This window comes from Pholis gunnellus (assembly GCF_910591455.1).
Source record: "Pholis gunnellus genome assembly, chromosome: 23".
NCBI lineage: Eukaryota > Metazoa > Chordata > Actinopteri > Perciformes > Pholidae > Pholis > Pholis gunnellus.
The window spans coordinates 10701613-10818823 of record NC_136550.1 but is presented as its reverse complement, the minus strand read 5'-3'; the positions used below and the strand labels follow the sequence as shown (position 1 = coordinate 10818823).

At 44.2% G+C, this 117211-nt stretch overlaps 5 protein-coding genes across 7 annotated transcripts in view; 2 read left to right on the top strand and 3 right to left on the bottom strand.

The window, feature by feature from the left end:
• Positions 1–12137, bottom strand: part of sema4f (sema domain, immunoglobulin domain (Ig), transmembrane domain (TM) and short cytoplasmic domain, (semaphorin) 4F) — a 41463-nt gene extending 29326 nt beyond the window's left edge. The window contains exon 1 of the mRNA XM_079184708.1: positions 11398–12137. Coding sequence (XP_079040834.1) covers positions 11398–11488 — 91 coding nt within the window. The 5' untranslated portion in view covers positions 11489–12137. The remainder of the gene's footprint in view (positions 1–11397) is intronic.
• Positions 12138–51923: 39786 nt separating this feature from the next.
• On the top strand, positions 51924–74919 carry m1ap (meiosis 1 associated protein; the record flags this gene model as incomplete). Its single annotated transcript, XM_079185166.1, has 11 exons — positions 51924–52187; positions 52283–52480; positions 54572–54743; positions 70032–70187; positions 70289–70448; positions 72060–72201; positions 72326–72395; positions 72497–72639; positions 73147–73262; positions 73393–73474; positions 74677–74919. The coding sequence occupies 11 exons, from the start codon at positions 51924–51926 to the stop codon at positions 74917–74919; spliced, it is 1746 nt and encodes a 581-aa protein (XP_079041292.1).
• A 6806-nt stretch (positions 74920–81725) lies between these two features.
• Positions 81726–93999, bottom strand: dok1b (docking protein 1b). The gene is made up of 5 exons (XM_079184490.1): positions 93750–93999; positions 85543–85866; positions 84934–85036; positions 84660–84832; positions 81726–84023 (listed from the first exon to the last, which is right to left on the bottom strand). Exons 1-5 carry the CDS (start codon positions 93804–93806, stop codon positions 82662–82664), a joined length of 2019 nt encoding a protein of 672 aa, XP_079040616.1. The 5' UTR covers positions 93807–93999; the 3' UTR covers positions 81726–82661.
• A 1487-nt stretch (positions 94000–95486) lies between these two features.
• Positions 95487–98646, top strand: nagk (N-acetylglucosamine kinase). Its single transcript, XM_079185126.1, has 10 exons — positions 95487–95558; positions 96008–96092; positions 96221–96319; positions 96401–96542; positions 96922–97032; positions 97124–97236; positions 97495–97582; positions 97686–97783; positions 97891–97969; positions 98129–98646. The coding sequence occupies exons 1-10, from the start codon at positions 95530–95532 to the stop codon at positions 98329–98331; spliced, it is 1047 nt and encodes a 348-aa protein (XP_079041252.1). The 5' UTR covers positions 95487–95529; the 3' UTR covers positions 98332–98646.
• Positions 98647–108549: 9903 nt separating this feature from the next.
• paip2b (poly(A) binding protein interacting protein 2B) lies at positions 108550–116967 on the bottom strand. Of its 3 annotated transcripts, none has more exons than XM_079185216.1 (4): positions 116718–116967; positions 109863–110029; positions 109245–109427; positions 108550–109134 (listed from the first exon to the last, which is right to left on the bottom strand). In XM_079185216.1, exons 2-4 carry the CDS (start codon positions 110016–110018, stop codon positions 109078–109080), a joined length of 396 nt encoding a protein of 131 aa, XP_079041342.1. In that variant the 5' UTR covers positions 110019–110029; positions 116718–116967; the 3' UTR covers positions 108550–109077. The 3 variants fall into 3 exon arrangements, with proteins under 3 accessions (XP_079041342.1, XP_079041341.1, XP_079041343.1); XM_079185215.1 differs by lacking the exon at positions 116718–116967 and adding an exon at positions 113967–114109; XM_079185217.1 differs by lacking the exon at positions 116718–116967 and adding an exon at positions 113772–113849.
• Positions 116968–117211: the final 244 nt, after the last annotated feature.

Genomic DNA, 117211 nt, shown 5'->3' with positions numbered 1-117211 from the left:
CTTGTAAATGACATTTATAGTTCTTAATGGAACTGTGCATTTAAAACTGATTGAGTGTAGCACTTTGTACGCCCTGCTCTTCACCTTCAACTGTCATCACCATCACTGACCATCATTTCTAATTCTTAGTTTTGGATTGAAGTGTCACGCTTTCACTGTTATGAGCACTATAACAACTTACAAGACTGTAAAATAATATCGTTTTTCCCCGAATATCCCTCAGTAAAGCTTTTTATTTCATATCAACGTCATTTTCACATGCAAGGACTGATCTCCACTGTTGAAACCAGACCTGTGGTGTTAGCATTAGAGGGTTGTTTTGCGGTTCAAAATCCTGTTGCAGAGCAGAGTACAGTACACGGTGCGGCTCGTTATCGTTTGTTTGGGGAGATTATTTGAACAGGCAGGTGCATAGCGGCTCCCTGGGCTCCATTAAACAAGGCGTCAATACATTCATCACCGAAAACTCAAGAGGCAAATAACACAGCTGAGTGAGTCTACCAGGCTTACTGCTTACTGTGTGTTGCCTGACATGTGTGTAATGAGGTCACCTGACTAAGGCAGACTTCCTATTCTCACACTCACACACACACACACACATACTTCCTTGGCTCATAAACACACGGCAGATCCTGCCAACACAAATGTGTGCACACACATGGGCGTGCTAACACAATCATAAGCAGTCCATTAACAGTACGCAGTGTTCTTAAAGTAGCCAGCTACCAAGTGCAAAATATTACTAAAGTACACACACACAAACACACACTAAAGCCTTAGAAAATGTCTCTATCAAAGTACATTAGGCTTCCAAACTACAAGCTTATTACCCTCTTAAGCGGACACACACACACACAGCAGAGTTTGACCTAACCCATATGTTTGGGTGGGATAAGTCCACGTCACCTCTTAGTGTCTTTAATTCAATAAGTCCTTTCTTTCAATGCCCCATTAGTGCAACAGCCAGGCTCTACACACACACACACACACACACACACACACACACACACACACACACACACACACACACACACACACACACACACACACACACACACACACACACACACACACACACACACACACACACACACACACACACACACACACAGCCCCATTAACAGATTGATGTCCATTCAATACCTATAATTTCAGTGGCTGAAGGCGTCCACGATCTAAATGTAAATGGATGCAAGACAAAAAGCAGGTTGTACTTGATATGCTCGTACTAAAACTGCAACTAGCAAATGATTCCATTATAAAAACTTATCTGGTGATTGTTTTTTTTTAATTATCATTGAGCCCATAAAGTGTCATCGTGAAAGACGCGACGAAATATGAAATAGAACACATTCTAACCTTTATCACACGGGGTGAAATGTTTGGATGCGTTCATGCATTCATACTCCCTTCCTCCTTTTGTAACACAGCAGTCAGCACGACATTAATCTAATCTGGACTGCCGGGATCTCATTTCCATTCGGTCCCATATGGACAAGGGGGTCGTTATTTAAAAGCACTTAAGCTGATGAGATCGCCCAAGACGCTGTGATGTCATCTGACTGGACACGCGGCGATGTCACATCGGGGAACTTGCGTCTTTAATTGGATCAGTGTCCTGCTGAAATGGAATTGTTTCATATCGGGTGTGACTTCGCATGTCACAATAGAGTTGCTGTGTAAAAACTTCCCCGTGTATTGCATTTCTTTTAGAGAACCCAACGCTTTCTACTTGAATGATTGTTACCTGAGCTTTCATCTGCACTCTCCTCCGTGCAGACAAAGGCTCAGTTAATGTGTTCTTACTGTGATGCCACCGTCTCTGACTACGAAGCGCCTGTGTAGTGCTTTGTAATGTCATGCTTTCTAGAACAGTGTGATAACGCTTTTAGGAGGCCTTAGATGTTTCTCACACACACACACACACACACACACACACACACACACACATTTTAGGCAGCCTGTCTTCCATTGTAATGTTCAGCTAAAAGATGAAAGTATGGTGCCTGTCTGGCTCTAAAGACCCTCTTTCTCTTTTTCTCTATTCCCCCTGGATGCACACACACACGCACAAAATACACATACAGGCTCAGCAGACACCTCAATTATGATAATGTGGATCAGCATTAATGTATCCTGGCTTTCAACAATGGTGTGTGTGTGTGTGTGTGTGTGTGTGTGTGTCCCAGACAGCCGGAGAGGAGGGGCAGCTACTGTATCTCATTTAACACAGGTTACTCCCTCCAGGAGAGCAAAATACTGAGGCCTTCAGCATGTCTACGCTATAACACACACACACACACACACACACAAAGATAAACCCATACACACACTGTTAAAAGGAAAGTTTCTCACGAATGCAACAAAGAAAAATACGGACAAACACAAGGATAAGAAGATTCAGGAAAACGCTGAAGCCAGTGTCTGCGGAGAGAAATATCAAGTAAGACGAAAAAAAAGAAAGTGCGAAGATTCTAGTGCTTCAATTCAAAAGAGCATCGGCCTCGCTGTGTGTTTTCCTGTCTGTGTGCAGCAGTATCAGTGCGTCAGACAGTTTAAACAGTCCAGGTGGCCTCGGATTTGGGCAGAAGAAACTCAGATTATACATTCTAAGTAATGGTAAACATTCAAAATACACCATAATTCCCAGATAAAGAATATGCAGCAGTGCAATAGGGCAACACTAACTTGGCATCCTGGGAACTCCTCATTTAAATAACCAAACTATCAAACAAGTAGAAACGAGACGCAGCGTCAACAGTATTAGTGTAGTAGAAGTACACAAGGATCAGTTCTCAACCCCTCTCTCATCTCCTTTGCAGCTCTGTCATCACAACCCTGCTGTTTCTTCCTCATCCTTCTTATCCTCGTCTTCCCTCCCCCCCCCCCCACCACCACCACCACCACCACCACCACCACGCCTCCTTCCTCCTCCTTTCCCAGACTCCCTCCCACCCTGTAATTACCACCTCAGACTCCAATTAAAAGAAACCACAATAAAGAGAGCAGAGGAGGGAGACCGAGGGGCGGTAAGGGAAAGAGAGAGGGGACGGCAGAGAGAGAGACATAGGGGGGAGGGATTTAATGAGAGGTTTATCCACACACACACACACACACACACACACACACACACATATATATCTACACAAAACGACTCCAAAACTAGTAGCACATGCAGGTAATGCAACATTTCAAAAACTCAAGCTTTCTTCAACGCTTTCAAAGAAGAACAGGAAGTGTGTGCATGTGGATGTGCATGCGCGGGCATGTATGTTAAAATGTGTACAACCATTTGTATTTGTGTGTGTGTGTGTGTGTGTGTGTGTGTGTTAACGTGTGTGTGTGTGTGAGTGTGTGAGTCAAGGGGACTGCTGAATGTTTTTCCTTTGTGTTTTGCCAAAGCCTGTTTCCTGCCATTAAGGTTCTCAGTGTTACTCCGCTTTCCTTAAAAGCACACACGCATCAACACACACACCAACACACACACCAAATTGGACAAAAAATGTAAGAGACAGAAGGTCAATATGCAAGACAGGATGATAAAAAAAAAAAGGAGAACTGAAGATCAACAAGTCATGGAGACAACATAGATAGAAGGAACACAACATAGTCAATATAGTGCTTTTAAAACTGACCAACGCACGCACACACACACACACACACACACACACGAATACCAAAGAAACTCTCTCTGCAGTGGAAGACACCAACAATCAATAAACACAAAGTAGGAACAGCAGGGTAGCCCTTACTCTCAAGCAGTCTTTGTGCGAGTGTGAGTGTGTGAGGAAGAAATGGGCCTTGTGGTTGAGTGCCAACCGAACCTGCCAAAAGACACACACATATACACACACATGCACAAAAAGAGGGAGAGAAGGAGGGCAGAGAGGTGGTTTGATTTATAAGGCTGCCAGAGAGAGGAGGACAATATACAGCGAGGAAATAGATATCTTGGTTCACTATACACACACCTACACACACACTCGTACACACAGTGGCCTCAGACGGCCTTATCAGTTCATTCATTTCATTTAGAAGATCTATGACTCAGCTTCTCTTTGAAGACTAGTGAGTGTGTGTGTGTGTGTGTGTGTTTGAGTGTGTGTGTAGGTGTTAGTGTGTGTGTGTTCCAGATAGAGTCGCTGTGCAGCCTTTATGACCAAGTGTTTTACCTTGATCATGGCAGGACTGGGAAGTTGCTCTGCGCGACACACCAAACGCCCCGTGGTGTTTGGAAGGAACACTCTTACTTTCCCAGCTTCATTCAATAATTACCATCTGCATTTTTTCTCTCTCTGTGGAAACCGGTTGAGCCAAAGTGCGTCCTGCTTACAGCTGTAAGCCGGTTCAACCTGATGGTGCAGTTGTGATGAAAGGTGAAATTACAGACCAGGTGACTGTGTGTAATCATCATCTGTGTGTCCGGTGTACTTACTCTGTTATGACCTGGCTAATAGCATCTATAAGGATATGGAGGGTAGAGAAAGCATTTTGTGTTAACTCATCATAGTAATAGCAAGTATAAACAAAGCTAGATGTACTGGCTTGTGCGTCACACGCTCTGCTTATCATTTAAAAAAAATGTGGGATTTACAAGACATTTCCCCTGCACTCGAACTCAGCAGTCTTCCAGCTCCCAAATGTCACTCAGAGTAAAAAAAACACCAACAGGCACAAATACGGAATAAGCTGACTTCTGCTCGCTGCTGCCGGTGCAGCGCTTCTGTGACGAATCTCATCCCAAAATGAGGTGTCCAGCTTTTAAAAATCCTCTTCTGACACAAACACTGAGACAACAACAGTATGGCTCATGTAGCTTTGTGTTTGTTTGTGGGTGCTGCAGGCAGAGAGACAGCTGGGGTGTGGAGATCAATGGCCAAAAAGAAGCGTGGTAAGTGTGTGTTTGTTTGTGTGTGCGTCTAGGAGGAAAGGGCCAAAGGAAGTATAGTATTCTACTCACGAGAGGAGAGAGAAAAAGAGAGCTGTGTGAGTGTGAGAGTGTGTGTGTGTGTGTGTTTCCTTCCTTCCCCTCCCTTTTTCCTGCGAGATCCTGCACAAAGAGCAACTCACCTTACAATTGCATTAAACCCATACTTCTGTATTACGAATGTAAGGTCTCATAACAAAAGGTGAAACGGGCCTAAAGAGAGGTAGATGGAGGGAGCGTGCCTTAACATTCCAGTCTTTCCATTAATGGCCCTGAAGACACACACACACACACACATCCCGACACACAAAAAGGCAGCAAACAGACACACGAATGGATTGACAGGCCAATCGATTGATGACTTCCAGACTTCCAATCAGTCTGAGCAAACAGCTAGCAACTCTCTGAGGATCTTCTCATTGTGACTGCAGTGTGTGTGTGTGTGTGTGTGTGTGTGTGTGTGTGTGTGTGTGTGTGTGTGTGTGTGTGTGTGTGTGTGTGTGTGTGTGTGTGTGTGTGTGTGACCTTGAAAAAGCTAACAGGTTAAGTGGATGCTGTCAAGAGACAAGGTGACCCTGTGTGACCTCTGACCTTGCCTTAAAACCATGTGACGCCCCTCACCTCCTGTCTGTCTGGTTGGTTTTGTCCTGGAAATGAGATGGATCTGTCTTTCACAATATCAATAACTATAAGTTTAACTTCCCAAAGCTTATCAGACCGGTTTGGATTTTTTTATTATCAGCGCTCTTTTCACATCAAAATTCAACCGCGTTCCACGCTCATTAACTAGTGCCTTCTGTCTGCCCCTTCCCGTTCTCCTCTACTTCCCCTTGAGTGGGTGAACAATAAAATCAATACTGATTCATATGACTGATGATGGTCCCAGGCGACAGTCAGCATTATTGAACAGTTTCTAAGACAGGAGTCCTGTAACTCACTCTCAAGACGGGAAGTTTTTTCAATTAAGAATGCCTCTGGGACTGTCCAGGTTTAATTAAAATACTGGAAAAAAAAGGCTTCACTTTAACCTGAAATTAAATAGAACAAAAACTCTTCAGCTTAAGTGTACCCTCTACTTCTAAATGCTGAAAAGCGTTCTCAGTGCATTATAATTGGTTTCCACTTGCGTTCTATCAGATGGGATTTCAATGGGCTAGAGAAGAAGGAGATGAGGGCTGAGAGCAGGAGTGAATCCCAATGAGTTGATGATATATGCTTGAGCCGCGCCCTGCAAACCTTTCTTCTAAAGCCCTTTAGGTGATACACACTGAATGCCAGAAACACTAACGCGTACCCACGAGGCTTCAACTCCAGAGAAACCCTTTCAGAAAGCTGTATTTCACGTCACTGACAGCGCAATTCACAAGATTTTCATGAGCGAGGGAGTGGGAACAAGGCAGGAAGGAGGAACGAATGAATGAAGGAGAATTCCACCAACCCACCTACAACATCCTACCATGTCGTTGACCCCCTGAGTGCCTTGTGTTTAGACTGGTCACAGCGGTCATGCTAAGTGGTGACGGACGTATCCGAACAAGAGTTGGGGAATTAGGACCGAGCGGGGAAAAAAAGCCACCAAGAATCCCAATCATGAAATCCTCCTGGGAATGCTACCAAGGGCATCTGTGTGTGTGCGTGTGTGTGTGGCCTTTGGCATCTGACTCGGCTTGACCTTTCCTCTGACGGGCTCCAGTCACAGGAGTGCCTGTGTGGGCTGACCATTCACAAACAACGTGGGAGAGTGCATGAACAGCTATGTACGTGTGCCGCGCTAATGTCGTGCTCACAATCAGAGACAATGTTGGGGCGTCATAGAGAGCGCTTTATCAGCAAAAGCGCATGAGAAGCTAATGAACTTTGCTGACGAACGTAAGGAGAGAGAGAGAGAATATTTTTCTGGAGGAGGCCGATGACAGCCCAGAGTTGACTCCTCCCATCCTTCTTTCATTCACTTCCTCCATTCCTCTCCTTCATGTTTAACTCATTTTGGTTTTAGTTCAATTAAATGCCAGACTTTAAAACACTTTTACACAAAGTTTATGTTACTAACCGTGCTGTACTAAAATCACTCTTTTCTTGAATGCATAACTTGACAAAAAAAAAAGCATGCTGCTAGCTTGATTTGTTAGAGGCTTTAGCTTAGCTTAGGTTGAGGTTTAGCTTTAGCTTAGTCTCTTTCTCTCCGAGCCAAAGGTCAGAGACCAACAAAATAAATGGATTTTAGAAGATCAACGAAAGGACAAAAACAGAGGAATGAGAAGGAAGGGCAAACATGAGACACGGAACTGAAAAAATTAAATGTCGAGACGTAGGGAAAGACCGAGAGAAGCTACGTTTTGGGTCAGGGACTAACCAGACAAGCTATGGTGGGAGTTTTTAAAACCACTTGAGGTATTTTAACAGCCAAAGAGAGATATAGATAGAAATGCTTTCCGTTATGCACTCCCTCTACAGCCAGCAAAAAGAACCAGGGCTTATCAGACAAAACTGAAGGAAGTGCCAAAAGCCTTTCCAAAGTCTTTCTCCATTCCCATGGTACCACTCAACTCCACCAGGTCCTATCAGCTACACTTAAGAAGAAATAGAGGGAAGAGTGCTGGATGAGTATGACGAAGGAACAGGGAAGAGAGAGAGAGAGAATGGGATGCAGGGATGAGAAAGAGGGAAATTCTCTTGTCTTTGGATAACCACTTTGTATTCCCTGGTGGGAGACAACAATGCAGCCTCAACCCAACACACATAACGTACTGTAGTCCACATGTTATTCTCACAGTATTCTCTACAGCTCGGTTCAGACAGTTTAATGGTTTCCTGTCCTATCCCCACAGCCTTTCTCTGACGCGAAAGTGTGCAGGGACGAGGATTTTGCACATCACGAGCCTGACCACACTTCCAACCAAGATATCAAGCGCCAATATCAGGATTTTAGATCTAACGCAGAAAGGCCACAGTATGTGTCACGTGTGTGACGTTAAACTAGTAGAGTTCAGAGGCTTGAGTGTGTGAAATTTGGAATTAACAGGAAACAAGGCACACACTTCATCAACGCTAAATGATAATACATGTACAATACTAATGATGAAATAATCAATTTGTCCAGACACAAAAGGTAGAACCAGATGAGCAAACAAGACATTTCAACTGAACTGCAGAATTCTTATAAGCTTGACGGCCAAAAAAAGTTGGCCGCGGCTACACTTCACGTTCATCATCAGAGTTGGCTGCTTCCTTGTTTGGATAATAGTATGAACTGTGAAGCAACAGCATTACCTGGCAAGTAAAATTCACGAGAAGCTCAGAGCAGAGCACAGATACTCGGCGCCTCTAGCTCCACCCGCCACACAACAGTGTGTAGTAAAATCAGGGCGATAACTGTGTTCTTCAGCCTGCTTTGATTAGTCTTTGTTAGATGGGACTCCCATCCACCCACACATAGTTCACCGCTAGCCGAGAGCAAATGTATTCACAAAAACAGAAAACACTACAATAGGTCTTTCTATCACTGAAAGTTACTGGAGTGAGATTCCGTTTAAGCTCCTGTTGACTATAAACAGAGAGAAAGTATAGTTTTGGTGAGCAGGCCAGGCAAACTGCAGGTGGTGCAGTCGATGGACACTGGGTGGCCTCATAATGGGACATAATGCTTATATACCTGCATAGTTTCCGAGTAACCAAGCTAATCAAATGAGACACAGCCCCTCTCCCCCTCACAGTAAACGGACCCTGATCCATGCGGTGGGTGCACCGCTGGGAGCCGGGCCCTCCCTTGTGTGCCGACACCCTAATGACTTTCATGTGAGGAGCATTAAGAAACGGCTGCTAGACCAGGGAAACTGACTGGAGCTGATCCCGTCACAACAGACACACACACACACACACACACATATATATATATATAAATGTGATATAAAGCCAAGTGGAGTTTTGTTTAATATTTAAATACAGCGCCATGTATTCATTATTTTCATTTCTATGGACATTATAGAAATCATTTCAGCACTCTTGGATATTTTAAAATGAATATATATATATATATATAAGTAAGATAAATATGAACATGTTTCTCGATTGCTGAGCCAAATGCCTAATTGTTTGCAAAAACAGAAATATGAATAAATTAGGCTTGTTCAGGTTGTCTTTAAACCAACTTCATTATGCAGCGGGTAATTTCAGCCGAGCAGTTTTACGACTTTCCCCCAAACACTTAACCAGAGAGTTGGAACGATTCCACAACAGCCTAATTAGCCACCCAACCCATTCAATATTGCATCTTACGAGCACCACACATACAGATGTATCACGACGGCGATGTGGCAGTGGGGAATGAACATCTTTGTGATGCGGGACGGATGGATAAATGAATTAAAAAGCATCTTGAAACAAGACTTTCTTAACTTTGTCTCCAAGTCTGGCCCTGAGGATGATGCCATAAGAAGGAACAGTAAATCCCGTATTTAGTTGTAGACGTGTTTTTAGCAGGACTGCATCTGGAGGCAGCGTGCGTTATAGCTTCAACACTCACAACACTGTGCAGGTCGTCGCTTGGATATTGTTTTACATGCAAACCCAAGCTTTGCACACACACACACAGACAAACACGAGCATCACCTGACCAGTTGCTCATAACAACACTGTCTTACATAAGAGTCTCTCTTCAGTAATCATAACACACATGCAAACACATACACACCCTGGTGAGGATCATGGCACCTACTTTTAACTTAACATTGTTGGGACTTCAATCAAGATAACAGTCAGTCTTTGATGCGTTTCTTTCTCTGCGAGTGTTTCGTGAAAACACGAAAGGCTGCTCTGTGGGGCATCGCATCGGAGTGTCTCCCTCTCATTGCCGTTCGCTGGCACTCGCTCCGACTGTATTTGTTGCGGGGCCAGCGTGCCACAGGCCACAGTTGCGTAATGGCACACAGAGACAGGCAGCTAACTTACAGACACTGCATTCATTCAGCGAATGAGCCTGCATCCCCGGGGCCAGCAGTGGCCGTCTGAAGTGAGAATTTAGCTGTGGATCAATCACAGGTTGGAAAGTACAAAGGGGTTAAAGAACAATAAGCTCTGCTGCAGAGTGCAGCTGTGGAGCAAAGCCCATTAATGCAGTCAGGTGACTGGAGTGCAGGCTAATGGTCAATGGAGACACAGTGACGCAACCTCTAAATCTTTTCCTCCTCGCTGCATCTGGGTGTAAACACCATCACATGGTAGAGGGAGGGAAAGAAAAAACCCCGAGCAAATAATCAGACAGAGAATATAGAGAGGGGGGGGGGGTGAAAGAAGAAAAACATACAGGAGGGGGGGAAACAACAGCAGATTTATGAACCTGCAAACAGAGAGAGAATACGTTCAAAACGTGGACAAATGGAGAGATGCACATACACTCATACAGGCTGCAATTCAATCTCCGAAGGGTCACAAAATAGCCCTTTCTCACTACTGCCCCATATGGTTCTCATCATTTCGTTGTTTTATGTTTTTCATGTTAACTGTCAGCCAGTTTCCAGAAAACAGGAAGGCTGGAGAGTCCGTGCCGCTGACCCCGACACAAAGGGGGAGCTTGTTAGAGAGCTGGGCTTGTCTTCACTGTGACTTATAGCCATCCGAATCTGTGTCTGCTTCTATGCTCTATGTGATGCACACAGCCACTTTTCTAGAAAACTGAGAGTTGTTTGGGTTTTTTTTTTAAGCCCCTGCGTCCAGTCTGCTCCCCCTGAGCAAGACGCCCGAATCACTGCCAGCTTACAGAGCCACTGATCCTGACCTCTGCCTTCTCTGGATGAGGGCAAATGAAAAGACAAATTCCCCACATGCATCAATCCCTCCAGCGGGAAGCGCATTTTGTCGGAACTGTCCCTTTAAGTTGAGAGCAGAGCCATACGTGTCTGGATGAACCCAACAGCCCGGCGCTTCTGCCCAGTCTGTGCACTTGTTGTTGGCGTTGAGCAGGACATGCCTGGCACCTGCTCGCCTCGCCAGCGTCACCATTTATCATGCCACAATAAAGGCGGAAGGCAGCCCTTTGGCACCGCGCCCCGAGTGCGTATACAGCAGCGCGCAGAGCGCAGGTTGACTGCGTGGCACTGGACACATGCGGGTTTACCTTTGGGTTAAATGAAGTTTTGCGCCAAACACTGGCAAGGATAATCACACAGCATGTTTTAGAGCTCATAGTTCGGCTGTGCATATGCTTGAACGGCACGAGGATATCCTGCAAACTATGCTGAAGTTGCAGATGTTGCACCAGCCTCGGGCATGTTATTGTTTTGATAGCTGTTATCGTCATCATCATCATGCTGTGACGATGATGAAGACAGCTGAAACACCTTTTCATTTGCAAATCAACATTGAGTGAAGACAGCCCTCCCAAATAACAATGCAGCTTCTTTTTTTTATTAAAATATCACTTCAGCTTTGATCATCACTAATATTGCCCTCGTGAGTTTCTGTTTTGCACTCACCTCCCAGCCCGCCCAGAGTCGCTGCCCAGGTGGCTCCGGAGAGCAGGCACAGCGTCGGTAGCAGGACCAACATGGCACCGTCAGGACTCATCGTGATTCGGCTCCTGTCCTGGTCCAGGACGGAGGTGGAGGTCCGTCCGATCTGATTTCAACGGACTCGTGGTTTCAGCTGTGGTGCATCCTGATCCTGTCTTGGCTTCGCAGGTTTCTCCGAATTAAAAAAACAAAAAAGGCGCAGAGCTCGGTCCAAGACAATGTCAGATAAGTTTTGGGTTATTTAAAAAAAAAAAAAGCTTCCTGAAACGTTTTGTTCTGCTATTCTGCTACAGGTTACCGCTCTTCCCGGAGCTACAATCTGCACAAAGCGCACATTAATGCATGCATCCGCTCATGTATTGTATTATCTACTTAAGAAAAGCGACATGCTAACAACCAGAGGGCACGTTATTGTAGTTATATTTGTGGTGTATTCCAGTCACAACTGTGCGTCAGAGTAATCCAAAGTACCCTCCTCTCGTGCAGGAATAATGCCCAGTGTCCCGGGTTATAATAAGCTGAAGCCTCGCTCTTATCCCCGCTCTGTGCCCCGGTGTCGCCGAGCTTGTCCCGCTGGTAGGAAAAAAAACAACTCCGCTCTTCTTCAGTTTAAAAGCATGTGAGGAAAATAGAGCAGGAAAATCACGTTGAGGTCCGTGAAGTGAAACCAAATTTTGACCGCGCGCTGTGTCGCTGGAGCTCGAGCGGTGCACGGTGCTGTGAAGGGGCGGCTAGTGACCGGGGCTAGAGGATGTGTGCTGCTACAACGCTCGAGCGCTGACTGTGTAGGAGCCGAACGTCTCGCGCCCCGCCCTCCGGAAAAAAAGGCAGCGCGAGGGTACACAACAGGTAGGAGGGTGACGTCACGGCCGACAGGTGCTGACCTATTTTTCTTTTCGAAGATACGCTACAAGTGATTAATATCAAAGTTCCCGGTAAGCGGAAGTTGTTGTTTTTATGAGGTTCTTTAAAATTACAGATTAATTTCATGTGTGGGAAATGACAGGCAGTGGGGTCAGGGAGTGATTACAGGTTTCACTGCGTCCACTAGACTATTATCCTATTATGTCTGCCCTGTCATACAATGAGATGAAAGCCTGTCGTGGTTAAAGTGAAACCTGTCATTGCAGAAGTCCTAAAACCTGGAGGATGCATGCAACACTTTCTACTGAATTCAAACTGAGATGCCCTTTTTAGAATGGGATTTATAGAAAACAAGCTAGGTTGTAACCAGTAGTTGTTGTTTTTTTCTCCAAATACTTTTTGTAGCCTCTTTTAAAAAAACTAAATTAAGAGATCCTTATATTATAAGTTTGTGTTAAAAAGTGCAGATCAGATTTAGCTTGATCCTCTTAATTCTGACTAGGACCAACCAATGCCAGCTAATGCTTTCCTCAAGGTTTCCCTCGACTGAACTAGATGACCCTTCACACTTAGTGAAACACGTGAGGGGGGAGTAAAAGCTTAAAAAGGTAAACTTACTATTGAATCTCTCTGTTAGTCAATTTTCTATCAGACATTGTGAATGCAAAGTGCAGGAGAGCATTATTCAATCATTACCCACTGGACATATCCGTTTAAAGAAGGAACATTTGTCAAGGAAGCTTCTCTCTGCTCCTTTTAACTCCGCTCCTGTGGTCTGGCTTCCTTAATCCACCTGTCAGTCATCTGACATCATCGGGGGCGGAGCGTTTTAAGTAAAGATGATTAAACAGTGAGGTCAATGGTCTGCAGGCCTCAACCACACTAATAATCCACAGAGAGGCTGTGTTCTGTCATGTGCTATTCATTTGTCTTGACATGTACTTCTTCAGTACTTCAAAAAATATAACGCAATGTGATTTATTAAGGTGGTGATGACACACAGTTATTTGAAAATCAATAAACAGCAGCATCCTTAGTTTGGAAATTGCTCACGCTTGTGTTGTAATTCGAATACATTTTGAATAATTTATGCAGCAGCCATAACTGCAATGAAACACTCAGCCTCCCGCTAAATCGCTCTTTCTCTGAGGAGGAGAGCAGGACGGCTGGCGGCGCTGACCCGGCCAATTTCACGGGGCGGGGGTGCAGACATGTACCCCGACTCCGGGACAAAAGGGAGGGGTCACAGAGGGGCACGGATTAAAGGCTTTGGTTGACGCGGAGGGGGGACGAGGAGGAGGACAGGGGTCGGAGGTAAGGGAGCGACGATAAAGAAAAGCCACACGGAGCTAAGAAGTGAGTGGCGCCGTCTCTAATCGAGCCCGATTAAGCTCACGCTGCGAGCGTCTCATCTTTACGCGGCCAGTGACTTTTGAATGACTAAACATCGCTCAGTATCACAATGAACGTCTTCATCAGTCTAGTGGCAGTTGGAGATCAGGGCGCTGGGGGAAAACCCCACCCTGCCTTAACCCTTGACTTTTGGGTGGCTAGTATATTTATCAATGTCAGTGTGGAGGTCCAGACATGGGTCACTGTCTCTTCAGACTGACTCCAGTGCATCTGGAGCAAATAATGAGGGCGTTGACATTTGATTGAGGATCCATCCAATCCTTTGGAGCTGAAGTCGAGCTTGACTGCTACCCCCTGCTGGACAGGTGAGGAGAAGTGGTAATTAAATATACAACACAATGCACTGAAAAACATGGTCTTCAAGGTATCGGTAAATTAGGTGGCATTATAAGCAGCCACAAAGACACAGCGAGATGCACAGTCACAGTCAGATTGATTGAAGCCTTCAAACCACACTGGTTCAAACCGAAACACCAACTCTGCATAAATTGGGCATATTGGCATAAATTAACCAGGGAGGAGTATACGGCCTTAAAAGGGATTTCCACGGCTGCTTATCTGTCCCCACACATTAATATTCAGACCACGATGTAAGGAAGCCCCAATGCGTGACACTGCACTCCTTCTGTTAATCTGTGTGTCAGTGTGCATGCCTGTCTTTAAATGTGTCTTTTTGATTGTACAGCATGTGTGTGTGTGTGTGTGCATGTTTGCAATGCATGCGTGCACATGTATACATTTTACAAATTTTTGAGCGAATGCATGCAGCCAGGCCAAAGGTTTTGCACTCTATATACGTGTGTGTTTGTGAGTTTGCGTGTGACTAATGGCTGGGGATCACTGGTTGAAATTGGGGGATTGTTGTGGGTGAGGAGGATGACAGAAAAGAAAATCAGACAGGGGAAAGAGATGGAGGGAGACACACGAGCCACCGACCTCCAGCAAATGTAATTATATGGCTCAGAATCACTGAGCAGCTGCTTCTTGATCAGCTTTGGGCCCGGCAAACACACACACACACACACACACACACACACACACACACACACCCACACACACTGTTGACATTGACCTTGTCCATGAACATCAGGGCAGGCTTTTCTCAAAAGATGAAAACATAGTTTTTTTTGTGAAGTGGCATAAAATCTATAAAATGTGTGACTGATCTATCAACTGGATAAGTAATGAATGCAGTCATGGCTTTTAATTCTGTTCTCCCACTTATTCAGTAACAGCTTGTGTGCGTGTGTGCGTGTGTGCGTGTGTGTGTGTCTGTGTGTGTGCGTGTGAGAGGGCAAGAAAGGGGGGGTCATAAAAGGCAGGGGACTTCTGCCCAGAGGGGCCACATGCACTCTCTCACACACACGCACACACACACACACACACACACACACACACACACACACACACACACAGAAACACACACACAGAAACACTCATTTAGCTAACAGCTTTCATTTCCCTAATTAAACCCAATATGAAGTACACCCTGCTTTTCTGTCTCCCTATCTCTCTCACCCATGCATACTCCCTCTCACCTCTCTTGCCCCCCTTCCCTTTTTTCTACCACACTTTCCACCTCTCCGGCTGCATCTGTCCACATGTTCTCTTACCCTCTGTCGAAATATGTCACTCAAGCTGTCAGTCAAAGGCACGTTAAATCTTAAAGCAGAAACCCTGTGCAGAATGAGAGCATTTCACCCAGAATGTCTGGCTAAAGAATAATTACAAGGCAAGTGTGGGGTTAATACTCACCCTGTGTGATATACATTGCTATCGAAGCTGGCTGGTTGCCAACTGATTTACCACCCATCCCTCACCTCTGCGGAGGAGGAAATGGAAGAAACTGCCCAAAACCACGTTCCGCTAATCCCCGGACAATTGGACTCTGCTGTTTCATTGCGGGGCGGAGATGGAAGTGATTCAGACAGCGGCTCTGATTTGCTGTGCTGCAGGTAAACCTGGAGATTTGGATCAACACTGAAGTTAAAGCATTTGATTAGTTTCCTTCCACCCAAATTATACATGATTGTGGGTATTTTTGTCCAGGTTACTCAAGATACACAGACATGTTAATGGTTGATACAGTGAACAATATAATATAGAATCAATGAATCTGTCATTTAATAAATGGATTCAACTCTTCCTGCTCAGACAGGTGAAGACACTGAGACCATCTCCCCGCCTTCTTTGAACTACACCAATTACTATCCTTTGACCTGAGACAGTAGGGGATGTAGCTCAGTGGTAGAGCGCGTGCTTTGCATGTATGAGGTCCTGGGTTCAATCCCCAGCATCTCCACTTCTTAAGCGTGGAGGGACTAGAGGTGAGACACTTATTTGATGAAGACTCTTGGAGTTAGACAAACAAATAACAATAAGTAAGAGCTTCTTCTTCTTGCCAGCAATATAATATGCACAAACGATGTCAAAAGCTGAGACTCTAAAGATTCATTCACAGTATAAGTTGTATCACTCCTGAAGAGAGTAGATCAAATAAACCTCACTTTATACAGCAATAACCATAAATTGTGTCTTACATTTGCTGTTTTGTCACGTTGTATTCGAGGGCATATGAACGTTGCTGATGGCTTCTGCAGTGTCTCTGGATCATTTTCAGTTGATTCCAGCCGTCTGTATTCATTCGCATGGCATGGAGGAGTATTCGCAGTCAGCTCTCCTCCAGCAATGGTGACATCTATAGTGACATGTAAATTAAATTGAAGTAAGTGACTGAGTGTTACAGTGACACAAGGACATTTCAAATGACACAAATGGTACCCAAATAGCAAGTTTTAGAGGTTCCGCCTTAGCATGCCACTAATGAAACCTCTCCAACTTTTCTCTGCTTCACTTTATTAGCACCAGTTTGTGTACAGGTAATGTTGAGATGTTGTGATATGGTTTGCTGAAGGTTTTGAGCTGCAATTGCATCATTCCAAAGAGACATTTACTCTAAATGTGAACCGTTTTATTAAATCAGAAATTAAATCTTTCATTTATGCTGTGTTCCATCTTTATTTAGTCTGACCCAGTACACATATACATTTATTATGATACTAAGATAATTAAAATGTACGGAAAATCTACAGCTGTCTATTGTGTTCGAGATTGATGTTTTGTTGACCCATCCATCCATTGCTTTACCCCAACACACCGGGCCTATCAGAGAGGATGTAGCTCAGTGGTACACTCTCGTTACGAGTGATAGCTGTTCATTCCCTCATAGATGGATGAGTTATAAAGGACATTCATTTTCAGAGACACATTTTGTTTTGGATGGAAAGGCCTTCATCGAGTTTAATTGTCCTCTAACTGAATATTTCTCAAAGATAAACTTTGGTATTATGAACATAGTGATATGAAACTGGAGAGTTTTGTGTGATGTCATTTTATCTTGAACTTGCCTCACCATCTACGTATGTCCATCTCCTTTCCTCATCCTCTCATTTGTCCTTGCAGGTCCTTTCCTTAAGCATCTTTTTCTCAACGTTAATATGACATCATTCCTGTTTCTTACCTCGATCCATTCGGAGAGGACTTATCTCAGAAACGCAGTGATGTTCACTTCATTTTGCCTTTAGCTCCCATGAATCTCTCCTGGCTGTATCACAGGTATATCTCATGCATGTCACATTGGATGTAACGTAATTAGGAAAGACCAGAAAATCCCTCGTATCTGCCCTCTAGCTTATTTAAATTCATAGGTTCAAATCCAACGTTCTTAATTTGCACTAATCTGTCAACCTGTTCTTTCCAACGTGACATGAACACAACATGAGCGATGCTTCCAAGAAACATGGAGACGCGTTGATGAGAGGCTTGAGTGGCTGCACCTGCTGAGGTGTTGCAACACAAAGCTTGGCAGAGGACACGAAACCCTCTCCTATCATCACATGCAGTGTGTTGTGCATGTTTTCAGCGTCGACAATAGTGTTTTTGATCAGAAATGAGCACATGTTTGCCGGCACTTCCCTCATGCAGTCATGGGGGAGAACTGCGTGTGCTATCCATCCCTGTGCACTGAATTAAAGATGTTCAAACAATGCTGACCAATCAATTATTTACATAAGCACAATCTAGACAGCAAACACGCACATGAATGCCCACAAAACCCACACATGTCCTATCAGAAAGCCCTGTCTAATTAAAGGGATTGTCTCAGCTATAATTAGATCGCACGTCGGTGGTGTAGCCATTCTTCAGTGTGAGCTGAAATATAATCGTTAGCCTCATCCTTCGAAGAACCAAGAAGTGCTTCGTAAGACCCACATTCTGCTATTCAATAATGCCTGCTCACTCCAATTGAATACCGCGAAGTCTAATCGTGTAATGCAGAGATCCACGACCAGGGAGGTGCTTCAGCAGTCGCCAGGGGGTAAGTGGAAATATTGTGGAGCAGCTCGAGTCATCTTATGAAAAAGAAATTCGATTTTTAGTCAGCTATGACACCTGTGAGTAATAGATAAATGGCTAGCTAAACCTTCTGGATAGATAGATAGCTAATAAACCAAATGGATAGGCTACACGGTTAAAGTAGATGGATACAATTGGATAAGTGGTTCGCTCAGAGTAATGGAAAAGACTGTTGAGATAGCTAGCCTAACGTGTGATGATTGAAATCACTTAAGTAATGGCTCCAACGTCTGCTACTACTCCCAAGTGCAAACATTAGTGTACCCAGAGAACTACAAGCACATTCATCCTGTGCTCACCCTGATGAAACGTTTAGTGGACTTACTCGGTATCCGTCTCCTTGTGGCACATAAAGGTAAAACCTAATTACCCCAGCATTGCTTTAACCTAATGCCTTACGTGTGGGATCCTAGATTGACTCCACAGCAGATGGTGCTATCAATTATTGAGCCCGCGAAGACGACGCTGCCCTCAATCAGATTAAGTAGATTATGCCAACATCAACTCTCTTATGATCCAGACTCCGTTTCTTAGATCAACGTACAACATTCAAGATGCACAACCCCCGACACCGCCTCCTAACGCCCTTTTATTAAACCGTGTCTTTGACTGGGATCTATCTTATCTGTCTGCTCCTCCGGTCCTTAACATCCTCTGGGTGTATTTGTGTATGCGTTAGTGTATGCAATTTTCAAATCTGACCTAAATACGCTACACGTTGAGCTCTCTCTCTCTCTCTCTCTCTCTCTCTCTCTCTCTCTCTCTCTCTCTCTCTCTCTCTCTCTCTCTCTCTCGCTGATATCTGACTACATACCATGATGGAGTCCCTGCCAACATACTCGGCGTTCCACCCATCCCAATGCAAATGTCCCCTTAATCCTGTTAACCCACTCTTGCTGTGCGGAGAGGCAGAGAGTAGGAGAGAGCCTCGGGGCGAGTACGACATTGTACCCCCTCCGCCCCACTGAGATCTAATTGAAGAAACAAGTGCCTGGTACAAAGTGAAGCTCCTCGGCTCACTGTGACATTATTAATACAAGACTAGTGAGGGTGAAAAAAAACCCTCACTGTGATCGGCAGCGTGTTAATCTGAAAAACAGGATTGTGAGTGTGGGGGTGCAGAGGAAGAGGCAGCGAGTTTAAACACCAGATTATACTATGTTTAAATTGAGGTGTACAGCTGCTTACATAGTGGATCATCTACTCCACAGGTGCTTGAAGTGCGGTCCAAGAACAAGCAAAGCGCGTGATTTCAGTGTTGACTCCAAATGCATAAAAAGATTGTCTGCAAAGGAAATGTGTTATCTCGCTATTGCAGCACTGCACTCGCAGTAGCGCAAACAAAAATGGGTTGTTCAAATGTTGGGTAGGGTATCGAGCATCCACGCATGGTACATTTTCAACCCGTGTGTGTTGTATTAGTCTGAGTGAGCTGAGGATGGAAGGCGGCGAGCTTGTTTACTTGTAGATTTGCAGCATGTGAGGCGATTGGGGTCATTGTTTCCTGATGATGAAATCGGACCTCTGGAAGGATAAGGCAGGTCTGTCGCGTGCTAAGCCGTTCTTGACAACATGTTTTGACCCCCATCCAGCTGGGGAAAGAGGGGTCTTAGTCATTAAAAAGAGGTGTGGTGGGTGGGTGCACTGAGCATCATTAGCAGCAGGCAGAAAGCTCTACGTGTTTCACAGAAAGAATAAATGTCAATTTTAGGGGAGGAATGAGTTACATCACTGTGTTAGATTTCACAGTAGATGTTTTTTTTATTGCAGGAACCTTGATTTTAAACACAGTTCCTGCTGCTGTGGGTGGCTGATAGCAGAGAAATTTAAACCCTTTAAATTAAAGCGCACACTACCACAGAGTTTGACTCTGGCTCCGGTTGCCTCCGTTTGCTTTATCACTGAGCTGCAATGTGGGCCCGAGCAGATGTGGAATATTCCCATTTCAGAGGCAAAGAGTTGCTTTGCTGAAAATGTTCAAGGTCTTTCAGTGTGAAAGCGTTTATTGTTTGAGGGGAACGAAAGCTCTGGCTGAACTGGAGCCAGAGCAGTAAAACTGTACCGAGTCCGAGTCCGACACCAAGACCTAGTATTCTGTCAACCTGTGTCGTGTATAGTAGTATATCGAGAAGACGACCACATTGTAAGCCTTGTACTCGCATTTACAGAAAAGAAATCGATATTGCAGTGAGATCACATTGGCGTAATTACACAGCAGCCAGTGTTGAAAGGGTAAGAGATTATAATTATATGGCAGAAACAGATTATTTCATTCAGTTGATTCAGAGGTTGATTACATGGCACTATAGATCACTAATTAAATGATTCCCTGTGCATATGTGTGTGGCTGTCTGCAGATATGATAACCCTCAGTCTGACGTGTTGAAGACTATAATGTCAGAATGGTGTCCACGAAGAAAATGTTTGTCTTGTTTAACATAAACATGAATATCATGAAGTGACTAACACAGGAAGTACACAGTACTTCTGTCACAGTAAGAGACAGTTTAAGTAGGCTCCTCTGTGCAGTTTGAGTCCTATTTACGACAACATACAAGCTCATTTGAATTTATTAAATGTCTTTTTAAATGGGGACCCGACTAAAGTAACATATTTCAACATATGTTGCAACATATTCTGTCAGAAGTTACACAAATTAATGATTTAAGAACCACCATGTTTCTGCAGCAAAGGCTTGATTCATGTTGTGCACATACTTAATTACCCATTAAAACAGGAAAAGCCCACAAAACCCTTGCGGATTATGAGTTGAATGCTTCTTCCAAATAAAATAGATCAATCAACCTTGTGGCTCAGTGGAAGAGTGCATGCTTTGCATGAATGAGGTCCTGGGTTCATAGCCCAGCATTGAGTGGAACACTAACTGTTCATACTTTCCTTGATACTCAATGCTCAAGGGTGCCTCCAAAAAATCCTTGCACTTCCCACCCAGTGCACGAATGTAAAATAACATTAAATTCACATGTTTTGGCTCTCGTAGCCTTGAACAGGGTTAGCTGACCCCAGTTGTCCTCCGACTTATTATTTTCATCCACCAGATACACGGTGGCGCGATGAATGTGCAGTAATGTGACATTTTGTTTTTATGTAATGCCAATTAATCTTATTCTTTGGTTATAGCATCTGCTTTTATCTCCATCACTCTCTCTCTTTTGTCCCTGCGAGTCCTTTCCTTAAGCAAACAGAAAACAGGGGGTCGAGATGAAATCACGGAGGTAAAGAAAGGGGGTTGACAGCATTGAGGGGAGAGGTAGAAGGAGAGGGCAAGGGGCGGGGGGGTGGAGTAGCACTGGAGAAGCAGGTGAATTGGTGCTTGGCTGGTGGTAAGGCCCATAGAACGGGGGAAAAGTCTTGGATGGATGAAAAATGCAATACTAGGCTGAAAACACACTAACATCATGTCTATTAATAATAGACATGGTTCAATAATCAGCACATGAATATGGATTAATAAATTCCATCAGGAGAGAGAGAGAGAGCAGGTTTGTGGAGGGAAGCGGGGGGGGGGGGGGGAATCCAGCTTGGCGTCTGCTCAAATGACAACAGCTCCTTCATTTTAAGCTTTTGCGACCAGGGCGAGGAAAAAGAATTTCAGAGGTAATTAAAAAAGCAGAGGAGTGACAGGAGGACAGGAGGGAGGAGGAAGAGAGTGGCGTTTGTGCCTCCCAAACATCTGCTGACTGACTAGCAGGAGAGGAGAGGACCTGAAGTTTGTTTGGGAGCTTAAAATAGGCATGGCAAAGTGGGTACAGCAAATAAATCATGTGTTCTTTAAATACGGTAGGAGATTAGAGGGTATATTATTGAACTGTAAGTCCCTTTTAAGAAAAAAGGAGTTCATCCTTCATGAGGAGAGGGATTCAGAGCCCACGTCTCACTCTGGCTAACATCTCTCCTGCTCCTGTGTGTGCGCATATGAGCGAGAGAGCAATCTGGTGTGTGGTCCAAAAGACATTCATAGTCTCACTTATTAAAACAAGTCAGGGTTATTATGGACTACCTTTTTATGCCATGATAGCTTTGTGAGTCCAGGAAGAGCAATGTCCGTCTGTTGGTATGTCCACTACTTTGGTCCAAACGTAAATATCTCAAATATATCAGATGCATTGCCATTCGTGGTCTCCAGAGGATGAATTGTGAAAACATTGGTGATTCCTTTTCATCCAGGAACATATCACATTCCCATCAGTCGTGGTTGCACTTTGCGTTTAGCACAAATTAGCTAATGCTAGCATGCTAACACTCTATATTACGGTAGCCTATACAGTACATGGTCAATATTAAAGTTAATAAGCATGTTAACCAAGAAGGCGAGGCTTCAAAACCATAGTTCACAAACTAATAAGTGGCGTCACGGTAACTATGTACACTTCTTACATACAGTCTATGGTTGTGACTGTAAATACATCTCACAGCGACGCTAGCATGGCTGTAGACTTTCATTCTTATTGATTTTAAACTTTGCATGTACAATATACAGATAGGCTGCATGGAACACTTTCAAAATATACAGTAGACTATTTGCTCATTCTGTAAATCCTTTGACTTCCTGCAAAGAGCTTTCAGAGAACCATGTGTATTGTGGGATTTAAACAGTTCAGCAAACATTCAGCTTCCCGCAGAATTGTGAGCTGACTGGTGAAATAAAATAAATTTGAATTGGCTGGATTTCTTTTCTGTATCACGTCTTTCTAACAAACGGCATAAATGTAGTGACACAGAAAGATGTTTGCGATATGAGGGGTTGCGTTGAGCGCCAACTACCAGCTACAATGCACAGTACCAACATGTGACTGCAGTTTGTGCTCTTCAATAACCTGCTGCCTCCACAAATGAGCTACAGGCTTTTGTATGAAGTACTCCACACATCTCTGTCTGCTGTGTCTCAGTTACCTGCTCCCACAATGATCACAAGAACATTTAATCTTCCCGGTTTCAACGCTGCCAGCATTTTTATTGAGTTGCCTGCGATACTGTCAACTCTGTAAAGTGCAGTCGAGTGTTTGACGCCGTCACCGTATTCTGGAAAACACACAGAGATGAAAGCCTGGCAACAATGTTTGCGATGCAATATATAGCCATTACTGCATTGTGATGACACTTTATCTCCCTGGAGAACAAGACTGACGAGATGTTTTAGACAATGTCAGAGACAATTCTGTCGTTTTTTCTTCTGAGTGCATGAATGGGTAGTTCCTTGGGGGTAAATTTAACCTGACAGACGGGGTGGCTGGTGTTACCCCTTGGGCAAAAACTAGTGACTGCCGATCTGTTCAGGGGGAAAGGGTAGAAACATGCAGAAAAATCTCCAGTAAATGTCAAGAAATATTACATCAGTCTAAGCCAGTCATTCACTTCCTTTAGCTGTCTCCACCGCATAGACATCTCGTCCTGAACTTTTCTGAAGATAAAAAATGGTAAAAAGCTTTTTACCATTATTAGCGAGAGCGGGATGTGTGTAAAGGAAGCCGGCACAGAGGTATTACAGTATTACATCTTACATAATTATTTCTCCCACTGCCGGGATGACATACGGTGTGATCAGAGATGATTCTGTGTGCGCTCAGATCCACTCAGGTATTAGACACATATTGACCCGCAGCAGTAGAACGAGACCCTGTCTGACCTGATAAGTGTAATTTGGGCTCAGGTTGGGTCTCCGTTCCTCAGACAATAAGGTGGCAAAAGGCCACTTTAAGCAGAGTCAGTATCATTTAATTATTGATAAAGGTCATTATCTCTCAAATTACGTGTGTGGCAACTGATTCCTGAGCTCACCAGGTCTCTTTTTCCGTTGACGCACTCCCCATTTTTCTTCACGTCCTCATCCTCCATCTCTCCTCCAAACATGGAGTCTCTCCCAAGCTTTCTCCTTTGAGCTCCTTCAACTCCCTGAAGACAGACGCGCAGGGAAGCAGGCTTTGGGGGATGGGGGGGCGCCGGTGGTGGGGGATGGAGGGGAGGGTGCGAAGAACAGTGTTCCCAGAACACCCACACATGTGCACATTGACTTATGTACGCATGCACACACCGGAGAACCAGCTCTATAACCAGCACACCCACTGGCACACACACACACACACACACCAACCCTCGCACGCAACTGCTGCCAGTCTTTCCAGACGAAACCTTCCGAGCCCCCCTCTGTGATTTAATTGCCGCAATTATATTTGCATAAGGCTGTCCTGTTTCAGCTACCACACACACACACACACACACACACACACACAGCTGACAGGTTTTAATAGGCAGGATAATTGAATATGGTTTCCCCACCAGTGCCTGAAGGGTCTATCTGTATATTCTGCAAAGGATCAGCGCTACATACGTTTACTTAGTCAAATGGGAGCGCATTTGCCACCAGCTCAACTGTTAATCATAGACTTCAAAGGTTAATGGACTGGGAGCGTTTGGGGGTCATCATTTTTTAAAGATGATTGAGAGAGGTGTCCCAAGAAAATCAAATGAAACCCACGAAAGTGAAAACTTCTTGATTCTATCAACCCAGTATACAACGTCGTTGCTGCACCTTTTTCATGAGAAGAATCCTCAACTAATTAAAACATTTTTTTTAAAAAGCTGCTAATGAAAAAGAGCAAAGATAATGAGAGGAAGGCTTGAAGTGAAAATCAACTTGACATTTTCCCAAGTGTGTTTTTTTTTCTTTTCTCTAATTACTACTAGGTTACAGCTTAACTGAATGAATGTCTGCGCCGCTGCCCTGATGGGAATGAAAGAAGGGCAACTTAATTACCAGCAAAGCAACGCAGCTGAAGATGCTGATTAAAGGAGTTACAAGAGATATTTAGCTGTTTTCTTTACATCCGCAGTTGGAGGAAGCTTTGAGTTTGCCTATTAAAGGAGGTCTTTATTCTATGGATCATTATATATATACAGAGCCTTTATGTGACTGAAATGATCACATCAAACCAAACATCAAAGTAATATAATAAATATTTCTCATATATCTCATGACCCCTCTGTTTTATCTTACGACTTGTTAGAGGGTTCCAGCCCCCAGGTTGGGCACCACCGCTCTATAGGCGCTAACAGTGTTGATGCTCATGGCTCAAAGAAACATTGTGGGTTCAACTCTCACAGACTGCTGTCAGTATCCTTCCCTCTATCACTGGCCCACTGTATATTACACACTGTACACAATGGCTGGTATGTTACTTATTTGACATACTGAATGAGTAACAAGGAGCCAGAAAGAAGCAGTTCATTATTGTAAATTAATCGCAGGGAAACACCTTAAAGATATTCCAAAGAATGGCTATTTCTTTACACAAAACGGCTTCAAAATTTACCATTAATTTTAGAATGACATCCAATCTTCTGCACCTCGAAGTGATTCTGAAATGATTTCTAATTCTGAGACAGCCCCGCTGGCCATAGTGGCGTGACAGCTGCAGCTTTACATTATGAACGGTCGCATCTTTTAGGCTTTTCGTCTTTATACACAAAAAACACTTCCCTATTTTTTGTATAGCTTTGTTAACCACATATCCCTTCTCCCGTCCCCCTCCCCCCCTCTCTCTCTCACTCCCTCTTTCTCTTTTTCATTTATGAACTCACCTCACCTACCTATCAATCCCCCCCCCCTTCTCCTCTTCCTCCACCTCCTCATTCTCCACACACACACACACACACACACCAAACCCCCTCACCTAAAAATGAAATCAGATTTTTTTTCTCTCTCTCTCTCTCTCTCTCTCTCTCTCTCTGTGTGGATGAGGGTCTCTGAGTCTTTTGTTCACCCACCCGCTCATGTGGCCTCCTCCGGTTGCCACGGCAACCGGGTGTATACATACTGTTGCTCCAGGAGAGAACTCGAGATGGAAAAGGGATGCAGAGAGAGATGAGAGATGAGAGAGAGAGAGAGAGAGAGAGAGAGAGAGGTTGGGAGGGAAGGGATGGAGTCTGAATATAGGAAGGAAGAGAGAGAAACGACAATGGAGTGGTTATGAAGAAGAGTGGAGGGAACGGATGAAAAAGGAAAGAGAGGACAAAAAGATGTACTTTTTCCTGGTTCAGATTATTCTCCTCCGAATTAAATTACTCTCTTATACCAAACACCCCAAAATCGTTAACATGTAATTCCTATTTCTGTGCTCAGCATTTCTCTATTTTCTTTCTATTTGTTTGGCAGAAGATAATTGAATTTTTTCAGATGCACGGCAGAGTTTTAATCTAATCTCTTGCCCTGGACCTTCATCTCGTTTGTTTCATATCAGCGACTGATTGCAGTAAAAGAATTTAAAGCTTTCTCTGCTGCAGCAACTGCAAAATGCTCCGGATCAGAGCGTCAGCCAAATGCAATGTCAAATGTAAAATGTGCAGCAATGAGAGCGCAAACAAGCCTCTTCTGTCTCATCGGGCATCGCAACTCATCAAACTTAAAAGTTATTTAATTGCGCCACAATCCCAGAATTATAGAAATCAATTAAGCTTACATTTCTATTGTACCAAAATATATTGTCTAAAGTGGGAAGAGTGGGAGTAAGAGGGAGATTACATGAAATTGCTTTATTATTCTGTCTTATTTTAAAATTCTCTGGGAGACGGTAACATCTTATTTGTAGTAAAAATGGGAACTGAAAACACAAAAGGCAAAAGACAACATGAAATAGGTGGGAAAAAAATTAAAATGACGCTGAATCAGGGAGAAGATGATCCAACGCAAGAAAAAAAAATGGATTGAGACAGTGAAACAATGAGAGACACAATAAATAACGGCATCCTTCTCCACCCGGTTGTCTGTGTTTGCTGTATCAGAAGCCCTGTAGGAATCCAAACCCTGCAGACAAGCTGCCATCTGCCATCTTGGCTCCAGTCCACCGCTGCTCATTGGAGCCAAGACGGTGCCCAGTCACACATAGTCAAAAGAATTACATTCAAAACTCCTCAGACATGTTTTTTATAATGTAGAAAGACATGCAGGCTGACTGACAAAAGCCAAACTTTTGGTAAATTGTTTGCTATACCGGCTTGTATAGTGGGGGGAAAAAAACTGCATTTTGAGACAGGCTTCTTAAAGGTGAAAGATTTTGGCTATTAAGGTGTTGAAATTCATACAGAAACGGCAACTAACCATGGCAGCCAGCTAGGCCACTGGAGGCACACATGATGAATACAGTCTGAACAATGGGCTATGCCGAGTTATCTTTTCTGTAGTATCCTTTTTTAATTTGCTGAACTAAGCGAGCGACATTGTCGCAAGAAAATGAAAACCATAGCTATCGACAAATATAAAATTATCCACACATTCATTGAAAAACTAATCTTACAGGTGTCAGGAGATGGTGTAGCCTAAGGGCTAACAGCAGCACTATGAATTAAATTACTGTTGGCATTTAAGACATGGTCGTTCTATTGAACCTAAAGACTTGGCAGCAAGCTCTGTAGGCTGAATGCTCGACCTTCTGCCTGACAACACAGGATAGGACGTAAACTTGCATATAATAATATGTCCATGCTATGTGTTCAGGCAAACCCCACTGCGCTAACATGCAATGCTGTAAGAACAATGCGCTGCATTCATATAGCACTAGCGTATAACTTACAAACAGCTTTTAAAGGGGGCTGGATCATGCTAATATGAGATGGCTTCAGCTGCAGCCAACTTTATCTCCAGATGACAAACGAGGACACACTAACTGACATGTCTTTGGTGCGACGAGACGAACGGGGCGTCTCATGACTGGTTTGTGGAGTTGGTAGCAGTCTGTGCGCGTGGCTGGTGACCTGCTTATGAGGAGACCGACTGGGCGGAGGAGAAAGCTGACGAAGGAATGATGAACAGAGTCGGGAAGGAGAGACGGAGAGAAACAGAGAACCGTAGCCATTAACTACGCCAAATGCACATACATGCACACACACACACATAGAGCTGTAGAAGGATCATGACACGACGCTCTGATCTGAAGCTAATGCTGAACCATCCAGACTCATTGGCATCATTCCATCTCACACACACACACACACACTCACTCACACACTCTGTACTGGCAGTTCTCCATTATGATAATCGCTACTCCCTCTCATGCATATACATACCCACATGCTCAGAGGCCACCTGAATACAGCACCCCTCAGAAATGAAACTGTGAGGAGGTTCATCCTGTTATCCGGAAATATTTGTATCTTTACGCCTCTTTTTAATATTTAACTCGGTTTGCGTCAAATAACGGAACAGACTCAACGATCAGTTGAAGAGCAAAGCGAGCTGTGGAAATGTTTTGATGGAAGACTGTCAGCAGCGGTTGCTATGGTTTTTGTTGGAGGATGCAAGGGTGGTGCCAAGTTGTTGCATCTTCATTTTTAATGAATAGACATGTCCAGTGTTTCTGTCTCCCTCCATCAGTCAGTACTGTGCACCATTTTGTTAAGGTTCTATGTTTTGTTCTTTACAAGTGGAAACTATATTATGCTGTGTTTTATTAGGAGATTCACTCGAGTTCAACTTTGGTGAAATTTGTCTCACGAGTTTCAGCTGTTTGATCTTTGAGGGAACGAAGAGTCCAAAGTGGAGGAAGCTGTCATAGCTTATTGAGTGCGTTGCGCCGTTCTCTTTTATTCCAGCTTCTCTGTCGCAGTATAAACTGCTCCACAAAGGAGAAAAAGAAAAAGTTATGAGTCAAATAGAATACACTGCATAAACTTATTGTCTCATGCTACTGGCCGTTAGCTAAGAGGAGCGCTTCATTTGCCCTCTTTAGTAACTTTTTATAACAATAACATATAATATGAACAAATTGGGGTGCAACTGGGAACAAAACAGTTGAGGCAATACTTTGTGATTTACGAGCATTATCCTGGCTGGCTCGTGAGTTCGTAGTAACTCCGACCACAACAAACGTCTAGAACCAATTATTTCTCCAAAAACGAACAAATGAATTTGGTGAAACTTCCTGTTGTGACCAGTTAGGAGAGTTCCACTTCGACACATAAAAAGGTGACCTAAAGAGTTAGGCTGTAAAAGTGATGGACCTCAGAGAAACTATATATGCACACATTTGTTTCATCAAAATGCAGAAAAAAGGAGGAAAACATTCACTTATCCAGCAGAACATAGAGACCCAAATGTGTCAGCAAGCTTTATCCCATCTCCTTTCTGAGTTACATTATGTAAAATGTATTTTAATAAGATGTCATTAATCCTGCTCGTTCATCTATCTCTCTCTCTCTCTCTTTACCAGGTCAGAGGGATTATACGTGTCCCATGTCCAGTATCTATATAATTACAGATGACATGTGATTACACAACTCATACAGACATGTGTACATGTTTAATCCCCCCCCATCATTCCTCTCACATTTCAGTTGTTTGTCTCATGACACTGAGACAGATTAATGCGGATAATTTAATCACCTTAATAATTTGTTTGCATATAAGGGTCTGTGTAGTTGCACCGATGCCTCAATCTGTGCAAAAATGTTAAAACGAGGCCGCTCCTCGGTGAAATGCTGCATGTGTATGGGTTTGTGGGCACGCATGCATTAGTGTAAGCGTATACGTAGATTATGCGGGGACATTGCACACAAATGAGAATGTGTGCGTTAACATGTGTCCATCATGTGGGCAAACGCTGAGTGGGCAGTATCGCTCAGAGGGGATTGTCACATATAATAAAGATGCTGTGTGTGTGTGTGTGTGTGTGTGTGTGTGTGTGTGTGTGTGTGTGTGTGTATGTGTGTGTGTGCGGGAGCAAGGGGTCTATAATCTGCAGGATTAGTGCCTGTGGAGATTGATTAAGATTAAATTCAACACCAAGCAGCTCCTCCTGCAGAAAGACAGATTGACAACATGAGAAACATTTTGCCTTTTCTAACTGCTCGCGGTTATTTTTTTTGTTTGTACGCTGTTTGTACAAGAAGAGAAAGCGGATTAAGATATATATGTATGATATATTTATTCCTCTAAATATCTTATTAGGCAATAACTATTATGATAAATCATTGCTTTCCTTTCAGTCTCTGGAGGATCCAGAAATGTCATTTTTCTACATTGAAACAAAGTTATTCTACTTTCTTTTGCTTTAAAAATGTCTTCATCCTCCTCTGCCACACACATATACGTCTATATATACACACACACACACACACACACACACACACACACACACACACACACACACACAGAGCCCCTTTTGTGTTCAGATTTGACCTTTAAATACACTGTCAGTTTTTTTTTATATCTTTGTTGAGACACAAACACAACCTGAAATTGCCCCGTGGGCTCCTGTTCACAATCTCACAATCAATGCTTTCTGACATTTAGTGGAAGAGGGAGGGAAGTGTGCGTACAAGAGTGCGTGCATGCATGTGTGCGTGCATGCACTTTACTGTGTGTACAAACCAACAATAGGCAGGTAAGGTCAATTTAGCTGAACTGCTGTTCTAACCAGCGCCTGCTTACATTCATTGAAGTACGCTCTTTCAAGCAAATGGAACACGGCCTTGTTGTCACTTCCCTACTCTGCGCCACTGGTCTGAACGGTGCAATTTCTCGGAGTTCAACAGTCATTTTCAGTTTAATTTCTCCAAAAACAAAGAAGTGACGTCGGCTGTCAAGACGGCGGCCTCCATTTTCCTCTCAGAGTGTCGTATAAATAGTGTATAAGACCACATTATGAAGCTGGAGAGCCATCTGATTGCACACAATACAAGCACTGCATGTACACTAATGAAATCAATACACATCTGTTCTAGCTGTCCCAGCTAATGGGGGGGGGGGGGGGGGGGGGGGGGGGGCAAAGTAGTGGAAGTATTGACAATATGTGTAAAGTTGCATTGAGTCAATATCAGCCACTCACTCCATAGAAATGCTTTAAATATAGTAATGAAAAGAAAACAGAGAATAAATGAATACCTGCTATCACTGTGCCGTCAGACTGATACAAAGGAGGATCATTCTTGGCACCAAAATGTTTTCGCGCACATGACCTATTGGGAAATCGAACCGGCCTCCTGGACAGCCAATACCGTGTAAAGCACTGCGGAGGCAACACTGAGGCGTCCAGAGGATGAAGTGAATCTGACCGAACGTATCCCGGTCATTTAGAGCGTGCACTTTTCTTTCTGTCTCCTTGAATTTGTGTGCACCACTTACAACCTGTTGCCTCGTTTCCTAGTGGGAGGTGACCGGAAGGGCGGACACACTTGAGACTAATTATGTGCCAGCGTGATTGAAATGTTTGTTCAACTGCAGCGCTGTAAACGCCACTTCAATCAGCAATCAGCTAGATCTTCATCCGTGGCTCGTCAACAGGGACCGTGGTGGCTGACAAACTGTCAGAACAACGACGGAGATGGTGACGACGAAGGCTCCCTGCAGACGTGACTGTTTGTATCTCATGCATCTGTTGACTTTGACACAAACGTATATAAATAAAACATGTCTGCTTGCTCTGAATATACTTTACAAAGAGCGGCAAAACATCAGAGACTGAGTATTCAGATTTCTTTAAATGTCAGCGATCAAGAGAAAATACTGCTTTGCTGTCATACTAACACAGAAAGCCTGAAAAGGAGACCACCCTCCAGGAAATGGCATGTTGTTTTGTTTTTACAGCACAAACGTATACCTCTCAGGCCTCAGGCTGTCCTCAGAGTCTTTGTCGGTCGACCACTTAAAGGTTAGGATCGGCTCCGGGGGACGAGTTCACCAATTAGGAGGAGGTCAAAGTGCAGGGTCCAAGTGTGCCACTTTACATTATGTTTTTTACCCCTTCATTAAATTGCTTTACTGTTTCGTCAGGGTTTTAGAAAGCATGACTATAGTACTCATGTACAGTATTTGTATTTAAGAAAGTAATTAATATACAGTACGTTTTTATTTGCCCAGATGTTTGATGTCAGAAGTGAGACGAGAGAAATGATGTGTGTGAAATTAATCAATTCTTAACAGAGAGGAAATGGCTCTGTACCATCATACTGGAGCACAGACTAGGCCTACTTCACACACACACACACACACACACACACACATAAACACAAATCCAGCTATCAAGCTGTTGGTAAGATCATTTAAATGATCTTATAATGATATATCAAAGTAAAGTTCAAAAGAAGAATCCCAATTGAGACTTTGATTAGAAACGTTTTTGTGATATGTCAAAAACATAATATTGGTCAATATTGATCAAGCGCGTGCGCGTGTGTGTGTGTGTGTGTGTGTGTGTGTGTGTGTGTGTGTGTGTGTGTGTGTGTGTGTGTGTGTGTGTGTGTGTGTGTGTGTGTGTGTGTGTGTGTGTGTGTGTGTGTGTGTGTGTGTGTGTGTGTGTGTGTGTGTGTGTGTGTGTGTGTGTGTGTGTGTGCCAAATGGTAAATTCTCTGAACCGAGCCTTCCCAGATTGTAATAAATGAGGCAAAATAAAGACAGACATTGTTGGCTTTGTGATGGTAAAAGTGTGCCTAAACAAGAGAAGGTCGCTATGAACAGTTGAGAGCAGCAAAGATTTAATCTGTTTACAGTATGAGACGCCGCCTAAAACTGTTGAGAACACACAAAGCTATGTGTTACGGCTCAAACTACATCCAAACAACATCAAACACAAAACAATTGGATCAAGGTATTAGTGCATTTGACACAAATAAGCACAGTGCGACAAATGTCATCCGTCTAGACGGGAACAGAATCTCCAAAATAGTGACACCCCCCCCCCCCCCCCCCCCCCCCCCCAAAACCAGTCAACTGAGAGACACTGATGCCTCAAAGCCACGACGTCTCATAACAATGGGATTAAAACAGCATTAATACCCACGTTCAAAAACAACTCTCAAACCCTCGTATCCCTTTCTACAATCCTCTTTCTCGATTCGCCCCAAAAAACACTTCCCAAATAATCAGCTTAGTCATAAGACCGGCGCCTTTTATTGAAGTTCACTATCAAAGACGGGAATGATTCACGTTCCTTTCAAGAAATCAACTTCAGCCATTATAAGATGTCAGATTTTCAATATCCGCTCCATTGTCTACCATTCAGTCTGATCCTCTGCGAGAAAGGTTTCATTGCTTTTGTGCGTGAATTAGCCAGAACGTAGTCATACTGACAATAGCCTCTACATTTCATTTATTCAAACACATTGGCGCTATAATACATCTGATTATCTTTTGTCTGGACTTTGAATAGTATCACATTAATCCCTCCCAATTGTATCTGCCGTTGGCTCAGATTGGATCAATGGGGTTGATTTCATTCACAGTCGGGGCAGTCAATACCTGTAACTAATGCTAATGTAGATGTAAATGATCAAATAAAAATTGTTCAGTCCAGGTCATGTGAGGACAAAGGGGTGATGATGTGGAAGCAGGGCAATGGTGGACTGACAGACACAACAGCACAAGCAATGCAAGAGGTACTTGAGTTGTTGAGTCTATCAACCTGTGACCTTACAAAGACACGTACAAACAGACAGAATAGTACGACCTCCTACTCTGAAAACACATGAGGATTCATCGTTCCTGGTGGTATTTCAACCATCGTGGAAATACAGCATGTGGTCTGTAATAGACATGGACGTTTCCAGAAGATACCACCCAGCCAGCTGACACCACAACAGCCCATTTCAGGAGCTTTTACGGAGTCTTGCTCTCCTTTTTTCTGTTGTCACATTTGTTCCCAAAATGGGCCGTTTACACAATAATTTTACACTGAGCTGATAAAAAAATATGGACTGTACATCTCTCAGAAAAAAAGCAGTAATTATTACTCAGGTGGGGGTGAAAAACGACCACATACATGCTCCGCTCCGGATTTAATTTACTGACCAGCACAGGTAATATTAAAACCACCCAGCCTCCCTAAAGGAAACAAACACAATCTGAAAAATAAGCAGCTAATAAGCTTTCTCACCCTTTTGCTCTTCACTTACTATTACCAGAAGCATCTCCTGGGCTCAGAATCACATGCATGCAAGAGAACTCCATTTACAGAAAGTTCAGCAGGAAACACACAGTCACAACTTCAGGGTCGTCCTGCGCAATATGCTTTCGATCACATCTCAAAAACAACACACTGACCACAACGTCACTTAAATACTAAATTATTCTCACTGCCCCATCCACTTACCCACACAGTATAATTGCCCATGAGGCTCTAGGAGGATAGATGCTGGTCCTACTGGGATCAATGTGGTCACTTTAATGGATTAGATGGCAACACAATAGCTAACACACACACACCATATTGCATTTGAAATAGCCTAATCCATTCCGTTTGACAGTGACGCCGGCTAATTCTGTCTTGAGGTAACTGATGGTGAGTGTGAGTGTGTGTGTGTGCCCTCTCTGACCTTAAAACACGAGTGTAATCCCCAAGGAGAGGCCCTAAGTGTCCCGGTACACCCTCCAACACACCCTCCAACACACAGCTGGCCGCTCATGTGGCACACTCCCTGCTGCGTGGGAACAAACCCTCTTGACAGCGGACGGGAGAGAGAGAGAGCTAAGGAGGGAGAGTGTGTGTGTGTGTGTGTGTGTGTGTGTGCGTCCATTTGTGTCCCCTCGATGCTCGTCCAGTCACCTGCATGTGCATCGCCTCTACTTGTGTGTGTGTGTGTGTGTGTTTCAAAGGGGAGCTGAGAGGACGACCGTTAACAATGATATCACTTCAGCCTCTATAAATCTCGTGGAGAGACGAAAAACAAGTCTCGGGAGTGAAAGAGAGGTGTGTTTGGCGCCCGGTGGGTGATGGCGAGGAAGGGAGAGATGAAGGAAAAGAAGAAGAAAAGAAAGAAGTAGCGCCGCTGGCATGGCGCAAGCATGTAAATAAAGGTTGGAACGGACAGAAGAGTCAGACTTCCTGTGATCTGTTCTCACTCTTCTCAGCGTTTCTCTCTCTTCATTATTGTCTTTTTTTTACTGTATTTACAGGAAAAGTGGAAGCTGTAATTTTGATTTGTTAGTTCTTGCATTTGTTTTAGTGCCATTTGTAGAAACATGCATGTGGGCTGCGAGATCCTCGAGCCGTCTTGGAAGGCAAAGACAAAAGACGTTCTTCCAGAAATTGTTCTGTCAAGCTCTAACAAACCGGCGCAGAAGTGCCCATGAGCAAGGCGCGCAGCCCTGACAGTGCAGCTGTGAAAGTGTCGGGATGTGTGAATGCAAAGTCCGTGGTCATCCTGTCCTTTCTTCCCCTTTTTCATCTTCGTCATTAGTCAAACTGCACACGAGGCTCCCCAGGAAGTGGAGAAATGACATTTTCACGTTCCCCTCTCTCATCTCTACCGTTCCCTCTTTTCTTCCCCCAACTTGCCCTCCCCCCCCCCCCCACATTGTTTCCCTCACCCTTTCTTGCTCTCCTCCGTCTTTCATGTATAGATCAGAGAAGCCTGCCACTTATCACAAGAGTCTAGAGAGGCTTTCCAATAAAAGCTGGTGTTACATGCCTGATTTAACAGGGCACACACACAAAGACCCCTCTGTCTCTCTCTCTCTCTCTCTCTCTCTCTGACTTTCCTCATCACATACCTGTCTATCCCTCTCGCTTCCTTTTTCAAACACACTTTCTCTGTAATGCCACTCGCTCATGGACTTTCGCTCTCTCTTGCACACACACGGGCCCGCCTCAGCCCTTGTTCTCTCACAATGGGATTAGTGGTGTGATTCCTCCACTCCTTTTAAGTGGGCACACCACCAATCCACTTACCATAGACTCCGCTGAATACTAAAAAGAGTGAAGAGGAGGGGATGAGGAGGGAGGGGATGGGGGGGGGGGAGGAGGGAAGATGAAAGGATATACGGACGGGAGAAGAACGGAGTGAGGATGGATGAAAAGAGGACATGGAAACGAGGAGATGAGGTCACAGAGAATGATTTTGTGTTTGTGTGTGAAATGAATCAACACTCGAGGATAAAATGTAACTCCGTGTGGAAAAGACAGGATGGACAGAGCAAAGAAAGAGAAGAAAGAGAAAGAGAGCATAACAGAGAATTGGCAGGAGACTTATAGCCAGAGGTGAGGCAATCGGTGCATAACTCTGACAAGCACACACACACACACACACACACACACACACACACACAAACACAAGTGGACCTGTTGCCAGGGTGACAAGAGGCAGCAGAGGCCCCGCCCTCCCCCGTCGTGTTTCATACAGTGATGTCATCGGTTGCCGCCGGCGCCTGGCGGGACCTTGGCCAATAGGACAAAGGCACCAGAGGACCTTTCCTCATCTGTTTTTTTTATTCTTTTGACTCTCTCTCTCTCTCTCTCTCTCTCTCTTTCTTTCATCAGGTGCTCCCTCGCCCGCCCTCTCGTTCTCTGTCCCCCTTTCTGTTTGACTTATTCAACTCGGACAGCGGGCGGCCGCAGAAGTTGAGGGCTCAAGTCTTTCACTGCTGATGGCGAGTGAAGCTGATTAGACCTGCTAGAATATTTGCCAGCAGGAGAGGCTACAGTGATTGTTCAGATCCAGCAAAGCGAAGGCCACAGATACAAGTTTGTTAGCTCCAGAGGTACGCACGCCTCCCGTCAGAGCATTGTTTCATCTCTCAAAGCAGGTTTCACGAAGAGCCTTTTGCTCCGCTAGCAGCTCTGTGAGAGTTTAGAGAACCAAACTATTGCATAGATAACAGTGGTGCTTTAGGGAAAAGTCAGGGGGATCACCAAAGTCGGTAGGATACTTGCTCTGGGGACCACGAATGTCTTCTGAAAAATTCATTGCAATCCGTGAAGTTCAAATATTTGTTCAGATATTTCAGTCTGGACCAAATGAAGAACCGACAGATATTGCCAACGCTTGAGGCACGATGCCAGCATGGCTACAAAGAGACGCTGGTGTTAGCCCATCGCTGACTTCTAGAGTGAGGAAAAGTCAACAAACACTGAAATACTTCATTTAAACTACAGTCCCAGTGAATTTTCATATTTAACCCTTGTAAACAAGTTGCAAACCACACTGTGGTTTATAGATTTGGATCTAGATATACCAGTTTGTGCATCCTTCTTCAGAATAACTACAAAACAAGAGTATTTTGAGCATGTAAACACAGTCAATGTTTTCTACCAAACTACCAAACTCACAGTGTTTTTTTCTCGTGACCAACCTAGAGAGTTTTCTCTCTGCCCTCCTCTGCAGGGATGGACTCCCTCCCCACTGCACTCTGGACTCCAGAGTTACTCACTATCTGCTGTCAAGAGTCTGAAACCCTCACTCGTCAGGAGACGTTTCCCTTTGACATGCCGATCTTGCTCGGAGGAAAAGAATAAAATATCTGGGTCTTATTTCTGCATTTACTGCACTCAAAGAGGCCATGTGACTTTTATCGCACTTTAATAGCTGCTGTGCTTTCTATTTTGCATGCACCCACATGAGACGAAAAGCTGATTATAATAGATATGAACATGCATGGAAAGCTCATTACATAAAGTGCCTCGTCCATTCTCTGTTCTGTGCCATGCGTGCTCCCCGCTTCCCTATGATCCTGCTTTATGTTAATATGTTTCTTTTCTGGCTTAACCTTGTTTTACTCTCAGTCTTTACGTCTGTCCCACTTTTTAACCGCCTGACTTGTATTTCTCTTCGTTCCTGCTCAGGTAATCTCATTTCAGTGTGATGAGTCTCTCCTCTGTGCCATTATGTCGCGTTTCCGCTGTGCTTTTGTCAGAAGGGAGAAGGACTGCCAGAGTGTTGTTGTGTGCTTTATTGTCCCAAAGCTGGAGCCTACAAGGACTCTTCACAGCAGATAAGGACATTCTCTAGACACACACTCACACAGACTCAAGTAGATAGGAAACCATCATTTTAGGGTGTCTTTCCATTATGCAGTCAGATGTATGTGTGTGTGTGTGTGTGTGTGTGTGTAGCAGGTCAGTGAATGGAGCCACCGGAGCGAGACTGATTGCTAATTATTGCATTGGATGTTGGCGGCATGTGGAGAGAGGATGAGATAATATGCAGAGAGGGCTGTCAAAGGTCTCTATACGACACACACACACACACACTCAAAACACACATGTACATACGCTCTATCTGCACATGCAACAGGAAGCAACATGAATACAGTTTTGTACTCTTCCTCGGTGCATGTGAGGTGAGAAAAAAGAAAACTTGCGAGGAACTTTTAAGTGATTATGAAACAGTCTCAATGTAATACTGATGCCTCTATATAACTCACATTAGTGATTGAGATAATCAGCAAGAAGATTGGATACTTCTTTATAGTTATTCTTGCTACCAGGACTGAGGAGACCCCGACACGACCTACTTCCTGTTTGTTGACTAACGGTGGGGGTGAAGTTGAGTTAATTGTCTTTGCTTGCTTCCCTGACACCAATCCTAGACATAACAATTAGTGTGGGAAAGCTCAAAACCGACAGCAGACCGAGGTCCACTTGAAAGAGCATGTGGTCAAGAAATAAAAGTTCTGTTATCAAAGAGCCTATTTTGGCTCGATGGCTCTGCTTTTAGCCTTGAAGTGCTGCCAAAAAGGTTAAAAAGGGCTCAATTATGTGGCTTAACATCAGCGCAAGGTGTTCTCATTTAACATTAGCTGCCATGTCTTGGAAGGTATAATGGATGGATGGATGAAAAATAGATACAAGATAGATAGTCCAGTCTTAAGCAGGAATTCTGTCTTAGGCTAAATAAATCGTCGACATGTTTGTTGCATAACCTGAGCTGTAATCATCAGATGAAATAAACCATGACCTCATGTTCTCTCATGGAGGCAAAGGACACCAACAACGTTGTGATAACTCGTAAAATCAATGCTGACGTGAATACGAAATGCAACTTTTGCTGGAAAAAGTCAATGTTTCACCAATCCTCAGATCCTTGCACACTGATAACACATGGCTGATAAAATGAATGTGACTCTAGAATTATCCAGAGGATCACATTAACGATTAGAACTTCTAACTGGAATTACATTTTGAAGCAGCTATCTGTCGCTCCATGACTTTATCAGCTTAATGTTGGTGAGATGCTCAACTCTGTAAGCGAGATTAGTATTTCAAATAGTCAAGAATGGAAAGAAATTCAGTCCAAAATGATGTGTTTTCTTTCTAGGTCATGTCAAATCAACAGACTGGCTTCAAACAGGACGCAGCCAGTCATAATGAGGACGGTTTGATCAATGGATGGACAGGAAACAGACTTCATATGCTTTTTAAGTTGCACATGTACACAAAGTTGCATGAACTGGAATAACAACGTTATATTCTGCCTCAAACACGTATCTCATGATCTCTTTTCATCTCACAGACAAACGCAAGTATTCATAGTTTGACTTCAGGTCAAGAAGAAAACCGGGTTCGTCGGAAGGTGGTTCGAACTATCTGTCTCCACATGACAGAAATGAGCGTCCGCATGCATGAAAACAACACCGCATGACAGAGGTAGTGATACACCGCTGCGTCATACCGCGTCAGCAAGGACAGAGTTCACTGGAGACCGCATGGCTGAAGGGGAAAGGGGAATCGCTGTAACAGGACACATTTACACGCATGGTTCATGCATAACGCTGACTCTAGTTCAGCTTCTAGACCCTGAGACCCTTCGTGTTAACCTGAGAAAACATGTTCTGTAGATCACAGAGCAGATCGTGGAGACAGTACGTCAGACTGAATCTAATGTATCCTGATGATTATTAAAATATCACGCACGCTCAAATACACACACTGGTTTCTGTCATGTAATTAAGACAAAGGGCTCCATTAGTTCTCCAATAATGACTTGAACAGCGACTTGTCCAATCAACTGATTTTGTCCACTATTCATTTTGGGTTTCTATGGCAACAGACCTATTGAGCCACTCAGCCAGCGCTTGATTAACAGCGGAGAGCGTGCACCATAGTGTACTCCATTATATGACGTAATCCATCCGCTGTTAATCAAGAGCACAACGAAGACATATTCATATTCTCAGCTATCTTTCTCTCCGTCTCACTTGGATTCAAATGTAGTGATCGTGTTCTTTGTGGTGTTATGTTAAACCTGTATGTGTTAAAACTCAGATAAAATAAGATAAGATGAATGAGACGTCTTTTCTAGTGCAGGAAGTGCTCCGTTTATTTACCCTGAGGAGTTGTTGTCATTTCGGCAATAAAAGCACTTTATTTAAGGTTAGTGTAAAAGATACTATTCGTTAAATATTATCAAAGTAAATATGTCTCGTGCTTCGTGTTTCTGTAATTGTACTCAAGAAAAATGTTGCCAAGCAGAAAAAAAAACTTCAAATAAATACAATTACCTACCAAATAAATAGATGGAATAGAAGTACCACTATTACACCAAACTGACCCTACCACACAGACTAATGAGTGACGAGTGATGTGGAGAGTTTAGAAAGACTAAATCAGTCGAGTTGGTCCTTATCTCTCCACACTCGCTCTCCATATTTCAGTCCTAGCAGCGTTATTAAAACTGGCCAATTTGCATCCGCACCAAAGAGACTGAGGCATTCAGCTCCATCTATTTAGAGATGGCTAAGCGCCTATAGCCCGGTTTTTTCTCTTTGGATTGAGCGGTTTTTAGCCCAAAGCAATTAGGCAAACCCACTAGCCCTGTCAGCGGCTGCATTGAATGCAATCCTGCATTGGGAAATTAACCACTGGGCAGATTTTCTACCTTCCTGTCTCCATTCAACACGTCTTTTTCTTCTTCTTTTTTCCCCTCTTTTGAGGGAAATGACAGAAAGAGTGATTAACTGCTGAAATCCGCCTGTTGGCTCCCTCACGCGCACGCACACACACACATACAGTGTGACACACACACACACACAAACTCAAATTCATCATTCATGTTTCATGTGAATAGTGCCGTTTGGAGAGCCCAATTTCCATGACAACAGGTCTGAGGATTAGGGTGAAGAACTGTCAATTGTCAGAGCACCTAGATTCAGAGGAGCACTTAAGAGTGAAGGGAAGGAGCCGAGGAAAGGAGTGGAAATAAAGAAAGTCGGGCCGGTTGGAAGGATCAAGGGACAAACGGAGGAACGGGTAATGATCCTGCTGAAGATCCCTTCCCCCCCCCACATCCCTACTCGTTGTGAGTCACTACATGGAGCAGAGGTTAACAGCTAACATGCAAACATACAGCAGTGAGAAATGAAAAAACAAGGGAGTAAGGAGATATCTAATAGTCTTTGGTCTCTGGCTCCTTTTCATATGCATTTAACGTATCCATGTGCTTATTGTGTTCTGCTTGCTTGTCTTCTGTTGCATTTCAACGACCGCTGCAAAATGAGTTTCCATTGCGGTGACAATTATGTAACAATAAAGGCAATTACGTGAAGTACCGTGAAGCGATGTCAAATTGAATTCTAATCGAGGTATTCCTGCATGTGCATTCATTGTGTGTAGTACTGGAAGGCCAGGAGTATACACGCACACAACCCATGATGTGGTTGTTTTTGCTTGATCCCGTCTGACACTAAGCTACGATTTCTGTACTCTAACATAACAAACTGACACCGGCACTCATCTCTCAAACAAGTTTCCGTTGTTGTTTTCCTCCAACAAGCTCCATGACAACAAGCAGAACGCCATCTTCAAAAATGATAATCCCAATGAGTCACTTGGACACGAAAACATGGAAAAAATCAAAAATAGTTCACCTTTAATGATGAAGTAATTCTTTAAATTTGAATGTGAATCTGACACATAACATGTGGCAGCAATCCAACACACAGATGTGTCCTCAAAGGGACCGAGGCAGGAAGTGTGAAGATAGGAGGAGGAAAACATGGCACTCGTGACGTCAAACACAAAATGACCACGGAGAATTCTCAGCTGCAGAAGTGATATTAGTGATGCTACATAAACCTGGAGGCAGGTTAAAGGAACACCTTGACATTTTAAATTCTACTTTCTTTTGCTTCGCCTAATCTTTCAATGACAGAAGGATGGCCTCCCACAAATCTTCGTTTTTTCACTTTTCGCTTCGCAGCGAGGACCCAGCCTCATCTCGTGAGGAGCATGTTGCATGTGGTTTCTGCTGCGGCAGCTTGTCAGCCTTTCACTTTGCTAAAGTTTATAACTATATATTTTGAGACCTCTGCGCAAAAAAAAACTTTATGCGTTAATTTAATTTTTACATATTCATGAGAATGCCCGAAAGGTACCGGATACCTTTACTGCTGCCTGGAAGTGCTTTCTTTCCTTACGCATGAATCAAATGTAGGAGACAAGGCTGTGTTGTCGTTCAGCGCATTCTTCTCTGTGATGATCGGCTTGGAACAATGTTCGCACGGGTGGATGCGGCCTCCCTCCAATTAGCTGTACCCGAGCTCCTTCTGAAGTTAGCAGCCGCTCGCGTTCATCTCAAAACATCTGCTGTATTTCGATGATGTTTTGCTCCCAAGAGTAGCGCCGTGACATCTTACAATGCGTGTACGACAAATCAGCTCATTTCCCTGGAGTCACAAAGCCTAAACTGCACACGGGGAGCCGCTGTTATTACTCATTAGAGTGGGATTTAAGATGCAGAGTTTATGAGCTGATCAGGCCGCGTCACACAGGAGGTATTATGCAAAAAACATGCATGCACGCGACAGGAATCTTAAGTTATGATCAACAGGAAAACCAAAGATTGTCAACAAGAACCCCCCCGGCAGGACACTACGGTCTATATGACAGAGACCTGATCATTATACAGCCCTGAGGAAGATAGTGAGCTGATGGAGACACGCAGAGCCAGCAGTGACATCGTCACCGGGAAGTACTCAGCTCTGATGCGATGACATTCTCGCATGGCAATGTGCAATCAATGCACCGCCTCAAAACTGCCCTTTGGATACAGAATGCAGTAACAACAGTGCGATCTATTGTACTTTTGCTGTAACGTTTGCCCCTGTAAAAGGAAATGTATACCCAGGCTTAAAGTCGTTAACATGTCAGACCACCAGCTGGCACAATCCATCGTCTGTGCTGCCCTTTCTCTGAATGTGGGACGGAGGGAGCCATGGGAACAAAGAGCGACAACAGAGCGCATTGTTTTGCCGGAGAGTCACGTGACGCATCGGCAGATCCGATGAGACCACGTAGCGCTGGAACGGTTATTGTACAGAGCCACGCTCCCTATAAGGTCCCTCAGCGGGTGGATAAGCAGGAAGTGCTTCCTGACATACAGTGTGGCAAGAGGACACAAAGGAGACCAATGTCCACTTTTGTCTACGACAACATAAGAGCCAGCCCTGTTTTGGGCCACGTTTCAACACAAGAGTTGGAGCTAAAAACACCTTTTTGTACTTGGACCAGAGAGTAGACCAAACATGAACATCTTGAGGGCCAATAGAGAGATCTAGTATCCTTAAAGATCCAAAACATTTATAACAAGGCCTGTTTTTTTTTTGTACAGATGCCTTAGTCTCGCATTTTGGAAAATGTCAGACCATTATCTCTTAAGCTTGTTGTTTTCCCACCGGGGGACCGAAGTAAGCGTTGGATCTTCAAAGTGTCCCAGTTGTTAGTGCATCAACATGCAACAAATACACTCAGCTGAAGCGACACCACAGTCTGGTTATATAATAAGTCATAATACGAAGCTAATTAATGAGATCATGAGATGACCAGGACCTGAACCTGACCAGAACGACGTCATCTACCTCCCAGCGTTAGCCCCGGAGGTGTTGACGTTCAGGCCGAGATGAGTCACGCGTGTTCACGAGGGCTCCTTCTGGAGTTTTCTCCAGAGAACATCGGTGCCGTTCATGTTGTGGTACATTAGGAACACTGACTTATTGATGAGAACGCAGTCACAAGACGATCAGGAGCTCCTGTTGTTCGGTACACAGTCTTGTTTCCTCTTCTTCTGCTTGATGCAAAGCCCCGTGGAACGAGCTCACAGCTAAGATGAAAACACCAGCTATACGCTAAGCCGACACAGACATTCTGAAGGTGTTGTGGCGATGTCGGTGCGGGCTGGGAGAGAATCTGGCTATTGCCAAGTATCAGTTTCAATTTATTTTTTGCAAATATAAGGGAGTGGCACCAACGTCTACTCTATATCCCGCTCTTCTTAAAAGAAAAAGCTCTCCGGCAGCAGAGGAGCTAAAAGTCTCCATCCATCATCTCATTAGAGAGGGACGTGTCCCCAGGCTTTCAATAGCAAATTAGATTGCCAATTGATATGTAATGGCTCATTCACATTTAGCGGCACTTGAATGGTATCAGTTACACACCGAGAAAGACAGGCGCAGAGTTACAGAATTGAATTCTCTTGCGGATGTCTTCCAGCTGCCAAAATACATTGTAAGAAAGAAAGAACGGGGGAATAAACGGCGAGAAAAACCTGCATTACCAGATTTCTTTGGCTCCAGCATAATATTTTTCTAAGGCTGCATAAACACGTTGTTAACACAACTCTGATATGGCAATGTTGTTAGCACGCATTTGCAGATAGGAAGTCGCTAATGTAGTCTTTCGTTTGGTGTTGAGCAGGTAATGTAGAGTGGAATTATCTGAGCTGAAATAAGAGCTGGAAGATGCTATAGAGCTCTGAAAGACACCGATGGCCTCTAAAGACATGGATCGTTCTGTTGTCTGGGAGTCCAAGCCGATCTGATTATGGACCAGAACATTACCTACCTCCCACTGTTAAGTGTACGAAACATTTCATTCTTTTGGCTATAAAAGACTGTTATCTGATGCTGTTGTTAAGGAAGACATACTCCATGTCACAGAAAGCAGAGCTCTCCGTTAGGCCATTAAGTCATAAAGGGTCTGCACCCATCCTTTTACCGCAAAGCACTCCCATCAAGGGAACTCTATTCTGTACTGTAGCAGAAAACACAACAACCACAGTAAACAGGTTACACATACACACACACACACACACACACATGCATGTCTAAAAGGCATTCCAATGAAGCCATTCTCCCACCAGGATTAGTACAAACACTTTAAGTATTAATGCTTCCACTGCTAAGCCCAAAACACACACAAACGTCCTAAAGCCACAACCCTCATATTACCCGTCTTTACACCACGACCCAAACAGATTCTCTGTGACAGAAGGATTGGCTCTGAAATAGATCTCATGTGGATGAAAGAACAGCGTGGTTTTGTCCCAATTTGTACTTCTGAGCCCCAGCAGATAGACACATCACACATTTTCATTTGTCAGTACGCACACCTCCAAAAAAAAAAGGTTCAAACCAAAGCTTTAGCTGCCTTGAGGCTTCGCAGCTGCTACCAGCTATAAATTAGAATTATTTTTTTTTTAAAGAGAGGGAAATGTAATTTCATGAAAATGATTTGCTGTGGAGTTAGCGCTGATGGTTTCTGTAGCGCTGATGGTTTCTGATTAAAGCCTGGTGCTCCTCAGAGGTGCCAGTAGCGATGATATATGATATACTCAAATATGTGAACTTAGATGTGAGAACTTCTAGCAAGGCAATCCAGTTCAGGTAGAAGAGTTAGACAGAGCAGTCTCTCCTTCGCATGAATGCCGATAATCTCATATTTACGCCTGTGTTTTGCATGTCAGGCATAATTCAGCTACTCTAAAGTAGCGCAGCACCCTGCTGTGCATTTCTGTCAGACGTCTTCATATCGTGATCAGAGCTGCTGCAGCTGCTCCGTGACATGATTCGAAATCGTGGACGCTTTGCTCTCCAGTCTTTCTTGTCATTAAGCAATAAAATGTAGTTTCAACATAACAAAAAGTATCCACAATCTCTCACCCCGTATTGCGAGATCTTATTCCAAGCAAGCAGAGACCTGCTGGAGTTCAGTGGAAGTCTGTAGCCTGTTGTGTAAAGACGGATGCGTGTGAGATGCGCTGTGCTAATTCTGTGCAATTTTCACAATCCATGTTTATTTCTTAACCGGTTTGTTACAAAACAACAACAGCACAACACTGTACGGTCTAGCTGACATGCTGAAACAAGCCACTGACTTCCTGCACAGACATAATGGTGACAGTCAACATGTGGTGTGTGTGGGTTTCTCCATAACCAGGGTGGATGTGGGGTTTTCTTTTTTTCTCTAAACATAGGTTTGTTAAAGGACTACTTCGACATTTTGGGATATACTCTTATTTGCCTTCTTGCCGAGAGTTAGAGGAGTTATAGAGGATTGATTCCACGGTATTTACGTATGGTAAATATGAACCTAACGCCAGCAGCCGGTTAGCTTAGCTTAGCACAAAGACTGGAAATAGGGGGAAACAGCTAGCTTGACCCTGTCGTATATCTGCTGTCTGTTGTTTCAGCAAATACCCTGTGTAAAATACAGCTTTTTAAACTTTGTTTTTCACTTTGATTAAACACAAAATGTTGAACTATTCCTTATTCTTTGCAAACTATATAGTATATGCACGCATTGGGGATGGGGATTAATGAGCAAATGACCTAAATAATGATAATTATGATGAAATTCAGATGTAGTATGAGCGAACACACAGCGCCACTGTCGGCTCATTAAAGAAAGTTATGAAACCAAGTTTTTCGCCAGCTATCTGCTTCCATCTGACCCTCTTCAATTAAAACTGCTAGGATGTACTGAGGGGATTTTCTAATTTCATGCTCCTGTGCCCATCTTAGGGAATTAAGCAAGAAATTCCTCAAGGCAGCAAACAACTTAACACAACCGACTTAACAATCATTTAACCTCAGTCACACAGTGGATAAAACTGAGCCCAAAAGTCAACGTCAAAAATGGAGCAAGAACCACACTTGACTGAAAAAAAAAGAAAATAAATCAACTAGTGCGCAAAATAAGCAGTGAAACTACTTGGGAAAACTTTCCCCCAATCCCCCAGAGTGAATCGAAAAGGCATAGCGGATTAGAACAGTGTCGCAAAGCTCCTATTGACCTAGAAGTATGTTGTGTTCATCACAACTAAATCAGGAAGCACGTGTGTATTTTATTATGTGTGTGTGCGTTTGCAAGCGTGCGTCTGTGCATAAGAGCGATTAAGCTCCAATCATATCGCTGCACCTAATCCCTTTACGTGGGCCTTCCTGTTCGACAGTGAAAGCTCAACATCCTTCTCAGTGGAGGATCCTCGCAGTGACATCTATGCATTCCAGCACAGCATGTACATTTTAGATCAAATTAGAGCTACAGACACTGACAGGCAGGTGAGATGTAGCCTGGAGGATGAGGAAGAATAAAGGGAAAGAGAGGAAGAGGAAGCCGGTGTGGACATGATGAACTGTTTAACCAGGGAGGAAGAAAGAAGGGAGGCAAGATGGAGAATAGCCGGTACCCGTAAACATCCGGAAAACATCTTAAACCCGCGTGCCACCGTGTATAACATGATAGCGCCCCCCTCGGTGGTCAGGGTTAGGGCTAAGAGTTGGTTCAGGTTTAGGTGGGAGGACACGACGCACATCGACAGGAAGCAGTATTGAACACTACACCTGTACCGGAGGGCAGTTGCGCACATTGCAACAAACGTCGGATAAGCACATGTTAAACACGTGACTCGGCAACATATTCACCCTGAAAAGCCACGTAAGGAGAAGAAGTTCAACTAAAAGCACTTGATAACCGTTTCTACCGAAACGAAACAAAAGTCTGACACCAAGCAACTAGCTTAAATGAGCACGCAGCAGAAACATGCTAACAGTGACATATAGTGGTGCTAGCTACATTGCTACTTTATAGTTCCTGCACAACATATATGTCATCAGGAAAGCTCCACAGATTTTCAAACAGGGCTACCTGTGTCAGAGGCCTGGGGCTCAAGAGGTCCGGGCTCTTCTGGTGAACACAGACAGACTGTGCTTTCAAGTCAGGACTTCCACTGGGCACACGTTCACCTGGAAATGATTTCACCAGGTACAGAGACTTGCCTGAAGTTATTTTTTTTTCTATCTCACGTAAACATCCACACACACCTAATCTTATCTCCCATAAGCAGATGTGCATATTTCTTCATGTCAATCTCATACAGCCCGACACAGAATAATATGAGAGAGAGAGAGAGAGAGAGAGAGAGGAAATGTGATTTCACAACCCATCCTTTACCAAAGCCTCTTACACAGACCACAGCATTTTACAACACACACACACACACACACACACAAACACATTCCCCAAAAGTCATTGATTGTACTTTCCTCATCTCTGATTCCTTCCCCATCTTGATTGTACGCCTATAGCTTGGAAGGCCTCACACACACACACACACACAGACACACACACACACACACACACTACCATAAAGCACTTGAGCCGAGCACACCAACCATGGAGAACACATTTCTATATCACGCCTCCATCCTGTCCCTGGCTTCCTGCACTTGGCCTCTCATTCATCTATTTCTCTATTCATCTAAAAATGATGAATAGAAAATGAACACATGGAAAGAGGGCAGGACCAGATGCAAAAGTTTTGAAACACACTTCTAAAAACCTATGTGGATTTTTTCCCCCTTTCTAACATCAAGAGGATACTTGTGGTGGGAGTTTGTTTTATGCGTTCTCTTTGCAGATGCTCACGACCTCACGTTTTTTTTGTGAAAGACTACTTTAGTATGTATTGCTCAATTATTGTATTTGTCAAAATGACAGTTGGTCCAATAAAATGTCATGAAATAGTGAAAAATGTTAAGGTGATGTCTTCAAATTGCTGAGCAACAGTCAAATCCCAGGATGTATTCACTTTAATGTAATGTAAAACAAGGAAAAGCAGCAACATCTCACATAACAGAACCTGGAAGAGAATCATTGGCAGCTTTGATTGAAAGATGACTTGAACAATTAATCAGATATTATAGTTACATATTTTATATATGTATATAATGTATAATGAATGTATAATGTATCTGGACAGACCCTGTAAAATGCACCACACAACTCTGTTTTTATTCAGCAGTAACGTTAATTAATAAAACGAAACTATGAATAGTTCCATAGCGTGTTTACAGAGTACTTTTAAGGTATGAGTGACTCATCTTGCCAATATACAATCTTTGGCTGTATAGTGATGACAGAGGCTGCTCGTGAGTTTATTTACTATTTACAGCTAGTTAGCCCATCTTTAGCGCTGCTAGCTAAGAAACTGTTCAAATAGCTATTAATCTAGTAACCAGTTCACGATAGCTGGTCAAATCTCTCTGTGGCTACTTTCAAGAACATTTTAATATACACTGCTTTTATATAACTACTCCAGCAGAAGACAGCTGAGGAGGAGAAACATAACCGAGCTAAGGTAACGTTAAAGGTTAGCAAATGTTAGCTAGATTCAGCTAACATCTGATGAGGTCGAACTGAATGAATCTAATCACTGGATGTAGGGAATATTTAACAACCATAGAGTTACAAGTGTGTTATAACCTCTTTTATTTGTTTTCACATACAAATCCCCACTGTGATGTAGTGCTGTGTAGTACAGGGAAATGTAGAAAAATCACAGTGTATATATTTGATAATTCAGATGAAACACCAACTCAAACGCAAACAGAAGCTCCATCATTCACTGGACTGAATCTGATTGATATATTTAGAGTATAAGTATGATGCAAGATCAAAGGTGTGTGAGGGCGAAGGATGTGTGATCTGAGGAGAGGGATGAGGACTTAGAAGAGCAGAAGTGAGTCAGGGAAAGATGAGAAAGGCAGAAGATCAAACAACACGCACACTTTCACACAATGTGGCCTTTATAGCCGGTGATGTAGCTCGTCTCTGTGCTGATGAGAACAGAGCAGCGCTTCAGGAGGACCGTGGAGTTAAGAACCTGGGTGATAAAGAGCGCTCAGGGCTCAGCTTTTTGATCGGAAAGGATTAGTTCTGTCAATGGCTTTCCGCTCCGATAAGAGCAGTCGAAGCCTTCGGGGGGTGGGGGTGTTCAATAGGACGTGTTATACCTATAATGTTGAGTTTAAATCTGGTATGATGCTGTTGGTGTCTTGTTTCTTGCTCACAGATTGTGGGCGTCAACAGGCCGGTGTTTGAACCCTGTGACAGTCTTGTGACGTAAAACAGGCCCAGTGGCAGATTAATAGCAACATGATGACAGAAGAGTGAAATATTCTTTAAATTAATTCATCACCCAGCGTAACTACTGGTGACACCACAAGGCAAAGGACTCAAATACTTGGTAAAAAAAGTGGAAGTATTTATCTGAAAAGAGGAAAAAGGTAAGCAAATCCAGCTCCAAATAACACTAAATAGAAGGGGAAATAAGAGGACCAGGTGAAACCAATCAGGGCGGGGCAGGCAATCACATAGGCGGGAAACACAGGTGGGCAGGAAGTGATGTATCTGAAATGAGGGAAGAAGTGAGTATTTCAAAATAAAACAGGAAACTATAAATGAATGACATGAAACAAAGAACAAGCATAGTGGTGAGCGGGGCAAAACACAAATATATTTTCTATCATTTACTCTAAAAAATGTCAAAACACAGTGAAAGATAATGATCGTTATTTCGCAGAGCCCTCTGTGACATCTTCAAATGACACATTCTGTCTAAACAAAAGTCCAAAACCCAAAGATATTCAATTTGCTTTAATATAATATATATATAAATGATTTAAAAATCAAATATATTCTCTGCACAACGTGTGAAAAAAGCCCCCTGTACTTTCGTTGAAATGTGTTCACTGAGGTGTGGCGATGAAATGACTAATTGTACTGATGTGTGTCAGAGTGAGGGGGTCATTGATGTTGCTAAATAAGGGGTTTCCCTCCAGTAATGATGATGATGAGGATGCTGGTGACCAGACACAGAAAGACGCATTCACTCAGACAGACCATAATGACGGGGTTTCGGGTGGTGTGATGGACTGAAGCGTGATGGGTTTTCTCCTCTCTCTCCATGTTACATGACTGACTTTTGCCTTTTGACAGCCACACAGATGAGCCGATTCCATGAGGCTGTACAAAATTAAAAAAAAGGGAAAAATTGTGTTTTTCCTGATAAATATGGATTAGGGTTTATCATAGACATGCCTATAAAAAGCTTAGCTAAAAATGGAATTAAGATTTTTTTTTTATATCATGCTATACTATCTGCAGTGCTTTGCATAATGCTATATTCTGCCAATTTTGTTTTCCCCCACAGCAATCATTCGGGTTTCTGTTAAAGTTGAGTCCTTGCATCATCACAGTGTCAGACTTTTGACAGCACGACTGCCGGTGTTTATCAGTCCGCTGAAATGTCTTTAATAGTGCAGATGGCTGTAAATTAAGAACGACGTGTTAACAATCTTCATTCAGTGAGGACCTTCATGTGGGGGAACTTGACCACTTATTTTTCCTCCCACATATACACATAAACATGTTGTCTGCTCTGCAGATGCCTCATGGCACAGTTCCACTAGAACGTTCTGGCCTCTAAGTCTAATTTCCAGCTGCCTTTCAGTCATTATTGTACAAAACCTTCATTAGTAGTCACTTTCTTTTCACATTGGCCTCCTCAGAAGTCGGGGGAAGCCCCTGAGTTATAACCACTTATAACCTAGATAGTTACATAATGTCCCATGTTCATTATGGCCTATTTCTTCATGTTCTATTTACAGTGGTGCTTACTGCTCTTGATAATGACTCAAGGCTAATGTGCTTTAATGTTGTTGACTGCATGGGCGGATTATCACCACAGGGCAATGGTTTGTTATTATGTCTTATGTTATTTTGGTCATTTAGGTCATTATTTGGTCTCCCAGATTTGATAGACGTGCTTGCGTTTAAATATTTGTGCATGTATTTCATTGGGTGCTGCATTTTTACGTGCACAATTAGGACTTAGGTGTCAATTTCAGCTCGAAACAAGACCTTAAATGTAGAGTATAATATTGTTCCCCCAGAAGATTTAGTTTTGCTTCCTCTATTTCCTTATTGAACGCCGTCGTGTTTTGTGTCTGTTGCTGGTAGATGTCCATGGACAACAGAAAGAGGCCGGCGGGTTCCTCCAACTCTGGGAACGTGGCGTACTGGTCCTCCTCTTTTCCGCGGCAGCCAGCCAGGGTCCTGATCGTGGAGGCGCTGCCCCCCTGGTGGTCGGAGACCTGCCCGGTGCTCTGTGATGCTCTGGATAACTTCCTGTCCCTGGCCTGTAGTCTGGATGGACCCTGTAGGATACCACTGCTCAGCCTGTACGCCATCAGCAGGCAGCAGGAGTGTCTCCTGCCGTTTGTGGTGAGACGGGTGAAGACTGAAGGGTTCCTCACACATCTAACCTTTCTGTCGCCCCGTTTGATTCCTGTTCTCTTGCCCATTTTCTCCATTTTCAGCAGGTCCGTGGTAACCTGGCCAGGCTGCGCTCCTGTGTGGAGGAGCTGAGGACTCTTCCGGGCGAAGGATGTGTCAGAGGAGCAGCCAGAGGAGGCGAGCTGCTGCGTCAGGCAGTGCTGGACAGTCTGCAGCAGTTTAAACAGTACATCAGACATACCAGTGCTGGCAGCCAGGCCAGCAACAACATATCTGTGGAGGTCAGCATAGATAGAACCTACAAGAAAACACATCTTCTTAAAGAACACATTACTGTTACCACTGAACAGGTTGTTGTGTGGTGGGACAAGAGGTGGAGATGCTGGGGATTGAACCCAGGACCTCATACATGCGAAGCACGCGCTCTACCACTGAGCTACATCCCCCCGCATACACATGCTGAAGCAGAGACAGAACAACCTCTGGGATAAAACAAATATTTTCAGCTTTGTTCAGCAATTTTGTAGCATTTCTCTGTTTCCGTCTCTCCGGATCCATTATGAAAGGAGCGTCTCTCTGCTGCAGACTAGCTCAGACTGAACAGACCCCCCCCCCCCTTTTTTTTTGATATTCAAGCTTTGTGCTTCATGCTAATGTGGAGGAAAAGGCTCCACTCATATCTGCTAAAGGAGGTCTCTTCAGGTCCAATTCAGTGTATTTAGCGGCTGCAAAAGCATATTGAATTAGAAATCTAATTTGCATTTTCAAAAGCTTAACAAAATTCTCTGTTGACAAGTCCACTTATATCAGACAGCCCACTTCAAAACCAGCTCGTGTACATTTGTGATGCAGCAAATGGGCCTCTATTCATCTGCTGCAGAGCCATCTGTGTGGCTTCAGTCGCTTGTTAGAGCCTCCCCGCCGGAGCATCCGCTCCGATCAGCTGTCACATTTGAGTATTTAATTCACAAATCCTTTTTTTTTTTTTTGAGGCGCGCCCACTTTTATACCGTATATGATAATACAGTCTCCTGTCCCGTCGAGTTTGTTTCGTGATTTGAGGATGGAACCTTTGACATCAATAAAAGGTCAAAGCCGTCACTTGGGAGGCAGCCCATTTACTAGAACTATTCATTCCTGGTTATGTAACTCAAAGCCCGCTTTGGGCTCGTGTTCCGCACCAGGATCAAAACCCAAAATAGACACAAATGCAGCATTTTGGACGTCAGCAAATGTGAGAGGTTAGCGGGAAATGAAGGTTAGCTGACATTATGGAAAGCATCTCATTCGTTCAGTCTGAATGTTGGGACATGTGGGGAGCCAACTGAGCGATGTCTCTGTCTCTCTTGTTCAATTTGAACAACATGTCCTCTGGACACGAGGCTCCGGGCTGCAGACGAGGATTTCTCAAATCCAGCCAGCTTTATTAGGAAGCTCTGGACAGATGATTACACTAAGACCCACTGTTTCTGACAGCGGCAGATATGAATAGCACCATTAGGGGACAGAGAGAGACGCTAAGCAGAGATTTGGCCCTATGCGTGTGTGTGTGTGTGTGTGTAGCTGATCCACTTATACAAGGCGTGTTTTCATTCATATGTATACGTCTCTAGCGTTCATGTGTGTGTCTTCAGCAGCAGGTTGTACAGCAGGAAGCAGAGAGCAGAACCCATCACCGTTCCATTATAATCATCATTCACTGTTAATGTGATTCAGTGGGGCGCTCCACACATCGGCCTAACATTGGTTTATCTGCGTTCTCCCCCATTAGGCATGTAATAGCCGCAGAAAAACGACTTCCGTCTCTGTTCCATCATCAGACACAGCGAGGACTTATTCGACAATGATGTCTTTAGCGCAGATCTGCTGCAGAAATCCTCATTATCAGGAAATGAATGGATTAGCAGAACACATTTTTCCAGAGCGTTACTAGAAGTTTTGCTCGCGAGGCCGTGACGCGTGCGATAACGAGAGCTCGGTTACAGGAAGCGTTGAGGATCACGGATCACAGGTTGCAGGTTGAAACCGTGCTTCTGAGTCGTGTCGTTGTCACATACGGTGTGCCACTCTTCAGCAAATGCGTCACTTGTTTAATTTAGTAACAAGCAATGTCGCTGCATGTCACGTCCCTGGAGTAGGACAGAAACAGTGTGACCCAGAGAATGCTTTGCTGTGGTGATGTTGCTGTGGAACGTTTGTCATTGTTGTTAGGACGGAGCAACAGTGTTTTTTTCCCCTCTTCTTCAATCAGATGGGAGAAGAGGCCATCTAAATCAAAGCACATTTTCCGATGTAGAGCATGAGTAAAAATGGCTTCCTTGGTCCCTGAAACCTAATTCCCAAATACATTTTTTGGCTTATTCTATTCACAGGTTACCGTGGTGACCGGTCAGCCGGGGCGGGGCGTCGTTCGCCAGCTGGAGGCGGGCCTCAAAGACGCCGACCTGGCGTCACTGAAGCGGCTGCTGGTGGTGCAGATCTACAGCGCGGCAGACTGGGGCCAAGACAGCCACTCGCCCGAAGACACGCACTCTGAGACTGACGGTAGACGTGCAGAACGTGCACACACACACACACACACACACACACACAGTCAAACAGCTCGAGGGAGGTCTGCTATCTGTTGCCTTTACTCCCCCTCACTTTCCACATTCTCTCCCCCCCCCCCATGCGCTTTCTTAATCGTCTTCGGAGTCGCGTCGACTCATTTGTTGCACTGCACGCTTCACTGTTTGTCACTTATCTACGCTCGTGTCACGATCAATGGAGCTCTTTGGCTACCGTCCAAACATTTCCCAATCCTCCATGAAAGACTCGTTATGGTAATGATGTGTCGTTGCTCGGTAATTACGCGAGGGTTCGAGTGGTGTGGTCTGAATAAGTAGAGACTGCAGTGAGGCCTGGGTGGGAATGAAGGGCAGAGAGAGAGAGAGAGAGAGAGGGGTGTGGTGAACACAAGCAGGGGAAGCCTTTCTTGTGAAGATGTATTATGCGCCGTCTGAAATATTCCTTCCGTGGTGATAAACAGTTTGTTTCCGAGGAGAAAGCCACTTAAGAGTGACTGCGACGTTGTTTTCCTCAGAAGCGTTGGGCTGCGGGAGACGCGACGCTAATGATGCTACTCACCTGACACAGTTAGGTCAGTTACGCAATGTTTGTTCTCGTTACCCCGTCTTCTCTACATCGTACCCACAGTGGAAAAGTTTGGGGTTATTTGTCCCGTGTGTGGAATCGCTGCGTCCCTTCAGCAGCTCCTCCCGTACAAACCCCTTTGTGTTTATGTTAGTCCATCGATCCATATACAGTAAGTGATGCTCATTCCTGCCTCTCTCCAGTGTCTAATAACAAAACAATGGAATTGAACAAAGACATGTTTGGAATGGAGCCCTGGAGACATTGTTATGTAGTTACCACAGTGTGATGATAGTGAGGCCTTTTAAGCCTCTGCGAGGCCACTGGGGACTAGATCACTGCGTTCCTGCACACACAGTGTCTCCAAGTGTTTATAGCAGCGAGTGAAACATAATAGTCTGGAGCTCTTTGATACTGCAGCCCACACTCTCTCCATTATGTCAACACCGGCAGTGCTGCCTGGACCGCTGGTGTCCCACATTAAAAAGCTGCTTTATTAGAGATGGTTCTTTTCCACAGCGGGGGGGGGGACAAAACACGATTTGCCGCGACCAGAACATCTTCACACGCAGCGCGATCGGTCGCACAAGCATGCGGGCGGCTTGGAGCGCGGATCCTTTCGTTGCACAAAAATGATGGATGTCTCTGTGCCCACTGTGGAACAGACTTTTCTGACATAAAGACAAAATGTTTTAACTCAAAGACTTGGAAACATAAATCCTAAACTATGGGACCACACAGTTTTTATATATATATATATCTCTCCTGAATGTACTCTGTGTGGTATTTTTCAGTCTGTGACGTTTTGGATGCAGTTCTGTGAGAAAACATGGAAAAGGGAACGGGGTCAGCGCTGCTCCGTTGACCTCGGAGTTCATCTGTCTGAAGACCGTCGCAGGCTTAAATCAAAGATAAGAAGTTGAACCGACCAGCCTGTGTGAACTCCCCTCAGACTTACTGGGTTCAGGCAGTGCCGCCTAACGCCCTGGTGACAGTTGCACAGGATGTTTACTGTGTTAAAAATGAGTTCAGATACCTGCAGCTTGGGTGTAACCCACAAGGGTAGACTTACAAATGACAGTTTCCCATTTCCTTTGTCATTTAGTATCTATTATAAAGTAGCTGCGTGACTAATACGGCGAATGAAATATGCAAAGAAATTTGGAGGCAGTGTTTATTCTGGGAATACTTTGGAATCTGGGCGCGTTGTGGAATCTTAATAGTCTCCGTGTGTGTCAGATGCCGGGCGGGAATGCTCTGTGAGAGAGAGCAACTACGTCTCACTTAACACCAGACTATTTGTTTTAGCTTTGTGTGTGTGTGTGTGTGTGCGTCTGTGTGTTTCAGTCCATGGAGTGCACAGTATATCATAGGAAGTGGGTGGAATAACCATTTTTAATTTTGTACCAAAATGAGACAAGGAGCTTAAAGCATTATAAGTTATGCAAATGTATAATTTTTCAAAAAGCTGACAGCCGTTGTGCTCAAACTGTGTGTGTGTGTGTGTGGCTGAGATGCAGCATATTTGATAGGAATTGGCAGCACAACTGTGAGTTCTGTTGTATGTGTGTGTGTGTGTGTGTGTGTGTGTGTGTGTGTCTGCAGCATGCTGTTGTGATGGTTAGGGTTAAGGGCGAGGACAGGCTTTGTGTCAACGACCTCACAAGCAAAAGAGTACAAACGTGTGTGTGTGTGTGTGTGTGTGTGTGTGTGTGTGTGAGAGCGTCTCAGGGCCAACGCCTTGATAAGCATCCTGTTTTCGTTGAAGCTCACCCAGAGTATCCCTGAATCTTCGCAGAGCACCAGAGAGGAGAGAGAGAAATGGGTCACAGAGCGAGAGGAGCAGAGTGAGACACACACACACACACACGGGGGTGATTGTGGCTCCAGTGGTTTCGCTTTCTCTCCTCGCAGTCGAAACAGCCGCGTCGTTGACTGAAGCACATTCAACAAGTTGTCCCACGCTGGATGCGTTGTCTTCCCTTAACAACAAAGTTGTATCGAAATGAAGCAAATTAAAGTCGCGCAGCACTCTTTTGCAGATGCATAGTTTGATATTAAGGTCAAACAATGACGACGTAATAATCGCAAGCTTTATTGACAATATTAGATATTAGCAAACAAGTAAAAATGTGCTGCAGCATATGCTCAAACATGAACTATCACTATTTCTGAAGAGACGCTTGTTTCCTCAAGTTGTTACATGTCGTCGCCCTCTCTCTCTCTCTTTCTCTCTCTCTCTCTCTCTCTCTCTCTCTCCCTGCGTTTCCTGTCCGTTTTCATCCACTTTCTGCTAAAACTAGTAGTTGTAACTGCATTTATTCCCGGTAGACACACTGTGTCATAAAAGCCAGAGAGATAATAGCCGTTGCCGACCAAACACGAGGTCTGTAAGTGGCAGCTCTTTTACGTCGGGCATTCCTTGGATGTGGCTCCTCCACACTAAACAGTGCAGAAGAGTCTTTCCATTATTACTCCTCGGGAGGAAATTGGGGTCAGTTTTTGTAAAAGAAGAGGAAATGATGCATTATAAGAATAAAGCCTGGCTGGCCAAAAGTGGCTGCTAGGATGATGTGTTTGGAACAAACCTGCAGACCGGAGCGCGTGCCGGCAGTGACAGTCAGATTAACCTGGGACCGCCGCTTCATCTTGTATTCTGACGTTCCCGGTCGGTGTCGTGCATCACATTGCAACGCAGCCTCGAGACATCGCTCTCTATCTGGCGTCACACACAAGCACACCATGCACTCACATAAAGCACACACCACACAAAGCTTCTATTTACTCTCAAGGCCCAATCATGAGTTCTAAAACGTTTGGGAGTACGTAGTTATTTTATTTTTTTTGCAGAGTCATCGTCAGACAGCCGTGCAAACACACACACGTATGCACACAAACACCGTCCGGAGCAGCTACAGTGATCGACAACATAGAGGCTGGACGAGAGTGAGATCTTTGTCCATTTTTGAGAAGTTTAGAGGTTTTCCAAAGTCTGATAACGCCAATGCACTTGACTCCACCTCACCCTCTTTTTTTGTTTGACAGATGTCAACTAACGTTACAATATTCACATTAGAGAGCTTTAGAAGCAACAAGTCTTAGAGCTGTCATGTCTTTTAAAAGGAAAACGCTTCTGAAAAAGGTTTACTGTCGTAGAAGTTTGTTTGCAAACTTCCTCTTTAAGTCCAAAGAGCCGTTATACAAAGGTAGACGTGACACTTATGCATTTACCTTGACTTTCACATTCATATTGGTTTCTTCCATAGTGCAGCCTAAACCCATTGAGCTGATCATCATGTCTTTAAATGAAGTGGAGATACTGGGGATTGAACCCAGGACCTCATACATGCGAAGCACGCGCTGTACCACTGAGCTACATCCCCTTTAAAAAACAAAAAGTCAAATAAATGTGCAACATTCAGCTTTCTCCCATATAGTAGTAAGTACAATATTGAGCTCTCTGTCAATGTCAGCCCATGTTTGACATGAGTAAGGAAGGTGGAAGGGATCCAGCTGCCTTTGTAGGTCCCATTTATCTCAGCTTGATCACTGAGCCAATACTAATGTTACAAATCCCTTATTTATCCAGCAGCCATGCAGTGGTGCCGTACGCATAGAAGACATTCTCACACAATAACTTCTTTACAGGACGTCAGAGCTGCGCTGAGGTCAGCTGTGAGGCAGAAAGCGTCTGCCCTGAATGAATGTATCCTTGTTGAAACCGGCACATCTCTGGGTCTGCAACTGGTGCCAGTGTCAGTAAATCACAGTGGGAGTTTGCATATGATTGAAGTTGTTCCACCATCGGTAATAAGACATTTCCACTGAGGAACCTGACAAACCATAATACAGTTTTGTTGATTCGTACCATTTTTTTCTCTTCACATCTGAAGTATCTTGATGTGATGCTGGGCTGCTGTAGGCTTTAAAAGCCACCAACGCTTCGTGTCACATCGCTTTTGAACTGCTGTCATGGAATGTGACACCGTTCCTCAGCAGGAAATGGCATCATTTGGTCTTTTATTAACGACAGGGGCGACTGTCCCAGGAAGTGATTCTGAAAAGTTCCTCTGCTGCTGCTGTTTTCAACAGAGACTTCTTGAAAACATCCAACTTTCTATGAATTTCGGATGCCATACGATCATGGGGATTCTGTTAAAAGTCGAGTTAGAATTGCATCAACAAATAACCGCGTGCATTGTTTATCCTAGAAGTCAAACGAACATGTTGAATGCCTTTCATTTCCTTCCTCATTAAACATTAAAATCCTGAACTGTCTTCTTCTTCACTGCCTTTGGAAGAAGTGGAGATGCTGGGGATTGAACCCAGGACCTCATACATGCAAAGCACGCGCTCTACCACTGAGCTACATCCCCTTCAGTTACCTGTGGATACGTTTCGCTTTTAAACTGGCTGATGGCTTTCTCGCCGCGCTTGGCGTTAAACATGAAAACAAAACGACAGAATACTGTTTCTTTTAGAATGTGCGAGCTGAAAAACTGTAAGAAAAGGAAATCCCATTAAGGCTCAACCGAGAGCGTGGGCAAGTAGATTTAGCAAAGAACTGCGATCGGCCAGATGTGCCGTTTTCGGAACACCTGCCTGTGTTTAACCACTCGCCACAAAACAAGTGATGTGCAGTACATGTGGCACCTGTCTGTATTTGTTGGTGTTCCAATCTGTATGTAAACAAGTGTGCTCGTCTATTTGTGCGTTTTGAACCCCTTTGTCTCTTGCCTCATGATAAGGTGCGGCGTTATGGAAATCCATGTGACGCATGCTTCTAAAAACTCCCCGTAAATCCCTTTTCAAACAGCTGCCAAAAAACCCGCGTCCTCATCATCGCATTTTGACAAATATTCATTCAAACACTTTTAAGTCTTTTTTTCACATCACTTCCCCGCTTTGTCAAAGCTTTTATTCCATTCGAAAACCTATTTTGCGAATGCTTCATCAAAGTCATTCCGTCCGCGTGCGTTTAATCCCAAAATACAGGTTTCCAAGTGACAGCCGTTATTCTATTCAAACACCACTGAATGTCGTTTTTTAGATTGCCTGCGGAGGTTGCGTATTATCCCGTCATTGATCTGTCCATCCATCCATCCACCCGTCTGTCTCACGTCAATAACCTCCGTTATTGCTTCTCTTTAGCTCTGAGCTTTGAGGTAAACATTATTTTCTCTCAGGCACACACCAACACAGCCCGGCTCCTCCAGGAGCACACAGGGTAACCACATCCCCCATACCTTATCGTACAAATATTATTATTTTCCTCGGCCAATAAACGCAATTTGAATATAATCACCAGAGTTATCACTGTGGTGGAAAATGATCTTTTTAACCTCCCGGTGAGAAATAACCGAGATGAGAAAGCTCCATCCATTCTCTCTGAATGGATGGAGCTCTTTCCCCACGGATGGTTCAGAGGTCTAACAACAATGAATAGTTACACCCCCCCCCCCTTCGCAGATGTCCTCCTTCTCCTCTGTCTGCCGATGCCTCCACCAAGGCCAGGTTCCCGGCCTTGGTGGAGTATTTTCATGGGAAGAGGGTGAAGTGGTGAGATCAGAATGACACTACAGCAAGCACAGAAATGTTAAAATACCTTCGATATGATAACATTTATTATAAGGTTTTAAATGAGTCCGGTTGGCCTCGTCTGCATACGTTCAGGTTTTAAGCGATACGAGTTATGAACTAAAAGAACCGTACGATACATTTCCACAACAATTACAATTTGACAAAATCACACTTTTCTGCTAAATGACAGGATATTACAGTTGCTCAGAACTACTGTCAATTCATATTTAAAAAGCACAAATGTGAATGTTCTGAATGCCTGTGTTTGAAATGAAATTCAAATTGTTTTTAAAACCACATTTCTGGTAAAAAAGAACATACTAATCTCGTCATTTTTGAGCTAAAGGTAGAAGCAGGCTAAAAGCAGACCAGGATCTTGGACAAATAGCTCTTTCAAACTGACACCCCATCAGCGATTCTTGGATCCGTCTCTCAATAGAAAAAGGATTATAGCCCATTATATCTCCCCTAATCCTCTGCCTCTCCTTGCAATCTCTCTCTCTCTCTTCCTTTTCTTCTCTCTCTCTCAAACTGCCCGCAGCACTAGCTCTGTGTTTTCCCCTCCAGGTTTGTCTTTTCTTTTCCTTTCTGCCCGTCCAGTTTGTACGAGAGATAAGCAGCTTCAACAGCGGACAGATGACAGCTGTGGTGAAAAGAACGGAGCGAGTGTGTGTCAGAGAGAGAGAGAGAGAGAGAGAGCGTGTGTGTTTATGTAATTGAGCGTGCTTGTGTTTGTTTTACCCATCGTAAACTCTTGTGTCCTATATATGTGCTTGAGTACAAATAAATGAGTGTCTGAGTTGCACCTCTCCTTTACTCTGTGTGTGTGTGTGTGTGTGTGTGTTTCCTCTGAATCTTTCTGTGCTTCACAGGATCTGCCTCGCTCCATCAAAGCGTAACAGAGAGACGAGCGGCCTCTTTCTTCCTCTTTCCTTCTCTTCTCTCTCCAGCTACTTCATGACTTTCTCCTCCGCCTCCCTTTTTTTTCCTCTCTTTTTTCCCTCCTATGTCTCTTTTTCGGAGGAGCGGTTCTCAGCTCTGTTTTTGTCTCCTATACTCCCTCTCCTCCCTCGCGCTTTGCACATCGTCTGTGAAGTATCCCATTTCCTCTCTGCTTTTATCTTGTTCTCACTTCATCCCGCCCGTATTACCATAGATTTATGGCGTATTAACCTAGATCCATTGTACTCCTTGTCATTTTTTCTTTCTTTTTTAGGTCTGCTTAGATTATTACTAAATTCACACCACTCCGCAACTGTGAAACGTAGTCTTTGAAACATTCCCTTTACACTCAGCATGTTCATGTGACAGATATAAGAAAACAATGCACTGAGGGGGAGCCTGTTTCTTCGTCTATCACATCACAGTTGAATGTATTGCCACGGTCGGGGGGTGTTCTGTGTTGTGTAATCACGTTAACTGTTACCCTGCCTGCAGTACTTTGTGACTGCCACCGTGCAGACGCGACACTCCCTTTGTCTGGAAGTGTTTCCTCTTCTCCTTATTTGCCTCCTGCGGAACACTTAAGCCCTTTCCACACCCCACACAGTCGCACTTGGATCAGCACACATCCCGCAAAATCCACTTTGAGTCGGCAGAATGTTGACTCTGTAAATGTGGGCCTCTGGAGAGGAGGATTATAATCCACTGGCCCAGAGCCAAAGGAGGGTGAGACAAGTCTTCATCCTGAAGGGGGCTCACAGTGAGCCTCGTTTCACGTGTTACATCACGGTGATGATGTGGAACTTCGTCGACCCCCGCCCCCCCCCAGAGGCAACTTCTCCGCTCAGTTTCCCCCTTTCGCTCCGCGGGGGGGAGTTAAGACCTGTAGAGCGACAACGCTGGAGCTTTCTTTTTTTTTCAAAGATGCTTTTGCAGAGTGAGCGCTTGCATGTGGTGGTGTTAACCGGGGTCATCCGGACAGCGGAGGACAGTGTCACACCAAATAAGACCAAAGCCTTCATCTGCTCAGCCTCAAAAACAAGATTAATAGTCATACAGTGGGCTCAAAATAGTATTTCGCCTCTGACTTATCTGCTGTAACTTGGTCCCCGTCAGAAAGAGAAGCATATTTCTCAGAATGTTTAACTATTCCTGTAAAGGAATAAAGGATGGGTTCACAAAGGTGTCCATATGAACATTGCAGCAGGTTGTGCTTGCTGTAATCATTCCTCTTGTGCATACTGGCTATTAAAAACAATGTATTTGATGAATTACATCCTTCCACTGCAGCTGTTTTATGTCATTGGAGTGATTATTTTTATTCGACGCCTCCAGTAAATCTGAAGATTGTAATAAGTTTGTGATTTCATCCTGATTGTGTGTTGCCCTGGTGAGCAACTAGGGATGTTATTAGTGGTAATTATGACCCGCTCAGTGTATCGCACTAACGCAGCAAACTCCGGCGTAAACCCGGCTCCCGCGGGATGTTAATAAACACCATTCCTACATTTCTGTGTAATTGGTTCGGCTGTAAAAAAAACAACTTCCCGACTTCCAGACTTTTCCTTCGCGGCTGCTGCGCGATTACAACCGCACACCTGCAGTCACTCAACCCCGGGGTCGCTCTCTCGCTCTGTTCGTTTTTTCCATCACCGTCAGCTAGTTCAGTTTAGTGTGCGGTGGGGAAGAGGTGCGCGGGAGGAAACCCCACCCAGACCTGCTGACAGCCGCACACACACACACACACACACACACACACACACACACACACACCCAACAACAGCAAGAACGTGTGACCAAAATCTGTATTTTCTCTCAGTGTTTTATCTATTGATACATAAATATGGTTTCACACATGAAGATGCATGAATTATAGGAGTGCGTGTGTTTCATCTTGCCACACACACACACACACACACACACACACACAAGGTCAGGCTGTTCACACCTCTGTGCAGCAGGTGGTCGCAACAGGATGTGGCACCTATTAGTCCCACACTGAGAGATAGCTGGTTGCTCCGTGTCACACACACAATGTTCTCCATCTTCACCCCTCCTAAAATATTCCTTGTCTGTCAATACATCTCCATATTAATCTTTTAATCTATTTTTCTGGGGGGGGGGGGGGGGGGGGGGGGGTTCAGCCCGATTTGTCAGTAGAGCCTGAGAGACGTATTCATAACGAAAAAGTTGATATCAACCAGCTGATGCATTAGAGGGCGGGGTCTTGGAGGTTTTCCTGTGGTTGTGGCTTTCAGTCGCATGTCTTCGCAGCACAAGAGAGCTGTTTCAGTTCCCCTGCTCTCGCTCTTTCTTTCGGAACAGAAGACGGTTGGTTGAAGAAAGAGCGAGAGAGCGAGCCGAGGAACGGCTCCTGGGAGTGGTCTATTAAACACCCAGAGAGCGTTGTTACACATCTCCATTCTTCTGTCTTCACCGCCTCCCTCTACAATAAGAGGATTGGCGGTTGAATACATTAAGTAGCTCTAATGTTAAAACTCTGTTAAATAACGTAGGGAACACTTCAGAGGAGATGATTTTAAAGTTTTTGAAGAGATTGATATCTTACACCAGATCAGTCTATGAAAGCCACTCCTTAAATACTGCACGGATGAATACATGACGATTCAGCAAAACACATACAACAATGCAAGCTAGCGGGAATCAGATAAGAGTCCGAACTTAACGTCCTCGCATCGTGTGCTGCTGGGTTTTATAAAGCTCACTCTTTAACCATGAGAGGAGGAGGGCGACGGTCATGGAGGCATCACCGGCATGCTAACACTGGCATGCTAACACCGGCATGCTAACACCGGCATGCTAACATGCTGGTGTTCTGCAGGCATAGCGTTTACCGTGTTTGCCGTCTTAGCTTGTTGTTTCTAGTGTTGCTAGAATATACGCTGAATGTTTTTTTTACTGCCAAAAATATTCCACCATCTTATCATCACAAAACAGCAATTAAAGTCTTAATTTCTCACTTCTGTTTCATTGGCCTGCGGTTAGCTTACATCTTCAGTGTGATTAAGTCTGATCTCCCAAAGACGTATCGCTCTCTCATCTCTTCTGTAATGACAAACTCACTCTTCCTCTTCTCGCTCTCGATCGCTTCTCACTTCCTCCTCTATTTCCATCACATTTCTTCTTTTCCGCCTTCTCTCTATCCCTCGAACCACCGACGGTAAAAGGACAACATCGCTGCTCGTCTGTCTCTCTTCGGGTCCTCTTTATCTGTATCTGAGCAGACACAGATAGACCGTGAGTCTCTCTCATCTCGCCTTTCAAGGCCCTTAAGGAAAACAAGGTAATTTCTAAAAAGGGTTGTTATTTCCTATCGCCTTTCCAATCACCCCACCCAGCTCTGGTCTCCTCTCTGCGCCTTGTTTTACAGCTCTGTCGCCATCATCTTACCTCCTTGAGATTGGGCTTCTGCTGATTCCTGGAAAGTGTACTCTTTTCTTCTTAGCTAGAATACTTTTATTTGATACAAACCATTGTCGTCGCTCGGTCCCCAAAGTATACCTCCGTAACAAAGTCGACATCTCATTTTCAGTCATGTTTCCTGGTTCCCCTCTCTCCTCTCTGATGTGCCTCCATGAACACCGTCTGCAGAGCTCCTCTCATCCTCTTTTTCAAGCGCTTCAAAGAAGTCGTCCACGCTGCCCTCCTCTCCTCCTCTCCTCCTCTCTGTGTCCCTCTCCTCCACCCATTTCCAGATTCTGCTTGAAACCAGGCAGTTAGTTGATCTCCTGGAATCACTTGACTTCTCTCTGTTGAGCTCACTGTAACAGGATTGTTTTTAGGCTGCAACAGGTTTGTATGATAAGTTTGCTGTTCGTGTTTAGCGAGCGACAGATATGCGGTAGCCTACGGGTAACGCCGTTATTAGCGGCGCAAATTCAAAGCAGGAATATTGAGGGACTTCACTCACGTTTATGGATTGATTTTGTATCCAAATATATTTCAATCTTTTTATTTATACATAATTTCAAGCACCAAAGATGTGGTAACAACCAATGAGTCATCATAAGAGTACTTTTTTTGACCTTCTCTAAAGTCATTTTCATCTTATCTTTTCTGTTTTTTCTCCTCTGTCCTCAGTGATGACGAGCAGATAACAGCGCTGTTGTTTCCCCCTCGTCCTCTTGTCCTTTTCATGTGTCCATCTGCTTTAATCGCCCCCCCCGACCGCATGGCTTTATCAGAAGTGACTGAAAGGCAATTAGGTCACACAGCCGCTGGTGTCTCGAGTGTTTCAGACCAGACGATCAATGTCCTATGTGTCACAGTCTCGAAAAACATCAACGAGCTATTCATCATTGCTGCTCGCACAGACACACTGACAGACAAGGACAGTGTGTGTCAGTGTGTGTGTCAGTGTGTGTGTGTGTGTGCCGACAGTGTGTCGCTCTGTTGGTGAAATATGGATATGTCAGAGGGAACTCCGCAGACAGACATCTGAATGCTGCCTTCATGTTTCTGTACGCTCTGTGAAGTCTGTGTCGGGGACACGCCTCACCAACGTATCAAAGTGACACATTGGTGCCAAGTAAGGACACTTTTATTTAGATTACATGAGAGTTACCTGCGGAAATTGAGAGTGAAGGATGAGACTAGTTAGATAAAGCCATCAGTAAGAAAGGGCATTACGTTATTAAACCTGAAAGGATAATTCTGGCTTATTTCCACGGTATATGTGGAGAGGGCGGGACGAGGGAATGAGATGCAGGGGGAGGAAGTCGAGGCCAGGGCAGAGCTGACGAGGGAAGTGGGAACAGGTGTGTAGATGGGATATATATATATATATATATATATATACTATGTATGTTCTCCATAACATTCTAAGACAATGTAATGGTGAAGATCCCCACCATTACACTAGCACAGTGTCCATTATCTGCTCCGGGTAAAAGCCGATCCATATCTAAATGGACGAGTGAAAACAGGGTCTGCTTCCTCTTGTGGTACCGCAGTCCCCCACCCACACACACACACACACACACACAAGCTAATGTTACATTGGTTGATGGTCATGAGGACGATGCACTCTTCTGACGCACAGACAGTAAAAGGAACCATTACCGGGCGAGGGGCCGGGGGGGGGACGGACGGAGAGAGGGACAACAACGGCAATAATGGAAAATAAGGAATGTGTTATTACCAACATAAAAGATAAGACTATCTGGTTGTGGAGAAACAAACAGATACACAGATGTCTTTTAGGGTTTTATGAGACATACATGGTCGTAGCCAGTGAGGTGGATTCCTCCTTGTAGCTCACCTTTCCAAAAAGTCCACAAATGAGATCTAACAGGTACATTGATCACATTAATTTGAGCACAATTTTGAATTACAGATTGAATATTGATGTTATTTCCCGCGGGCGGTTTTCAAATCTAAACTGACTGCCGTACGCTACAGGCAGAGGTGATAAAATAACCCAACCTTCACTGAAAATGCTAAACAGTCCATTTATCAACACCGGGAAAAAAAACGTCTCCGGGGAAATGACAGCAAAGTCATTTCATTTTAATCTAATCAACTTGTTGCGGTTATTTCTGTGCATGTGTGTGGAGGTGAATCCTAAATATGTTGTGCCTTAGGTGTGCGTCAACATCCCTCCACATCTGGAATCATAAATGAGTCATCTGGACAGGAAAGACTCTCTCAGATCATTAAGCAGGTGGAGACAGAGAGGAGACGGGGGCGAGGCATTAGCAGCCGTCCTTTTTTAAAGGATGCGTGTTTCCAGGGATGTGATGAGTCAGCAGCGGGTACTCGGTTCCTGCCATTAAGACCCAAACTCTCTTAATTGGATTAACGGAGCTTCAATAAAACAAGTCCACTAATGCTGCAGGGAGGAGCAGAAAGCGGCAAAGACACCTGGAGGCTTTTACTGTGAATTTAGAGGAGATCAAAAGTGTTTATCTACTGTTTTGCTCCTTTGACCCCGAAATATATCTGATCAATATCAGCCAGGGTTCAATCGTGTCTTAACCTCTTATTGCACCAGAGAGAGCGAGAGACGGGGGAAAGCGAGAGGCATGGAGAGATAGTGTCGTGAGGGACGAGTGATAACACAGAATTGTTTGTTTTTTCGAATCTCGCATATACAGTAAACACACACTTAATGAACTCAGCAAAGAGAGAGACATCTGCGGGGGGGGGGGGGGGGGGGGGGGGGGGGGGGGTTCATTTCGCTGAGTGAACACATTCCTCGCGGAGTCAGATAAGCCTGCTGGGCCTGACGCAGGCAGCGGTCCGGCATCCCTTCAGCTGCTTTTCTGTCTCACTGCACGTCGAGGTTAACTGCTCTCACCTGACCTCCTCACTCGGTAATGTGCTGCTCTGTGGAATCCACACACACACGCACACGCACACAGTTATTTACGTTGCTTTGAGAAGCCCTTTTTTCCCCTATCTTCTTCTCTCTTTATCTACTCTCTGTCTCACACACAGATACACACTCAGCGGTCTAATTACAAGCATTTCCGAAGTCATTCCTCACCCACCATACCCATCCATCTCCTCCCTATCTCATCTTGTCCTTCCTCCTCCTGCTCTTTCTCTCTGTGTAATTTATACTTTTTTCCCCTCTACACCAACTACCATATGTCTTTCTCTCTAGTATCCCTCTCTCCCTCTCCCTCTTACTCTGCCTCCTCCTCCTCTCTCCATTCCTATCCCCCAGACAGACATTATCTCAGGGAATGGCCATTGATTTAACTCGCTTTCCTCCATCTCTCTGCATTACAATTTCCTTAAAGGCAAGAGCACATCACTCCTTTCTCTTCGCTGTCCTCCTCCATTGATAGTCCTTGTTAGGTCCCTTATCTTAGCTTTTTGCTGATGCGACTCTCTCTGTCTTAACTGTTTTGGGTTAATGTGAATCGATCCAGTTCTTCCCTTTATATGCAGAAGGACGCAGGTCTTATGTTTCGAAGTGTCAGAGAATTCCATAATCCATGTTGGTGTAAGAGTGAGCTGAGTGTCAGGATTGAAAGCAAAGTATCTTGACTTTACATGCTTATTTTGACAGATCAAAGGAGAACTTGTACATCAGAAGTGCCACTACGCGCTTTGTTACCCTCTTAATCTTCTCTCTTCCTCTCCTTTCCTTCTTCCTTCTCGCCTTCACTCAGCGGGGATCTGACTACAAACGTCCGTCAGCAAACACAATTCTTTCCCCCTCAGAAGTGCTTCTTTCTGGATGAGGCGCTTTCGGAAACTTTGGCCCAGAACCCAAAAATAGCTTCCGTACTGTAGATGACGGATGAAAGTACATGCAAAGGCATATTTTATTCTAGGAATTTAAAGTTTCTCATTTTCTGTCTAAAAGTTCCCGGCAGAGGGAGAGTTTAAATACTTTGTCTGCTCTTCATCCATCGTCTGTGCGCTCGTTCTCGGTCTCATCCCCCCCACACACACACACACACACACACACACACACACACACACCCTTCCGTCAGCCTCTCCTCCCTCTGTACCCTGATCCTCTCCTCTCCCTTTAGTCCCATTAGTTATCTCCTGATGGGTCATTAACTATTAAACACCAGATAGAAGAGGGGCGCTCGGTAAGGTTTGTGTCTAGTTTGCGATAGCAAATGGACATTGGGGGGATGACAACGGAGGGAGAGCAGGAGAGGAGGGCGTGCCAGGTCTTTTTCTTTGTTTGTAATGATAAGTGGAAGTCAGCGGGCAAAGAGAGGAGAAGCGTGTAGCTGCTTTCTGTCAACTGGGATAAGGCGAACTAGGGAACATTAGAGAAGAGAGACAGAGATTTGCGTTAACGTCTTCAAAAGAGCCATAAAAGCAACCGATTTTAGACCGCTATACAGGCTGCCTTTTCTCTGCATGGTCAGTTCACATCCAAAAGGCAGCCCTACTTCTTCCCCTCAGGAAATCAGTGCTCGGCGTTCTCATGCAGTCAATCTCAAGAAGGGTTTTGGATGATCCAGAGACACTGAAGCCCTCAGAACCTTAAGTGTCTATCGAGTCACAGAGGCCATACTATAGGATTCAATTCATTGGATTTGGCCTCCATCTAGTGGTCATAGATGAAAATGGAGTGTATTTTAGCAACTGGTGTCTGTGAAAAACAGACTAAAGTGCAGTTAGTCTGTCTGCAGAGTCTACCTTTAATCCATTATTGACGTTTGTCTGTTTGTCCGCCTTCAGACTCTCTGATGTTGGGAACCGAGGTCGACCTGCAGCGGGTGGAGAACAGCGTGTTCACCATGGAGACGGTGTTGAAGGCGTGGCTTCAAGAGCAGGGGGGAGACAGAGAGCACCTCCACCTCCTGCTGCCCAGCCCGCTGGATAAACCCGCTCCAGGTGCAGCTCTCTCTCTCTCTCTCTCTCTACACACAAACAGACACAGTAAGGCCTGATGTCTCTTCATACTCACCGTGACTCACCCCCCCCCCCCGTGTAAGTGTGTGTGAAGTGTGACATGCAGGAGCGACTGATAAGCCCCGCACTCATCCCCCTGAGCCCCAACCTGGGAGTGGAGACCGAGAGCGTCCGGGACTTCCTGCCTCTCGCGAAGGGACTAGCCAATCAGGGCCAACCGCCACGGAGACTGAAAGCAATCAAGTAAGAGGCTGAGGGCTTCCTACTAAAAGCCAGATGCATGAAAAAGTCAACTTCTACTGCTTTCAACTCAGATCCATCCACAGGCTTTTTGAGCTTCACTTAAAGAGAATAACAAAATACTAGAGCTGAAATATTCCTCTTCTGGTTCCTGGTTATATTCCTTTTCAACACAACATTAAAGGTGATTTGATTCAAAGCCACATGCCACAAGTTGATGCTTTTGTCCCACCTTTTGCACGTGTTTGAGCGTAACATGATGCTGCAGTCTAACCACGCTGATGATCATTTGGCATTATTGTTTAATAGTCGTGCAGTTGTTTCTGATATATGAGCGCAAATGAGCAAACAAACTCTGTGGCAGAAGTACAGATGAACATATTCATTATGCAACATTTTTCCACTCACATCCACGCTTCCTTGTCTTTTAGGTTGTTGGAGTGAGGGAGAGATGAAGCGTGTGTGTGTGTGTGTGTGTGTGTGTGTGTGTGTGTGTGTGTGTGTGTGTGTGTGTGTGTGTGTGTGTGTGACATGTCCAGTAAAACCCTGTCTGTCTATGAATGGCTCCATTCTGACAGCGAGGGACTCGTGGAATATTTCTCACATGAAACTCTCCCATCACATCAGAGTCTGCTTTGTTCTGCTCCGATTCTGGAAAAATACTCAAAACAACTGGAGTTGGGCCCAAAAATGTCTCCATGCTTCATAAAAGCGAGTCGGGAACTTTCCTTAACTTGTTTGCGAGGAAATGTTTTCTTTGTCTCATTATAGTAGAAACTCATGGGACACTGTGGTAAACAAGGGAAGGACAGCGATAAACAGGCAACAACACTGGCTACAAGGAATAAAAAGATATGATGGTAAATGTTTTATTAGTCAGTAAAAACTCATTCTACCAACCAACAAACACAAAACAAAGTATTAAAATACATTAAGTCATTTAATACATCTGAATTGGTCTTCATGCACAGATGGCGGTTGGCTGAGTTGTGTAAGTTGGTGCCGTCTGGTAATTTAACACACGTTACTGATAAAGTAGGTAGATATACATCAAGCCAGGACACAACATGATCCTAAAACGATTCGTTTTTACCGGACCTAGCACCAAAAGTGAATTATGGTGAATATAATCAAATCTCGTACCGTCTAAAAGCCCTGCAGCCTTCTCGTCTAGCTGATCAAAGTGCATCGAGTCAAATGAAATTGTGTGTCTGTGTGTGTTTTGCATGCCGGTCGGTCCGAAGGTTATTGTGCTCCGTGTGTATGTGTGTGTGTGTGCTTTACATACTGATGAGTCATGATTTACAGCGGCGAGGTGTAAATGAAGCTGGAGGACGGTCACGCCGCTAACACGTCCATCTTTGGCGGGGGGGTGATGTCATCCTCTGTGTCGGTGCGCGTGATGATTTGTTGTGCGTTTAAAGACAGACGGTGTTCTGCTCAAAGAACGACTCGGGGAGCTGAGAGAGGACGGGTGACGTCTTCTAGGACATAAAGCTTCCCAGCGGTCACACCCGATGAACAAGTTCACAAAGTGTTTTTCTTAATTTTTCTAATTGGAGACAGCATGGAGGCCGCATGCTAACCAAGGTCGTGTGTGCGTGTGTGTTTTAGGACTCTGCGTGCAGACGGAGTGTGTGAGAGTGTGTTGTACGGCCTGCCGCTGGTGCTCCGCCCCACCACCTGCTGGCAGCTGGACTGGGATGAAATGGAGACCAACCACAACCTGTTCCACGCTCTCTGCCACGCTCTCAGGGTGTGTGGATGCGTCCAGTTTGTTCGTCTTTGTTCGCAATTTATTTTTGACAATGTAGACATTTTTGTCAACAGGAAACCAGGTTCCTGGTTCCTGATGTCAGTCTTGTTCTCCCCTCTTTCAGAGCCGTGACCTGTTCCTGCTGCTTCAGGTGGAGCCTGCACAGAGGTCTACAGCTGGAGGCTCAGGTCCATGTGTGTGTGTGTGAGAAAGAGAGAGTAATGTTGTGAATTATCCTTCCTCCTCAGTGCACTCACATGCCCTGTGTGTGTGTGTGTGTGTGTACACAACACAGGTGTGTATTCCCACTACGTCCTCCAGCCATCCCCGTCCCTCTCCCTGCTTCTGAAGCCTGTGGTCTCCAGAGAGTTGCTGCTGCCCTGCTCTCTAACCGTCTCCACTCAGGAACCTGCACCCGATGCCGTGCACACTATACAGGTGGATAGGTGACCTAGAGAGTAGCAGTAGAGAGATGCATCCACAACTCTAAAGCTGGCTTGGTTCTTTAAGAAGTGTGCCACTTGACTGTGAGAGAGGTCCACAGCAGGTCAGTCCTCTCCACCTTCCTCTCCCGTCCTGGGCTGATTGGAGATCAGCTACAGCTGGTGCTCCCCATGATTGAAGCATGTGGCGGGGGAGCTTCTGAGCATCTATTACCACCCCTCGCTGGCATTTGTTCCCATTGGACCGCCGTACCTTGCTCTGGCTCCATCTCCTGGTGTTTGTGATAAAACATCCCAAAGTTCTGTTTTTTTCTTATTAAATTAGTTTGCTATTTTCGCCTGGAGATGATAAATTATTTCAAGATTTATGTCATTTTAGACTGAAACAGTCGTGTATCGTGTATATTATGGACAGGCTACAGCCTTGTATGTGCGTAGCTCCACAAAGAGACGTCCAGACATTTAAAACGATGGTTGTTTTTCTGTCTGTTCTCTCCGCCAGGGTTGTCTCACTCAGCTGGACGAGGAGTGTGTGTTCAACCCTCTGTCTCTGAGCAGTAACCTGTACCAGCACCTCAGGAGCCGAGGCCTGCTCTCGCAGCCACGATACCCATACAGGTCAGACCCAGGATGGAAATATGATGCAAACACATGTTTTTGTGCTGGGCCTTGTGCTGGTGTTACAACAGTGGAGTCATTCGGATGCGGAGGTCTGTGCTGACATGCTGTTGGTGATGGTTGATTCCAGGCTGCAGCCGGCAGCCGCCCACAGAGACCAGGCTCAACCACTAGAGGGCCCTAAAACCACAGCCAGCAGGCAGCCGCGGCAGGTAAACTCCACAGCTTTATGGCCGTGTAAAGGTCATGAATGTGCTGCACGAGCACAAGGATTATGACACGAGGGAAGTTGATAAGACAGAGCAGGAAGAATGCTTCTATGATGCTCATTAAGGTCGTGTGCGGAGAGTGTGTGCTTTACTAATTAAACTTCCTCTTCACGTCTCACTTCTGCATTTACTCAGTAGATGGCGGCACTTACCCGTATGCAGCCAGTTTGGTGCATAAATACACAGACGTAAACAGAAACCAGCCCTTTATGTAATATGTTTATCATATTCATTTAAACAAAATAATTAAAAAAAACATATGTTGCTAAGATCCTGCATTTAAAATCAAGTAGAAGTCAGCGATCAGCAAAATGTACTTAAAGTTTTAAAGGTAAACTCCTTTTGCAGAAACATCCACCCTTTACTGTTATATTATATATAGCATTCATAATTCAATATTAAGTAGTGTAAAATGGCAATACTGTAAGTAATGTACCTCAAATATGTACTTCAGCACAGTGCTGGAGTACATGTACGTGGTTACACTCTGTCGTGGCTGTAATACAGGAAGAGATGAGATGATCTCATCGAGTCAAACAATTACTGTGTGTTTTTGACAGAAACAGATCATGTCGTGAATCTTTCTTTTGTTTTATTTTTCATCTGACCAGCCAGGACTTTCTGATCGTCTATTGTGAAGAAGAAGAAATTCTTCCATTTCAGAAAAGTCTGACAACAATTAAACTACTGGAAAATAACTCATAATATACTTGAATTTCACCACCTCGGTGTCCATTTTTTACACGTTGAAAGACCTTAACATTGAGCTTTTCCACGTTGCTTCGTCACGCGAGGCCTGCTGTGACCTCAGAGTGTGTAGCCGTTGGCCCTGTGACTCATCGGGGGTTGATAAGGCTGCTGACATGCAAATAGTTCACTAAAGCGGGAGAACGGACAAACTGCTGGTCGGCTCTGCTTTTGTGTTCTCTGGCACGCTCTCTTTTTATTCACTACAGTGGAACCTAAGTCTTACCATAGTGTTTGTATGTGCTTGCTTCCTCCTCTTCCTTTTTTTATATCTCACTCTATGATTTTCTTTTCTGTCTCATTGATGCAAGAACTGACAGCTCAGACTGCATTATTCAATTAAGTGTTTTTTAAGACCTAAACTTGAACTTTAAAGGCTGTGTGTTGTCCCTACACAGCCACAAAACCATGGCCGCCAACTGGGAATGAACAGCAAGGCCAGGGCCACTGTGGCTCCCCTGCCCTCTTCCTCCTCCCACTCCTCCTCCTCTTCCTCCCTGGGACCCCCTCCTGCCAAGGCTTCTCGTCCGGCTCTGACGCTCCTCAGCAGCAGCAGCAGCAGCAGTGGGCACCGTCGGGCCCCGGCCCCTACTCGACAGGAGCAAGACAATGATGAAGATGACTCCATGGTAATACAGTAAAACAAAAAAAACTAAAAAAGGGCTGAGAGAGCAACACAGTGACAGAGAGAGAGAGAGAGAGAGAGAGAGGGGAGGCGGTGTGGGGGCATCCTCAACGTGTCATTCAACACACACATTATGAAGTCCTCCAGCATCCTGACCTGACACTTTTCCAGTGAACTACAGTACAGCTTAGTCAGCACACACACACCCACACACACGTTTGGCTAATCGGCCCTTTTTGTAAAGTTTGTGAGTAATCGGGCAGCTCATAAAGACTTTTAAGACTTTGTAAAGGAGGGAAGGACACACTAATGTAAACACAATACACACACATTACTCTGCACTCGACTCTGGGCGGTTACTGCTTCTTTTGATACTTTAATTCATCTCTATTCATTCTCCCCACACAAACGGTATTAGCTAGATCTGTTTTTAACAAACCTCTGTGTGTGTGTGTGTGTGTGTGTGTGTGTGTGTGTGTGTGTGTGTGTGTGTGTGTGTGTGTGTGTGTGTGTGTGTGTGTGTGTGTGTGTGTGTGTGTGTGAGAGAGAGGAAAGTTTCGTCTTGCTGCCACCTTTTAGACTGCTGAGGCAGCAAAGCTTCCAAATCACACACAGACACACCGTGAGCAATAAAACAAAAATGGCGGGAGAAAAGATGAAAAGAAGGGAAATAGAAGGACAATGGAAGTCTAAAAATGGAGGGAAGGAACAGAGTTAAAAGAAACCACAGAAGGTGGGCGGTGATCAGAGGGAGATTAAAGGACGTAGTCGGGGTATTTTCTTTGTGTTGGAGCACATCGACTAGCACGCGGAAACATACGGAATTATGATTCATAATAATAAAGCAGCCATGCTGCAGTCGTAGTACAGACTGACTTGTAGACAAACACACACACACACACACACACATATGCACATTCCATTTCCATTTTGCCCTTAAGCCCCGGCCTGAACACAGCCGCACTGTTTTAATGAGACAGAGAATAAAGCGGCAGACAGAGGGGCCTCTCTGCTCTCCTTCACCCCCACAGCGAGCTCTCTCGCCGGGGGTTGAAAAGGCGGCGTGAGGGTGTGGGGGGGGGTGGGGGGGGAGCGAGAGAAAAGTGATTGAAGAAACTGCAGTTTGCGCTTTAAAGTTGACACCGCAAGGGTTGTGACGAAGAAACATTTCCGACTCGCGCTCATACGCACACATTAGTTGGTTGGACACATCCATCGTCACTATTATTAATTTATTCCTCGTCAAGCAGCTTTATCACACACACACACACACACGCTTAATCAGTCTCCCGCCATTCCACCCCCTTTGTTGAACCTTCTAGCATTAGGGACTACCCAATGGCGTCGTGACGCTGTGATGTCACAGGACTTCCTCATTGATTACATCCACAACGATCCTTTTGTCTGCGAGGAGAATTTGAGCGGACCTCCAAAATCTGCCCACTGACATTTTACCCGCTTCTCCCTTTTCTCTCTCTCTCTCTCTCACCACTTTCTTTTCAATCCATCGCGAGTTGGGTCAACGTGTGTGATTTTCATACATTTGTTCAAATAGAACAACAGCGGCCTCTCTCTCTCTCTCTCTCTCCCTCCCAAAAAAAAAGGTCAAAAGGCTGAAGCCAACGATCCTCCTTTTTAACTGGGAAGACATCAGCCACACTCCTCGGCGTTAAATGTCACCAGATGAATGAGGCGAAAGCATCAGTTGACAAAAGTTATGTTCGCGAATGTATTCGGAGCAGAATTGTTACAGAGCGTCTTGACACGTTTTTTTCACCCGCAGCTCAGCCGTTGTTTTCCAAGAAAGTTCTTTGTTGTTTTTACGACTCCGCCACACAAACACCCTTATCTCATATCGCTGACTCACTCGGGTTCCTGTTCAGCGTACAAGTTGTTCGTGTTGACCGTTTCTGAGCTGCACAGGAAATCGAATCAAATGTCACTTATGTGCATCGGTATCGGTGATATTTCTGCTGCTGTGTCATTTCAAGATCTTCTCCACATTTATAAATGTTTTATGTGTTTGTTGAACTTCTCTCAGATGTGTGTTGTAACACTGTGGCTTAATAAACTGTCACTGAGTGACATTTTGGTGGGAGGATTAACCTTTGCTTTAAAAAGCATCTCATCACCTTTAACACCCACTGGTTCGCCCGCAGAGAGACAACATGTTAAAGATTAGACTCACCTTTGCGGTCATTGTGGTCCCTTTTTTGTTGTATTCATCGCAGAGATCTGTCGATCATCTATGCGGACCATCACCAACCCCCCAAAAAGCCACGAGGTGATGTCAGGAAACTGCACATATTCTGTTCATTAACAGTTTATAAATTGCTCTAAAGTTCTGGTGGTTTTGGTGAGAGGGTATTTATCGAACCACCTTTAACCCTTGACCACCTACTGTTCCACCCGCAGCACACTGGCACTGTATGAAACCTCCCCTGGCTGCTAGGACTGTGAAAAGTTACCCGAGTGTGACCTTGTATAGTCTCTTCTTGGAAGGACGGCCCGTTTGTGGCCTCTGGCTTGTCGCATAATGTGGCAGCTATATTGAGTTTGCGCCAGCTTCTCTGTTTCTTAGAAATAGTCCAGTTCTGCATTGACACGCACGATGCGGCTACTTCACAGTATATATATATATATATATTATATATATATATGTCATTGGCATGACCAGCACCTAGTCTGTGGCGGGCATTCACCAGATAATACTGATTCTGTCTCCTACTTTTTGATTCCTCATGACCTGAGGATGGAGAGGTGACCTTTTGCAGACAGTGAACACATGTTTATGCATCAGTCAGCACGGACTTTGGCTTTCGCCATTTCCAAACGCTGCGTTGCTCTTCGTCTCAATGTACCATCTTATCTCCAGAACAAAAGAAAACCGTCAGGCTGTGTATCTGTCTCCCGAGCTGTGACACACTGTCTCCTTCCTGCGATTGTCCTCAGTGGCCAACCGCGATGTACACACGCATGGCGAACAGAGCGGGAACGCACACACACAAAGAGTCACAATTCATTATGCAGGAGAACAGTCCGGCAGAGCCGGGTGAGAACAGAAAAGAGGAAGTGCATCTTTGTGAGGAAGTGAGGAGGTGAAGTCAGCAGCGGGGTTTGCAGGACCTGGACCGTAATCCTACGCGGTTCTAGGAAGTCTAGAAAAAAAATCTGAAAAATCTGATTTGCCGATTATGAGGCAGAATCAGAATATGAACTTTTTTTGTGCACATTTTGCAGAGCAGAGTTACCGCTTTAGTCGGTGTCAGAAGGTCACGCAGAGCTAAAAATACAATCTGGTGGTCTGCAAAGTCGAGAGGAAACCGGACAGTTTCAGGTGCGTCTGAGGGCAGAGCACACAAACCCTCTTCCGATGTGCGCAAGACAAAAGACCTCACATTTCCATATTTCGTGTACCTCGATGTTCAAACAGAAAGAGGAAATGCAGCCGAGTTTCAGCTCGCTGGGGGGGCGGGGGGGACATTCTCACAAGATTCGAAACAAGCGGGGTCTCAACACATGTGGTTTACAAGTTATGTAATAAAGTGTAACATTAACAAGACTTAGCAGATACAAAATAGTGGCAGATGTCATTAAGAATCGCAGTTGTTTGATTAGTTTTCTACAATTATCCATTCCGGGTTTACATAAAAGCTGCACCAATCAATCATTTTACAAGGTGATAAATGATGTTTGCAGACTGTTTCACTGCCCCGAAGCGGCTAAAAAGTCAGGTAATGCAGGATTAAAGGCGTCATCAGACAGAAAGCGATCAAATATTTGCCTTGTGTCAAGCACTTATTATATTACTTATTATATTATATTATTATTTGAACCCCAAACAACGCCAATGAAACAACTCTACGGACGTTAAGCCAGCTACTCTCCCTTTTCTGCTCTGGAAGTTTACGAGGCAAAGCTGTGACAAGTTGAGACAAAGTTTTGTAACTAATCTTAAAAAAAAAGGTGGTGGAGATTTGTTTCCCAGCATGTAAAGACAGTCCAGCCTGCACCTTTTAGTGTAAAGCCTGCTTTCAGTGCCTCTTGATCCTGTTCTCTTTCAGTAAGTCTGACATGACCTTTAAAAAAAAAAAAAAAAAGAGAGAGAGAGAGAGAGAGAGAGAGAGAGACCGTGACGGAAAGAAGACGATGCCGAGGACAGACTGAGAAGAGGACAGGAAGACTGTGACTGCTGCGATAATAGTCGAAGCTGTGTGTGTGCGTAGGTGTGTGTGAGACACGTCTGCTGGCAGACATGCAGAGACCTCAAACCTGCAGATAAAACTGTCTGGCCGAAGATAGCGCCATGTGGCCAGAAAAACAAAACACACACACACACACACAAACACGCACGCAAGTCCAGCTGTGTCTGTAAAGTCATTGTGTCTAATCTGTATTCAAGTGGCTCTTATTTCAACATTCGTCATAATAAATTCCCACTTTTTCAAATCCAGTGTTCTTGTTCTTTCTGTGTCCTGCAGCCAAACATTAAGCGTGTCCAAAAACTGTGAAAACACACAGAAGTAGATCTGAAACTATTGTGAGGTCTCTGATATGCTTTCAGTATAAGGCTCCCAACCTTGAGCACACACAGACACACACACACACACACACTCACAGGAATGCACACATGGGGATATGGCAACATGCATGACACATTGTCCAACCTTGACAAACCATAAACTGAACACACTTGACAGCAGCAGGCCTTTTTGTAGGTTTCTCACTCGCCTACAGTATAAGCTGTCACACACACACACACACACACACACATTCATCAGTGATCAGGCTGTCAGTTGAGCGGTTCTGCAGATGCATGAAAGGTCAAAGCAGATGAGGAGAGAAATGTGAGGGAAGGAAGGCGAGAGGAGGTGACAGAAAGCACAGGAGGGCTTTGTGTAGCTCTGAACCGCTTCCAGCCGACACCAAATGTGTTTTTATGACGTTGTAATCCGTCAATATGTTTGTTCTTGATGCCGCTGCTCCCATGGTGTTTACGGTCTTTAGAAACCGCATTCAAACCACCACGAGACACTGAAACTCTTCATTGAAACCAATATAAATGATGTCAGTGTCAACATACCTTAAAGGGGGGACAAATGTCAAAGCAAAAACGTCTTTTGTCTTCTGGATAATGATGTCATCAAGATTATATCATCCACATCTATAATAGAAAGCCTGCATTGCGAATAGTTTGAAAGACGTGGGCATGTTATCGTGCAGAGAGGGTCCAACAAAAATATGCTATCTGTTGCATTATGGGAAATGTAGGATCCAGTGTTTTCGGAGCACCAAAAAGTCAGAATATCTCAGCCTCTGTCACGTGGGCTTCTGACCAATTCTTTTGTCTGGAATCCCCAAAATTCATAAAGGTCAAATACAAAATCGCTGGAGTAGCCCGGATAGTTTAACATTCTCGCGTCTGACCGGTAAATATGAAGCTATACCTCCAGCAGAGGGTTAGCTTAGCTTAGCATGAAGCCTGGAAACAGGGAAACAGCCAGTCTGTCTCCACCCAGTTATTTGCCTACAAGTGTCTGTACAGCTCATTGAAAAAACGTTTTGTCGTTTGCTGATTCTGTACATACGGATCAAAATGTATGGCACTGAAGTCATTTGAGATGAAGCGCAATAACAGCCACTGAAACAGCAGTCAGATTCAAGAATTCACCCTCAGCTGTTTGCACTTCACTTTATGAGCAGAAATTGGGCAAAGTCTTCGACTGTAAATGTGTAAGCGGCTTGTTTTGGATTTTCCAATGAGGAAGTGTTGAGCCATCTTGAAGAAATAAATGTTGACAGTATGAAAACACCACCATGTACTGTGTGTGTGTGTGTACTATGGTTCTTTTTTTTCCGATGGGTTCACAGAGAGTTTAATGAGAAAGACAGAAGTTTGTCCTCACTCTTTCTCTTTCTGTTTTTCTGCCCCCCACTCTGTCTGAAAGGACGGAGGAGGAGGAGGGGGGAGGAGGCGGAGACGAGTTAGGAAATTGAGCCTTAATATGTAATCAAGTTACTTTTGGAGGATTTTCCTGTCCCGAAAGTACTCCAGCAGCAGGTGGGTAAATAAAGAAAGGGCTAAAGAGGGATGATGGGGATAAAGAGCAGCGACGGGAACAGTCTGTACCTGTTATTCAAGCCAACCAGACACAGACAGGTCCATCCAGCCAGCATTCATCGTGTCACCATCTTTTCCATCTCTTTTCTGCGCCTTTGAGTCTTTTTCTTCTCCCTCTTTCGTCAACCTCAGCTCAGGATAAACACCCGCACAATCAGCATTCTTGAACATGTCAGTTAAAGGCTTTTATACCCTTATTTCTTCCCACCTCGTCCCCTTTTTCCTGCCCTCCTCTTACGGTATCTCTCTGCAGTTAAAATGCACGGCGTGTCCGGCACAAACCGGCTAACTGTCACCGGAGCAACCGAACAACAGAATTAATGCGGAGAGGGAGAAAGGAAAGGAAAGGAAAGGAAAGGACGAGAGAGAAAAGAAAGGCTTTGCTTCTTATTTTCGAGGTTCCACTTTAGCGGCGTGATTAAGTGGTTGGAAACCGACTGAAACAACAAAAACAGAGCGTGGCGGAGAGAGGGAAGCGGAGGGTGAGGTCAGACCGTTGGACCGTCCAGAACAGAAAGTCTTTGAAACATTAATAAACTGTCTGATCGGGACAGACACACTGAGGGGAAGTCGGGATGGAGCAATGAGGGGACTTCTCTTGCTTTACTTATCGAACTGCGGAGAACCTTTTTTTTAATCTTTTTGGAACCGTTTTTATTAATAGTTATATTTACAGACAGCACAGCTGATTCTGACACATTCATTCACATACTGACACATTGCAGGGGATTGATTAGTTTCATATTTAGTCTGTGCATAGAAACGTAAGGGATTCTATGATATTCTCTTGTGTGGGAAGTCACCTCTGTAACTCGAAGCCCACATGTGACCCCATCACCTCTTTATGATTCATTTATGTCTGGTTTCAAGATCCACTTTGTATGCTTCCCCCAACACAGTAGCAACAATGTTTTTACATTGATGAGGATCTTAAGATGCAACTTCGTCGCATATTAGTGTCCTGGGTTGATTTTTGTTGGAAGTCTCCCTGATTTATTGGGATCTAGGATGATACACGAGTCCAGAAAACACAAACAGAGAAAAGAAAGAAAAAAAAAAGCTCCTTTTGGTAAAGTCCTAGCCTCAAAGCTCCAAACCTAAGAAGTGCAAAAACATGTTTCCCAGTTACTTCATCAGCACGACAGACATTTTGAAAAAGCAGAGCCAAGCCGCTCTCTCAGCCTGTTGGAGTGAAGCCTGTAGGCCGGGCTCCTTTTTGGCAAATCCAAATGCTTTCTGTGTGTGTGTGTGTGTGTGTGTGTGTTCAAGTGAAGTGGTTTGTTCCAACCACACAGTGGCTTGGTACTCCAGTTATGGGTTTGACCATGCAAACACTCTCTCTTTCTCAAACAAACACACACACACACACACACACACACACACACAGAGAGAGGGTGGCCCTACAATAGTTGCACTCCATGTTTCAAAATGCAGCCGTCATGTTCTCATAGTTCTGAGCGTATCTGCTCTGAATGAATCAGTCCAACTATTGCCAGTCCACAGAAGAAGAAATGTGCTTAGTCCCTACAAAAAACTGCAAGATTAAAGGCATGGAGCAAGTCTCCTCTTCTCACGAAGGGGATAAACATTTCATTTTTAGTCTCTGTAAAAAAAAAAAAAAAAAAAAAAGAAGGATGTCAAACATCTCCCAAGTTGTCATAGATGATATCAGGTGACCTCAGCGGTGCCTGCTGGTGCTGGTTGTACCACGAACTAGCAGATGGAGGTTTCTGCTTCGACACTCTGCTGTACAGCTCCCTCGCCCCGTCTCCTCCGACCCAAATGTTGTTGTTGTTGTTGTTCACATTACTGCCAGGACCTCCGTGTTTCCCGGGGGGCAGCGGCACCGGCTCCTTCCGGCCAAAAGCGGCCCGGCCCGGTTTGGGGGCGGTGACGGGTTTGGGCCACCTCGGAGCCGGAGGCTGCGGCGCGCCGCGGCTTGGGACCAGCTGCGGAGGCGAGTGTTTGTGGGAGGGGCTGCTGTAATTTCCCTCCAACCCTGATAGGCTGTAGGGCTCCAAGCGCGCCTCGTCATAAACACTCATCGCTGAACTAGAGGGCATCCTCGCGCCTCCTTTGGCGCAACCCTCGGGTTCATCGTATATGTGCTCCGGACGCGGAGCAGGAGGCGAGGAAGCCCCCTCTGCTTGACCTCCTGGGGGTCGCCTGTTACTGTTCACGCCTCTTCCTCCCCCCGCCGCCCCGTTCAGACCCAGCGCACTCGTTTTCTGGCTCAGCTCCAGGCTGATCCGGTCGTACACGTGCGAGTACAAGTCCGGTGGCTTCCTGTGGTTGCTGCCCGCGAGGTGGTGATCCCCTTGGGTGCCACCCGCCGAGGCCTCGTCTCCTCCTACTGGTCGGAGGCGTGGGGGGGGCACTGGCACGGTGGATGGGCTGCTGGTTTGGCTTTGACTTTTAATGCTGTCCACCGGGTCGGAGTACAGGCAGTCGCTGCCGTGCAGAGGCAGGCGGACCGAATCGGCTGGCTCAGAATAAAGACTTGCCTGTTCATCAGCTGAGGAAAGAGCTTTTGCTGCTGTGTGTGCCCTGGGAGACTTTGGCGGCCCCGCCCCACCTCCCAAACCCCCCAGCATGGCTGGTGGTTCTGGTAAACTCCTCCCCTTGAGTCCTCCGGCAGTGCCTTGCCCCCTTCCTCCTCCTCCTCCTCCTCCATCTCCACCCTCCCTCTTCCCGAGCACACCATCGGCAGAGCCCGGTTTGCTGCCGCCTGAATCGCCGTCTGCCTCCCGGCTGCTGCAGCTGCTGCCGCTGCTGTCTCCGCTCGCTGCCGTCGCGCCGCTGGGAGCGGCGTTGCGTATGTGCTGCAGCGACGCAGGGCAGTCTGGGTCAACGCTGAGGTGGCGCTCCTCGACCAGCACCTTCTGCGACTGGATGGCCTGGTCCACCAGCGAGAAGATCTCGTTGCCTTGCTTGGTCTCAAAGGTGAAGTTCCCGGGGCCCGAGTCGCAGCGTCGGCCTGCCTCGAACGAGAACATCACCTGGGAGGAGGAGAGCAGAGCGAGACTAAATAAATATATACAGCGGCGTCTGAAGAAATGACAAAATGGAACTGAAATAATGGAAACTAGTCACAGAAGTCATTTATAATATAGACGGCAGCTTGCTTCCTTTTTCCACTGAACTTTACTTTTCACTTTTCTCAGCGTATCTATTTTATCACTTCACTGCTTTCACTTACCGTTCCAATTTTACTTCATACACACACTCTCTTCCCCTGCTTTCTTTTCCACAAACGCAGCTACGTTTAGAGATGAAGTGCATCTTCTTTTTACCTCGTACGTGCAGACACATCTCAAGACCTCAGTCTTGACACATGTATAATTAAACATGTCTAGACACATTTTTAAAACCACTGGTCTCAAGCTTTGAGGTATCACAAAAACAACCAGACTCTAAAGATTGATATCCTCTGTGACAGCGAGGCCCTGACCACACACACACACACACACACACACTCATTTGCACCTCCTAAATACAATCAATCGATGAAGACTGGGCTGAAATTGAACACACCAAACTTCCTCTGCCTGTACTCGTCAGATCCGTCAGAGATCTATTTTTAATCCCTGAAGATAATATTATAATGTTTTGGTCTCATAAGCGCAGGCACCCACCCGGTCTCGCCCATATCTCCTCAGCAGCTTGTAGGGCCACACCAGAACGTTCCTCTTGGTCTTGGGCTCCTTCAAGATTAAGGTGTCGTTTTCAGCTTTCAGCCAGTAGCTGCCGGCCAGCCCGCAGCGCTCCGACGCTTCGGTTCGCTGAACGCTCACCCAGAACTCGTTCACTGCGAGGAGAAGAAGCCAGACGTGTTTTTGCTTCGGTTTTCCTTGTATTCTCCTCATTTCTAATGATCTGCTGTGCTAAAATAGTTCTCTTAGTCCTTACCCTCCTCTCTGGAGTAGTAGATGAGGTTTTCAGCCATCTGCAGGTCCTGGGCTCCTCCATTGGAGTCTGCAGCAGTGCTGTTGCTGCTGCCGCCGCCTCCCTGCTGACACAACAACACGCAGAGACACAAATAGTCAACCGGCTGAGAAAGACGGCAAATTAGGATTCTTATGGTATGTTAATCAGGAGTTTTCTTTTTGGTTTATGTGTAGAAAACGTTCCAGTCCACTGGGGAGGGTTGAGTGGGCAAATAGTGAGTGAGGGGAAAGAGGAAAAAGAATAAAGACAGAGGACGAAGCGGATGAAGTCGTCCTGCTGGAAACTCCCCCCTCGGCTTCCTCTCTGCAAATATGTGTAACGTTCATGTGTGTGTATGTGTGTGTGTGTGTCAGCGCACACAATAGAAGCTGAGGCCTGCACAGACACACCAGGGGCATGTGGGAAATTTTGGAAGTCACACAACAAAAGGAATTAAGCTGCAATCCCAGTTGAGAGCAACATTTAGAACTAGCTGTCCTTCAGCGTTTCCCTCCAAACTAAAGAGGCCGTGGTCATATTCAGGCTCAGAACAAACACGTAAGCTTAAGGAGAGAGAAAGTGTAAGGATACCTGGAACGCGATGTCACACATGGTATCCATCCAGTCTTTGGCGACGTTCTTCTCCGCGGCGAACACGTGCGTCTTGTCGTTGGTCTCCACACAGAAAGCTGCCATGTTGTCTTTGGGACAGCTCTCCGTCAGGGCCGGCAGGATGGAAATGCACTCCGACAGGCGGATGATCTTCTTGTCGAGCTTCCTGGTTTTCTCGTTGGACCCGCTTCCGGAGGTTCCGCCGGCCCCGCCCACTCCGCCCGAGGGCGCGTCGAAGAACTCGAGGCGGGCGATGCCGTTCTGACTGGCGGGGTAGAGGACGAACCAGTTCTTCTTCCATTTCTGATGAGCGGAAAAGTTGAAGAGGAGAAGATTAAAGCTGCACTAATCAATATTTTCATGTCGTCAATGGAACAAATGACTATGTGCGATGTGAAAGATGTATCATCGGACCCTGTGGTTTCCCTTTGATTCATCCCTTCAACACATATTATCAAAATGTGTATGTACGGTATCACATTTCTTTCTTTGAGTTTCCATTCTGTTAGCTTGTTCTAATAAAACATGTTGTTGATCTGAAATATTTGCAACTTTTGTTATTCTTTATGTATTATTTACATTTTGTATCACAACAATAAGCAACGCGTGTTTTGCTTCCTCTAGAGATCAGTAAACCAGCATTTAATACCAGAAGGCTATTTCTGAAGGTTGGAGGGGGATGACACACATCTGGCCTGCTCACATCTGTCTGGGGAGGGAGGAACAATTTGCATGTGGTTTGTTCAGACAGCATGGGGGGGGAAGCAAAATGCAGCAAATTGCCACAAATAATCAAAAAACGGATGAAAAGTGGAGAACGTTACAGTTTGAAGATCACAGAAGACGTGAGTCAAAATAACATTTCCAGGTCTTTCCCTTAACTTCTACTCTACCGACTGAGACTTGATGTAGGAGGCACGGGGTGATGAATCTAAGGCAGACACCAATGTTTCAATCAGCAGCAGTGGACCACAGGTACAGAATGAATAAATACTGTGGGTAAAAGTTTAGTGTGACAACTAGATGTGCACCCAATGGCAGGTATGACCACAAACTAACAACGCTGTGTGAAATTACAAGGAAGTGTGCTGCGGCCCCTTCACAGGTTAAAAATATGACCCCCCGGTCCCAAAGTAGGTGACAGGTGCATCATCTCGCACAGCAGCGAGGAAGCAACCACTAACAATGAGCTCTTCCTCCACGGGGACAGAAAAGGGATGTGACCAAACAACATGACTCAAAATACTGAAGAAGCACAGCGAGCGAGCGTACAAGACTCCAGATGTTCAGTGCTAACAATGGACATGATGACACACTGCATGCGAGATTATGTGCAATCACTACACAAACGAGTATACATGGGACTGTATGAGATACCAGAACTCAACACTTGTTTGGGAAGTCCCTGTACCCTCTGGACATGTGTGTTTTTGGCTACAGCTGTGCCTCATCTCAGCTACAGCTGTGTTTTCCCCTTACATGCACTTGGTTGGGGCAGAAGCTGTCTGACAGGCTGAGAGCTGAGCTTGTGACAGGAAGGTCAGCGGCTTGAAAATCCTCCGAACAGCGGGGAAAATCCTGCTGACGGAGAAGAATGAGACACACTGTAGTGCCGCCACCTCATTTAAAAGGGCAGATGAGGTGGTTTTACACAGCAGAATTTGGAAAAAGGGACGTTGAAGAACCAGGTAGAATTTTTTTAACAGTAGCTTCACTGAAACAAAGGGCAAAAGTAAAAACCAGGAATTTCCATAAACCATAATCAAAACGTCAGCCTCACAGCTAACTGTCAACTCCTGTCTCCCCTCCTGACTCCACTGTCCTACCACCTGCCCAGGTAAGGACAGGGTGAGCTTAACCAAGGAAACATGCAAATCACACAGAATAATGAGCATACCATGGATACAAGATCTCTCAGTTGCTGCTGAGTATCAATCTATGAGCCACACCAATGAGCTCACCAATTATAACAGAACGTCAGTTACTGCAGAACTAGCTCCCCTATCGTCCCTGCGAAGAGGACATAATGAGGCACACCTGTTTGCACTTTCCTTGATTGCGCTGCTCCCACAACGTCTCTGGCAGAACAAAAAAAAAGAATAATCCTATGAACCCATAAAACGAACAAACTAAACAAGCTTGTGTCTTTCATACACCTTACTTAATAATGTATCAAATAAACTGAAACTGTTCATGTTGGGGAACGAGTTCTAGTGAAAAGGGATAAACTGAAATTGTCTTCATTATTTAACAATAAAATGATCATCCAGTTCATCTGAAATACGACCTGTACGCAGCTCACAATATGTGGCTTTGGATATGAATGTAGATAGTAGAGGGTTGAAAAAAAAACTTTCAAAAGCAAAAAAAACAGTTGTGTGTCTATTTAGGGCTATTTGCAGTTGAACAATAGCCAGACATTTTTTGAGCTGTCGTTGGAGGGAAAGCACAGGTGTTACTCATAACACTAACGAGGGCTCCGTCCTATTCAAGAGTCCCAGTAAGACGGGACAATGTGACAGAGAGCCAGCATGCACAACACCAGAACCCTACTGTTGGGTCCATTACAATGTACCTGTTATAAACTACTGACCATAACTGAAGGGGTAAAAGTAGAATATGCATATTTAATGAAGTGAAGTATGGAGACGCATGCAATGGAAGCGAAATTAGCACTTCTGTACTTTTCACCACTGGGTTAGCGGATGAATTCTACCAACACGTCAGCTTGTTCGCTGTCACTCACAGCGAGTCAGTCTTAAAGTGGAACTATAGCATTTGCACAATTTAAAAATCAATCACATATTTAATCCTCATTGCAATTTAACAGTGAGCACAATCAATTTCTATAAGTCACATGCACACCAGCTTTCATAAGTCAACACTTGCACATGTGTACGTAACGCACTCCGACCCGATTAACTAACTGCCAGAAAGGACAGGAAGTGTGTGGGATTGTCAATACCCAGGATACTCTTCACTTCCTTCTTCTGCACCCAGGTGTGTCTCAGTGTGTGTGTGTGTGTGTGTGTGTGCATCTGTTTGTATTGTTGTACATATTCCCCCTCTGCGCATTAAGGACCATCTGTTGCTGTGCACAAGTGCACACAATCACACATAGAGACTGTGACAAAACTGTGTGGCTGTGCTGTATACATGAAGAAGGTGCGAAACATTAACCCCTGTTGAAATACGGTCCTAAAAGGTGTGGGTGTATGTGTGTGGGTGTATACTGTATGTGTGTGTGTCTACATGTGAAACAGCTGCTCCATATAAGGCAACAGACCGTTATCGGCGACTACACACAATGTGGAAATTATGCAAAGAGGATCATGACCGAGCGAGGGAGAGATATACTTCCTCACGGACGCCCTGTCTGTTCACGAGAACAGAAGGAACTGCGGTAGTGTGTGTTTGTGTTTCTCGGTTTCACAGTTTCACTGCCCAAACAATAAATGGCCTTTACCGTCATGATGACCTATCGCGCTGAAGAATTGACATTTTCAAGAAATTGACTGAAAAGCTCCGAAATAAACACTGCTCTACGTTCATTACTGAAAAGTTTGGTTTTTCCTTTTTAACATATTGTTTGCGAGTAGAAGCTGCGTTAAGCTAGTATAAGAAATTAAATCTAATTCCCTGGGACTTGCCCATGACACTGTCCCTTCTTTGTTTATTTGTTATTCACATGTAAATCTTATTTTAAGAAGAATGAATGCGGGTAACGATGTCCATCTTGCATCATTCTGAACGTGCATGTGCAACGTAACCGTTGCTGCCTTGTGTAGGCCTTGCACAGTGTCCCTGTTCATGAGCAAAATTGTAAGTCCAATAACGCATTAATAGCAAATCTAGTGGCCTTCAGGTGTGTTTCTTTTCTGACGCTCAACACTGCAGGTGATGTCGCTGCGTTATTTTTAATTCTTGTGAGATCATTTTGCATAAACAACCATAGGAAAAATTCTGCCATGTCCTCAAAACTGTCATTGTATTTATTTGTTTATGAATTTTCATTTTGCACTCATTTACCGTTACATTATTGTGAGACACCGGAGATGTTTTCCGTGCGATTCATAGGAATTCACCCTTCAAAACCTGCCGTGTGGACCTAAGTCACTCCAGGAGCTGGAGGAGTGTGTATGTGTGTGTGTGTGTGTGTGTGTGTGTGTGTGTGTGAGATGGGTGGATACATTTAATCCACTGCTTTCACCGCTCAAACACAGGATCCTCTCTCTCTGTCAGGATGCTATTTAACTAAACCACTGGACCATGTTCCCACTGGCCACAGACAGACCTCAGTGCCACACGCTGGAGCAGAGTGTGTGTTTATCCGAGAGAGTGAAAATATGTGTGTGTGTCGGAGCGCGTCTGTTCTCGGTAATGTGTGTGTGGGAGGGAGAAGGAAAACAGAGGGAAGCTGTGTGACTGTGTTGTGTGTGTGTGTGTGTGTGTGTTAGAGCGAGAGGCAGAGCACTGCTTTTGACCACAGATCTGCTGTCCTGACCTCAGTCCTCTGCTGTGTCGACACAATACAACCCTCAACATGTCAGGCCTCCCACAGAGGACAGCAGCAGAGTCCAGTGGAGATGAGTGGAGCGAAGTAAACCGCACGCTGACAAACTTTTAGGTTGGTGTTTCAGGTAGGGGGACCTGAAACTGACCACTGAGCACAAATTTAGACACTTATTATTAACATCTCCATATAAAAGAATATCAGCTTTGCGTTACTACAGTGCACATCATGCGTATCCCAAATGCTAAACTGATGTCCACAGTAACACTCATAATCCCCCACAAAGAGCTAATGCTAGCGTGTCCAAATTTAGCCATGAAGAAGTATGAAAGAGTGAGCGTTTTGTGTTTGACAAGATGTAAATCTGGTCCAATATTCATTTTATTTTACTTTTTTGACAAAGCAGAATCAAAAGGTGTGTCGTCGTCGTCATTCACAATGAGTTCAGCTTGAATCTGCTGAGTGTGTCTTTTCTTATATCAAATAACATGAACCAACACTGCACTGTGATCAATAAGTTTGTGTAAATATAAAATGGTACATTATCTGTTCATCATACGGCATGCCCACGATAACATTGACTGTTATCCGTGCCCACCAATGCTCTTATTGTGAAACTGCCACTGAAATGAACTTTTCTCCAATTCACAGAAACTATTACAATTACTGTGAGGAAGAACTGATCATTGTTTTCTGCACACGCTTAATCATTCATTTCCACTCACACACGTCACGCTACAAATAATCTGGTGCTTCTTTCCAGAGAAATATGATTCAGCGACCGAAAAAAATGAAGAGAATATCAGACGAATCCCATTAATCCATCAGGCAGGTATTACTCTTGACGTGATGTGTGTAATACTACTTCATCCCGACACGCCCTGTCTGTTCAAGTGTCTGCTGGCTCACGGCCGAAGCTGTCTTCATCATTTACCATCGACCCACATCTGCAGCGTCTGCCGGTAGCTGGCAAACAGCTGCTGACATCCACATCAAACCGAGAGCTTTTTTTTTTGTAGCTCCGGGGGGGTTACGGCTAAAACTGTGAAAAACTGCAGATCCAAGTGGATGCACGTCCAGACAGCGACTTCACCACTAAATCACATCGCTCGTGCTCCACATGATTTAGCCCTCTGGATGAAAACAAATGACAGCTCTACAAGAGTAAAGACTGTAATTACAACAGTATAAAGTTAAGGACTCAATCAACTTCATCAGGCGCTGGGCCTATGTACTGCAACCACATGTGCTGTAAATATACACAAGGCTGCACTGTGGACGTGAGCAGCCACATCACCACAAATATGTGGCATGTTTTAGACCTCTGCATTGTTCAGATGTGGATTTTGTTATGCATACCTTTGTAACGCCGTGTGCATCAAGCTTCAGAGGAACCAGCATGTGTATTTTTGTGTTTAAAAGGGGTCTTTTCAAATCCCTCTAGTGTTTTATTAAAGGGGCACTTCACACATTTTACACCTAACATATTTTTTTATACATTTTTCTGTCCATCGGCTAATCGCATGATTGTGGGCACATGGAGCTGAACCAAAACTGAGTTCATCTAAAATCATTTGGGAATATTAAACAAAAAAATGAAGGCTCTAATGCTGGAAGGGCAATCAACTTGAAGTAAAAGATTTATACAGAAAGCAACATGGACAGATTTTTGACAGAAGACAAAAAAATTAAATAATATCCAATGATCAAACACATTCGTCAACCCAAAATATGACGAAGCTTGTCTTTTTCTAGCTGCAGTGCTTCTTGTGTCTTTTGTGTGTGACAACTCCAGTGGTTTGGGCAAAGTTGAACTAACATCTGCATGACAGTACCTGAGAAACACACATAAAAAGAAAGCAACGTATGCTCTTGATGTAACACTGATAACTGATTGGATATGGAGCGTGGACACTAAAACCTTTGACACACCGTAAATGAAACCTGGATGCATCTTGACAGTTTACATCCTAGCAGCCTGCCCACGCACGTGAGAACGAGCCTTTATGAATGTGTGTGTGTGTGTGTGTGTGTGTCCACTGACAGCTCTGACGATTGCATAATTCACCCAGCAAACCTCAAACCAGTTTCAACACTTTCAGATCAGCCGACGTTCAGCTTCCTGTGCCGTTCTTTTCTACTCTGGTGCATTTTTATCCACTTCGGTTTATCTTCACGCTCAACTCTAAAAAGACAACAAGTTATATTTTCAATATGAGGAGACTCTTGTTTCTTCTTAATCTGTTGTATTTTTCTACTGTTTACAAAAGGCATTGAACGTTGTGCTTTTGGAAGCAAGAACTTTGGGGCAGGAAACATGGCCAGAACGTTGTGTTGATCCGTGTCATATGACCAGAGAGAGACACACACACAGACAAAGAGCCTCTTACAAATCTGAAAGAGTAAATTAGTTCTTATCCAGCGGTGCGAGGAGACCAAAGGCGAGGTTGCATGGAGGCCGAGCACACACACACACACACACCCACGGGTGCTATCACTGACATTTAACCGAGTCCTGCTGTGTGATCTCCTAAACTAAAATGACTGCTGCAAGGGCAACAACAACATGGTTTGTTGACAGTGTTTGCAATGGTGTGAACAGCTGTTTAAAAGCAGCTTAGGTAAAGTGGAAATATGTCTGCCACCTTCGTGAAAAGGGTCGGTTTCGCCACTGTCTCGACTTTGCGGCACCTTGTAGGTGTGGAAAGTCAAAATGTATCGAACAAGATTTGTTTACAATCCTGCAGCTCTATTACCTAATGACTGAGGTGTCGCCAGCGCTCACACACACACACACACACACACACACACAAACACCAACAAGTGTCATAACCTCTGTCCAAATTTCCCTAAAAAAAAAAGTCCACATTGCTTTCATGCATTTGTAGTTTACTGAATGTTACTACAGTGCACTGTGGCTGTTAGCAGCTCGTTAACACGTCCACGTGCATTCTGGCTCACACACAGAGGTGCGCAGCAGGTTTGCTCCAAAGACACCACATCAAAACAAGGCCAGATCAGTTAAACATGGCTGGAACTTCCTCTCTCTCTCTCTCTCTCTCTCTCTCTCTCTCTCTCTGCATCTACTGCGTGTTTGTCTTTGAAGACGCTGGGCACAATGGCTGCTCTGTAATTGCATCAATATGTGCTCTATTTACGTGTCATGATCTAAAATGCGGCTCCCTTATGGCGTACAAGCAGGGATTGCGCAAAGATAACGTGAACATATTCACCAACACACTTCTGCTGCCGTGTTGACTTAAACTAATCAATAACTAGCTTTGTTTGTCTCATAAATATATGGTATTACTTTATCGTTTCTAAAATGTTCCTAGGAGAGAATCTTTTGATTATTTCGTCGCCAATAATATCATTTTCTAAGGATTTACAGACTGGTTATGATAGTATACAGACTGTATCACACTTGCTGTGGTATTTCTATAATATTCATAAGGGGACTATTTGTCTCTGAGAAGCATTTTAGCTACTTTTATTGGCTTTAACGAGCTTCGTGGAATAAAGCATTTCCTCATATATCACTTGTATATTATATTAATATGACATGTATTCTTCTTATTAATAGGTTACTGGCAACAGTTACGTTTCATCATTTCTGTCAACGCCACTACCGTTATAATATATTATAGGAAATAACTGTTCTTCTTGGACTTACCTTTCCAAACTTCTGATGCTGCACATAAAGTTGTCCCTCCTTAACGTGGGTGTCCATGCCCTCAAACACTCCAGGGCCACCCTTCCTCTAGAAAGGCGAAATTCGACTTGAACTTGACTCACTTTTGAGGGGTTTATTTTTTTCCTATATCCTCCTATCAACTTCCCCCTTCTCTCACTTCCGCCCCCCCGCTGTTAAAGTGCACGTATCGTACCGCTCGCGCACAGCTGAAGGTGTCATGGTGGAAATATTAAAAAAAAGTCCGAAACAGTCCCGAGGTGGTCCCGAGAAAGTTAAAGAGTGTCCGAATGTTGTCAGCGGGTTGCCTGTCTGTCGCCTCTCTCCTCCTATACGGTCTCAGCAGAGAGGAAAGCCACACTTAATAGATAAGGAAGCACTTCCGGTTACAACTTTCAGAATAAAAGTCCAATTAAGTCTGGCAGCACTGTGCCGAAGTGCACATTTAGACTTTTAAATTAGAATTTTAATTCAGGAGCCCCACTACAAGACAGGCCCTCAAAGTGTCACCTTAGGGCCCCCTTGTCATTTCAACTGGCATTATGCTCTTAGTGGATAAAGAGTTTTGAAATTGACAGAAATATAAATTATTTCTTTAAGGAGACTAGCAATACGGCTTTGCATATGATTACCAAGACCATTGTTTGTTAAACCTTTTTATTCATAGAAAGGCTCAATAGAAATCTAAACGAGTTTGAGAAATATGTATTATTATGTTCCCATTGTTTATGGGCTTTGCAAAGTTTGAGTGCGTATGTGTTTTATTGTTTTTAAATCCAAATTATTTAACATCCGGTATAGTAGTGAGCTTGTGGTGCTTGACGCAGCTGTCTCCCTACAGCGGGAGTGAGCATAGCCTGTATATTAGAAGAGTGAGCAGCGCATGGCGAGCGCATCGAGCCGCTCCTATTCTTCCTCTCCTCCCTCCTCCTCACTCTTGTGTAACTTCTCTGGTGGGTTTCAGCTCTGACACGCTCACCTTCTAAAGCGCATACAGACGACATGCATAACGCACATTATACTTTAAACTGCATGTAACAACAGATGATGTTTATTTTGGAAAGTATACTGCAGGACTATACAAACTCATAGAAAACTGCTATTATTCCTTATACAAACAAATAATATACGGTATGAGTACAGTGATATCACAGACATTTTGAGTAGCTTTTAAGGAGCCGATGTTGGCAAAGAGGAGCTGGCCTCAAAGTTAATGTGTTGCAGATGCCTCCTGCTGGCTCACAGTGTAACTCTTAAGTTGTTGTTTTCAGTCCATAACCAAATTGTCCTAAATATCTGTCTATATTAGGCCTATACTACACTGAGTATGTTTTTTTAGACCATGAGCCAAGACACACAACTAGTTTTTACTTTGACAGTGTTCTTTCACAATACAAGAAACCCTGCTATTGCCCTGTCTTTCTGTTTTTCTCACATAGCCTATTAGCAGTGAAAAAACCTTTGTACCTTGCATGACATGTTCTGCCTTACTATATGTTTTTCCTTTTTTTTTAATCATCACCATCACACAGTGTTACCTGTAGGTTTTCTCTGATTATCTATTTCCAAAGTAAATTTTGACATAACATAATACATGTGTGATTTGAATCATAGTCACTGCCATTCATTTCTTAATAACACATGGAAAAACACAGCTGCCACCTACTGGTCGTTTACTATTACTGCAGGTTGGAGCTCACCTGCCGCTCTCGCGATATTTGCGCACTGCCTGGACTGGCTGGAACAAAACAGGAAGTGAGACATGGCATCAGTGTTCGGTGGAGTCGAGGGGTGAGAAATAATTAAAATATAAAAACAAACACGGACTTTAAACTATCAGTCAATGCTAGTGTGTGTTGCAGGCTTTTATTCGAGTTGTTTGCGGTTGTCACAGAGCAATTGACATTATTATCTGATACTTTTTTAGTTTCATACTGACCATAGACTCGTCTTCTGACTGGAGGAGCTTTTTAGCTGTGTGTGTCTCGTGACCACTTCCTCTCAATATATGTAAATTAACAAACATGGGATCATTTTTAAAGCTATTTTTGCACTTTAAAAGTGCGAGTATTTGTGTCCTTGCTGCCTCTCCTGTCAGTTTATATATATATATATATATATATATATATATATATATATATATATATATCCCAGCAGATGCATATCTGTTTGTTTGTCTTGATGTATGCATGTGTTTCAGCTTCTCTCATCCCCTCTGTCCTCTCTATGTCTGTCTCCAGTGGAGGGACCCACTCCAAAGCGGTGCTGGTGGCAGCAGATGGAAAGATCCTGGCCGAGACGGAGGGACTGTCCACTAACCACTGGGTAAAAGGAATAATGGATGAATAAGGGGAATTTGGAGGTGTTGGTGCATTTACTCAATGCATAAGACCAGAAAAAACCTGATTGCATAAAGATGTTGTGTGTGTGTGTGTGTGACCATGTTTATACAGTTGGTCGGGGTGGACAAATGTATTGAAACCATCAACGACATGGTCCAAAGAGCCAAGATGGAGGCAGGGCTGGATCCGAACACGCCGCTGTGCTCGTTGGTCAGTCAAACTGTTTGTGATCAGCATCCGATGAAGACACAAAGTGGGACATTTTGAACACAGATGTTTCTGTACGTGCAGGGCATGTCTCTGAGCGGAGGGGAGCCGAAAGCGGCCATCGACAAACTGATCGCTGACATGAAGCAACGTTTCCCAACTCTCAGCCGGCACTACTTCATCACCACAGACGCAATCGGCGCAATGGCGACTGCCAGCGATCGTGGTAACTAGTCTCTTTCTATTGTTTTCACTGTCGTGCAGTCACTCCTCAGCTAGAGACAAGAGTAGCCTGCATTTACACCTCATTTAATCTCAACCACTTTAATGCGTTCTCATTTTCAACCATTTGTACCGTATATACCATCATTTAGAATGTAGCTATGTTCGTACCATCGACATTAACATTTGAAAGACACTCACAGTGACAGATACAGTTGAAATCATGACCTTAACACGTCCTAACAGGGAAACGCCTGATACTTTACCCCCTTAGGTGTGGCTGTATCAAAGTCATATCATTTATAGCGTGTCTTTCCACACTTTACGGCTTAATGAGATCGTCATTGTCATGTAATACCAGACTGTCTCTGTTTTCTCTGTAGGAGGCGTTGTGTTGATATCAGGGACCGGCTCTAACTGCAAGTTGGTCAATCCCGACGGCTCACAGATCGGCTGTGGAGGCTGGGGTCACGTGATTGGTGACGAAGGAGGAGGTAACCACGGCAATATGTATATGACTCATGTATAGCTTTACTGATTGGACACCAGACCCCCTTTTCAATCGTCTCTCTCTCTCTTTCTCAGCATTCTGGATCTCTCATTTGGCGGTGAAGACGGTGTTTGATGCCAGGGACAACCTGGTCGCTCCTCCCCATGACGTTGCGCATGTCAACAAGGCCATGGAGGAGTACTTCCAGGTCAGCTTGCAACAGCAGTGAGAACAAAAATGTGTTCATTTATACAATGATACGAGGAGGGGAGCGCTGAATGAATCACTAATCCTTCTGCTGATGCATGCTGGGTGTTTGAAGTGCCAGTCAGGCTAAGAAACGAACCTTGAATCAAAAACACCTCTGAGAAGTCGAACAGTTGAGTGTCATCTAATTTCGGGAAATTAAGTTTTGCTCTTCTGATGTATTTTGCAGATATGGGTAAAAGTGTGCAATTTATTACAGGTGTCGAATCTGATGGGCATGCTGCCGCACTTCTACAGACACTTCCAGAAGTCCCACTTTGCCGGTTTGTGCGAAAAGCTGGCCGAAGGTAGGACGGCGCATCATTTCCTGCTTGGTCCTTTTCAAGGTGACGGGTAAGAGATTTGAATGGGGAGGTCGAATGAAAAGTGTTTTGTGTGTATGTGTTTCAGGTGCAGAAGCAGGAGACGCTCTCTGTCAGTATGTGTTTACTCAGGGTGGGAGAGTCCTGGCAAAACACATAGTAGCAGTTTTACCAGAAGCACAAGAGGTAATGTACACACACACACACACACACACACACACACGTACACTGTGCCTTCACTGACGTGTTAAAAACATTCACACATGACTCTCTTCGTCCCTCTCTGATGGCAGCCTCTGTTGAGTAGTGACCTCGGCCTGCCCGTGCTGTGTGTGGGCTCAGTGTGGAAGAGCTGGGAGCTTCTGAAGCCAGGTCAGTTCCCCCGAAAATCAAGATAATGAGGTCTCAACTTGTTTTCCCCGACATTTTGTCTCTGAAAGAGGTGAAGCTGTAAAAAAAAAAAAAGTTCCTCCAAATCTCAGTGTCCTCTCTTCGTTTCTGCATTCCTCTGTCTCTTGATTCTGTGATTAGGGTTCACTGAGGTCTTGGATGAAGTGGCAGCATCTGACAAGTTCAAGGGCCGTTTCCATCGCTACAGCCTCCTGACTCTGCGGCAGTCCTCAGCCCTCGGCGGCGCTAGTCTGGGGGCTCAGAGTATTGGCGAAACCTTAACTATGGACTACGACGCTAATGCCAAAGTCTTCTACCAGCACACTTTTAACAGCACCCAATGAGAGTGCAGCTGCAATTCCCCGTAGATCTGAACCAATCAGTGTTCAGCTAAAGGGAAATCGTATTGTCCAATATCTAGTTATCCAGCATCCTTGCTAATAGCATCTATACTATAATGATGATGATAATAATGGTTGTGTAATAATGGTGAAGCACTTGATTTTATCTCGCTACAAGATACCAAGAAGGTGGTTAAAAATATCCAATATCTGCATCTTTCCTTTTACTGTAATTGTAACTCTTTGCGCCTTTATAACACTTGTTTACATTTTACATTTATAAATAAAAGAGACTGTTAACTGTTAACAGGCAACTCATTCAGTGTTGTGAATATGTGTAGGTTTTAAAATGCTCACTGTTGATATTTTACAGTTATCATAACACTTGATGCACAGTTAGCAGATAGTGCTATTACCACCCCTCCACTTGTGACGCACACATCACAGTAACACTTCTTCAATGGTGTAATGACTAGCAGGAAGCCCTCATTCTCATGGATCCACATGTGCTGAGATAATACTTTTTTTTAAAACGTAAAAATGTAAAATGCATGTAGAAGAAAGTCTTCTGTTCGCAACACAGTCATTGTCTTGTCATTGATTTTTACGTTATACATTTTGTCAATTTAAAAGAGCTCCAAGTGCGCACTCCCCAGTACGTCAGGGACACCTGTGGCACATTTGTATACGGGTGGTATCAGAAAGAATATATTATCATACATTATAGGAGGGTGTTTTACAGGATGTGACACATTTTTTGACATTTTGGAAATTCGCATTCACTACTTTCATCATTTAAACAGATGGTCCTCCCCGTCATGACGCACTGAGTTTGGGCATCCTGTGGAGAATTTTCCTCAGAAGAAGCTGGTCTGGGTCCATCAGAGCTTCAACATGAATACATATAGTTATATGCAGCAGCTCAAATATACTGCCAAGTTCAGAAGACGGCTCTTTTTTTAAGTTGGATTCATATTTTTGGACATGTCCTGTGGCTATCATGTTTTCAGCTGTGTGAACGGTTCGATTAACAGTCGAATAATTAGTCAAAACAACACGTTTTATGTGCACATAAGCACTGAAGTCTCTGTGGTTATTATACAACAGTCTGATGGCGGTTGCTCACAATTTAAACAGCGTAATGCGTAATTGTGGCTTGACGGTGTGCTGCCGATATAATCGGCATAGAATATACAGAATAAACACAATTCAATTAATAACAGAAGCAGAAACATTCCACTGACTTGTTTGAGTTCAGTTCAGCTTCACTGCTGTAGTGCACTGAGGTTATTCTACCGAAGAGGAATCAAAAAACCATCAGATGATTCCTTGCAAACACCTGAAGGTAAATACTCTGTAATTCAAGCAACTGGATTTGCCTTAATTGTCTCGTTTCGGGTTGAATCATGCAATTGCGTGCGTTGTTTTTAATGTTTCTCCAAGTATGTTCTGAATTGAAATTAGAAGGTACAAAATGTTTTCAAGAAACAACATGGCTCCTGCTGCTACAGCTAGTTAGGCCTACCACTACACACAGCATCTGACCTTTGTCTTCAGCCTCAAGGCAAACTTGTCTCCCTCCACAAGCTGCATCACTGTCAGTCAGCATTACTGCTAACTAACTTTATTATCACGTTGATTACGTTATCAATCTCAAATTTCAGGCAGCTTGTGCATATCGACTCTCCCCTTTTTGAATTAATTCTGGATGCATCTAAATTCTTACCTTATCATTATAGTACAATGATTTTCTTACAACTTTATCACTGCAATTCTCGCGGGATATTTTATTTAAACAAAAACAATACCGTGATGTGATTTATCTAGGTATTATAATGCATTTTAAGCGATTTAACCGATGGCACAGTAATTGCATTTCACATCATCTTTAAACTGCACTAATGTTGGCTGATCTTTGGCCACTTGGGGGCAGCAGAAACAAGCTGGGAAGTGGACACACAACTGACATAACGTTGCATTAGATATTATCACTTTTTAGTTTATATAGTTAGTGAGTCTAATTAGTTGCATACACATCATGCAGTTGCATTATTTAACCTGGCGAATGTAAACCCAATATTAAACTAATGCATTAAACTAATACATTTAAAGATGCTGAAACTGGTGATAAGCTAATTGGCTAATGCTACTAGCTAGCTAGTAGCCCATTAGCCCGGAGGCATTTGGCGGACAAAGGTGCATTAACACACACTTTATTCAAATTAGAGGTACTTGTACTGCACTTTCTTATATATTTCCATTCCTTGTTACTTTATACTTCACTACAATTCAGAGTGAAATGTACTTTTTAATTCACATTAATTTGGCAGGTGTCGTTACATTGCAAATAACATTACAATAACAGGGACATGTTAGTCAGACATGAAGGCAACAATAATATGTTTTTGAGTTGTTGTTTTTTGAAAGGACAAAAGCTGGTACCTGTGGAACAATTATTTAAAGTTCTGACTCATGTGACTATTGACCAGGTTTAAACCATAAGCACATTGTCTGCTTTACACTAAAGTTTGAGATTCTAGAACTAACTCGTGAAAATAACTACACACAGTTATCTACATAAGACACATTCAAAACCGGAAGCCTGTGTGTGTTTTGTTTGCTAAACACTGCCATTGAAAAAAAAACAACTTAATTACCAATCCACCTGCACACAGAAGGACCAGTGAAAACACCTGTAACCAATTAGACGACTTAGAAATCAGAGTTTGAACAAACAGGATTCGGGTTTGCTCAATAAACACATTTGTTTGTGTGTTCAGTCTATATTTACAGCATGCTACAAATGCAAATACATTATTTGGTGTTTTGTGTGTAAAGTTGTGATTACCAATAATGTAGTTTATAGTATAGTTTTGAATGCACAGTTTGCTTTTGCAAGAGATGTAAGATATTTGGTGTACATAGTTTCGACAGGCTCCAAGGATCTAATTACTTCCTCCACTACTACTTTGCCAAAAATCTGTGCACGGTCGAACCATTGTTCCTGAAACTGTAGGGAGAGAATCCTGTCTTTGGGCTAACCCACAGTACTGTATATGACCCACTGTCACAATGCATCTTTTTCCCCTTCAGGCTGTGGGGCTGATGCCTTTGGAGAGATTTGTCACCACTTATAGTCACGACTATAAACCCTTCAGTGAGCGCCACCTGCAGGTCAACCAGCTGAATCCCAGATGTGAAGCTGCAGCTGCTCCTGCATTCATCAACCCACTTCAGGTTGGCTGGATAGACAGACAGACTGAAGGATATTCGTTGATGGACAAACTGACTCACTGACCAGTTGATTGTGGTGTTTTCATAGACTCATCGTGAAACCTGGCCTCCAGGTCATCCATACTTTTACAAGACGACAAACAGCACCTACGGCTCTTTTAGCTATCCGCTGGTGAACCACACTCACATGCAGCAAGTTTGCAGATAAAGTCCTTTATTTTCTAAGTAGCTTTGTGTTACCAGTACCACCTTCACCCTCACTCACATAGGGCTCTATCTCTCAGCCTCCCATACGTTCCCTCTTCCCTGGCTCCTTGCATCCTTCGGGCATCCCTGCTCCTTCCACGTCCGAGGCGTCTGCGTTTGTTGGCTCCTCCCGGACAGAGCCGAGGACAAAGGTGCATTAACACACACTTTATTCAAATTAGAGGTACTTGTACTGCACTTTCTTATATATTTCCATTCCTTGTTACTTTATACTTCACTACAATTCAGAGTGAAATGTACTTTTTAATTCACATTCATTTGGCAGGTGTCGTTACATTGCAAATAACATTACAATAACAGGGACATGTTAGTCAGACATGAAGGCAACAGTAATATGTTTTTGAGTTGTTGTTTTTTGAAAGGACAAAAGCTGGTACCTGTGGAACAATTATTTAAAGTTCTGACTCATGTGACTATTGACCAGGTTTAAACCATAAGCACATTGTCTGCTTTACACTAAAGTTTGAGATTCTAGAACTAACTCGTGAAAATAACTACACACAGTTATCTACATAAGACACATTCAAAACCGGAAGCCTGTGTGTGTTTTGTTTGCTAAACACTGCCATTGAAAAAAAAAAAACTTAATTACCAATCCACCTGCACACAGAAGGACCAGTGAGAACACCTGTAACCAATTAGATCACTTAGAAATCAGAGTTTGAACAAACAGGATTCGGGTTTGCTCTTTGGTGTGGAGGCCATGGAGAGAAGTTTGTAAATGCAATATAATGTATTTTGTTTGCAGTACAATGACAGTAACTATGTTCATGTCCTCCTCAGTGAAAGTAATTGTGTCTCATACTGTTATGAGTATTGTCAATAAACACATTTGTTTGTGTGTTCAGTCTATATTTACAGCATGCTACAAATGCAAATACATTATTTGGTGTTTTGTGTTTTGTGTGTAAAGTTGTGATTACCAAGTAGTTTATAGTTTTGAATGCACAGTTTGCTTTTGCAAGAGATGTAAGATATTTGGTGTACATAGTTTCGACAGGCTCCAAGGATCTAATTACTTCCTCCACTACTACTTTGCCAAAAATCTGTGCACGGTCGAACCATTGTTCCTGAAACTGTAGGGAGAGAATCCTGTCTTTGGGCTAACCCACAGTACTGTATATGACCCACTGTCACAATGCATCTTTTTCCCCTTCAGGCTGTGGGGCTGATGCCTTTGGAGAGATCTGTCACCACTTATCGTCTCGACTATAAACCCTTCAGTGAGCGCCACCTGCAGGTCAACCAGCTGAATCCCAGATGTGAAGCTGCAGCTGCTCCTGCATTCATCAACCCACTTCAGGTTGGCTGGATAGACAGACAGACTGAAGGATATTCGTTGATGGACAAACTGACTCACTGACCAGTTGATTGTGGTGTTTTCATAGACTCGTCGTGAAACCTGGCGTCCAAGTCATCCATACTTTTACAAGACGACAAACAGCATCTACGGCTCTTTTAGCTATCCGCTGGTGAACCACACTCACATGCAGCAAGTTTGCAGATAAATAAATAAAGTCCTTTATTTTCTAAGTAGCTTTCTGTTACCAGTACCACCTTCACCCTCACTCACATAGGGCTCTATCTCTCAGCCTCCCATACGTTCCCTCTTCCCTGGCTCCTTGCATCCTTCGGGCATCCCTGCTCCTTCCACGTCCGAGGCGTCTGCGTTTGTTGGCTCCTCCCGGACAGAGCCGAGGACACCGGAAGAGGGAGTAGCATGGGAGATTGGGCCTTTACTTGGTGGGGAGAACAAACGTCAGCAGCACTATGTCTTTGGTGGAAAGGGTAAGGAGTTCTCCGAGTCACGCTGAAACACACACACACATATCCATCCATCTAAGCTGGCAGCTGCATTGAGTCCATTTTCTTTTGACAGCAGATATGTTGGAGCAGCAAGAGACAAAAGATGAGCCTCAGAAGAAGATTGATGTTCTCTACGACAAAGGTAAGATTACTCTTTTTACTTCTGGAGTATTCATTTGATTCAGCGTGTCATTTTTCAAAAAGGAAACCTTTTGAAGTACTTTTGGCTTCTGTTTTTTTTTTTTTTTAAATCACCAGATGCTTTCACTGTTTAATCAAGACATTCTTTTAGCCTGTAATTGTTTCAAGGGCCTTCAAACTGTAGCTTAGGTGGCTCCTGGGAGTACAAAACCACGCATCATTTCCATAAATCTGCCCTATAATTGAGCACTTTTAGGTGTGATGGTGTGGTCCCATGTCGGTCCGGCCTGCTGTGAAGATTTCCTGAGATCTGTCGGCAGAGAAGCCGGACTGCAGCACCAGCTCAACCTTCCTGTGGCCTCCAGGCCAATTATCACAACCAGAGGTATAGAACAACCCTCTGTCTCACACACACACACGCGCAGAAAGACGCTTGTCCCATGGGGTCAATGTGCTTTACTTCTTTCCTCTGATTAGATGGTGAAACCCATCTAATCAGCTTGGAACCGGCTGTTGGACTGCAAAACGTCACCTTCCTGCAGCCTGCTTCCGGGCAGTGTCGTCAGTAAGCCACAGGCACAAAGCTCACCTTTATACCTCCAACACACTTTTTCGAATTTCTTTTAGTTTCTTCTCACACACCCATCTTGTACCCTATGTAGCGGCAGAATTCCTCTGTCCCGTGCAGAGCCCATTTTCTCCTACATAGAGCCCACCAACAAGCTCAAGCTACCGCTGACCGAGTACCAAGCCCAGTACAATGCTGAGGTAAGAGAGTGTGTGTGTGTGTAATGATGCTCTAGCCCTTTGACTTTTTCTTGTGTATTTCTCCTTTTATTACCGTGCGTCTCTCCTCCTAGTGGGCCCGGCCTAAGATGCAGCAGAGCGACATCCACCATCGTCATCCTCCTCGTCACCAGATACTTCATCTCCTCTGAATCTCAACTTTTGTCTCAATACACGGCAGAATAACAAAAAACATTGTTTGTTTATTGTGTCAAACACGACGAACCACTCAAAAATTCGGCCACTTCGTCCGATCGCCTGCTACTTTTCAGGCCGAAAAAGGGGCTGCCACGTATTAAAAAGCCCTCGAGACTGAGGCGGCGTTCAAGATTATCTCGCCTCAGGACACACGAGCTGAGGATGAGTCCAAACACAGCAGTAAACCATCTGTTGGCGGCACTTAAAGGAGACAGCGAAATGGGCTTCTTGTCACCCTGTTGGGATGAGGCGGAAATGTGCTCGCGGCAGCGCAGTGCAGGGGTGGAGGAAGTACTCTTTGCTTTGGTAAAAAAAATAAACATACAATGTAAAAATGCAAGTTCTGCATTCAAATACGTCAAGTAAAAGTACAGAAGTGCTATCAGCAAATGGTACTTTAAAAAGCACACGTTATGCAGAGTTGTCCCTATTCTAAATGTTATATTCGCATATGTGGCTACAGTATTCAGATTTTTAAATGTTTTTATTAACGACTGAATTACATGACTGTTGCCAGGAATTAAGTTGCATTCTTTATGTGAAACTGAAGAAAATAGGTCCTTTCTCCATTTGCCGTTTTATTTATTACACAGTAGAATGAACATTTCTCTGTTTGTACAAAGTCCATCACGTTTTTAGCTGAGGAGCAGAGATGATCAAGCTGGTATGATGACTTTGGGGGGGCGTCAGCGAGGTCATCTTACCAGCTTGTTGACGTTCTGCTTGCTCTATCGGACGGTGACCTTCCGTGCACCCTGGGGTGGTTTACAGCCGGGTGTGACGCCAGCAGAATGAAAGTCTCTAAATGCACTGGCTCTTGGTGCTCCTTTGCTCTGGAGGTCGTCTTATCACTAGGATAGTGTTCACAGCCTTCGGTTCGCGGGGGTCAGTGCTGCTCTCATCGGTGGAGGTTTCCTCTTTTTCTGAGGCTCCTCCTGTCCCACAATGAGGAAGTAGCACAACAACAGTATCACACGGCCATCGACGGTGTAGTGGGACACCCTGAACCAGCCCCCTCATCTCCTCCTCTGCAGCAGTGGAGACTGTTGTACGGCGGACCCCGCCACTCCAAAGGCAAGCTGTCATTCCTCCGGTCTGCTTCCGGAAGCGCTACATGAACTTTGTTTGGGTGGACTGGAGAGACCAGTCTGCCAGCAGGAGGCCTAGAGGGAACAGTGAGCAATATGGACAAAATGCATATATTTTTGTATCTTATGGTCGTGGCAGATTTAAGTCAATAAACCTATTTAAACATGAAAAAGTGGAGCACAACATCTCAATAAGACTAGACAGTAACATGTATATATACACATCTTGCAGCCCTACCTAAAGCCTGCTGGGGGCCATCATGACCTGTGCTTGTTTTGTGACCAAACGACAGCACGTAGCAATCTGCACGACCTCATCTTTATCAGCGAAGGCTGATCGCAGTATCCGGACCTTCGCTGTGGACACAGGAGAGTCATCGTTGGTGGCGCTGCAGTTGTGGCAGACAGTGAAAAGGGTGCGCAGGTGTTCGATGGTTCCTCAAGTTTATCATATAGTCCGACGTCTCATCGCCTTCCTAAATGGAAAGCAAGAGTCATACAACTTTAAAAAAAGGACATGACTTTCTTTTGGGTAAAATTGTAAATAAAATAAAATCACATTACTTAAGGGTCAAAAGCAGCTGATAGACGTTTATCACGTTTCTGTTTTCTGAGATTTAAAGCTTCCTAAACACCGGCATCTTTAATGAGCTGAAACTGCTCCAGATAAATCACCGAGCACTCTGTTCATACCTGATGCAATCTGCTCTGGCCCGAGATCAAGCTCCATATTCACACAATACTTCCCTCTTCTTCTTCTTACGAGTTTCCATTTCTTCTTCTTTCGCAAAGCTGTTCACTTTCAGTCATATCAGTTTTCCTTGGCAGACAGATTTTACCCAGTTTTCATGGAGTTGCTCATTATCAAAATTGTAGGTCTGCAGGCAAATTGATATTTAATCATTAACAATGCACCTGCTGAGGAAGACGGTGGGATATGATAGAAAGCTCTCGGACAGCTACTAAAAGGACCTTGTGGTAAGATTGTTTTGTCAACGGCTGCTTCTCCGGTCAAGAGCGAACTCTCAATTGTTAAGCCAACACGGACCAGAGTCCTCAAAGTGTTCAGAAAAATGAGTTTTAACATCAACAGTCCAAGAATGCAAGAAAATAAAAGATTTAGTATTTCCCCCCGTATGTTATTTGAGCGTGCTGGTCCAGTGCGTTTCAAAATGAGACAAAAAGACCGACAGAGCATTTTGTCTTTAACATCTTTATTCTTCTTTTTTCATTATTTTTATTTGTATTGAAATTCATACTCTGTGTCTTCTGGACCTCTTTTCTTTTTTCTTTTTTTTTTTTAAACGGCTTCTGTCATCTAACGCATCTAAACAAAATCACCAAAAATGATTTCATGTTGTACAATCCACCTGGCGGACATTCCTATTGGCTTCACCAGGGCGCCATTCTGTGGTCCAACACTGTGAGAGGAAGTTCCCTTTAACCGGGATTTTCACCGTCTCTACTGCCGAGTTAAGAACACACTCGAGTACAAGTGCACAAGTGTCTGCTATGACAGTAAAATACACAAGAGATTATCGTCACTAATACCACAAATGAACAGTGGCATGAAGGATCGGATTACAAAACGACAATATTCCCTCTGCATTTTCAACCTAAGACGGCTGAGAGCTAGAAAAACTTACTAAATAATTCATGTTTACCGTTGATCAGAATCTGGGTTTCCTAAAAAGCATCTCCACATGTACAACTTTTTCCTAAAGGTTTTACAATTTAACGGAGATTGTACTTGCGGCGACGCTTCAGGGAAAGCCAGACCACAACAAAGATTTACGGTTAAAAAGAACTTCCTCAAAAAAGTCAACGTACAAAGAGAAGAACAGCAAGGAAGCCATACTGTCTGCCATGTGTTCCATACTGCTTTATTCTGATTGGCCATGACAATATTGTCCCCTCAAGTTTCCTCCTGCAAACAGGCCTGAATGGACACCACAGGTTACTGTACCCAGTAGAGACACAAAAATTCCTCATCCTCAAAAACATGGAGAAAAAAGAAGAAAAAAAGAGGAGGAGAGGCTATTTGAAAACCTGATTTGGATATGGACACTCGATCTGAAGCTGGACAAACCAGGCTGTTCTAGCAGAAAGAGGCAGTGACTGTGTTCCAGACCAAATACTCCCCTGTAACAAGGTTGTTCACAACACCTCAGAAATCCAAATAGAACTCAAGGATGAAGCCGTGAACAAAAAACAAAAAACAAACTGAATTTCTTTTCCCTCTTCTTTTTTTAAAAGGTTCACAAATCTCTGACCTTCCCTCTCTTAATATTTTTCTTGCTTAACTCGACTGCTGATGCATGATTGAGAAACTCACACTTCTGTTCTAATGAACTGGACAGACGATAAACATGGACTTCCACATAAATCGGGAAAATAACTTCTTATCCATGATTACGCCTGTCCACGTCTGTTCAGATCAATTCAAAAACAAGCGTGCTGGGAGGGATGGGGCGGGTCTGTAAATGGTTTGGAACGGAGTCGCCGCAAATACAAACAAGAACCCGCATTTCTAGACGCACAAGAGCTGTGATGTCACATGAGCTTATGACAAAATAGGAGCAAACGTTAACGGGTTCGACCGACCGTGATGACGCGACAGAGCGGCTGCAGAGACCCATCAAGTCCCCTGAGCTTTTAGTCGTTCTCTATCCTCACCATCAGGAAAGACCTGCGGACGACGTTTTCTCAAATCTGACAGCACACAGATTATCGAGCATGTGCAGTAATTTGTTTATTAGATGTTTTTTTTTTTTTTGGGAGTCAACGTTTTGTCCCGGTATCACTGCTTGGTAGCTGCCTCGGTTCCAAAGGGGGGGGAAAAAAAATGGCTGAGCTCTGCAGGCTCTGTGCGCGTTCAACGGTGTCATCTGAACTGCAATGATGAGCTAGCGCCCACTGTAGGGCGGTGCTGGTATTACGCCCCTCCCCCACCCGTTCCCAATGTCCCTCAGTTTACAAGAAACAAACAGGAAATAAAAAGATTTAAAGAAACAAAAAGAAAAAAGAAAGAAAGAAAAAGAAATCCCCCCACCCCCCAACTGGGCCTGCCAGCACGCCGTTGACTTCAAGTGTGTGGGAGCGAGTGTGTGTGTGAGTGAGTGTGTGAATCAGTGTGTATGCGGGCGTGGCCGCCAGAGTCTCTGAGAATATGTGAGAACTGGTGTGTGTGTGCGCGTGCGTGGAGGCTCCATGGGGGTGAGGGGGACCCCTAGTATTTCTTCCCCGGGACGAACTCCTTCGCTTCGGGATTCAAGATGCTCTTCCTCTGCAGAAAAAAGAAAGAAAGAGAGTGAGAAGATATTCCTTTTAACCTAAAACGCTCCCGAGTGTTTCATCAATTCTCTTGTTGTGAAACGAGATGCGTCTCTGACTCACCGCCACTTCCTCCAGGTTGTTATGGTGATCGCTGACCGACAGGCCGTTGAGCTGCTGCTGCAGCTGCCCCACCCCCTGGTTGTTGAGGTCACGTGAAGGGATGAACCAATCCTGGTCCTCCTCCTCCAGCATTTCCTGGAAGCAGCGCTCTAAGAACTCCTGCTCCAGCAGTTCCTCTTCCACCTGGGAGACAACAGGGGGGGAGAGAGATGAGTGACATAGTGGGGGAAAAAGGGAGCACGGACATATGGGTGGACACAGGAGGAATATACAAGAGATCATTTGCATGACAAGTAGATGGAAGGCTTCCCCCAAAGAGACGTCTCCTCGGTAATGTGGTGGCGTTAAAATGCAGGACTCAAGCAATCAAGAGGAAAAGATACAGAGAGATGAAAGGGGGACACTGAATGTTGGAAGATGGTAACTTATTAGTTCCCCCTGCGGAATTTTCCAGGATGACACTTGGTTTGGAACAGAGACTAAATAGAAAGAAGAAACTAGAGTAGACTGAGACCATGAAAAGGATGAAGGCATTAAGTCTCAATCTCTAAAATCAGTCGGTCCGTAAAAGATTGAAATTGCTTTATGTCTTTTAAAACATACTATGAGAACACACACCTGTCTGTTATACTCTTCTTCATTCTCCATCCACATGTACTCAGCGAACGGGTTGGCGTCGCTGCCCTCTCCTGCGTGCCCGTTGGCCACTGGCTCCTTTCCCTCCTTGCCCGGAGCGCCACCTCCCGGTGTCTTGGCCACCTCTGGACCGCTCATCTCAGCCGGCTCTGCACGGGGGAGACACAAGAAGACATAAATACATTTAAAAAAATAAAGAAACTTCAGGGTATGGTATACTTACAAAGAGAGATTGAAAATATTTTTAACAGACTGAAGCCAGATAAGCTGGACTTGTCTCCTACTCTTCAGCCCACAGCTGGACACTATCTAAGAATCAAGGCTGCACCGTCTCAGCCTGGGATCCAAGCCGACACCGCTACGGCTGACCAACTGCGCCCATGAGTAGATTAGTCTTCATCCAGTCTCACGATTCACAAACATTAAAACCGCCAAAGAACAATTTTCCGTATCTCATGATCTAAATAAGAGACGGATAGAAAGCTGCATCCCCAGCTGGGATGGACCCCGCTCTCTAAAACCACTCTGTGACATCTAAAACTGTTCAAACCACAAACACCTAAATGAGTGTCTGAGGGCTTAACAGAGCTGTTGGCATTTTACGACTTCAATCAATCGCTTTTCGGGGTGGTGAACTGCGGTGCTGTGGTAAAAGGCCACACTGCATTATTATTAGCAAGGAAAACACACACACACACATATCATGAAGACGTACAGTGACATTCCCAGGCAAACAAACGGCCATAGTGTTAAATCAGTTGGATTACGCGAATAAAAACAATGTCAACCTCCTCATTTCCATACAGTTTAGCTTCGGCGTGTGGAGCGAAACAATCATCTCAAAGATTTTAAGAGAGTCAAAGATGTAAATCAAAGTCAAGGACAGCAAAAAAAAAAAAAGAAAGAAATGCGACAGAAACAGTAAATCAATTCAAGAGGAAAGCACGACGCCGTTATCTGCCGTAGCCGCTGTATGAGCGCAGTGCAGAGTGGCGGCTATGAGCTAGCCCACATGCACCAACATGCATTAAAAAGGCCTTCGTGGTCGGCCCGGCTATGTAAACAAAGCGAGGAGGAGCTCAGATAACGTTACACACTCACACACTCTGCTCAGGTCGACACCACTCCCCTATGTCTTCACATAGATAACAGTTGTTTGCTGCTTTATTAGTGCAAGGAATGTCGAATTTAGCACATTGAGAGACAGTGAATGGGTGAGTCATCGCATGTAATGGTGCTGCATGTTGCAACGTAGAGGCTGCAGGTGTCAGACGTCTCTGCTGCTGCTCCCAGATGACTAACATTCAATAAATCCATTGAATGGAAACACTGTCATAAGACTTCTTCTGGTGTTTAAATGGCTTTTACTTTCTGCCACACACAGACACACACCATACCAGAATTGTGAATTCATTGTGAATGAAATGGTGATTAGATGATTATTTTTGCATGCCTACTTCTGTGACAAAGAACTCCTGCTCTGATGAGAAATGCCCACTATAATGACATAATCCTCATACTGCCAGCCATCTCCAACAGACTTGTCATGACTCAACCGCGGCCTCGCGGCAAGGAGAGAGAGAAAAAAAAAAAAAAGTAAAGCGATGATCTCAACCGAGCCGCGCACACAGCCCCAGGGTCAGCCTGATGCAGGCGCACCGTGCCGGACTTGAGAGGACGAACTCCCAGCAGCCTCACGGGAACAACCCGATTTCCACAAACACGGGACACGGTGTTAACGTAGACACCGATCCCTGCCGTTTCTGTCTCGGTCAATGTGACACAATCGACACATGGGAGGCGAGTTTGACCCGAGGTGGACCGCTGCCAACTGTACACAGTGACGGTACGGACACGCTGTCCTTCCAGAGGAGTTGAAATAAACATTTAAGTAGGTTAGTAAACTACAAAGGGGGGGTGTCTGCCTCGCTCAAAGCAGTCAGTGTTTCGGTCTATCTGGGGACAATGATAAAGCAGTCTAATTATGCAGTGCAGAGACTTAAACAAGATGTTAGTGACTAAGACAAATGAGAGTCAGGGAAGGACAGAGAGGGAGGGCAGGAAAGAACATTTTGTAAAAGAATACGACAAGCCTAAATTAAACTCTGCACTAGTTGAGCAAGGTGTTGGAAGCCTGTGAGTGTGCTCAACCACTTCTACTGCTGTCCATAAAAGTGTTATGGAACAACAAATACTTAACATTCATTTCCAACGTTAACCAGACAGTTTAAACAAATTCACAACACTTTAATATAATCAGGGATAGGAGTATCATGAGAATCTCAACCCTTTAAATCAGTTATGAGTCACTGTACACAGGCCTCTGCTCAGGCGACAGAGTGCATGGCAGGTGAGTCGTCGTGAACATGGAGAAGCGGAGACGGGGGAGCACTGTGCCATTATGTACCGCATGTAGCACTTAGCATGTCCGCGTTGCATAACCATGTGTTGGTCACCATGTAATATTTAGTTAGAGGAGCCTAGCATCCTCCACGCCTGCGAGCGGAGGGTGATTTGATGAGGGTGAAGGATAAGCAGTGGAAAGGTAAAACCTGCAGAAGGACTACACAGAAAATAGAAATTATGAGGAAATAAAATGAAAGCGATAAGACCTGATGGTGTCATCTCAAACACATTCTTACTGGATGATCCTGCTGACCAACCCCCAGAAAATCCTTAACCTGACATCTATATTCTCTATGAGGAGAGGATAACATTAAGGATAACGGAGGATCACCATTATAAAAAGGGAGGAAAAACCCAAAATGTAGCTATTAAAACATGATATTTTGATAAATTGGGCTCTGGGAAACTATGATGGACCATTGCTTTACTATTGTGTGCCTCTTTGTTTATTAGGTGTTACTCAATCGGCCAAACATGTAATGGTTGTCAAAAAAGGAGGATTTTACCATTTCTCACTGTCATATCATTGCAAATGTTATGTTTTTTTGGTTTAGGAGTGTTGGATGAAATTCAAGAGTATCACTGTGGGCTCTGGGCAGCTGTGAAGGAGACTTTTCACCAATAATCATGTTTTATAGAGTAAACAATTACACTAAAAAAGAAAGCATTATTTAACTGATAATGTAAAGAATTTTGGTGGCAATCCTAAAAACAAAAATCTCCCACGTCAACTTATTCATCCGAATAATAAACTGTTTTAACAGTTGAAGTAAGTGTGATAACAATAAAATAAGCTTAGGTAACGTTACGAATACCAGAAAGAAAGAACAGTTGTTAATAGGTCCAAATATTAAACTACACGTGAAAATGTTCGCTGACGAGCTTGTTAAAATATATATATATTTGTGCTCATTTATTAGAACGCGTAAGATACATTGTGTACCAGCATGTAAAGGGAAAAAACTGTCAAAAATCTCCCACAGAGATCCAATCTGCGGAGCGACAAAAACCGGAGGACACGAGAAACCGAAGACAGATTTATGCAACTTTATCAACTGTTCATAATAATAATAATAGCTTTTAAATTCACATAATTAACCGCTTCATGACAGATTATGCAATCTAACAGTGTGCTGTGTGTAATGGGAGCTGTGTCGTAGTGGCCTGTAGCATGCTAACGGAGAGCTAACAGGCTAAACCAGGTGTTCGGGCCTACCTGGAAAGTTGGTGAATGGATTGGACGATCTGAGCCGAGGTAACGCTAATGCTAAGTGGCTAGTTCGCGTTAGCTGCAAACAGATGGACACACATAGCTGTGCTGTCAATGGACGGGCCTAAGGTGAAAGCTATCCTAGTAACAACAAAGGGTGTCGGGCTAGGTTATTTCCATTAACGTCGGGCAGGGATTTTAACGCGAAAACGAATAAAACGCGAAAACAAAGCCGCAAACGAAAAAGACACGGTGAGATATTATTACATACGAACCACACGCGGAGGTCAACCCCTAAAACTCCATTCCCGTTCGGATGCTTGAGGCCAAACAAAGTCGTCTGTTGAGCTAGCACGCTGCTACAGCATGGCAGCATCACTGAAGCAGGTCAACACAACAAGCCTTACGGGATTACGACACCTTTACACGCACACGAGACGAACCGTCACGCGTTTAAAAGTTTAAATTACCTGGCATTGTGCTCTCGGTGCTCGCTTCGAAGTGTAACGTTACACAAACTTATAGCAAGTACACAGCGAAGGGTGCGTGGTCGTCGTTTCTCCAGTGGGGATTACTCTGCGCTGCGATGCAACGTAGCTCAAGTTAGCTAAATCCTGTTAGCCACCTTGCTAACGTTAGAAAGCTGGGTCGGTCACGTGGTCTGGTGCTGCATTCACTTTCTTTCATGAATGTGGGAATTACAATTAATCAGACATAGCTCATTCTAAAATGTAAAATAAATACCAATCACAATTTGACACAACCTAAGGTGACATCATCCCATGTCTTGATGTATAAGACCAAACTCTAACCCAAAATAAACTCAGTGTACAAAAAGAGCTAAATATGATCACATTAATGGAACTGGAAGAAAAGTATGCTTTGTTTTTTTGCTTGATAAATGACCAAAACATTGATTCATCAAATAAAAAAAATATAGTTTTAGCTCTAGCGTTGACCGAACTGTAATTAAAAACTAACAAAATACATTTAGAAGCTTTTGTTTTATCGATACAGTATGAAGAGTTTGGTCTAATGTACTCCATAACAGTGCTTTGAACATCCGCTTGAATACTTTATGTGTGATATTGGAAACAATTGGCTTGTCATAATCTATGTATAGTGATATTGGAAAATACTTATTGATACTGTGACTTCAACCATATCAACCAGCCCCAGTTCAGATGTCTGAATTCATCAGCAACAATATTCAAAACATGCCGATTTCATTATAATGGATTAACAGCATCCACAGTGAGAAACATTAGAACGTAGCGGGCAGCCAGGTACCAGGTAGACGGTGCATGTGGAGAGCAAATGAAAAAGACGCCGTCACAAACAAGTGATGTTTGTTCAGTGTGCAGATAAATATTTGCAGTGATACACAGAAACGGACGTAGCCCTGATATGCAAGCCGCTACACCACAACATCTGGTTGTATCCCACCACAGTGTTTCCATTCCGATCCCCTCCCCAGAGGCTAATAGTGCGTGACGATGATGATGGATCCAAGATTGAACAAGATCCAGCCCTGATGCACTCGGAGCAGCAAAACACTGTAAATCACTGACCCGCTATCCTCTGCGATGTGAAAAAAGAGCCAGGCTTTATTTTCTGTTGAGGAAAATGTACCAATTGTGGATCGTGGTTTGATTTTTTTTTTAACCCCTTCCTGTTTGATCAACAAGAAGTATCACAACACAAATAAACACATCAGGCTTGGAGTGTCACAACCTAAAACTTCTCTGGTTAGACGTCCCAGCAGTTCATTTTCAAACAATGTATAGTTTGTGTTGCTGTTGAGGGGTTTCTTATATTTTGTCTGTATGTGGGGAGACTAAATATTACAAAAACTCTCATAAAATTAATTCCCACGGTACCAAAATGCCCATAAAGTTGAAACAAACACTTAACATTCATGAAGGAACGACTGTAGAGATGTTGTATTAGACAACATTAGTTGTAGCTTGGTGTACATAATTGAGTGTAGAACACTACTTGTTTTTGCAGACATTGTTTAATGTAAACTTAAAGGGGAGTAATGGCGTTCTGAGCGGAGAATGAAGACACACTCTCTCAGTGTGTGTTGTAATCCACATGTCTCTGTGCTTTGTTTACGTAGCTGGTCCGGCCGCACGTGCATGTGAGTGCACGTGAGTCCCAGTGTGTGTGTGTGTGTGCCCCACTGGTAGCTAATGGCTGCTGCTCTGCTCTGCACTCATACACCAGTCACTGCTGATAACGCCATCCGGACCTCAGGCGTCATCGCAAAAGCATAACGCCCACCCCCCTCCGGTCCCGACCATACTTTTCTTTCAATCAACTCATCCAGCAGATCCCAACCTGGGCGTCAGGTCAGAGGATAAATGTGGAGAAATATTAAAAATATGAAAGTGTTAAACACAAATTATCTTAACTTCTTTATTATAAACTACTGGGTAGCTTAACTCAAAGACATATGAAACTCTCTAAAGCCAGGTGTCAAACTAAAAAGCCACAAAGGGTTGAGAACCAATGAACCAATTCAGCAGTACACGTCACAATAACGTTGAGAGGGGAAAATCGGGGCTCACAACGGGTCCTTGAACGCAACATGTTAACAAACATCCTTCAAGCTCCGCCAAAGCACCACTACACTTTTTACTCTCTTCCTAAACTAAAAATGCCTGCGTGGCTTCGGAAATAAAATCATTCTCTCCATTGATAACAAATAATCTGCACTTTAATTTACTTTTTTTTTGTGGAGGGCTAAATAACTAACAGTATAAACAGCAGACTATTAACCCACAAGGTCTGTTGTTCAAATCAGTGTATATAAATATAATATAATATAGTATTGTGTTGCTGATCTTTGTAAATATATACATCTAACACAGCATATATCAATGAAGTTGGGAGTGTTCCGGTGTTGTAGTGTTCTACCACGATACAACTATTTATAATGTGGGAGATGACTCTTAAGTAGGTTTGTCAGCTTTCCACGAGTGTTTTCTTCCTTTCAGGCTGTTTGTGGTCTTAAGTGGTGCAGCACCATAAGTGACGATATCCGTGAAATGTGTGCGAGTTACTAAAACAAATGCTCTTCTACAGGATACACACATTCATCATTTGCGTTTAAACGAACATTGTAAGCCGGGTAGCGTGTGTTGTTCTGGCACGTCTTTCTTTCTTTCTTTCTTTTATGTAGCAGACAGCTAGCTCCACTAACAACAACAACTCACCACACAACTTCAAGTGCTTATACAGGGGGAATCCGCAAACCAGCTGTCGGGGGGGGAAACGGCTCTTTTCCGGTCCCGGACGTCACAGGAAAACCACACAGTGAAGAAATTCTTCTAATAATCTCCAGTACGCCAAAACAATAGGTGTCTCCTTTGTCGGCTAGCTCGCGTAAGTGGCTAAAAACGGATAAATCCACTGTTTCTCTGACGAAACGTCGAGGGGTAAAAACGTTGTGTCGTGGGTCGCGTTTGTCCAGCTGTACACTTCAGTCATTGGTTGAAACCCTACGTCAGGCAACGTTTCCTCGCAATTCTATTGGCCCAGACGACCCTACTCCCCGCCCCACCCCAACTCACGTAAGTAAACAAAATATAGCCCATTTTTCTCGCTGCCCCTTTTTTGTAATCAATATGACCAGTTAATGTTTGACAACGTGGCTGTTTTAACCGGGTCCGACCCTTCTTTAACAGACAAAGCTCTAGTTGTTTGCTTG

Excerpts from the sequence above, each read along its gene's own strand:
- dok1b (XM_079184490.1), bottom strand. The coding sequence starts at position 93,806 with ATGGACACCCACGTTAAGGAGGGACAACTTTATGTGCAGCATCAGAAG. Across the intron at positions 85,037-85,542 it reads TGTGTGACATCGCGTTCCAG|CAGGGAGGCGGCGGCAGCAG; the intron begins GTATCCTTACAC and ends TTGTTGTGTCAG. Across the intron at positions 84,833-84,933 it reads CTACTACTCCAGAGAGGAGG|TGAACGAGTTCTGGGTGAGC; the intron begins GTAAGGACTAAG and ends TTCTCCTCGCAG.
- nagk (XM_079185126.1), top strand. The coding sequence starts at position 95,530 with ATGGCATCAGTGTTCGGTGGAGTCGAGGG. Across the intron at positions 95,559-96,007 it reads GTGTTCGGTGGAGTCGAGGG|TGGAGGGACCCACTCCAAAG; the intron begins GTGAGAAATAAT and ends GTCTGTCTCCAG. Across the intron at positions 96,543-96,921 it reads GGCGACTGCCAGCGATCGTG|GAGGCGTTGTGTTGATATCA; the intron begins GTAACTAGTCTC and ends TTTTCTCTGTAG.
- paip2b (XM_079185215.1), bottom strand. Across the intron at positions 109,428-109,862 it reads AAGAAGAGTATAACAGACAG|GTGGAAGAGGAACTGCTGGA; the intron begins GTGTGTGTTCTC and ends GTTGTCTCCCAG. Across the intron at positions 109,135-109,244 it reads ACAACCTGGAGGAAGTGGCG|AGGAAGAGCATCTTGAATCC; the intron begins GTGAGTCAGAGA and ends TTTTTTCTGCAG.